Source organism: Aotus nancymaae, unplaced genomic scaffold (genome assembly GCF_030222135.1).
Source record: "Aotus nancymaae isolate 86718 unplaced genomic scaffold, 86718_ANA_hifiasm-v0.15.2.pri h1tg000032l_0, whole genome shotgun sequence".
Classification (NCBI taxonomy): domain Eukaryota; kingdom Metazoa; phylum Chordata; class Mammalia; order Primates; family Aotidae; genus Aotus; species Aotus nancymaae.
In genome coordinates this window covers 13226359-13369678 of record NW_026988445.1, presented here as the reverse complement: position 1 = coordinate 13369678, position 143320 = coordinate 13226359, and the positions used below count along the sequence as shown (strand labels likewise).

General features: G+C 45.6%; 3 protein-coding genes, 1 long non-coding RNA gene, 1 other non-coding gene and 1 pseudogene across 5 annotated transcripts in view; 3 read left to right on the top strand and 3 right to left on the bottom strand.

The window, feature by feature from the left end:
- Positions 1–32577: 32577 nt before the first annotated feature.
- Positions 32578–76637, top strand: ACBD3 (acyl-CoA binding domain containing 3). Its single transcript, XM_064383569.1, has 8 exons — positions 32578–32878; positions 54124–54265; positions 55480–55620; positions 58676–58834; positions 61755–61929; positions 67219–67405; positions 69768–70052; positions 74710–76637. Exons 1-8 carry the CDS (start codon positions 32593–32595, stop codon positions 74919–74921), a joined length of 1587 nt encoding a protein of 528 aa, XP_064239639.1. The 5' UTR covers positions 32578–32592; the 3' UTR covers positions 74922–76637.
- LOC135277491 (small ribosomal subunit protein uS8-like) lies at positions 36146–36571 on the bottom strand. Its single transcript, XM_064383570.1, has one exon. It carries the CDS (start codon positions 36569–36571, stop codon positions 36179–36181), a length of 393 nt encoding a protein of 130 aa, XP_064239640.1. The 3' UTR covers positions 36146–36178.
- LOC105721963 (uncharacterized) lies at positions 74954–76895 on the top strand (annotated as a pseudogene).
- Positions 76896–84695: 7800 nt separating this feature from the next.
- LOC105722038 (uncharacterized) lies at positions 84696–94945 on the bottom strand. The gene is made up of 4 exons (XR_001108471.2): positions 94505–94945; positions 88634–88824; positions 88438–88522; positions 84696–86965 (listed from the first exon to the last, which is right to left on the bottom strand). It is a non-coding gene; the product is annotated as an uncharacterized LOC105722038 (long non-coding RNA).
- A 27338-nt stretch (positions 94946–122283) lies between these two features.
- On the top strand, positions 122284–122387 carry LOC135277664 (small nucleolar RNA U13). The gene has a single exon (XR_010345267.1). It is a non-coding gene; the product is annotated as a small nucleolar RNA U13 (small nucleolar RNA).
- A 14395-nt stretch (positions 122388–136782) lies between these two features.
- Positions 136783–143320, bottom strand: part of LOC105722322 (histone H3.3A) — an 8894-nt gene continuing 2356 nt past the window's right edge. Inside the window, exons 3-4 of the mRNA XM_012459807.3 lie at positions 142584–142737; positions 136783–137226 (exon numbers count right to left, since the gene is read on the bottom strand). Of these exons, the coding sequence (XP_012315230.1) occupies positions 137098–137226; positions 142584–142737 (283 nt within the window). The 3' untranslated portion in view covers positions 136783–137097. The remainder of the gene's footprint in view (positions 137227–142583; positions 142738–143320) is intronic.

Genomic DNA, 143320 nt, shown 5'->3' with positions numbered 1-143320 from the left:
AAAAAAAAGAATTCTACAAAACTAAAGCAGAGAATGCAGTGTAATACATCTGGAAAGATAAATTACTTCTCAGATGGGCCTGGTGGCTCATACCTGTAATTCCAGCACTTTGGGAGGCTGAGGCAGGCAGATCACCTGAAGTCAGGAGTTCGAGACCAGCCTGGCCAACATGGTGAAACTCCATCTCTACTAAAAATACAAAATTATCTGGGCGTGGTGGCGTGTGCCTGTAATCCCAGCTACTTGGGAGGCTGAGGCAGGAGAATCACTTGAACTTGGGCAGTGGAGGTTGCCATTGCACTCCAGCCTGGGCAACAAGAGTGAAACTCTGTCTCAAAAAAAAAGAAAAGAAAAGAAATTACTTCTCTATGCAAGTGGATTTCCCATTTCACTTGGGGTTTTCATGGACTAAGGTTGGAAAGATAGAAGCCATATTGGGTCGCTACAAAATCACTGCTGTGTATTATACTTCACTTGAAATTAAAATGACTTGCTACTTCGCTTTTCTTTGTAAGTGGTAGACACTTACAAACGCATAAGTGGTTTTCACTGTATTCAAGTTCTAGATTCCTGACTCAGTTACCCCGCTGCAGGCATACAATGGGTATGTGGATCACATATCCGTTTCTTAATTCTTCAGTATTCATTTTTTTCAATAGGAAAATGAGAAGAGCCCTATCCTTGGCAATACAATTTTTAAAATAATTATTGCAAGTTATTTTCCCAAAACAGATACTCTGTGATATATAAAGCTCCATAAAGTGCTTTTTTTCTACAGAAGCACATCAGCTGACCAGCTCCAGCATAGCAAACTGAAGTTCAGGGTTAGCTGAAGACAGCAATCACTGAGGTTAGGATCTGGAGTTCTTCCCCTCCAGCACCTGGACGAGCTCACCATTTTTGATTTGCTGAGAGCTTTTGGCCATTATTTACATTTAGTCTGTCAGTAACTTGAAATAGATACAAGGGAATGCGCGGTGAAATAGAAGACAATCCTCAAAGATGCTTCCTGTATAATGGGGGAAGGCCACTAAATAAAAGAGGCAGTAGGGAAAGAAAAAACGAAACATGATTCTCTGGATCCAGGGCCAGCTCTACAGCAGCCCAGGCTGTGCAGGATGGGGCCACTCGGGGTCACTGTCCCGTTCTGCATCCTCAACATTTCCCACCACGGTTCCTGTCACTGAATCACCCAAATATCACAGAGGCCTGTCTTTCCTCCCCAAGTGCTAAGTACTCTCTTCCCCGGGCTCTCTTTGTTGTTCAAGTCAGCCCCTCTCCACTGCCTAAGACCAGGCGTGGGAGCCTGGGTATTTATTAAAGGGAAAACCAGGAAAAGGCAGCCGAGGGGAGTCGATGGCTCTGCTTCCACCTTGAGATCCGCAGCGCCGTGTGCCCCTTTGATCCTGGGCTCACTTTGATTTCCTCTCCTCTGGCTGCCCAGGCCTCCGCAGTTCCTGAAGTTTATTTCAGAACAGGTGGTTACAGCAGACTGAAAGACAACACCCCCCAAAAGGTATTAATGAGCCAGGAAAGTGATAAAATGTTAAGAAGGCTTCCTTGTTCTTGTGTATTCGGCACCATATACACTCAAAAACCAAGCGCACAGTAAATGCTGAACCCAATGTGTTTTTTAAAACAGTGATTCCTTTTCTTCCTCCCACTATTTCTGTCCGAAGCCTCTTCTCACACAGAGGAGTCTTTCGCAATCCCCATCCACACAGTTAACCAATAAAGTTAAAATAACCTTTCAACCTCAGAGAATGGAATCCTGAAGTTTTCCAAACTTATGTCTGAATTCTTGAAAAAAGAACTGAAACGACTAGCAGGATATTCTCAAAGCGGACATTTGACTGATACTTTTCTTCAGTGTACGTACTGAGCACTTGAAACGAGGCTACTGTGACTGAAGAACTGAACTTTTCATTTCATTTCAGCTGATTTGAATTTACCCACATGTGGCTAGTAGCTCCCATATCTACCAGCACAGCTCTATACCGTCATCCAGCAAATCACCCTTCTTTGATAACTTTTATTTTATTTACCTTTTCTGAGACGGGGTCTCACTTTGTCACCCAGGCTGGAGTGCAGTGGCATGATCACAGCTCATTGTAGCCTCAAGCTCCTCAGGCTCAAGTGATTCTCCCACCTCAACCTCCCAAATAGCTGGGACTACAGGTGTGCACCACCACGCTCAGCTAATTTTTGTATTTTTTGCAGAGATGAGGTTTCGCCATGTTGCTCAGACTGGTCTGAAACTCCTGGGTTCAAGTGATCCACCCACCTCAGCCTCCCAAAGTGCTGGGATTACAGACGTGAGCCACTGTGCCCAGCTCTGATAACTTTGTGTTTATACATAGAGGTATCCAGTTGGTACAAAATAATACACTAGACTTCAATTCTAGATTCTCATTTTTACGGTTTAGTCACAACTCTGGATCATAAAAGTGGTTACTTCATTTTATTTTATTTTCTTGAGATGGAGTCTCACTCTGTCGCCAAGGCAGGAATGCAGTGGCGCTATCTCAGCTCACTGAAACCTCCGCCTCCCAGGTTCAAGCAATTCTCCTGCCTCAGCCTCCCAAGTAGCTGGGATTACAAGCAGGTGCAACCACACCCAGTTAATTTTTGTATTTTTAGTAGAGACTGGGTTTCACCATGTTGGCCAGGCTGGTCTTGAACTCCTGACCTGAGGTGATCTGCCCATCTTGGCCTCCCAAAGTGCTGGGACTACAGGCATGAGCCATCACGCCCAGCCGGTTACTTCATTTTATACCCAAAAAACTCCTATGGATTTGACTAAAAGTGTGTTAAATATTATTGTAATTAGCCGGGCATGGTGGCGCATACCTATAGTCCCAGCTACTCATGAGGTCGAGGTGGGAGGATTGTGTGAGCCCAGGAGGAGTTTGAGGCTGCAGTGAGCTATAATTATACCACTGCACTCCAGCCTGGACAACAGAGCAAGACCCTGTCTTTAAAAAACAAAAACGGGCTGGGCGCGGTGGCTCACGCCTATAATCCCAGCACTTCGGGAGGCCGAGGCGGGTGGATCACGAGGTCAAGAGATTGAGACCATCCTGGTCAACAAGGTGAAACCCCGTCTCTACTAAAAAATACAAAAATTAGCTGGGCATGGTGCCGCGTGCCTGTAGTCCCAGCTACTCGGGAGGCTGAGGCGGGAGAATTGCTTGAACCCAGGAGGCGGAGGCTGTGGCGAGTCGAGATCGTGCCATTGCACTCCAGCCTGGGTAGCAAGAGCAAAACTCTGTCTCAAAAAATAAATAAATAAATAAAAATAAAAAATAAATAAATAAAAAACAAAAACACCTTACTGTAGCATTCATAAATTATCTTTCTTCAAAGGTAACAATTTGAGGTCACTTGCTGGTTAAAGAATTATACTACTAAGGAACAATGATACAGGTTTCTTTACCATTGTCATCTGACTTAAAGCTCATTTCATTCTTATCTAACCCTACAGAGAAACTGCTGGTGTTCTCTGACTCTCTGTGGGATGTGACATGATATTAAGTTCATGTGTATCACATAGCTTTCATGAAGTCATACTTGGCAAGAACAAGTCAAGAGAGGGGCATTAAAGAACACAGAATCTGCCAATCTCTCTCTTTTCTGCTCCCAAATATTTATTTATTTATTTATTTAGCGATGGAGTTTGGCGCTTGTTACCCAGGCTGGAGTGCAATGGCACGATCTCGGCTCACTGCAAACTCCGCCTCCCAGGTTCAAGCAATTCTCCTGCCTCAGCCTCCTGAGGAGCTCGGATTACAGGCACACACCACCACAGCTGATTAATTTTTGTATTTTTAGTAGAGATGGAGTTTCACCACATTGGCCAGGCTGGTCTCCGACACCTGACCTCAGGTGATCTGCCTGCCTCAGCCTCCCGAAGTGCTGGGATTTCAGGCGTGAGCCACTGTGCCTGGCCCGAAATCATTTATTAAAGTGTTAGCAGACACCAGAGTAACCTAAGATCAAAAATTCTGGACTCTGCGTCCCAGCCTGCATGCATTGGGTGTCTATTTGCAAAACATTGTCTTTTTGGATTGCCTGTAATGGCTGGGAGACATCCTGCAGGTAATATACCACTCTAAGCTGATCTGATCAAACACAAATCTTGGTGGATCTGGGATATAAGGAGACACTGTTAAATGGATCTTCATTCATTTCAGTGTGCACTAGGAGGAGGTGGTTTTAAATCACCAGTTCTACTCTCTCAGGCAATTGGACATTTAGCCTTCAGAGTAACCTGAACTTTCTGTACTCATTTAGATGGAAGAGGAAACAACTTTGACCTCTTCTTCTTTTACATTGAACTCATGTGCTCCAAGCACCAACTCCTGCCAAGCCAGGCCCCATGCTGCAGTACGTGAGAATCTCTTCTGTTTAGCCGCCTGGCTGCTTGCATGAGTGGCCCACCTGCACTGAGGAGGCCCGCCTGGCTCAGCTGACTCACCCCTCTCTGGAGTCTCCCTTAGACCCACACTCAGCTAATTCCCGTATATTGCCCAAAATTTGTGTTCAATTTGGGTTTATCACTTGTATAAATAGTACCAAAGAGAGCCCTGTTTATAACTCAGTTGCTGTTCTGGGATCATTGAAAGCCATTAGCACTCAGACTCCGGTCTCTCCACACCATTTCCCACCAAAAGGAAAAAACACTCCACTGAGAAATGGCTCATTGTAGGCCTGGGACAAAAAATACACAAGCCTGGGTGGGGCATGGTGGCCACACCTGTAATCCCAGCACTTTCAGAGGCTGAGGCAGGATGATCGCTTGAGGTCAGGAGTTCGAGACCAGCCTGGCCAACATGGCAAAATCCCGTCTCTACCAAAAACACAAAAATTAGCCAGGTGTGGTGGTGTGCGCCTGTCGTTTCATCTACTTTGGAGACTGCGGCAGGAGAATCGCTTGAACCCGGGAGGCAGAGGTTGCAGTGAGCTGAGATTGCACCACTGCACTCCAGCCTGGGCATCAGAGTGAGACTCTGCCTCAAAAAAAAAAAAAAAAAAAAAGAACCATAAGCCTGGAATAGTCATAGCTGAAAACAAGAAAACTGTAACAATCTACGAGGTAGCAAACACTCTCCATAAATAATTTGAAGAGGGTCCCACTGGCCAAACAGAACAGTGTGAGCATCAGTAAGAAAAATAATAGCAACAGCCTGAAACACGTTACCTGTGTTAAAATCCATTATTTCGTGATGATCATGGGGGATAAAAAACTGATCCCCTTGGAATATTCTAGGGAGCAAACTCTTAATTCTGCAAACTAGTAAGCCAAAAGAAGGAGGCAAGTATTTGTCCTGCCTTTTCTGTATTACTACAACTCCAGGTAAACAGGCCGCTGATGAAGAAAAGTTTCTCCTTCTGGAAGTATTCTGCTAGGAAACGAAGAAGGGAGGCTACAGTTAGCCCCATTTTGCAACCTCTGATGAAATAATGGGCCTAAGCAATGACCCTCGTGGCTACTAATAACTACTACCCTGTAGACGTACACACTACCACCTCTGAATCATTCTTGCCAAAATATAAAACCAGAATCGAAGCCAGCATTGGAACTCACTGCCCATTCAAAAGAATTGCAGGGAAGAAGAACACATCACTACAGGAATACAATCAACAAAAACCAGACTGCTGCAGGGTCTACAGGAGCAACAGCCAGCTGCTGCATCGGATCATCAAAGCAACTGCAAGAGAGCGAGCTAGAAGAAGGAATAACCATAGACTCAACGAGACCTAAAAGCTATATGAACCAAATGCAGTGTTTGGATCCTGATTGAAACGAACCATCTGTAAATATTTATTTCTAGGACAAGTTGGGACATTTAAGCATTAGATATGAGACGATGGAATTGCGGTTAATACTCTTTTAGTTTATATGGTGATTTGGGGGTCATATTTTTAAAAGCTTCCTTGTCTTTTAGAGATATATGCAGAAATTTTGGCAGATGAAATAGTAAAATGTCTGGGATTTGCTTCAAAATAATTTAGTTTGAGGCTAAGGGAAGGAGGGGAAATGGTGAAGAAACGAGCGGCGGCTGGAAGCTGGTAACAGCTGAAGCTAGGTCATGAGGATTCATTCTATGACTCTCTCTACTTTTGTGTATATTTGAGATTTTCCAGAATAAAAAGCTAAAAAAAAAATAGCGTCTTTAAGAGAAGTGGAAGATACTGAGCAGGAGAAGAAAAGTAGCATTTTGGGAAGGCAGGGGCTTCTGGTCTGAGAAGCACTCGCTTCGTGAACGCAGAGGAGCCCCGCCAGCGCCGGTGCCTCCCCGTGGAGCTCGGGCTGGAGGCGTGCGGTGCCGGATGCGGGCATGACGTTTTCTCGGGGAATCTGTCCCAGGGCAGGCTGCACAAGCCACAGCCACCAAGCCCTGGTTCCTGTGCCCCCACAGAACACCTGGCTGCGCTCGGTGTCTGGGGGATATGGGGTTGGTGAGAGGTAGGGGCAGGTTTGTGTGTGGAGGGGAGACTATCTGGATGAAGGGGACCAGGGCCAAGCCTGAAAGGAGGCAGGGTTTAGGTAGGTGGTGAGAAGCCCCCGGGAGCAGAGTGTGAACAAAAGTACAAACACAGAATGTGCCAGGCCTGCGGAGAGCCAGCACAGCAGGCAGGCTGGGGTCCAGGCTTGGAAGACTGAGCTCTACCCCCAGCACAGGCATGAGGCGGGGGGACATGGAGCCTGAGGACCAGCGGCCCCAGAGGAAGATCTGAGGCACACAGACAAGGAAAATGAAGGGGGATGTTTTTCCTTCCACAAACAACCCTTTTCCCGGGAGGTCCATTTCTCCTCCCTTGTTGTCCTGTGCAAGTTTCTGGGGGCTCTGGGCTGAGTTCTGGATATCTCCAGGAATTGTGTCTTATCTGTTGTTAAATTTACCCCAAATGAGGCACTAGAGGCTATATCAGTGGCAAGATGGCCGCACAGTGGATCAGCTTAGAACTGTTCATGTAGAAGTCTGGGAGAAGGGACTCCCCTAACCGCAGCCCCGAACAGTGGCCCTCAGTGAGGCACCAGAAACCCTCACCAGCGGGCCACACAGCGGGTAGCTCTAGCAGGGATGGGGTGCGCAGGCCCAGGCCTCGCCTTGGGGAAGCAGCTGGGGGTAGGGGACCACTCTGGAAGGCCACTCCCACCTCCTGCACACTCAGGTCCTGGGTTCCTGGGCTAGAGGCACAGACTGGGGCAAACAGGCATTTCTCTGGGTGATGCTGAGCCCAGGGGTCCAGCCTGGGAAATTTCCAGTTGGGTGGCCCACTCTTGGTCCACAGCAGCAGGAGAACGTCCTTTAAATTTTCCACGTTGCCTCCTGCAGGCCTCACGGAGGATTTGCCAGGCGCTGCCCAGCCTGGAAGTCCCTGAGTGGCTCTCAGAGGCACCAAAGACAGGCCTTTTATGTATGATTTCATAGACGTGGCCTTTTCTGCCTGAATTCCATGGGGAGGAGGATGACCCAGGTGTAATGAATGGGCTCAGGAGGCACCAGGTTGTTGGAATCAGAGCAAGATGGACCAAATCCAGGGCCTAGCCATCTGTCCCTGTTTCAGGCCATCCTTCCTCACCTCGCAAACCCCACTCTCCGCTCCCTGCTCCTTCTCTAGCCTAAGACGTTTCCTCCTCCAGCTGCAAGTCCTACCCACCTTGTTGCACAGCCAGTTCGAGTCCTCCTTCCCTTGGAAACTGCTAGTTTCTCCGCCTGGAGCTGCCCACATCACAGTTTCTCTGTTAATTATGTGCTGTTCTCTCTCAGCTTATGTTAGTACTATTTTTTGTAAAGTTTTCTCTCATTATAAAAGTATTCTATGCTAGGCCAGGCTTGGTGGCTCACACCTGTAATCCCACACATTGGGAGGCTGAGGCAGGAGGATCACTTGAGCCCAGGAGTTCAAGATCAGCCTGGGCAACAAAGGGAGACCCTGTCTTTACAAAGAAAAAAATATTCTATGCTTACTACAGAGAAGTCAAATATAAACCATTAAAAAAGATCCATAAATATATCTATCTTGAGGCAGCCACTATCAACCCTTTTATATAAAGCCTTTTCTGTGTGTGTATGTATGTAAATATGCACACATATATGTAAATTTCATGTATAGTTTGTATGTAAACTAATCTTGTTCCCCTAGGCAGAATATCATTTCTTTGAGGGCACAAATATTTGGCATTATTGTGTCAGCTGTAAGCCTAGGATGCTACAAAATTTGTAATAGGCTCTCAATACATATTTGATCAATTAGTCGAAAGAAACCTTTGCACTCACAATTCAAAATCTGTGTGTATGCACATCTATAGGGAAAGTAAATGAAATGGGAGCTTTCTCACTTGCACACTTTTAAAGTATTTGTATTGTTTTTTCAGCAATCGTGTCCTAAGTCTTGTGATCGTCTGTATGTTCCAGGTTTGAGAGCCCTCAGGATCCCCCAGGGAAGGGCCTTCCTCGACCAGGGCCAGGCCTGCTGAGTCTGGGGGTGGGAGAGGGACATAATCGCATTTACTCCAGGAGGGCCTTGAGGTCGGAGCTGTCTGAGCCAGGGACTTTGGGACAGCCTTTGTCTTGACTCAAAGATGTTTTAAAAGCCGTTAAGTCAGAAGATCAGGAAGGTGAACAGGCCTCTGCTTCCTAGAAAGAGAATGAGGTGGTGGAGAACACGGTGTGATGACAACTTGCATGGCTCGCATGGAACTCCATGAGGCACCCTATGTCTGAGGGCTGACGGGGTTGAGCCAGCCAGGGCCTGGGGGAGGAAGGGCTGGCCAAGGCTGCTGGGTGAGCATCCATCTCAGACCCTAAAATTCGTCTCCCTGGTTTGCCCCACAGCTATTCCTGGCAGCAGCCGCCCATTCAGGCCTAATACTAAACTGTGGCTGAGTGTCATACCATAGCCAGGATCAGACAGGGGCACCCCTCACACACAGCCCCGTCCAAGTGCTCCCCCTTCTACCCACATGGCCATCAGAGTTCCTGACCTGAGCTAGGTAGATGGCTTGAGGTCTGTCCCATATGGAAATGTGGGTGAGGACACCCTAAAAGAGCCCAGGCCCCAAGGCCAGGTCAAGGCCTTCTGCAGGGCACTGCCAGCCCTCCTGTGTGTGCTCTTCACCGCCGTGGACCGGGATTCCCCGTGTGACAGGCGGGCCTCCTTGGGAGACTGTGGGAAGCCGGGTCTGACTTGTTCACCATGCTTCCAGCCCCAGCCCAGGATGTGGTACTGGTTAAAGCCCAGTGAACGCTTCAGGAATGAATAAATATGCAGGGGTCAGGGTGCCTCTGCTGCTGGCCTCCTGTGTGAGCTCCAACAGGTCCTGCCCTTGCTGGGTCAAACTCTAACACTACGAATGGTGCAGGTTCTTGGATTTGTCTTCACCTTATTTATTATTATTATTATTATTATTATTATTTTGAGATGGAGTCTTGCTCTGTTACCCAGGCTGGAGTAAAGTGGTGTGATCTCGGCTCACTGCAACCTCCGCCTCCCACATTCAAGTGATTCTCCTGCCTCAGCCTCCCGAGTAGCTGGGATTACAGGCACCCACCACCACGCCTGGCTAATTTTTGTATTTTTAGGAGTGACAGAGTTTCGCCATGTTGGCCAGGCTGGTCTCAAACTCCTAACCTCAGATGATCCACCTGCCTCGGCCTCCCAAAGTGCTGGAATTACAGGTGTGAGCCACCATGCCTGGCTGTCTTCACTTTAGTTCCTTATCAGTTGCTGGCCTTCAGGCAAGTCCCTTAACCTCCCTGAGCATCGGTTTTCTCATCTGTAAAATGGGCCAACAGTGAACGTGAGCTTACCTACTTACCTTTTTTGTTTTCTTTTTGAGACACTGTCTTGCTCTGTTGCCTGGGCTGGAGTTCAGTAGTACAATCATAGCTCACTACAGCCTCCAACTCCTGGGTTCAAGCCATCCTCTCACCTCAGCCTCCCAAGTAGCTATGGCTATAGGTGGTGCATGCCACCATGCCTGGTTTGATTTTTTTTAAACAGAGATGAGGTCTCATTATATTGCCCAGGCTGGCCTCCACTCCGGGCCTCAAGCGATCCTCCCGCCTTGACCTCTCAAAGTGCTGATATGACAAGTGTGAGCCTCTGCGCCTGACATATTACATTTTTTAAATTGTATAGCTCTACCCATATAAGCCACAGGCAACACGTGCATAATAATGAACACCTTACAAACAGCTGCTCATGGAGTATCTCGGTGATTCTTCCTACACTAATGTTGGTGCTGATGTTATTGATGCTGTGGATTTCATGAGGTGGAGACACTCACTTTAGCTCAGTGGGCAGCCTCTACCGCCGTCCATGGCCTCCACCTGGCCAGGCCCCTGGCAGGCACTCACATTGCCAGTCTGTCACATCTCACCACACTGCTTTGCAAAGTCAGTGTTTTTTCAGGTGTGCTGGTCTTGGATCCCATCTGGTCTGTGAGCTCCTGGTGAGCAGGACTCCATGTGAATGCCAAACTCGGTGACCGGCTCAAATGGTGGTCGCTCAAGCGGTGGTTGTAGGAGAAGCCGGAACCCCAACTCCTGAGGGTGCAGAGGTAAGAAACCCATTCAAGGTGCTGAGATACAAGAGGATAAGGACATGGATAAGGGACGGTGTCCACCCAAGAGCAGCTGTCTGGTTCACTATCACGTTCTGGAAGACTCAGTGGGGGTTCTTTTAGCCCCTGCATTTATCTCAAAAAGGAACCAGAAGGCTGAGCTGAAGATTTGCAGCTTTACATCCTGGAGCAACGGTCAGCTTCTCCCAGAGCCTCAGTTTTGCCAACAGTGAAATGGGGAAGTGGTCCTTGCCTGCTGCCTTCTTCCTGGGGGTTCTTTGATAGTTGAAACTTTTCACAGCACTTTCAAAGGCTCAGATGAAAGGCAGCCATGGGATGAAAGGGTCTTGGAGCCATATTAAGTTTCTCCTGGGTTTTTGAAGCCTTGGAGGAGCAGTGAGAGGAAGTGGTCAGCTGACAGGTAGTTGTGAAGCCACCCAGAGGGTGATGCCGGTGGGGAATTAGCATGCCAATCAGCCGCACCTAGGGTGCCGGGGGGGATGGGACACGGGAGGAGAGCCCTTATCAGGGATGAAAATCTGTCATTTCCCTGAGGAGGGACTTGGGGCAACATGCTGAGGAAACTGGGCCCGAGGGATGGAGGCCTGCAAGGCCGCCTTGGTAACCTCAGGCGAGGCCTTCCCTCTCTGAGCCTCAGTTTCCCTCTCTGAGCCTCCGTTTCCAGATGTGTCAAAAGAGATGGGGTGGTTCCCAAACTTGAGTGCAAATCAGAATCTCCTGGGGACATTTAAAAAATTCTGACACCAGGCTGCACTCCAGATGGAATAAATCTGGGTCTCTGGGTGTTGGGACCCCAACATTAGGAGTTTTTAAAGCTCCTCAGGTGATTCCAATATGTGGCCTGATTTGAAGACTGGAATAGAGGATTTCTAGAATTCTGTGACTCCATAATCACAACTCACTCTCCTACCACATGAGCAGGCTCCGGGGGCTTTGGTGGGGATTTGGATGTTTAACTGCTCTGAGTCTTTGAAGCGCACTATGTGTACGGTACTCAAGTGCTAATGTATTTTCAACCATTTCTCACTTGTACATCAGAAGGCAAAATATGGCAGAACTGAAATCCACCTATAATCTTTCCAGTACTCTTTTTGGTCAGGTTTTATTCTCCCCATTGGCCAAGTTTTTCTCTTTTTTTAAACTTAGAGTTGCAAGTAGATAATCATATCAAACTATTTAGGATTTTTTCCTCTTTCCGTTTCTCCTGGCCCTCTTTGGTAGGAAACTTGATGAACAGTGAGATAGGATGTGAAACCAGCAGCCCCGAGAGGGAAGCAGCACAAGGATTATCCACAACCTCGGATCTCCAGAGGAGGAGGGTTTGAAAAGCCTGAAGCCTGGCTCCTCTCTCTGCTCTGCCTCAGAGACGCCACGTCAACCTTCCTCATCCCTGACCTGGAGGAGCACCGCTTCCAGATTCTCACCAAGTCCCATGATGGGGCTCTGGACCTGCCCTGGGACCCTGGGTGCACAGAGGGGACCTGCAGTGCCTGAGTGTCAAGGGCACTCTGAGGACAGATTGTTATCTCAGGAGAGAAGATGACTCCAGAGAGGAGATGACCTTGGGAGTCCGACTGCTTCCTGCACATAGTGCAGATGCATCCTGGCTCAGAGGAGCATTTCAGCCATCTGCCCCAGGCAGCTTAGAACGGAAAAAGAGCGGTGCTGTGTTGAGGGTTGCAGGAACAGTGGGGACAGACAGAGACAGCCAAATGTCCGGTGGGCTTTTCATTGGTGCCACCTGGACCCTCCTGTGCTGGGATGGATGCATGGCCCCGAATGATCCAGAATCTCCCTGCCCCCAGTGTCTGAGGCTCTGTAGAGGGCCCTGAGGCTTGCCCTCGCTGTCCAACATATTGTACGAGGCCTGGCAGACGGCAGGTGGCCCCCAGCGGCCCAGGCAGCTCCCCTGGTTTCCACGGCTCTGTGGAAGAAGCAGTTGTGTGTTCATCTGACCGCTGATAAAAACCTGCAGGACTGAGTACGTTGGGCTTTTATTACAAGATCTTTTCGTGGACTCTGATCAATAGTGCGCTGCATGGAGGCTCCAGTTGCAAGCCTGCTGAGGCTCATCCCCCTAGAAATGAGCGGAAACTCTACAATCCAGCGAAGCCCTACAGCCCATACAGCCTATGGCAAGGAGGAGAAAGCAGCTTCTGTGCTGGGCTCGGCACTTTTCTAGGTGTTCTGCACATTGTTACCTCGACGAATTCCCTGACAACCCCCTCTTTATGCACCGTTTCTCCCATTTGACAGGTTGGCAAACTGAGGCTCTGAGAATGTAGATGAAGTGCCCAACCTTCCACAGCTCATGTGTGGTAGAGATGGGTCTACTCACCCCTCCAAACCCCACTCCGCGTGGACTCCTGGCACCCCGTTGGAGACCATGGGAAAGCCAGAGTCGCCTGCCTCAGAGCTTCCCTGCTCCCTTCCAGCCGTTTAGGAGCATCCAGGAATCAAGCTATTTCTTCCACAGGAACCCCAGAGGGACTGGACCTTGAGATGACAACTCTGTCCTCCAAGAATCCATTTGGGGAAAAACGGATATGCCCCGGCTGTGCCAGAACCTAGCATCTGGTCGGTGTCCTTCCCGCTCCTCTCAGAACAATCAGAACAATCAACTAGAAGTTTAGAACTTCTTTCTCTCTTTTTTTTTTGAGACAAACTATCTGTCACTCAGGCTGGAGTGCAGTGGTGCAATCATGGCTCACTGCAACCTCTGCCTCCCAAGTTCAAGCAATTCTCCTGCCTCAGCCTCCTGAATAGCTGGGATTACAAGCTGATTTTTGTATTTTTTATAGAGACAGGGTTCCTGGCCTCAAGTGATCCGCCTGCCTTGGCCTCCCAAAAAGCTGGGATTACAGGCGTGCGCCACGGCACCTGGCCAGAAGTTTAGGATTTCTGAGCCCCTGAGGTCCCTCACTCAGCCCCAGACCTTGTCTCTGGCCCTGGCTCCTTCATTCCATGCATCTCCTGGAAGACGTCATGGCCTCCAGGAACTGACACATTCATCAGGCATTCATGGAGCACCTCGCTTGAGCTTACCTGTTCTAGGCCCTGTGAACACAGCAGGGAACAAAACAGCAATATCTCAGCCACCTTGGGGATATTAAACAAAATAAATACATGATTAATTATAAAAGACCTTAGTATGGTATAATTATGTTTTTTGTTAGAAGCGGTAGGGGCTCTTCCATTAGCTGCTAGTGACTTGGGCCAACATTTAACCCCTGATTTCTCGTCCATATAGTCTGGGAAGGAGGATAGGGAATAGGGTGGACAGTACACTTTTAAATACGATGGTTAGGATTGCACACAGTGGCTCATGCCTGTAAACCCAGCACTTTGGGAGGCCAACATGGGAGAATCAGTTGAGCCCAGTAATTTGAGGCTGCAGTGAGCTATGATGGCACCATTGCACTCCGGCCTGGGCAACAAAGTGAGACCCTGTATCTTTTTATTTTTGTTTTTCTTGAAACAGAGTCTCGCTCTGTCGCCAGGCTGGAGTGCAGTGGCGCAATCTCGGCTCACTGCAACCTCTGACTCCTTGGTTCAAGCGATTCTCCCACCTCAGCCTCCCGAGTAGCTGGGATTACAGGCACATGCCACCAGGCCCAGCTAATTTTGTATTTTTAATAGAGACGGGGTTTCACCATGTTGGCCAGGATGGTCTCGATCTCCTGACCTGTGATCCACCCGCCTCTGCCTCCCAAAGTGCTGGGATTACAGGCATGAGCCACCGCACCTGGCCTTTTTTGTTATGTTTTGCTTTTTGAGACAGGGTCTCACTCTGTCACCCAGGCTGGAGTGCAGTGGTGTGATCTCAGCTCACTGCAGCCTCCACCTCCTGGGTTCAAGCAATTCTCATGCCTCAGCCTCCTGAATAGTTAGGACTATAGGTGTGTGCCACCATGCCCAGCTAAGTTTTATATTTTTAGTAGAGACAGAGTTTTACCATGTTGCCCTAGTTGTTTTCAAACTCCTGACCTCAACTGATCTGCCCACCTTGGCCTCCCAAAGTACTGGATTACAGGCGTGAGCCACCATGCCTGGCCGACCCTGTCTCTTACAAAAAAATAAAATGGAATCACATAATATGTGACCTTTTGTGCCTGCCTTCTTTCACTCAGTGTAGTGTTTTTGAGGTTCATCTAATGTTACAGCATGTATCAGAACTTTATTCCTTTTTATGGCTGAATAGTATTCCATTGTATAGATATCACGGTTTATTTTACAGATGAAGTTGCTAAGGCTTTGGAACAGGACCAAATAACTTACCCAAAGACCTGGTTACCCAAGTTGTTTAGTGGCTAAGCCTGGACTCAAACCCCAGTCTGCCTGATACCACAGTCTAACCCCCTCGCCACAGCAACCCTCCAATGCTCCATCACTCACTTCAACTCCGGCACATTTATAACCTCCCAGCTTAGCAACACACAGTCTCCTGTCATTCCTGGAGCTGTGTTTGTGGGTGGTTGGCTTCCTGAGGACAGGGCCGTGACCCATACTTCTCTCCGCCCCTCAGCACACACTGTACACAGAGAGGTGTACAGGGAATGCGTGTTGCCGGTCACCTGACCTCTCCACATCTGATTATAAACCAACACCACTAGAGGATTGCTTGGCTGAATTAAGGTACATCCATAAGACAGAACGTTGTGGAACTATTAAAAATTGTGTTGTGGGCTGGGCGAGGTGGCTCACGCCTGTAATCCCAGCACTTTAGGAGGCCGAGGTGGGTGGATCACGAGGTCAGGAGTTCAAGACCAGCCTGACCAACATGGTGAAACCTTGTCTCTACTAAAAATACAAAAAATTGGCCGGGCTTGGTGGCTCACACCTGTAATCCAAGCACTTTGGAGGCCAAGGCAGGTGGATCACCTGAAGTCGGGAGTTCAAGACCAGCCTGATCAACATGGTGAAAGCCCGTCTTTATGAAAAAAATATATATACAAAAAATTAGCCGGGCGTGGTGGTGGTGTGTCTGTAATCCCAGCTACTCAGGAGGCTGAGGCAGGAGAATTGCCTGGACCCAGGAGACAGAGATTGCAGTGAGCCGAGATTATGCCATTGCACTCCAGCCTGGGCAATGAGAGCGAAACTCCGTCTAAAAAAAACAAAAAACAAAAAAAATCAGTGAGTCATTTTTTTCTTTAACATGACTCGCACAACCACCTTCTGGGACATGGCCTCTCTGCCCTTTCTCAGGTGTGCTGGGAGACTCCTGCCTGTGTGAGCTCATCATGCCTGTATGCTGTGCTCTCCACCACTCAAGTTTCCTGAGGTTATCCCTCCCTGGTAAATAAACTGGGGAGATTGGTTCAAAGGAAACCTAGACCCCAAGAGAAAGAATCTGTGGCTCTAAATGTACCGTTATAGAAAGAGGTCCCTCAAGATGTTGTGAAATGGAAAAAGGAAATTGCCCAACAGGATATATACTAAAAGCACATCTGTATGTTTTTAAAAAGGAGCTACACTGTCTATACATGTATATGTTTGCATATGTATAGAAAAAATTTCAGGGAAGGACATATAAGAAACTCAATTCTGGGACAGGCATGATGTCTCATGCCGGTAATCTCAACACCTTGGGAGGCCAAGGCGTGAGGAGCCCTTGAGCCCAAGAGTTCAAGACCAGCCTAGGCGACACTGGGAGACCCTGTCTCTACAAGTAATTTTTTTTTTAATTAGCCAGGCATGGTGGCACACACCTGTAGTCCCAGCTACTGGGGAGGCTGAGGCAGGAGGATTGCTTGACCCTGGAAGGTTGAGGCGGCAGTGAGCCATGATCATGCTGTACTACAGCCTGGGTGACAGAGGAAGACCCTGCCTTGAAAAATAAATAAATAAATAAATAAATAAATAGAGACTCAATGCTGGGAAGTGGGACTGGAAAGTTGAGGAATTTTACTTTTCACCCTTTTATCCTTCAGTGCTGTGTGAATCTTTTTTTTTAACCACAAATATGTATTATTTTGTGATAATTAAATGTATTATTAGAAAGAAGCTAATAGGAAATAAAGGATATTTCTTTTTGTTGTTTGTTTTGTTTTGTTTTGTTTTTGTTTTTGTTTTTGTTTTTAGGATATTTCTTTTTTTGAGATGGAGTCTTGCTCTGTCACCCAGGCTGCAATGCAGTGTTGTGATCTCTGCTCACTGCAACCTCTGCCTCCCAGGCTTAAGCAATCTTCCCACCTCAGTCTCCTGAGTTGCTGGAGCTACAGACATGCACCACTATGGTCAGCTAATATTTGTATTTTTTTTTTTTTGGTAAAGACAAGGTTTCACCATGTTGCCCAGGCTGGTCTTGAACTCCTGAGTTCAAGTGATCCTCCTCCTGCTTCAACCTTCCAATATGCTGGGATTACAGGCATGAGCCACCAAGCCTGGCTGGATGTTTCTTTATTAATGATTAATATTAATCATTAATATTTATATGATTATATTATTTGATTATAGTTTTAGAATATATTTATATTTTATATTTATTAAATATATGATACATTAAAACATATTAAGTATAATTAATATTAAGGATTGATACATAAATTTCATAAGGAATAAAAATAATAATGAGAAGAAAATACTGCCTTATCCCCTGGCTGTCTGCCTTTTGGCTGATGTATGCTGTATATACTGTGAGCCTGTCACCTGTGCTGCACCTGGTACAACAGCCGTCATAGCCCTGCTTCCCAGACAACTTAAAAAGTTGTTTGGTTCGGTTTTAAATACATGTAGCCTGCACACAGGCCTGTGCCATGAGGGAGAGCGTGGTTAGCCTGCATTCTTGGTACTTATTAGAAGGTCCTTCTTACTGGGGGTTTTATCTGATTATCACCTTTATGTCTATTCCAGCCAGAATCCTGCTGTCTGACACCTGGGAATTCATCACCCTACTCCCTGCTCTGGGGTTTGCACACCACATTTTTCTGAGTGTCAGGACTTCCTGCTGCTTGAAGATGTGCAGTGAGACACGGCTGGTTCTGGTTTTTCAGAGTTCCTGCCTCTGAAGCCTTGCATAGCAGATCCTGGACCCAGAGTTCTCAACAGTGGGGGATCTCTCCTGAGAGGAGAAAAGGCTGCTTTTCTCAGGCCTGGAGAATATGTGCCTGATGATTGGTGGGCGGGGCAGGGGATGCAGATGTCCTGCAATGCACAAGTCAGTTCACTCCACATCCCTGATCCCTGGATGGTTATGGCAACAAAAACACAATCTGTAATTATCTGAGCCTAGAACCTACATTTTACAAATAAACACAGTGAATTTGTTCATGGTTTTAACATACACTAAATTTTTCAAGAAAGTGTCTACTAGAATCTAATTTGTTTCTCAAGGGTTGTTTGAAATTTAAAAGATCGCATCACCCACAGAGATGCTGGTATCTATCTGCATTTACAGCAGATGTATTCAGCCTGGTTCTGTAGATATGTTCAAACCTCTCACCACTTCATTATCATCCTAGGAGTCATGTACAAACATCCAGTTTTGTTATTTGTCACTTTCCCTGTATTTCTCCTTTATATTACAATTAGGACATTTACAAATTCATTGGGTAGATATGTTGTTTTATTAATGAATTTCTTTCAGATGGTAAAAGGGATATTAAAAGCTATCTGTTTGACAAAGAGGCTTTGGGTTTAATGGGGCTGAGATCCATGTCACTCAGACCTCAGGGTACATTAGAACAGAGATCACCCCAATCGTCCTGCACTGGGAATATACCGTAGGTGCTCAATAAATGTTTGGTGAATGAATAACTTCACTAGGAACATCTTTCCGAGAAGTTGGCACCAGCCCTTTGTTCTGTCTTTTGCAGTAAGTGACCAATACATATTTCTTTTTTCTGTTTTTCTGTTTTTCTTTTGAGACAGGTCTCTCTCTGTCACCCAAGCTGAAGTGCAGTGGTGCTATTATGGCTCACTGCAGCCTCAACCTCCTGGGCTCAAGAGATCCTGCCTCCTCAGGCTCCTGAGTAGCTGAGGCTACAGGATAGTGCCACAGCTCATTTTTTTTTTTTTTTTGCATTTTTTGTAGAGATGAGGTTTCGCCATGTTGCCCAGGCTGATCTCAAATACCTGAGCTCAAGCGATCTGCCCTCCTCAGCCTCCCAAAGTGCTAGAATTACAGGTGTGAGCCGCTGTGCCTGGCTACATAATCTTGAAATGAATATGTGAGATGGTTGAACTTTTGGCAGAAGAGGAAAGCTGCAAAAATTATGTTTCAGATAACCTTGTCACCTACCTGCTCTTAAGGGATTGTGGGACCATTTGAGGGGATGATACAGTAAATTTAATTCAGGAAATATTCTCTGAAGGGAAATAAAGCTAAGAAGAAATGCTTCTGACCTTTATATTAGATTTATTCACCCATTGAACAAATGTTTGCTCAATATTTGCTGTGTGTCAGGCACTAGGAGGCATAGCAGCTATGGTAGCTGCACCTTAAAAAAAATCCTCCAATAGGCTTTGAGAAAAAAATGATTTTTAAAAAATACAAGTATGGGCTGGGCATGGTGGCTCACGCCAGTAATCCCACCACATTAGAAGGCCGAGGCAGATGGGTCATCTGAGGTGAGGAGTTCGAGACCAGCCTGGCCAACATGGTGAAACCCCATCTCTACTAAAAATACAAAATTAACTGGGCAGTAGTGGGCACCTGTAGTCCCAGTTACTTGGGAGGCTAAGGCAGGAGAATCATTTGGACCCGGAAGATGGAGGTTGCAGTGAGCCAAGATTGAGCCATTGCACTCCAGCCAGGGTGACAGAGTGAGACTCAGTCTCAAAAAAAAAACAACAAAAAAACTAACAGTATGTACACAATGGAAAGATTTTTTAAATTAGCTGTAATCTTCCTTCCCAGTTAGTTCTCAGTGACGTTTTAAAAATACTGCATGTGGAAAATTAGAAAATTCAAACGTACAGAAAGTAGGAAATGAAAGGTTAAATCTCAGTCATATATATTCCATATATTTTTATTTTTTAATCTACCTAAATATTTCAACCCACAAGAACCATACTATATGGCTGAGCGTGGTGTCTCACGTCCGTAATCCCAGCACTTTGGGAGGCTGAGTTGGGAGGATCTCTTGAGCCCAGGAGGCGGAGACCAACCTGAGCAACATAATGAGACCTTGTCTCTACTAAAAATTTAAAAATGAGCCAGGCATGGTGGCACACCTGTGGCCCCAGCTACTCCAGAGGCTAAGGCAGAAGGATTGCTTGAGCCTGGGAGGTCAAGGCTGCAGTGAGCTGTGATTGTGCCACTGCATTCCAGGCTGGACGACAGAAAGAGAGAGACCCTGTAAAAAAAAAAAAAAGGAAAGAAAAGAAAACGAAAGAAAAAAGAACCAAAAGAACCATACTGTAAACACGGCTCTGCACCTTGCTTTATAACATAGTCACATGTTTTTGAGATCTTTCCATTTTAAGGCATGCTTGTTAACAGCTACTAGAACTCCACTGAATGGATGTACCATAATGTCTGTCACTTGTCCCTATTGATGGGCACTCAACAGCATCTCTATCCTGTGCACACTTTTGAGAGTTCTCTGCACCCCTTGCCAAGAGGCTGAATTTAAATCTTGCTTCCCCTGGCCAGCCCCAAGCAAAGAGAAGGGAGGGGGCTTTGTTTCTCAAACAGCAGCCTCTGCTGGGCCAGGCCAGGAAAGCATTCCATTAGGAAATAATGGTGTTAACAGAACCTGTGTTAATAGAAGCTTTCTGGTGGCAGAATTCTACATAATTTTTTTCTTTATATTATTCTGTGTGAACAAAATTTTCTGCCACAAGCTTGTACTTTTACAGTAAATAAGAGAAACACCTAGATTTCATCTCAAATAGTTTTCCAGCAGCTGGGAATGCCTTTTCCTTCTTGTGCAGGGTTCCCTTGAGTGTTTTACACAGGTGGCACACGCCTGTGTTCCCAGCTACTTGGGAAGCTGAGACAGGAAGATGGCTTGAACCCAGGAGATGGGGGCTGCAGTGATCCTTGATAGTGCCATTGCACTCCAGCCTGAGCAACAAAGCAAGACCCTGTTGAAGAAAAAGAAGAAAAAGGAGGAGGAGGAGGAGGAAGAAAGTAGAAGGAGGAGAAGAAAGAAGAAGAAGGGAAGAGGAAGAAGAAGAAGGAGGAGGAAGAGGAGAGAGGAGGAGGAGGAGGGAAAGAGGAGGGAGGAGATGGAGGAGGAGGAGGGAGGAGGAGGGAGGAGGAGGGAGGAGATGGGGGAGGAGGAGGGAGAAGGAGGGAGGAGATGGGGGAGGAGGAGGGAGCAGGAGGGAGGAGGAGGGAGGAGATGGGGGAGGAGGAGGGAGAAGGAGGGAGGAGATGGGGAGGAGGAGGAGGGAGGAGGAGGGAGGAGATGGGGGAGGAGGAGGGAGAAGGAGGGAGGAGATGGGGAGGAGGAGGAGGGAGGAGGAGGGAGGAGATGGGGGAGGAGGAGGGAGAAAGAAGGAGGAGATGGGGGAGGAGGAGGGAGAAAGAGGGAGGAGATGGGGGAGGAGGAGGAGGGAGAAGGAGGGAGGAGATGGGGAGGAGGAGGGAGGAGGAGGGAGGAGATGGGGGAGGAGGAGGGAGGAGGAGGGAGGAGATGGGGAGGAGGAGGAGGAAAGGAGGAGGGAGGAGATGGGGAGGAGGAAGAGGAGGGAGGAGATGGGGAGGAGGAGGAGGAAAGGAGGAGGGAGGAGATGGGGAGGAGGAAGAGGAGGGAGGAGATGGGGAGGAGGAAGAGGAGGGAGGAGATGGGGGAGGAGGAGGAGGAAAGGAGGAGGGAGGAGATGGGGGAGGAGGAGGAGGAAAGGAGGAGGGAGGAGATGGGGAGGAGGGGGAAGGAGGAGGAGGGAAGAGATGGGGAGGAGGAGGGAGGAGATGGGGAGGAGGAGGAAGAAGATGGGGGAGGAGGAGGGAGGAGGAGGAAAGGAAGAGGGAGAAGGAGAAAGGGGAGGATGAGAAGAGAGAAGAAGGAAAAGATGAAAAGAGAAAAAGAAATTAACTAACTGTTATTAATATCCTGGGAGATCCCACTAAGGGGGTGGGGGTTTGGGAGGTGCACTGTACATGGACCTTGGTCTTCCAAGGATATACCGTTGAGGAATGCTCTTGATCAGATCTGTGGAGGGAAAATGATGGATTTCACCGCACATGTGAGCAAGATGCGTGAAGCATTGACCAGTCAGGGCTGGAGGCACTGCTAGACCTTCAGGATGGGATCTGGACGCACATCACGTTCTAGAGGAATGAAATCATGTCTATGCAAAGATTTGTACCTAAATATTCATAGCAGTTTAATTTGTATTAGCCCAGAATTAGAAGAAATCCAAAAGTCCATCTACAGGTGAATTCATAACATGCACCCTGTGCAGCATGTTGCTTAACTTCTGTAATTTAGTTTCCTTTTCTTTTTTTTTTTTGGTGGGGCATGTACAGACAAGGTTTCACTATGTTGCCCAAGCTGGTCTCGAACTCCTGGCTCAAGTGATCCACCCACCTTGGCCTCCCTAAGTGCTGGGATTACAGGCGTGAGCCACCACTCCCAGCCTTCTTTTCTTGAGACTGAGTCTCACTCTAGCCCAGGCCCGAGTGTAGTGGCACAATCTTGGCTTACTACAGCCTCCACCTCCCAGGTTCAAGCGATCCTCCTGTCTCAACCTCCTGAGTGGCTACAATTACAAGTGTGCGCCACCACAGCTGGCTAATTTTTGTATTTTTAGTAGAGATGGGGTTTCACTGTGTTGCCCAGGCTGGTCTCGAACTCCTGACCTCAAGTGATCTGCCCACCTTGGCCTCCCAAAGTGCTGGGATTACAGGTGTGAGCCATTGCAGCCAGCCTGCACTTGCCAATTTTCTGGTGTGTTCCCTCTTTTCTGGAGAGCAACTCAAAGGTCCCAAGTGCTATGTAAGGAAGTAGAAAACAGCACTCCCAAGCCACAGCCGTATCCCTCAGAGGACCTCAGTCATGAGGTCAGCCTTCAGCTTGGCAGCCAGGGAGCTCAAGCGTGCGTTACAGTAAATGTGTGAGAGTGCATACTGGAGCTAGGAAAAAAGCACTGGCTGGCTTCAAGTCACAGGACCAGAAAGTGATGGAGTAATCTTGGAAGTTGAGTCTCCCAGCTTTAGTTCTGAGCTCTTTCAAGAGCAGCCCTGGAATATACCCAAGTGAGGGCACATCTAGACTCTGTGGGGCCTAAACCTTAGGCAATTATGCAGTTTGAGGAGAGGGCAGGTGGACTTTAAGAAAAAGTATAGAGGCCGGGCGCGGTGGCTCAAGCCTGTAATCCCAGCACTTTGGGAGGCCGAGGCGGGTGGATCACGAGGTCAAGAGATCGAGACCATCCTGGTCGACATGGTGAAACCCCGTCTCTACTAATACAAAAAAATTAGCTGGGCACGGTGGCGCGTGCCTGTAATCCCAGCTACTCAGGAGGCTGAGGCAGGAGAATTGCCTGAACCCAGGAGGCGGAGGTTGCGGTGAGCCGAGATCGCGCCATTGCACTCCAGCCTGGGTATCAAGAGCGAAACTCCGTCTCAAAAAAAAAAAAAAAAAAAAAAAAAAAAAAAAGAAAAAGTATAGAAAATGAGGTACAAAAATGAATGTTTATTTAGAACAAGAAAGGAAACCACAGCAATTAGAACTGCTAAAAAGCTAATATCACAAAATTTATTTTTATATTTTATTTTTATTTTTGAGACAGAGTTTTGCTCTTGTAGCCCAGGCTGGAGTGCAGTGGCAAGATCTCAGCTCACTGCAACCCCCGCCTCCCGGGTTCAAGCGAGTCTCCTGCCTCAGCCTCCTGAGTAGCTGGGATTACAGGCACCTGCCACACACCTGGCTAATTTTTGTGTTTTTAGTAGAGATGGGGTTTCCTTATGTCAGCCAGGCTGGTCTCAAACTCCTAACCTCAGTGATCTGCCCGGCTCGGCCTCCCAAAGTGCTGGGATTACAGGCATGAGCCACCACACCTGGCCTATTACATCATTATTGCTAGTATAATTTAACTTCGTGACACAGCTCTGTACTTATTTTTCTTCCTACATTTTTTGACTGCATACTCTTTGGTCTCCGTATTATAATTTCATAATGTGTCTATAGAGAGAATAGAAAGAGAATTCAGTCTTTCCTCCAGCACAGCTGACTGCACTTTGGCTTCTTTATTGATTATTTAGAAAAGTGTTATTCTCCGCAGTATATTGCCTGGGGCAGAACTGCCCAGAGTCCCAGCTTTGCCCTGGCTCTGCAGCTCCCAGGTAGGGCCTCAGCGGCCTCCTTTACCCCCCGGCAGCACCATCCCATCTCTCTGCCAGGAGGTGGCCACAGGGCCACGTATGTGAAAACGGGACTGGCACCCCGCTATGCACTGCCTGGCTGGGGCAGCGCTACCGTCTCCGGCCAGCAGGTGGGGCCCAGGGCCCTGAAGTTCAAGCCTTGGTCTCTCAGCATCTTTTGAACGGGTCCTCGGAATCAGAGGGCTCCTTCCCCAACCTTTCACGTCTTCTTGCTGTAATCAGAGGATATTATTTCATAATAATTATCATTATTATTACTATATGAATGTTAGTTTTCAAGACAAGTGGAAGGATGCTCCCAACGTTGTCAATGTTATGGGATTAAGGGAGACTAGTTTTTTAAAAAACAAATTTCTGTAAGTATTTGATTTTTCTTTTTTTGAGATGGAGCCTTGCTCTGTCGCCCCGGCTGGAGTGCAGTGGTGTGATCTTGGCTCACTGCAACCTCCGCCTCCCAGGTTCAAGCAATTCTCCTGCCTCAGCCTCCCAAGTAGCTGGGACTAGAGGCATGAACCATCATGCCCAGCCAATTTATATATTTTTAGTAGAGATGGGGTTTCACCATGTTGGCCAGGCTGGTCTCAAACTCCTGACCTCAAGTGATCTGCCCACCAGTATTTGATTTTTTTTTTGTTAGAATCATCTTTACTTTTGAATCTGAAAAAAAAATGTATAATTGCATAATGGAGAGTAGCCCTTAAGAGTGTTTTGGGGCTGTGGCAGTGGCTCATGCCTGTAACCAGCACTTTGGGAGACCGAGGTGGGTGGATCGCTTGAGCCTGGGAGTTTGAGCCCAGCCTGGGTGATATAGCAAAACCCTAGCTCTAAAAAAAAAAGACAAAAATATTAGCCAGGAATGTGTGCCTGTGGTCCCAGTTACTTGGAAGGCTGAGGTGGGAGAATCACCTAAGCCCACGGAGGTCGAGGCTGCAATGAGCTGTGACTGCACCACCCTACTCCAGCCCGGGCAACAGAGTGAGACCTTGTATAAAAAAAGAGTGTTTTGGACATGAAGTCCAGAGAGAAATGATGATAGCAACTATAAAAACCATATCTTATATTTATCATATTTTACAATTTCTAGGGCACTTTCACGGAGATAAGTTAACTTAGACCTATCAATATCATTTGATGAAACCAAGGCAGAAACAGTTTCTGCTTTTTACAAATAAAGAGACAGAGGCCCAGAAAAGGGTCTCAGATTGCCACAGTTCAATATAACAGATTCCCATTTCCTCATCTACTCTGGTTGGCTCTGCTGGCACTACTGACAGTGCTGCCGATCTCCTTGAAACCCGTCTCCTTCCTGTCATCTCCCTACCCAGCTCCTTCCAGATCTCACTGTCTTCACCTGGGCTGTAACGGGAGCCTCTGTTCTGAGCTCCCCGCTGCCAGCCTCTCCTGCAACTTCTCCTTCATGACATTCCTTTGCATAAAATCCTTCGCTGGCTCCCCACCACCTACAGGACCACCACGGTCCAATGTTTCTAGGCCCTGCACACCTGGCCCTTGCCAGCCTCCCCAGGCTCATCTCCTGTCTCTCCACCCTTGCAGTAAACACTCCAGCCAGACTAAACATGCCAGGCTCTTAGCCCTCATGGCATTAGCAGATGGTATTCCTTCTGCCTATCTGATTGTTTCCTCATTCTTCAGAGATAAAGAAGCACAGGGACTAATCAGAAAATTGTGTCCTCCCTGGAAGCCATCCGCAAACCTTCCTGCCAGTGTGCAGTCCTCTTTCTTCTATCGTAGGAAGTTCACGAATGCCTACAGTGGTGCTGTAGACAGATTGTTTACCTCCTCCTAAAATGTGTATGTTGACACCTAATCCACAGTGTGTTGGTATAGGAGGTAGGGCCCTTGGGAGGTTATTGAGTCATGAGGGGAGAGCCCTCATGAATGAGATTAGATCCCTTATAGAAGAGACCCCAGGCCAGGCATGGTGGCTCACACCTTAGTCCCAGCAGTTTGGAAGGCTGAGGCAGGTAGATCAGTTGAGTTCAGGAGTTCAAGATGAGCTTGTGAAACTCCGTCTCTACAAAAAATACAAAAATTAGCCAGGTGTGGTGGAGCGTGTCTGTAGTCCCAGCTACTTGGGAGGTTGAGGTGGGAGGATCACCTGACTCTGGGAGACGGAGGTTGCAGTGAGCCGAGATGCTGCCACTGCACTCCAGCCTGGGTGACAGAGTGAGACCCTGTCTCAAAAATAAAATAAAAGAGACCCCAGAGAGTTACCTTGTCCTTTCTACCATGTGAGGACTCAGCCAGACGATGGCCATCTATTAACTAGGAAGCAGGACTTCACCAGGCACTGAATCTGCTGGAGCCTTGATCTGGGACTTCTCAGTCTCTAGAATGGTGAGCAATACATTTCTGTTGTTTTCAAGCTACCCAGTAAATGTTATTTTGTTATAGCAGTTCCAGTAACTAAGACAGTGGCAAGGCAAGTAACAATAGAAATTGATAGAGAGCTGTATAAGATGATAGACTGATTTTTTTTTTTTTTGAGACAGAGTTTTGCTCTTGTCACCCAAGTTGGAATGCAGTGGCATGATCTCAGCTCACTCCAACCCCCACCTCCCAGGTTCAAGTGACTCTCCTGCCTCAGTCTCCCAAGTAGCTGGGACTACAGGCTCACACCACCATGCCTGGCTAATTTTTGCATTTTTAGTAGAGATGGGGTTTCACCATGTTGGCCAGGCTGGTCTTGAACTCCTGACCTCAGGTGATCCGCCTGCTTTGGCTTCCCAAAGTGCTGGGATTACAGGCGTGAGCCACTGCACCCAGCTGATAAACCGATTTTTATCAGTTTTCACAAAAACAAATATAGGCCCATGATAGATAGCATGGACAGTGTCTGTCACCGTGAGCTGGGGACTGTTGAGAACTTGAAAGCACATGTCTCTCCTGGAGGACGCATTCTCTACACAACTCCAGCTCATTGTTGTCAAGCACCAATGTCAGGCCCACAGTTGCCAGATTTTAGTTTTTTAAGGTAAGTCATAAATCTGGATTTTTACATTAAAATTCCAGATTTTAAAATGCTAGCAACCAATTCAAATTTAAAACATTATAGCGGCTAATTCTTATAAGCCAAATAAAAGATACTAGTGGTGCCATCACGGCTTACTGCAGCCTTGACCTCCCAGGCTCAAGCGATCCTTCCACTTCAGCCTCCCAAGTGGCTGGACTCCAGGTGCATGCCACCATGCCCAGCTAATTTTTTATTTTTTTGTAGAGACAAAGTCTTCCTATGCTGCCCAGGCTGTTCTCAAACTCCTGGACTCAAGCAGTTCTCCTAACTCAGCCTCCCAAAGTGCTGGGCTTCCAGGTGCTGGGATTACAGGCATGACGCACTGTGCCAACCCCTAGTGTTTTTAGTCATTAAGGGCAACCACCTACACAATGGCCCTTGATGGTTCTATTAGCAAGAGGTTCAGATGTTTGGTCTAGAGGATATTTGGGTCTTCCAAGCATATTCAATATGTTAAATTCTGAAACAATAAAAAAGTCCATGTAATTTTTTTTTTTTTTGACGTAGTCTCGCTCTGTCGCCCAGGCTGGAGTGCAGTAGCACAATCTCGGCTCACTGCAACCTCTGCCTCCCGGGTTCAAGCAATTCCCTGCCTCAGCCTCCCCAGTAGCTGGAATTACAGGCGCCAGCCTCCACGCCCTGCCAATTTTTGTATTTTTAGTAGAGACAGGATTTCACCTTCTTGGCTAGGCTGGTCTTGAACTCCTGACCTTGTAATCCACCCACCTCGGCTTCCCAAAGTGCTGGGCTTACAGGTGTGAGCTACTGCACCCAGCCCATAATTTTTATTATTATTTTTTGAGCCAGGATCTCACTCCATCACCCAAGCTGGAGTGCAGTGGTGCGATCTCAGCTCACTGCAATGTCCACCTCCCAGGTTCAAGCAATTCTCCTGCCTCAGCCTCCAGAGTAGCTGGGATTACAAGCACCCACCATCATGCCTGGTTAATTTTTGTATAAAAAGTCCATGTAATTAATTACTTACCATATTTTACCTATCTTCCTAGGTGTATTCTACAGGTTTTAATAATTATGGTACATTTTAAAAAAAATAACCATTTTTTTTTCTGATTACAAAATAAATGCTTATTGTGAAAACTTAGAAAACAGGATCTATCATTTCATGAAGAAGGGTTATATTTACCCTACTCATTATCCATCCCAACAGTTATTGAACTAAACACAGGGGAATATATTTATAAAATTTTGAAGGGTAGATATGTAATATGCATATTTTTAAACTAATTAAAGCTAAATATAAAGATCAAAGCTAAGTGGGAAGAACACAGAGCTTGGAGCAGTAGAATTAGTTTTTAGTCCCCTACCACTAGAAGTGGGTTTATCATAAAGTCCGTGAAGCTCAAGCTTCGGAGCCTCTTGCTTACACAGGCCTGTCTCAAGGCCCTTAGAGGGGCCTTAGCAGTATAGCTTCTGTACAAGTTTTGAGAGTAAGATATTTAAGACCTCTGTCTTCGTTTCTAACTTCCCTTCATCATCCTCCTCTGCTTAGGAGGTACAGAAATGGCTATAGGCTTTTTGGGGGATCTGGCTAAGGGGACAATGAATAGGGATACATTTAATTTGGGGTTAGTGGCATGCATTTAAGTGGTTTGCAGTCACTTCTGCATATCGTTAAATTATTGCTCACCGTGGGTGTAGGAATGGCTTTTTGGAATACACCAACTACCCATTATGTCAATTCAGCCAGCGCTATGTCACAAAAGTGCAAGGCCAGAGGGCAAAGGAGCCCTATGTTGCCTGACACAGGAAGCACATGGATAGTGAAGGAGAAACAAGGTTTCAAAGAAAAAGCTAGTCCATAGAAAATTCTTCTATTCTTTTTTTTTTTTTTTTTTTTTGAGACGGAGTTTCGCTCTTCTTACCCAGGCTGGAGTGCAATGGCGCGATCTCGGCTCACTGCAACCTCTGCTTCCTGGGTTCAGGCAATTCTCCTGCCTCAGCCTCCTGAGTAGCTGGGATTACAGGCACGTGCCACCATGCCCAGCTAATTTTTTGTATTTTTAGTAGAGACGGGGTTTCACCATGTTGACCAGGATGGTCTCGATCTCTTGACCTCGTGATCCACCCGCCTCAGCCTCCCAAAGTGCTGGGATTACAGGCGTGAGCCACCGCGCCCGGCCTAAATTCTTCTATTCTTTTTCCTCTTCTGGGGACGTTATCTACAGGTACACAGAATGGTCCAGCGTTTGACATACTGTTGTAGGCTTTCCTACAACACAGCTTCTAACAAAACTAGATTGTCCTGAACAATAGAATTGTTTACCTTTATACCAAGAAGGCTGGGAAAGCACCAAAATCTACTGTGGTGTGTACCCAGGCAGACTTCAAGGGGTTCATGCTGTAAGACCCAACGTTCTTAAGAGATTATCCTTATTGAGGACTACAAGCAATTTATCAAAAAAAGAAAGAAAAAAGAGATTATCCAAAACAAACAAACAAACAAAAAACATGTCAGCAGGGCCTATGGTGGTTCCATGTGTGCTAAATGTGTTCATGACAAGATCAAGCCTGTTTTCCTTATCCAGGAAAAGAAAATCATTGTGAGAGTGTTGAAGGCACAAGCACAGGTTCAGAAAGCTAAATAAAAAATGAAGGTTTTAGGCCCGGTGCGGTGGCTCATGCCTGTAACCGCAGCACTTTGAGAGGCCAAGACAGACGGATCACCTGAGATCAGGAGCTTGAGATCAGCCTAGCAAACATGGTGAAACCCCGTCTCTACCAAAAATACAAAATTACCTGGGCGTGGTGGCGCATGCCTATAATCCCAGCTACTTGGGAGGCTGAAGAAGGAAAATAGCTTGAACCCAGGAGGCGGAGCTGCGGTGAGCCGAGATCGTACCATTGCACTCCAGCCTAGGCAACAAGAGTGAAACTCAAATTTAAAAAAAAAGAAGAAAGAAGCATTTTTGAATAATTAAAATTAAAAGACTTAAAAAAATTCTTCCAATCATCAGAAGTGAAAAATTATAAAGAGAGGGATCAATTCTCTCAATGCCTAATCAAAATGAAGATTCTCACTCACTGAGAATCTAAGTCACATCTGCAATTTTAACTACACCATACTTCTTTCTGTTTTTATGTGAATCATGCAAAAGGGAATATATTAGAATCCCTATGTTTATGGGACATAAACTTATAGTCGTACTACAGTGAGTCTGTCTGTATGTGAAGTTATATGTCTCATTCACTGTAATGGATTAGATCCTGTCTGAATGTAGCATACAAATCTTGTCCTGAAAAAACCCTCTAGGGCTTCAGTAAAAACCACACATAAAATTGTCACTGAAGCAGCCAAATGGCCATAAAATCTCATAGCACATATATGAAACTTGAGAGAGGTTTCCCAAACTGAACAACCACCCTAAAAAAGTACGTAACAGCTGGACATAGTAGCTCATGCCTGTAGTCCCAGCACTTTGGGAGGCCGAGGTGGGCAGATCACGGGGCCAAGAGATTGAGACCATCCTGGCCAACATGGTGAAACCCTGTCTCTACCAAAAATACAAAAATTAGGCTGGGCGCGGTGGCTCACACCTGTAATCCCAGCACTTTGGGAAGCCGAGGCAGGTGGATCACAAGGTCAGGAGATCGAGACCATCCTGGCTAACACAGTGAAACCCGCCTCTACTAAAAATACAACAACAAAAAATTAGCCAAGCATGGTGGTGTGCGCCTATAGTCCCAGTTACACGGGAGGCTGAGGCCGGAGAATCACTTGAACCCGGGAGGAGGAGGTTGCAGTAAGCCAAGATTGAGTCATTGCACTTCAGCCTGGGTGACAGAGCGAGACTGTCTCAAAAAAAAAAAAAAAATTATCTGGGCATGGTAGTGCGTGCCTATAGTCCCAGCTACTAGGGAGGCTGAGGCAGGAGAATCACTTGAACTCAGGATGCAGAGGTTGCAGTCAGCCGAGATCATACCACTGCACTCCAGCCTGGCAACAGAGCAAGACTCTGTCTTAAACAAACAAACAAAAAAATAGTACGTTACAATATCAGTAATGAGTTGTGATGCTGAAATAAACTTATAAACAATTATTAAGAAATAAATTTAATCAGCCATGCTAGATGAAAGACTGATCTTTCTCTTTTCTTTATTTAAAATTATAAAATAGGCTGGGTGCGGTGGCTCACACCTGTAATCCCAGCACTTAGGGAGGCTGAGGCCGGTGGATCACATGAGGTCAGGAGTTCCAAGACCAGCCCCGTCAACATGGGGAAACCCTGTCTCTACTAAATTTACAAAAATTAGCGGGGTGTGGTGGCTGGCGCTGTGATCCCAGCTACTTGAGAGGCTGAGACAGGAGAGTTGCTTGAACCCGGGAGGCAGAGGCTGCGGTGAACCGAGATCAGGCCACCACACTCCAGCCTGGGCAACACAGCAAGACTGTCTCCAAAAAAAAAAGTTACAAAATAATTGTTATAGGAAAAAGCAAAGTATGCAGCCAAAAAAAGGTGGGAAAAATAATCATAAATGGTGCCCCCAAAGTCTGGAACACAGGTGAATATACATAAGTCGGAAACAACTTCAATCTTTTAGGAAAAAATAGGTTTCTGGGCTCTCAGACGCCCTGTGGAAGGATGTCAGGCAGTCAACGAAAATATTACGGTTATGTGTGTGATGTTTGTGGGTTTTATTTTTTATTTATTTTGAGACGGAGTCTCGCTGTCGGCCAGGCTGGAGTACAGTGGTACGATCTTGACTCACTGCAACTTCCACCTCCAGGGTTCTGCCTCAGCCTCCCGAGCAGCTGGGACTACAGGCGCGAGACACCACACCCAGCTAGTTTTTGTATTTTTAGTAGAGACGGGGTTTCACCGTGTTGGCCAGGATGGTCTTGATCTCTTGACCTCGTGATCTGCCCGCCTTGGCCTCACAAAGCGCTGGGATTACAGGCGTGCGCTACCGCTTCCAGCCCGGTTTTAAGTTTTAAAATGTAATTTGTTATTTCTCTTTCTAAATACACTTTCCTACCTTTCTGCACGTAACTTTTTGTACTCTTTTTCCTAAGGGTCCCCACAAATTGTATGAGCTTCTGTTCCTGCAAAACCAGGATCCGCCCCGTCTGCAACCTCAAAGTCGCTGAATTTCTCTGCCTCAGTTTCCTCTTTAAAAAAAATTGGGAATTTGCCCTGCATTTCCTTAGAGTTTCTGTGAAGGCCAAACGAGACTGTGGTGGGCAAAAGAGCTCTGCCGTCCAGGCAAACCCCTGCAAATGTGAAGGGATTCTGATTTGGGGTGTTGGGTGTTGGCCGACCTCATCACCCTCCCGGCTCCGACCCCGGCGTAGGACTCCACTGACCCCGCCCCTGCAGAGCACTGACAGCCGCAGTACCTAACAGAGGAGTGGGGGTGGTTGGGCGGGGGACATTGGGGTGTACCACCTGCCCACCTGGAGCAACTGGGACCCGAGAGGATGGGGTGAGGGTGGGGAGGAGGGTTCGGGACCAGCGGAAGTTAAGGAGCGTGAGGGGTAGTCGCAGAGCCGGGACAACGGCTGGTTCCGGCGGAGGCGGGGCACCAGGCCTCAGCCACTCTCCCGGAGCCCTCCAGCCGCCTCAGCAGCGGAAGTTCCGGTGTCGGTAAGTGGAGGTCAGAGGTCAGCAGGAAGTCGATACGTGGCTGCCGCCTGTCCCCGCCGAGGAGGCGCAGCAGCCGGAGATGGCGGCGGTGCTGAACGCAGAGCGACTGGAGGTGTCCGTCGACGGCCTCACACTCAGCCCGGACCCGGAGGAGCGGCCCGGTGCTGAGGGCGCCCCGCTGCTGCCGCCACCGCTGCCACCGCCCTCGCCACCTGGATCCGGTCGGGGCCCGGGCGCCTCCGGGGAGCAGCCCGAGCCCGGGGAGGCGGCGGCTGGGGGCGCGGCGGAGGAGGCGCGGCGGCTGGAGCAGCGCTGGGGCTTCGGCCTGGAGGAACTGTACGGCCTGGCACTGCGCTTCTTCAAAGGTGAGCCGGGCGGGCCCCACCCCCGCCGCTTCTGCCCGGCCCCGGGAGCCCTGCACGGGCTGTGGTCCCCAGGGTGACTGGACCAGCCTTGCCCTCACCCACTCATACTGGGCCTTGGTGACTCAAGCGGGGCTCCGTCCTTGTGGGTACTCGAAGTTTGTCACTACCCGCTTGGCCACTAGGTCACACCCCTGACGGGCCTGCAACCTTGGTTTAGCAGTCACGTCCCGCCTCCCAGAGGTTACTGGGGCATTTTAGCTCAATTAGCTTCTGGGATTTCCTGGAGCCAGGGTGGAAGAATGAACCCACTTTCTCCCAAAGGATCCCATTCTGGGATTGCCCTTTATTATTATTATTTTTATTTTTACTGACGCCTTTCTTTTCCTGTTTCCCATGGCTTGTCACATCAGGACCCTCCGATTTTTACTCTTAGTGTAAGAAATCTGTCAAGAGGTTCCATACATAGCCTTTCCAGCCGTTCTTGGGAACCATAAACTCGAATAGGACTTTATCCTCTGGCAGTATTGATGTGGCAGAGAGGAGGAAGTAAAGTGTTAAGCTCACCATCCCCTCCGGGTTGTCAGACTCTTGAGGAGGGATGTCCACTATGTTCCAGTAACTTCTTTTTTTTTTTTGAGATGGAGTTTCGCTCTTGTTGCCCAGGCTGGAGTGCAATGGCGCATTCTCGGCTCACTGCAACCTTCGCCTCCTGGGTTCAAGCGATTCTCCTGTCTCAGCCTCCCAAGTAGCTGGGATTACAGGCATGTGCCACCATGTCCAGCTAATTTTTTGTATTTTTAGTAGAGACGGGGTTTCACCATGTTGGCCAGGATGGTCTCGATCTCTTGACCTCGTGATCCACCCGCCTCGGCCTCCCAAAGTGCCGGGATTACAGGCGTGAGCCACCGCGCCCGGCTCTAGTAACTTCTAGGTGGTTAGAATTTTATCTTTTAAGCAATGTGCAAGAGTGAATTCTCAGAGTAAGGCCTAATAGTACCTTCTGTGCTTTTCGCATAATTAATTGTTAAGTGTCTCTTGTCTTAGAGCAAGATTGTAGTGTGCGGTTTTTTGTTTGTTTTTTTTTTACTTGGGTGATTCACTTAGTCAAATGGTGGAGAGCCCAATCACATGATTTTTGTCAGTGGGAAAGACCGATGAAAAGCCCATTAGTTTGATTCTTAAAGATACTTAGTCTTGTAGGGCAAATGGACAGGGAGGTACATCAGCAAATGAAACTTTAAAAAGTTTGCTAGGTTCCACGTACATTCTGGAATGGCATATTTATGACACTTTCCCCAAAGAGAGTCAGTACCTTTTGGAGTACATATTTTACTAGCTGAAGTTGAGTACTTCAGTGTAATGATACACGCTCAAGTGGTTTTCTCTCAAAATTAGTTGTGCAAACTAGTGAAAGTTTCTTCTATACATTTTCCAGAACATTTGATCATTTCACATTCATTGACATATTCATTGTCATTGCACAATGAGTTCAGCCCTCTGTGTACTAACTAGCTTGGGGAATTGATAATGGCGAATGGGTTTCGAATCATTTGACTTTTAGATCACTGACTTGAATTTAGAGTTTGCTGTAGTGGTGATATATTACCACTTTATAAAAATCAGGTGGTTTCTGTACAATTCATATAGCTTCATTCCTGTACAATTCATATAGCTTCATTAAATTTTTATTTTTGGAACTTTTTAATAAAGTATATTGTAGCAGAGAGTAAGAATATAAAAGAACTAATTTCTGTGTTTTCTTTTTTGAGCTGGAGTCTTGCTCTGTTGCCCATGCTGGAGTGCAGTGGTGTGATGTCTGCTCACTGCAACCTCTGCCTCCCAGGTTCAAGCAATTCTTGTGCCCCAGCCTCCCGAGTAGCTGGGACTACAGGTGTGTGCCACCATGCCCAGCTAATTTTTTTTTGTATTTTTTAGTAGAGATGGGGTTTCACCAGTTGGCCAGGCTGGTCTCGAAGTCCTGACCTCAAGTGATCCACCCGCCTCGGTCACCCAAAGTGCTGGGATTACAGGCGTGAGCCACTGTACCTGGCCATAGTCCTAGCTTTTGTCATATGACAAAAAGTAAGAAAATGGGTAATTTCATCTTCTGAGCCTGTCTTATTTGAAAATAGTAGTAATAACTTTTTTGAAAGATGTGAACCACTATAATGTGCAGTACACTTAGCCTTGTTTGGAGAATCAGAAGCTCTAGATTCTAGTTACCTTGTAAACTCCTAGACAATTAACTTTTCCAGACTCAGTTTCATATGTATAAAGGGAGCTGGATTAGATGAAATATGATGTCTCAGATTTAATATTCAGTGTTCTAAACCTAACAGATTATTTTAACATGTGTCTTGAGTGGTAGAAATCCTAGGGAAACCGGTAACTTGGGGCCTAGGTGTTAGTCACCTTAGAGAATAAAGCTACATTGATAGGTGTGGTTCACTCACTTCCTAAATTAAGTTCTCAAAGCAATATCCAGGTACTTAAAAGGAGAAATAAGGGCTGGGCGTGGTGGCTCACGCCTGTAATCCCAGCACTTTGGGAGGCCGAGGTGGGTGGATCACGAGGTCAAGAGATCGAGACCATCCTGGTCAACATGGTGAAACCCTGTCTCTATTAAAAATACAAAAAATTAGCTGGGCATGGTGGCGCGTGCCTGTAGTCCCAGCTACTCAGGAGGCTGAGGCAGGAGAATTGCCTGAACCCAGGAGGCAGAGGTTGCGGTGAGCCGAGATCGCGCCATTGCACTCCAGCCTGGGTAACAAGAGCAAAACTCCGTCTCAAAAAAAAAAAAAAGAAAAAAAAAAGGAGAAATAGCTGTGTAGCAATTAAAAGCTACCTTTCTGCATGGATCGTTGGAGACTGTTAGTATATGAGACATTAGTTGAAAAAAGAAAGGGAAGGTTGTAAAGCAGTCAGAAGAATTACTGAACATGGAGTGAGCCAAGTAATGCTGCCTTTGTTTTAATGTGTGAATTTTTCTAGTGGAACACTTGGTGCTTTATCAGGCTTGCAAGGACTTCTAATAGACCACCATTCTATGGTTTTGTACTAGTATTTCACAACAATTAGAAATAACATTACATCTTCCCTTCTACTGTGGAATAAATACAGATCTTGAAAGCATGGATATATTTTTCCATTGCAGATAGCTTGGATTGGGAATGAAAAACCCTATTTCTTATTCCATCCTTGTCAGGGTGGTAATAGACCAGTAACTGAATCCGTTATGTCAACTATTCTTTTTTTTTTTTTCCATGAGGCATTTTATTTGTAAATATGTGTATTACATCACTAGAGAAAGAATCCCAGGATTTTCCCTCCTGTGTGTTTTCGTCTAGCTTCTTCATGGTCCATGATGCCGGCTGAGGTTGTCAATACAATGAAACCAAACTGGCAAGACGGAAGCAGATTATTCTGCCATTTTTCTAGATCTTTGAGTTGTACATCGAATCTGGGGCTGATCACACCACACTTGTTTAACCTGCCTGTGAGGTTCACAACAATTTTCCCAGCTCTGTGATCGTCAATGACTTCAAATTCGCCAATGTAACCATGCTTCATCATCACAGTGAGAAACCGGACGATGACTTTGGAGCACGGCCTAATAAGCACCTGGCATTTGCCTCTCTTTTCGGCATTGTTGATGCTCTTGAGAGCATCAGCCAGGACATTCATGCGCACCATTGTGGTGGCACGGAAAGATGGCGGAAAGAGCATGTCAACTATTCTTAATTTTTTATGACAGTAAAATAGATGAAGATATGGGTAAATATAAGTTAGTATTTTACCATCTAAATTTCAGACATTATTGAGCCCTCATTATGGATAGTTTTATATTAGGTCACAACTATAAATGAACAGTACATTCTGTTTTGCTTATAGTCCAAAAGAGTAGGACCCAGTGACAACTGCAATACAGTGTGGAGGACTGGGGAAGCAGACGCCATTCCAGAGTGGGGGAAGGCCAAGAGCCATGAAAGCCATGAAAAGGCAAGGCATGTGTGTTTGCAACATGGAAAATAGCAGTTTCCTGAAGACGGCTGGGAAGGCAACTGAGTTCAGATCTTGGAAGGATTTGCATGCAAAAATTTTTTTTTTTTTTTTTTTGAGACGGAGTCTTGCTCTGTCACTGAGGCTGGAGTACAGTGGCACACTCTCCACTCATTGTAACCTCTGCCTCCTAGGTTCAAGCAGTTCTCCTGCGAGGCTGAGTAGCTAAGCTTACAGGCTTGTGCCACCACGCCCGGCTAATTTTTGTATTATTACTAGCGATGGGGTTTCATCACATTGGCCAGCCTGATAGTGAACTTCTGACCTCAGCCTTCCAAAGTGCTGGGACTACAGGTGTGAACCATCACTCCTGGCCATGTAAATAGTAATAGTTAAGCCTTTTTGTCAGTAGATTAGACAGTGAGGAACCACTGGAGGTTTTTAAAGGGAGGAGCAAAGTTGCCTAATTCTTTTTTTTTTTTTTAAGATAGGCTGGTTTTGTCACCTACACTAGAGGGCAGTGGCATCGTCTTGGCTCACTGCAACCTATGCCTCCCAGGCTCAAGCCATCCTCCCACCTCAGCCTCCTGTGGCTGGGACCACAGGCCTGCACCACCACGACAAGCTAATTTTTGTGTTTTTTTTGTAGAGATGGGTCTCTCGCTTTGTTGCCCAAGCTGGTCTTGAGCTCCTGAACTCAATCGATTCACCTGCCTTGGCCTCTCAAAGTGCTGGGATTACAGGCATGAGCCTCCATGCCCGGCCAAAGTTGCCCAGTTCTATTTTAGCAATGTTAAGTTAGGTTTTCTTATCTCCTTGGGTTAAGGATCCACAGGAATCCAGTGGGTTCGTTTTATTATGGCCTTTATACTTCTTGGATGGAGTTGACCTGGGGAATTGTATTTTGGTTCTTAGAGTTCTTTAGGGTGGACTTTTCCTTCTCTAATACTTTATTGCCCTATTACATTAAGCTGGTAGATTGATTACATTAATTTAAAAATTCAGAGTGATGTCAATAGTTATTGACTAGATGCTTACTGAATCTCAGGTACTATGCTAAAAACTGTATATACATTATTTTGTTTAATTCTCTAAGAGCCCTTCTATAAGGGTATTGACCCCATTTCTGAGATGAGGATCCTGCCTCAGGCCCCTAAGTTATTTGGAAGGTAAGTCTTGGACTCATTTTCTTTATGGAATAGTTGATATATTACTGCTACCATTGCTATTGATTATATTCAATTATATTACTGATAGCAGAGTATTATATGTTGGGAGAGAGTTATATTAATGATGGCAGTCAAATGGGCAACTGAAATGGTTCCATTTCATGTTGTCTTCTTTAAACATAAGTAACTACAAGAGCTTTTATAAAATGGCCTCAGTAACGTTTTAAAATACTGGATAACGGTAATTTATTCCTTGGAAACATATAATTAGTGTGCCTCCTGGACTTCAGTGGTCTATCCTCAGATAATTTTAAGTTTATATGTTACTATAGAACATCTATTAAATTTTGAGTTTTTTTTTCTTTTATTATCTTTACCTTTTGACATAAGTAGGTAATACTGTAGGAGGATATATAGACCTAAGAGACAGATGTAAATTATAGCCACCAAGTTCATGTTAAATTTGAACTGAACCAAAATTTTCCTTTGATTGAATTCAGGGGTGTGTATGTGTTTTTATGTAATGATATTAACATTTTCCTGAGGCTTCCCTTTATCACATGTGCAGTGCATGAAAGTATACAAACTGTAGCTTGAAGAATTTAACTGATACAAGAGCTACTGTGAATCAGTATTTAGAAAGGTAAGCTCTGGACTCAACACTCTCTAGGTGTGTTTTCCTTGCTCTGCTACTTAATTTTGTTAACTTTTTTGCCTTCCTGTACTCAAAGAGCTGTTTTAGGAGTTATAAGAAATTATATGTATAAACTCTTAGCAGAATGCCTGGCTATTGGTATTTTGTAGCTGCTTATGTTGTTATAAAGGAGGTACCTCTGAGAATTGATCATGGATGTTTTGAGTTAATGGAGGGAAAGTCTTAAAACTTTTACTAAGCAGTTAGTACACGCTAGGCAATTCCCAGAGTGTTTCTTACTCATTGATTCAGGAATACTGCATTGTATTATCCTTTTTTTTTTTTGAGATGGAGTTTTGCTCTTGCTGCCCAGGCTGGAGTGCAATGATGCGATCTTGTTCCACCACAACCTCTGCCTCCCGGGTTCTAGCGATTCTCCTGCTTCAGCCTCCAGAGTAGCTGGGATTATAGGTGTGCACCACCATGCCCTGCTAATTTTTTTTTTTTTTTTTTTTTGGTAGAGATGGGGTTTCACCATGTTGGCCAAGCTGGTCTTGAACTCCTAACTTCAGATGATCCACCCACCTTAGCCTCCCAAAGTGCTAGGATTATAGGCATGAGGCACTGTGCTGGCCTTTTTTTTTTTTTTTTTTTTTCCTGTGACGGAGTCTTGCTCTGTCACCCAGACTGGAGTGCAATGGCCTGGTCTCAGCTCACGGCAACCTCCACCTCCTGGGTTCAAACGACTCTCCTGCCTTAGCCTCCTGAGTAGCTGGGACTGCAGGCACATACCACCACACCTGGCTAATTTTTGTATTTTTAGTAGAGATAGTGTTTTATGTTGGCCAGGCTAGTCTTGAACTCCTGACCTCGTGATCCACCCGCCTTGGCCTCCAAAAGTGCTGGGATTACACACATGAGCCACCATGCCCAGATATGATCCTTTCTCATAAGTAAGTAGTATAAAAATTTGTCAATTGAGATTTTTTTTTGTCTCAATCCAACATGAGGAAGATGTGGTTTTTCAGTTTTTTGTTTGTTTTTGAGATGGAGTCTGGCTCTGCTGCCCAAGCTGGAGTGCAGTGGCGCAATCTTGGCTTACTGCAACCTCTACCTCCTGGGTTCAAGAGATTCTCCTGACTTAGCCTCCTGAGTAGCTGAGACTATAGGTGTGTGCCACCATGGTCAGCTAATTTTTTGTATTTTTAGTAGAGACGGGGTTTCACTGTGTTAGCCAGGATGGTCTCGCTTTCCTGACCTCGTGATCCACCCGCCTTGGTGTGAGCCACCACACCCAGCCTTTTTTTTTTTTTTTTTTTTTTTGTAGACAGAGTTTCATTCTTGTTGCCCAGGCTGAAGTGCAATGGTGCGATCTTGGCTCACTGCAACCTCCACCTCCTGGGTTCAAACGATTCTCCTGCCTCAGCCTCCCAAGTGGCTGGGATTACAGGCATGCACCACCCCCGCTGGCTAACCATGCCTAGCCAGTTTTTCAGTTTTAATATTTCTAAAAGATGGATTTTAATCAAAATATATTCTGTGTGAGGCGACAATGTGATACGGCCATGAAATAAAACAGATTTGATCTTAGGCTGCTTTGGTGGAAATATGGTACCTAGGATGAGGGAAGAGAGAGAGAATCCTGTTCTCCTCTGCACCAGGGAGTACACCTCAGACAAGCCCTGGATACTGCTTTGCATTTGAGGCATCATTCTTCAGCGTTAAAGACAAAATGGAGCTCATTCAGAAGAGAGCAACTTGTATCGAGTGGGAATTCAAATCCCTGCCATTATTATCATAATGGCTGCTGTTTAATTAGCGTCTGCTCTATGCAGGCACTCTACCAAGATTTTGGGACACATTTCTAACTCTCACATGAGCCCTAAGGAGCAGTATTATCTCCATTTTATTGATAACAAAACAGACTTCAAAAGATTAAATAACTTGTCCATGTTATATACTTAACAGCAGAGCTCGAAATTAAATTTAAATTTGAGGTATGATTGACTAAGCTGGGAGTCTTTAGCCAAGGGAAGAGAGAACTCAGGGAAAACACAATAGATATTTTTGAGGTCTGATGTGTTTTAGTTAATGCTGAGAACAGGAAATAAACCCTGCGGATGGAGTTGAGAGATATCAACTCAGAATAAAGAGCTAAGTAAGAATCACAGCTATTCAAAGATGGATTAGACTTCTTTGGGACAGTGAGTTCTCATCACCAGGAAGTATTCAGCATAGGTTAGCAGTTGCTGGGTGGATATTGTAGAGAGGATTTGAGCTTTAGTTTGCAGTTCAGTCGCCTATCTTTAACATCCCTTCCACATGTTGAAATAATTTGGTACATTCCTTTGCCTCCAGAGAGAAGACAAAAAATGTGATTTCTCCTATAAAATAGCAATTGAGGTATGAACCTAATAATCTTTTGTATACTTAATTTCAGGTGGGAGGGACTTAGTTGTAATTTTTCAGAGCTTTGGGGCCGGGTGCAGTGGCTCATGCCTGTAATCCCAGCTCTTTGAGAGGCTGAAGCAGGCAGGTCACTTGAGGTCAGGACTTTGAGACCAGCCTGACCAACATGGTGAAACCCTGTCTCTACTAAAAATACAAAAATTAGGCAGTCATGGTGGTGCACACCTGTAATCTCAGCTACTTGGGAGGCTGAGGCAGGAGAATCACTTGAACCTGGGAGGTGGAGGTTGCAGTGAGCTGAGATCACGCCACTGCACTCCAGCCTGGGCAACAAAGCGAAACTCCCTCTCAAAAAAAAAAAAATCTTTCAGAGCTTTGGACTTGGTGACCGATTATAAGGCTATTATCAAATTATGCTGTCCTATTTGAACTGTAAAGTTAAATACTTGTAAGTTTAGTGGTAACTGGTTACAAGAGCAATAAGAAACTGACATGATATGCAAAACACATTTTCAAGCAATTAAAAACGGATAATGGCATCTACATGTTCTTACTTACTAAGTGGCTTGGGCTGGGTGTAGTGGCTCACGCCTGTAATCCTAGCACTTTGGGAGGTTGAGGCAGTTGGTTCACTTTGAGCTCAGGAGTTCAAGACTAGCCTGGGCAATATGGGGAAACCCCATCTCTGCCAAAACCACAAAAATTAGATAGGCATTGGTGGCTTGTACCTGTAGCCCCACCTACTCACGGGGCTGAGGCAGGAGAATCACATGAACCCAGGAGGCAGAGGTTGCTGTGAGCTGAGATCACGCCACTGTACTCCAGCCTGAGCTACAGAGCAAGACCCTGTCTCAAAAGAAAAAATTAGTGGCTTAAAACAACTCATGCTAAAAATCCATCTACACTCTGGGTTTTCCTGCAAGCCGTAATCTGTGTATCAGACATCCAATTCGTGCTGTCATGGTTGAGAAGATTCTCTGATGCTCTGACTCCTGTAGTCTACCGATTAAATTGATAGAAGACCTGATTTGTTTAGTAAACTCCTCTGTTCATACTTGTATTGACTGTTCCTGATTCAAGATGACAGCTACAATGGTACTGTCAAAAATAGCTACATGAGAGCTTGTTCCTCTGCTGCATTGTGCAGTGACTGTTTTCACCCAGTACTTTGATGTAAGAATAAGCACCTTCCTCTTTCAGGAATATTGTGGGTGTTTTCTGTTATTCATGGCTGAATGTAATCCTTCATACTATTATCAATTATGTTTGATTGTATGTAATTAAAAATAATATGCATTTTTTTCCTCAAAGTTGCTGGACATGTTTCTTTGAAAGCAGTTCATAAACTTTCTAACAATTCATCTACTAACAAATATTGTTTTTTAATTTACTAAGAAGAAATATTAAAATATCTCATTGACAGTCATGAATCAGATAAGCTTTATAATCAGCCTTATAATTTTGCTGATTATTCATTTGGCATTGCGAGTCAGTATTATCATATGCACAGAACTTGAGGCATTTTTTCTTGTATATTTAACTTTTCATGTTCATATAGTCACAGTTTTTATCATGATAGTGATTTCTCATTCACCCATAATACCAAAGTTAAATAATGCTTCTCTGAATGCCCTCTTGCTAAAGACCACCAGGATCACAACTGTTGTTAAAGAAGGTATAAAAAATTGTAATAATAAATATGACCACAAGCAAAACAATAAACAAAAAAACCCCACACATACACTTTTATCGTTCTTCAGGTTAGAGATAGGTTTTGTTGGGGTAAAATCAAGGTGTCTGCAGGGTTTTGTTTCTTCTGGAGGCTCTAGAGTAGAATTTGTTTGTCTTTTCCAGGCGCTTCCAGGGAGCACCTGCAAGCTTTTGTTTATGCCCCTTCCTCCATCTTCAGAGCCACCGTAGCTTCTTCAAGTCTCTGACTCTTCTAATCTTCCATTTATAAGGACCCTTATGATTACATTGGGCCTACATGAGTAGTTCAGGATAAGGTCAACTGCAACTTTAATTCTCCCTTGCAAGTAACCTAACATATTCACAGGTTCCAGAAGTGAAGTATCTTTGAGGAGCCATTATTCTGCCCACCACTTGTGTCTTAGTAGCTTATTAATTGATTGCTGAACTTGTGCATATGAGTTATTCCTTTTACCTTTTTATTAAAAGTGGAAACCAGAGCAATTGAAAAGGTGAAGTTGTACTATAAAATTTATAATGAAAAATAGTCATCCTGTTTCTGTTGTTTTCCCATTTCCTAGGCCCCCTCCCCTAAGGCAGCTGCTTTCCATTATTTTAACTGTTTCTTCTGGTATTTGCTTCCATTTTCCTACTGCTGCTTTAATTGAAAAAAAAAAAATTCTAACTTACGTATGTCTATTCTTCTTTCCTCTTCTTAGACTCCTAATTTTATTTCACGTTTTGTGGTTAAACTGGTGTTTGCTGTTTGTTTTTATGTTATTCATAGCTGAAACAGATCATGCACTTTGATTACATTTTTGTTCTTGTGCAAACCTTTTTTTAAAGACGTCTATCTTAAATGTCCTTAAATTTTTGAACCAGTTTTAGTGTTTGTGATGAGACTTAGTTACGTCCGCTGCCCAACTGTCATTCCTAGAATCTTCGCCTTTTCCTATTGTGTTGGATTCTGTTTTCCCTGAATCACTTATTTTCCTTTGTTGTTGTTTTTATTTATTCCATTACTTTGGAAAAGTACATCCCTTAGTATCTTCTTATGAAAAGAGTACATGAGTCCATGCCTTTTCAAAAATGTGTGTGTTTTACTGTCACTTTTGATTTATTTGATTGGGCATAAAAGTCTAGATTGGGAATAATTTCCCTCCGAAAATTTGAAGGCATTATTCCATTGTTTTCTAGCCTTCAGTATTCATATTCTTAAGAAGTCTATAGTCATTCTGATTCTTTGTCCTGTGTGTATGACCAGTTTTTCTTTCTAGAAGTACAAAGGATCTCCTCTTTAATCTCCATGTTGAGAAATTTCAGAATTATTGTCTCCTCGTTTGTTTTCAGTGATTTTGCTGAATATTTGTGACAGTCTTTTTAGTTTGGAAACTTGAATCCTTCATTTCAGGGAAATCTTCCTTTATTATTTCTTTGATAATTTTCTCTTTTTTTTCTCTGTTTTCACTCTTTGGTACTATTAATAGTCAGATAATTGATCATTTGGATTAAACTTCTAATTCTCTTATCTTTTCTACCCTATTTTCCATGTTTATTTTTTTTGCTCTGTTTTCCAGGAAATATCTTCAGCTCCATCTTCTAGATTTAATTTGTTTTTTTACAATTTTAATTTCCAAGAATTCTTTCTTCTCTGAATTGTCTTTTTTTTTTCCCAAAGTATCTTGTTTTGCTTCATGTTTGCATTAACTTCTGTTTCTGAGGATATTGAATATAAATTTTGAATGTTCTTTCACTGTTAAAATTTATTTTAGTTTTTTTGTTTCCATGTTGGAAGCTTTCCTCCAAAGTCTGGTGATCCTTGAGTATTTCATGTTAAAGGATAAGGTACTAAACATCTAATTGTAACATTAAAGTAGAAACCTTTTTTCTAAGGTGATGAGGCACAAGTTTTGTAGAGGAACCCTCAAATATCAGCGTTTTTCAAATCAGTGTCTGTAGGTCTTTATTTGGGGCCAGTTTTTAAAGAAAATACTCCTGTCCCCTGCCTGGGATATATGAACCTGGTTGCCTACATTCAGGAACTAGGCAAGAGAAGCGGGGGATGAGTGGGAGGTGCTTAACCATTTTCTGGGAAAACATTTCTTTTATCTGTCTAGTAGTACACTCTAAGCCAGGTGTCCTAACATCTGGAGCATCCCTGATTCATTTTCTCTAGTATATATCCAGCCCTCTGATGTAGGGGCAAGGTAGCCATCTGCCCGCTTGGGGTTGCCAAACACAATGGAGGGAGGGTGGCTACTTACATCTTATATAGATTTTAAACCAGATTCCTGTTTTCATCTAGACTTCAGCCTTTAAAGAACCTGATGCCTTAATTTGTGAACCTTTCCAGGGTTCTCTAAATTGGCTTCCTTATTCCTTTTAGTGGGATTTCATTAAGAATCAGAGGTAATTGTGTGTGTTCAATTGATCACGTTTAAATGGAAGTTTATCTGCATGTTTTCTTTTCTGAGCATGATTTATGTTTAGTTTTGGTTGCCATAGAAAGCAGAATTCCAAAGTTGATTGAATTAAATAACTTTGTAATATTAATAATTAACTTAATGAGTGCAATGTATTTTCAGCCTTTGGGATGAGGTTAAGAGATCAGTTATTCTCCCAAGGAATATACAAACCCCAGGAGGCTGTGCTAATCCCAACCAACTTTGGTATAGCACTATCCACACAGTATTGAAGTTCTAAGCTTCAAAAACAAACACACACAGAAAAAATCCTTCACAATCTATATTGTTAGGCAGACTATTAGTATTACACAAAAAGGTACTTCTTTCTTACTCTTCAGGTGGCCCTGGTTGACACATCCCAAGGGTTTAGCCACAGCCAGGTGCAGTGTGTGTTGATGCCTGTGTTCCCTTCTGGGAGGACTGAAATAGAACTTTCCCTTAGGAATAGGGCCCTGATTAAAGAGTTTTGAGTTTCTGCAAGGCTTTTTGTGTCTGTGCAGTTAACAGTCCTTATTAATTCTTTCCTGCTAACTACGTTTAACATCTATGGTACCAGAAATAATTTAGAAGAAAATTATTCTTGGCCAGGCACAGTGGCTCATGCCTGTAATCCCAGCACTTTGGAAGTCTGAGTCAGGCAGATCACCTGATGTCAGGAGTTTGAGAACAGCCTGGTCAGCATGGTGAAACCTGTCTCTACTAAAAATTTAAAAATTAGCGAGGCGTGGTAGTGCACTTCTGTAATCTCAGCTACTGAGGAGGCTGAGGCAGGAAAATCATTTGAACCTGGGAGGCGGAAGTTGCAGTGAACTGAGATCATGCTACTACACTCCAGCTTGGGTGACAGAGCGAGACTGTCTTAAAAAAAAAAAAGAAAAGAAAATTATTCTTATCGGATTTAAAAGACTAAACCCTTGGGATGTGTCAACCAGAGCCACCTGAAGAGTAAGAGAGAAGTACCTTTTTGTGTAATACTAATAGTCTGCCTAACAATATAGATTGTGAAGGATTTTTTTCTGTGTGTGTTTGTTTTTAAAGCTTAGAACTTCATAACAGTGTGGACAGTGCTATACCAAAGTTGGTTGGGATTAGCACAGCCTCCTGGGGTTTGTATATTCCTTGAGAGAATAATTGACCTCTTAACCTCATCCCAAAGGCTGAAAATACATTGCTTTGACTTTAAAAATGTGTGTTAAAAAATAAAATGTGTATGTGCGTTTGATTACAAAGTACATATGCTTATCGAAAATTGGGAAAATAAAAAATGAATAAATAAAATTAATTTGTAATACAGTCTTTCCAAAATAATTATTAGTATTAATATTTGAGTTTTGTTTTATTTTCAGACAGGATCTCACTCTGTCATCCAGGCTGGAGTGCAGTGGCATCATCACATCTCACCACAGTCTCAACCCCCAGGCTCAAGGGATGCTCTTGTCTTGGCCACCCAAGTAGCTGGGACTACGGTGCACACCACCATGCCTAGCTAATTTTGGGGTTTTTTGTATGTGTGTGGAGACTGGGTTTCACCATGTTGCACAGGCTAGTTTCAAACTCCTGGACTCAAGCAGTCCACCTACCCTAGCTTTCCAAAGTACTGGGGTTGCAGGCATGAGCCACCAGACCCAGCTGGGTTTGTTTGTTTGCTTGTTTGTTTGTTTTTTTCTTACACATTGCTACAAAGACGTGGCCATTGTTTGTTTTTAAACAGGGTCTTCATCTGTCACCTAGGCTAGAGTTCAGTGGTGCTTTCACCGTTTATTGACCTCCAGGCTCAAGCAATCCTGAGCCTCCGGAGAAGCCCGAACTACAGGCACTTGCCACCGTGCCCAGCTGTTTTTTTGTTTTGTTGTTGTTTTAATTTTTTTTTTTTTTTTTTTTTTTTTGAGACAGAGTCTTGCTCTGTTGCCCAGGCTGGAGTGCAGTGGTGCAATCTCGGCTCACTGCCACCTCTGCCTCCCAGGTTCAAGCAATTCTCTGCCTCAGTGTCCCAAGTAGCTGGGGTTACAGGCACCCGCCACCACACCCAGCTAATTTCTGTATTTTTAGTAGAGACAGGATTTCACCGTCTTGGCTAGGCTAAGTCTTGAACTCCTGACCTCGTGATCCATCCGCCTTGGCCTCCCAAAGCGCTGGGATTACAGGCATGAGCCACTGCGCCCAGCTGTTTTTTGTTTTTTGTTTTGTTTTGTTTTGTTTTGTAGAAATGAGGTCTTGTGGTTTGCCCAGGTTAGTCTCGAACTCCTGGACTCAAGTCATCCTCCCACTTCAGACTCCCAGAGTGTTGAGATTGCAGGCCTGAGCCACTGCACCTGGCTGGTAGTTTTCTTGATTTTTTTTTGAGACAATTTTGGTTCCCATCTAGAAAAATGATTAATTTGGAGATTCAGTAATAAGATTTAAAGAAAGGATTATAGAGCAACTATTTTTATTTTCTTTAGAGACAGAATCTTGATAGATTGCCCAGGCTAGATTCTGACTTGTGGGCCCAAATGATCCTTCTGTCTCAGCCTGCCAAATAGGTGGGACTACAGGTACGTGTCACTGCAGCTGGCAGTACAGCAATTCTTAAAACTAGTAAGTACATAAAAGAGTAAATGGAAATGCCAGGATAGTTCACAAGAATGGATATACTGTTTTGTTCATTCTCATAGTAGTTGACCCATAAAGTCAATTTCTTTTGTGAGATTTGCTGGGTGTGTTTTTTGATGTGGGCCTGTGCACAAAAATGTAGATTTCAGCACTGAAGTTCACAGTGGTCAGTGAATCTGTTGAACTGCATCACCAGGACTAACACTGAAAACATATGCCACCCCCGACCCCTTTTTTTTGTTTTGTTTTGTTTTTGAGATAGAGTTTTTTTTTTAGATGGATCACACCAGCCTTGCTCTTGTTGCCCAGGCTGGAGTGCAGTGGTGCGATCTCCGCTCACTGCAACCTCCACCTCCTGGGTTCAAGCAATTCTCTTGCCTTAGCCTCCTAAGTAGCTGGGATTACAGGCATGCTCCACCATACCTGGCTAATTTTTGTATTTTAAGTAGAGGCAGGGTTTCACCATGCTAGGATGGTATCATACTCCTGACCTCAGGTGATTCACCCGCCCCAGTCTCCCAAAGTGTTGGGATTACACACGTGAGCCACCATGCCTGGCCACGTATTCCTCTTTTTAAAAATACCTTTATTGGCCGGGCATGGTGACTCACGCCTTTAATCCCAGCATTTTGGGAGGCCAAGGCAGGCAGGTCACCTGAGGTCAGGAGTTCAGAACCAGCCTGGCCAACCCAACATTGTGAAACCCAGTCTCTACTAAAAATACAAAAATTAGCAGGGCATGGTGGCACACACCTGTAGTCCCAGCTACTCAGGAGGCTGAGACACGAGAATTGCTTAAACCTGGGAGGTAGAGGTTGCAGTGAGCTGAGATCACGCCACCGTGCTCCATTGTGGGTAACAGCGAGACTCCATCTCAAAAGTAAATAAATAAAAATACTTTTTAAATTTGCATTATATTTTTAATTCTGTCAGGTATAAAAAGGGCAGATATTAAAATAACATCTAAAAGTACTGAAACTCAACCAGGTGCAGTGGTCACACCTGTAATCCCGGCACTTTGGGAGGCCCAGGTGGGCGGATCACCTGAGGTCAGGAGTTCGAGGCCAACTTGGCCAACATGGTGAAACCTCATTTCTACTAAAAAATACAAAAATTAGCCGGGTGTGATGGTGCGTGCCTGTAATTCCAGCTACTTGAGAGGCTGAGGCAGGAGAAGCGCTTGAACCTGGGAAATGGAGGTTGCATTGAGCCAAGATTGTGCCACTGCACTCCAGCCTGGGTGACAAAGTGAGACTCTGTCTCAAAAAAAAAAAAATTGTTTACTCACCATCCTTCAAAGACCTTGCGTCTAGTTCACATTACCAAATGTTTAAAATAAAGAAGATAACTGGCCAGGCATGGTGGCTCATGTCTGTAATCCTAGCACTTTGGAAGGCTAGAGGGGGTTGATTACTTGAGGCCAGGAGCTCAAGACCAGCTTGGGCAACATGGGGAAACCCTGTCTCTACAAAAACACAAAAATTAGCTGGGCATAGTGGCACTCACTGGTAGTTCCGGTTACTCAGGAGGCTGAGGTGGAAGAATCCCTTGAGCCCAGGAGTTCAATGCTACAGTGAGCTGTGATTGTGCCACTGCCCTCCAGCCTGGGCAACAGAGTGAGACCCTGTCTCAAAAAGAAGCAAATTTATCATCTGGTAGGAAAGGAACCCTCCCTCCATTAGTAAAAAACCCAAATAGCAGTATTTTACAGATAATTTTATAGTAATAGTAATAAATTTCAAAAAAGATTTTTCATATCCATTTGCCTCATCTATTCAAATCACCCTCCTGCAACAAAAATAATAATTTTTTTGTGTGTATGTTCAAAATTGCTATATTGCATGACCAGAAAAGTGGTCTTCAGGTGAATAGTTTCCACGTGATTTTAGCTTTACTGACATTTATTTAGTTAAAACCACTTAATTGAATTTATACTTAAAAAAAGGAAGGAAAAGTACACTCTCAGGCCCACCACATCTTTTTTTCTTGAATCATTGGCAGCATACGTTCTTTTATAAGGCTCAACATAAAATGATACAGGTTATCATCTTTCTTTCTTTGTTTTTGAGATGCAGTTTTGCTCTGTCACCCAGGCTGGAGTGCAGTGGCATGATCTCGGCTCGTTGCCACCTCCATCTCATTCAAGCAATTCTGCTTCAGCCTCCTGAGTAGCTGGAATTACAGATGTGTGCCACCACGCCCAGCTAATTTTTATATTTTCTTCTTTTTTTAAATTTTTTTTTTAATAGAGACAGGGTCTCACTATGTTGCCCAGGCTGGAGTGCAGTGGCTATTCACAGGCACAATCCTACTACTGATCAGCACGGGAGTTTTGACCTGCTCCGTTTCTGACCTGGGCCAGTTCACCCCTCCTTAGGCAACCTGGTGGTCCCCTGCTCCCGGGAGGTCACCATGTTAATGCCAAACTTAGTGTGGACACCCGATCTGCATAGCACACTACAGCCCAGAACTCTTGGGCTCAAGTGATCCTCCAGCCTCAGCCTCCTGAGTAACTGGGACTACAGGCACATGCCACTGCGCCTGGTAATTTTTATATTTTTAGTAGAGACAGTTTTGCCATGTTGGCTAAGCTGGTGTTGAACTCTTGATCTCAGGTGATCCACCTGCCTTGGCCTCCCAAAGTACTGGGATTACAGGTGTGAGCCATCGCGCCTGACTGGTCAATGCCTTTCTTTTGTTTTAAAAAACAAAATCTTTCTAAATCTCAAGGCTAAGATCTGAAGTTGGAGCTATTTTTCAACTTAACCACTATTTGTTAAAAGTGAGAAGGGACTGGACAAGTTGGCTCACGCCTGTAATCCCAGTACTATGGGAGGCTGAGGTGGGTGGATCACCTGAGGTCAGAAGTTGGAGACCAACCAGCCTGGCCAATGTGATGAAACCCCATCTCTGCTAAAAATATAAAAACTAGCCATGTGTGGTAGTGCACACCTGTAGTCCCAGCTACTCCGGAGGCCGAGGCAGGAGAATCACTTGAACCCAGGAAGCAGAGGCTGCCGTGAGCTGAGATTGTGCTACTCACTGCACTCCAGCCTAGGCAAACAGAGCGAGACTCCATCTCAAAAAAAAGTGAGAAGGAAGTTGTTTTGGGCTATGTGACATAATAGGGTAAGAAAACTTTTGGTGACTAATATCCTTATCAAGTATTTGATGATTAGTGTCACCAAATATTATGTGTTGTCCATAGTTGTATGTGCTATATACTTCTATATAACTGGCAGCACAGTAGGTTTGTTTACACCAGCATCACCATAAATACTTGAGTTATGTATTGCACCATGTTACGGCAGCTGCCACACCACTAGGCCATAGGAAATTTTCAGCTCCGTTATAATCTTATGGGACTACAGTCATATAAACAATCTGTCCTTGACTGACATGCCATTATGCAGAACATGACTGTACCTCATTGTTTCAACTTTCCCTTATTGATAACCTTTTAAGTTATTTCTCGTAATAAGAAAACAGTGCTGCAATGAGTGTCCTTGTATCTAATTCCTTCTATATATGTGGGAGTGCTTATCAAGCATATGTAATGAGAACTGGAGTGAGTGGATCATAGGGCATATGCATTTATAGTTTTGAAATACAGGAGTCTTTCCTTGTCTATGGTTTTGCTTTCCCTGGTTTCAGATACGTGAGGTCCATCAGGTCTGAAAATAGGTGAGTGGAGTACAATGAGATATTTTGAGAGAGAGTGAGAGACCCCACATTCACATAACTTATTGTTGTATATTGTTATAATTGTTATATTTTATTCTTGTTAATCTCTTATTGTGTCTAATTTATAAATTATAGATACGTACATATAGGGAAAACATAATATATATAGGGTTCAGTACTATGCGGTTTTAAGCATCCGCTAGGGGATAAGGTGGGGACTATTGTTTATTGCCAAATTGCCCTTCAAGATAACAGTAACAGTTTATACTTACAGCATTCATATATGAGAATGGGTACCTGTTTGCAGGATCTTAACAGCTTTCAATGTTATCTAATTTTTTTTGTTTATCTGATGGGAGGTGGTGGTCTTGGTATCTAATGCTTTTAATTTCTATTTCTTGGCTAGTGGGGTTGAATATCTTGTTGGACATTTATTGGCAGCTTCTACATTTTTTCTTCTCTGAGTTTCCTGCTGTTCTTTAACCCATATTCTTCTCACTCATTAGTGATTTTATTTCACCACTGTATGCATGAGTGAGACATATAGGTAGCATATACTGCTTTCAAGCCCCCTCCCCCCTTTTTTAAAATCTGGTAGTCTGTTATTGGAATCAACCAGTAGTTAATGCTGCCATTTATCAAAGAAGCAGAACTGTTCTCTCAGTATTTCCCATTTTACCAGAACCCAATTTCATACTGCTTTTAAATGTTGGTGGCAGTTAGTCTTTATAGGTCAAACTGGCTGCAGTCTTAATTGCCTATATGGAAACCTACCAGATGCAATCAGATGAAGGAAAGAAAAGCATTAATAGTTGTTAATAATAATTCTATTACCTTTGAAGTAGCAACCTCTGAAGTGTAACCCTCTCTTTATTGATGAATAAACTGAGAGGTTGAATGGTCACATAGCTAGGAAGTGTCTCAGATGAGATTTAAACCTAGGCCATCCAATTCCAAAGCCTTTTCCACCACATCATACTGCCTCAGTGGGATGGATACATTTTTTAAGACAGCCTTTCAAAGTGTTTGTATTCTCTTATGCATGATCATGTTAAAAGGCACTAATATAAAATTATTTTAAGTTTTTATTTTCTCTTGGCTAAAAATTATTTTTTAAAAAAACTATTTTAAAAACCAATTGTTGGACTGGGCATGGTGGCTAATACCTGTAATCCCAGTATTTTGGGAGGCTGAGGCAGGAGAATTGCTTGAGCCCAGGAGTTGAAGACCTGTCTGGGCAACATTGTAAGACATTGCCTCTGCAAGAAGTAAAAAATTAGCCAGATGTGGTGGCACGTGCCTGTAGGCCCAGCTTCTTGGGAGGCTGAGGCAGAAGGATTGCTTAAGCCTGGGATGTCAAGGCTACAGCCTGACTGTAGCTTGGCAGATGGGTTTTTCCATAGTAGCTTTAGCATAAACGTTGATAGTTGGCTTATTTTTACAACGTAATTCAGGCTAGGCATGGTGGTTCACATCTGTAATGCTGGCACTTTGAGAGACTGAGGCGGGAGAATCATTTGAGCTCAGGAGTTTGAGACTAGCCTGGGCAACATAGTGAGACTTTGTCTCTACAAAAATAAGAATATTATTCAGGTATGATGGTGCATGTTTCTGTAGTCCCAGGTGCTCTGGCGGCTGAGGTGGGAGGATAGCTTAAGCCCAGCATGTTGAGGCTGCAATGAGCTGTGATCGTGCCGCTGCATTCCAGCCTGGGCAATAAAGCAAGACTTTTTCTCAAAAAAAAAAAAAGAAAAAAAAAAATTAGCATTCAGGATTTCCATTTTAGGCTCATATATTTATTTATTTATTATTTATTTATTTATTGAGATGGAGTCTTGCTCTGTCACCCCAGGCTAGATTGCAGTGGTTCGATCTTGGCTCACTGCAACCTCTGCCTCCTGGGTTCAAGCGATTCTCCTGCCTCAGCCTCCCAAGCAGCTGGGACTACAGGCGTGTACCACCACGCTCGGCTAATTTTTTGTATTTTTAGTAGAGACCGTATTTCACCCTCTTAGCCAGGATAGTCTCGGTCTCCTGACCTTGTGATCCTCCTGATTTGACTTCTCAAAGTTCTGGGATTACAGGCATGAGCCACCATGCCCAGTCAGCTCTGTTACTGATAAAATGTAATAATTGGGCCAGGCATGCTGGCTCAAATCCCAGGGCACTTTTGGAAAGAATTCTGAGACGAGAGGCCCAAGAGTTTGAGACCAGCCTGCGCAGCCCTTTCTCTGCAAAACATACAAAAATAGCTGGGTTTGGTGGCACACATGTGTAGCCCCCGCTATTTGTGGGGGGTGCTGAGGTAGGAGGATCATTTGAGTTAGGGAGGTCAAGGCTGCAGTGAGCCAGCATCACACCATTGGAGTCCAGCCTGAGCAACAGAGTAAGACTCTAACAATAAAAAAAAAAAAAATGTATTATTGAATACCATAGACAAAAAAAAAGAGAAAAAGAAAGTAGTAATTGAAATAAAAATTTCAGTGTTTGTGTCTATTACGGGCAGTTTGTTACATACTTTGTAGCAAAGCTTTAGTATATAATGTTGAAAATCATGTATTTTGCCAGTGCTAATTATTTTCTTTGTGTTTCTTTTTCTTATAGAAAAAGATGGCAAAGCATTTCATCCAACTTATGAAGAAAAACTGAAGCTTGTGGCACTGCATAAGCAGGTTCTTATGGGCCCGTATAATCCAGACACTTGTCCTGAGGTTGGATTCTTTGATGTGTTAGGGAATGACAGGAGGTAAGTGTTTTTCTGTGTAGTGAATTTAATGAGGATAATGTTGGCAAAGGGTACAGTATGTATTGGTTAAGATGCGAATAGCTGGTTCATTAGCTTAGAATAGGAACTGAACATTTTTGCAGCTTGTGGAGTCTTCAGATGTTTATCTGTTTTTAGCTTAGAGATGGTTATGGCTAAATATTATGGAAGAACTGTACTCATCTGATTATGAACATATGATAAGTAGAACTTCATTTGATTCTTCCCAAATAATATTAAAAGCGGCCATTTAAAATACATAGTAATTGATTCCCTTATTGAAACATAAAGAAAATTGTGACAAAAAAGAGTACATTGAGTATTTTGTTTAAGACTCAAATATTATGTAAGAAAAATATACCAGGTGCAGCAGCTTGCACCTATAATCCCAGCACTTTGGGAGGCCGAGGTGGGTGGATCATTTGAGGTCAGGAGTTTGAGACCAGCCTGGCCAACATGGTGAAACCCCATCTCTACTAAAAATAAAAAAATTAGGCCGGGCACGGTGACTCGCACCTGTATTCCCAGCACTTTGGGAAGCTGAGGCGGGCAGATCACAAGGTCAGGAGTTTGAGACCAGCCTGGCCAATATGATGAAACCTCATCTCTACTAAAAATACAAAAATTAGCTGGGCATGATGGTGCACCTGTAGTCCCAGCTACTCGTGAGACTGAGGCAGGGGAATCGCTTGAACCCAGGAGGTGGAAGTTTCAGTGGGCCGAGATCACACCACTGCACTCCAGCCTGGGCGACAGAGTGAGACTCTGTCTCAAAAAAAGGAAAAATTAGCTGGCAGTAGTGGCACATGCCTATAATCCCAGCTATTCAGGAGAATCGCTTGAGCCTGGGAGATAGAGGTTCTGGTGAGCTAAGATTGCACCACTGCACTCCAGTCTGGGCAACAAAGTGAGACCTGTCTCAAAAAAAAAAAAAAAAAAAAGAAAACATTGGTACCCTTTTGCTATTTGGGAATCGTCAGCAATGCAGTTGTTTGGATTGTGTGTGGCATATCTAATTTAGTAAGTAAATACATACTTGTTAAAACTTGAAGTTTTGAGCCTTTTGCTTGTAGTAGAATCATTCTTCATTTTATATTCTCAGTTATAATTGAGAATTGTTCATATTTAGGTTTAAATTCAATCAAGTTCTCATTCTATTAAGAAGAGGAGGTAACTTTTCTTGTTATTCCTTACAGGAGAGAATGGGCAGCCCTGGGAAACATGTCTAAAGAGGATGCCATGGTAGAGTTTGTCAAGCTCTTAAATAGGTGTTGCCATCTCTTTTCAACATATGTTGCATCCCACAAAATAGAGAAGGAAGAGCAAGAAAAAAAAAGGTGAAGTTTGAGGGCATGTTACCACTGCACAGCCCAGTATACTGATGCTTTTGCTTTATGGAGTGTCTGTTCTAGATAAGGTGCTTTCCTTGGATCCCCACTTCTTGTGGCAATTGTTCAGACTTCCTGGTGGAGCAGGTATTTATATTATGAGTTTTAGTGGGAGGAAGGGCTGCTGCCTACTGGCCATGCCTTTAAAAGGAACCTCCCATCCATCATGGCAGCCTTCCTTTTGTTTTATTACGCTAAGTTTCTGAATAAGCTCCACCGTAAACTCAACCACTCCCTCCTCTCTGTCCTGTGGTCTGACATACCCTTTGTTGCAGTCTCCCTTGAGCTTTTAGAATCCTCATGCTCCATTTCATGGTTAGCAGCTGTGCTACCTTATATAGATATTCATATTGGCTTTGCCTTCCAGCTGACTTACTGATTATTTTCAAGTTTTGGAGGAGGAGCTACTGAATATGCTGTTTGTGTTTATGGGATTCTCTTGTAGTTGTGAATTAGAATTACAGTTACACCTTATTCATCTAGTGGCTATATTTTCAACAACTTTGACTATGTAAAATTTTAGGTGATGAAAGTGATGCTACAAACCCAATTTTTCTTCAGGTTATGTTATACTTTTTTTTTTTTTTTTTTTTTTTTTGAGACAGAGTCTTGCTCTGTTGCTCAGGCTGGGGTGCAGTGACATGATCTCAGTTCACGGCAACCTCTGCCTCCTGGGTTCAAGCAGTTCTCCTGCCTCACCCTTTCGAGTAGCTGGGATTACAAGTACCCACCACCAAACCCAGCTAAAAGTTCTTAGTAGAAATGAGGTTTTACCATGTTGGCCAGGCTGATCTCAAACTCCTGACTTCAGGTAATCCACCTGCCTCGACCTCCCAAAGTACTGGGATTACAGGCGTGAGCCACTGTGCCCAGCTGATGTTATTCTTTAAAAACAATTGATTCTCTGGTTTTCTACCTTAACCTGGATTAGAAAAAGCAGATAAAAAGAGAAAATAGCTTGATAGTGAGGGACATAATAGAAACCATGAAAAATAGACACAAGAATTATAAAAGCATGGCAGTCAGGGGCCATTTAATATGAAGGTAAACTTCTCCATCACAATAGTATGATGTGCAGTTTTTATGTTAATAGCTATAACCCCTGAGTCATCAAGAGATGGAACATCAGATATGATTTATTCCTGTTTAGGATAATAGGAAATGGCTTGATTACATTTTCAGAAGCTATTTATCCAAAGAAAGTTGTTTTTTTTAATCTAAAGGAAAAGTTTTGATTCTTCTGAGAATAAAGTTTCTTGAAGTGGAAAATTGATTTATGTCCTACAGGCCAGTGTAGTGATGTTGGATCAATGAGATACTGCTATGATGTCTGTAGAAGTAGTATATATATATATTGATTTTAAGTTCTTATTTTAATGATATATGCATATTTCTCTTAAGCATTGTCAAAAGTTACTACTCAACCTGTAAAGCTGAAATATACTTTTGTCATGGGATAAAGTCCATATAGAATTATTTTAAAGTGTTTAAGAGTAGACTTCATCTATTCTGAAGTTTAAGCTCTAGCTTGGGACCCTTCTTGCCCTGTACCAGCTATGACACATTAAAAGTAGGTCATGGCCAAGTACGGTGGCTCGTGCCTGTGGTGGCTCACATCTGTAATCCCAGCACTTTGGGAGGCCAAGGTAGGCAGATCACTTGAGTCTTAAGAGTTCAGGACCAGCCTGAGCAACATGGCAAAACCCCATCTCTACAAAAAAATACAAAAATTAGCTGGTTGTGGTTGCAGGTGCCTATAGTTCCAGCTACTTGGGAGGCTGAGGTGGGAGGATTGTTGGAGCCTGGGAGGTGGAGTTGCAGTGAGCCAAGAACATGCCACTGTACTCCAGTGTGGGTGACAGAGTGAGACCCTGTCTCAAAAAAAAAAAAGTAGGTCATGTTATTGCTATATTTTGAGCCTTGACTGTGGCTCAGGTGTGTCGTTAATCACTTATAAGAGTTAGAGGGGAGAAGGGTGAGGTAGCACAGACAGTTCTTGTGGTAGGACCAAGAAATGGTGTCTTATCTGATACTCCTCAGAAATCTTCCCTTTCATCCTATGTGCAACCTCCCTGCACACCAAACCACTTGCAGACTGTTAAGATGTCCTTTCCTAGCGTAATAGGATCTGTTCTTTTTGGAAAGGTCTTGTGGGGTGGGCAAAAGCTGGGCAAGAGCTGCACTGTGAGGTTAACCATTATTTTTAAATTAAAAGCTTTAAAAACATTTTTTGATTTCAGAAATAATACACAAATATATGCAATATAAAGATTTTCATTTATGGCAATAAATGAAACACAAACTGAAAAATCTTTTTTTCCCATATTTATTTTAATTACACTCTCCTTTATATAGATAATAACTGATAAATTTAGATTGTATCCTTCCAGATCTTTTCCTATATATCTATCTTTTATTTCATTAAGCAAATGTATTCAATGTCTTTACGTATTAGACATGTACTTCTATCCTTTGACTCTGCTGTGTTTGAGGGTGAATTTTTTGCTTCTATACATGTTTGTTGAGTGCTTGATCTTTCCAGCACTGTGCTAAGCCCTGAGGATGTAGTGGTGTGAAATAGGCAGTCTCTGCCCCTATGGAGCATCTACTTTAATGGGTAAGGCAGACCTACTGCTAAATGTATCACACACATTTAATTACAATGACAGCAGGTATTATGAAGGAAAAGCTTTTAGTGCTGTGAGCCTATATAAGAGGGGATCCTTCAGGGTATAGGAATATCATAATGATTTAAGTAGTATCTTATGGTGGACACATTTTCTATTGCTGTGCAACAGTAATTATTTTTGATATGATTTGTATATTGTGAGATTTACTCCATATAAGTTTCTGCTAGTAAATTGTATGCCTTTTAAATTTTGATGTATATATCCACATTGTTCTCTAAAAAGATCATGTCAGTTTTCACTGAGAACTTAAATTTTAAATTATTTTTAAACAGGATTCAATGTATAGGGTTCATTTTCTATCCTTTGCCTTCTAGGAAGGAGGAGGAGGAGCGAAGGCGGCGTGAAGAGGAAGAAAGAGAACGTCTGCAAAAGGAGGAAGAGAAACGTAGGAGAGAAGAGGAGGAAAGGCTTCAACGGGAGGAAGAAGAAAGGAGACGGATAGAAGAAGAGAGGCTTCGGTTGGAGCAGCAAAAGTAAGCTTATTATATGGCTTATGTTTTAAAATGAAAAATGGAAAAAATAAAATAAAATAGAATAAAAATAAGAAATGGGTGGGCCGGGCACGGTGGCTCATGCCTGTAATCCCAGCACTTTGGGAGGCGGAGGCAGGTGGATCACCTTAGGTCAGGAGATGGAGACCATTCTGGCTAACACAGTGAAACCCCATCTCTACTAAAAATACAAACAATTAGCCAGGCATGGTGGCATATGCCTGTAATTCCAGCTACTTGGGAGGCTGAGGCAGGAGAATCTCTTGAACTCAGGAGGCTGAGGTTATAGTGAGCTGAGATTGGGCCATTGCACTCCAGCCTGGACAACAAGAACGAAACTCCGTATCAAAAAAAAAAAAAAAAAAAAAAACAGGGCTTCCATACTGTTATAACTTGACTTTTTACCATCGTATCCCTAAGAATACTTCTGTGATTTGCAGGATGGGGAGGTACACTGGTATTAGCTTTTTGCTATTTTTACCAGTGATCTGTTACCATAGAGAGTCTGGTCTTAAGCATCAGTTGGTTGCAAAAGGAGGAATGTATGCCAGGTGCAGTGGCTCATGCCTGTAATCCCAGCACTTTGGGAGGCTGAGGCAGGTGGATCACCTGAGGTCAGAAGTTTGAGACCAGCCTGACCAACATGGAGAAACCGAATCTACTAAACACACAAAATTAGCTGGGCGTGGTGGTGCATGCCTGTAATCTCAGCTACTTGGGAGGCTGAGGCAGGAGAATCACTTGAACCCGGGAGGCGGAGGTTGCAGTGAGCCGAGATCATGTCATTGTACTCCAGCCTGGGCAACAGAGCAAAACTCCATTTCAGAAAAAAAATAGCTGGGTGTGGTGGCTCACACCTATAATCCCAGCACTTTGGGAGGCCAAGGCGGGCAGATCACGAGGTCAGAAATCAAGACCATCCTGGCCAATGTAGTGAAACCCTGTCTCTATTAAAATACAAAAAATTAGCTGGGCATGGTGGCATGTGCTGCCTGTATTCCCAGCTACTTGGGAGGCAGAGGCAGAGGAATCACTTGAACCCAGGAGGCGGCGGTTGCAGTGAACTGAGATCGTGCCACTGTACTCCAGCCTGGCGACAAAGTGAGACTCCGTCTCAAAACAAACAAAAGGAATGTATTAGAAGGATTTGGGGTTCACTTGCAGATTACAGAGATTGGAAGCAGGAGCTGGGGTTGCCTTGTCGCTCTGTTTCTTGTCTCTGCTTCTCTCAGCTTATGTCTCTGCTTCATTCTTGCTCTCTGCAAATTGTCACACTCTGCTTTGGCATATGCAAGGCTATCCCAGGATTTATTTGGTCTATCTTTCCATGCATCTGACAGAGACTGGCTGGAATCTGTGAGACCCAGTTGCAGTTTCCCAGGACAGAGAATCTTTTTGGCCCAGTCTATGTCAGATATCCATTTGTAGTTTTTAGTACACAATTTGGAGGCTGCAACTATTGCTCACTCAGTGAGGGCTGTGAGAGCAGCTCTCTCAGACACTGACGGGTTTTTCAAGAGGGAGCTGTGGGTACAAGGAGGCAGTGATTAACACCCGTAAAACCCTGGAAAGTAAGTCTGAGGTTGTAGGGGTGGCATGGCTCATAGATTAAACCAGAGAACATGAGAGTCCATTGATTTGTTCTTTTTTTTTTTTATTTCTTCTTATTATTTCTGGGTAGTTTCTCAGAAAAACCTTCAGTGCTAGCCTCAGACTAAACCAAGGCCTCATCCAACTTTGGAGAAGACTGTGAAAGCTGCTCTTTTTGTGGGGAGTTTGTCCTAGGTGGATCCAGTGTCATGTGTCATGCTGTATGCAGAAGTTTGTGAGGCTTTGCTTTGTTATCTATTAATAGATGGCTTTGAGGTCTCCGTTAAGTTGGTCACATAAGTAAGTTAAAAAGCATGGTGGTTCATGCCTGTAATCCCAGCACTTTGGGAGGCCGAGGCAGGTGGATCAATTGAGGTCAGGAGTTTGAGACCAGCCTGGCCAACATAGTGAAACGCTGTCTCTATTGAAAATATAAAGATTAGCCAGGTGTGGTGGTGGGTGCCTGTAATCCCAGCTACTTGGGAGGTTTAGGCAGGAGAATCACTTGAACCTGGGAGGTAGAGGTTGCAGTGAGTTGAGATCATGCCACAGCACTCCAGCATGGTTGACAGAGTGAGACTCTGTCTCCAAAAAAAAAAAAGAAGCATGTGGTTTATCTATAAAAGAATAAGAGTATCTCTAAGCATTCCAAGATGTTTTCAGTATTTTCCTCTATTAAGACAGGCTTTAAATTAAATGTTGTGACCCTCAAATTTTCACTGGCTTTATTTATACTTACCGGGGCCACCCGTAACATCTTCCCAGCTATTCTTCTGCCTCTTACTCTTTTTTATGTATTTAGGTAGAGAGGCCATAGCCAACAGTTAAATACCTCATCTGTGTCAGAGATGACAATCCATCATCTTATATCGTCATGGTTAATTAGTGTAGCTCTGGATTTGCATCAGGCTCTAGCATCTACTAGCACTATAGTCTTGGGCAGGTTACTGAACCCTCTGTCATAGGGTTATTGTGAAGACTAAAGGGGTTAGCATGTGTGAGTATTTTCAACACTGCATGGCACATAGTAAGGGCACAATAAGTGTTAGTAATTATGATGGTAATTATGATGATTATCATATGCTTATCCTCCATCCCAAATTTTCCTGGAAAATCCTAAGTAAAAAATTAGAGGCCAGGTTTATTTTCTTAAATCTCTCTTCTGAACCCAGAACACATACTAATTGGTATACATTACTAGCTTAGTTGTTTTAAGAGTTACAAACTATAAAAGTAAGTAATAAGGACATTTTATTTTGTCATGAACAATCTCCTATAGCCAGACTAGTATATATATTTTTAATGTTTTTAGGCAGCAGATAATGGCAGCTTTAAACTCCCAGACTGCCGTGCAGTTCCAGCAGTATGCAGCCCAACAGTATCCAGGGAACTACGAACAGCAGCAAATTCTCATCCGCCAGTTGCAGGAGCAACACTATCAGCAGTATATGCAGCAGTTGTATCAAGTCCAGCTTGCACAGCAACAGGTACGATAGCCAACCCTAGAATTCAGCCTTAGAGAGAGTTTTTAGTTTCATTGGAACCCAAGTTCTTTTTTAACAGTCGCAAATGAATTTTGCATTAGTTAGCCTCTAAGGTGTAAAGTAACTTTTAGGTGATCTTTTAGTCAGACTTGAGAATTGCACGGGCAGTTGTGACAGAAAATAGTCTTTTCGAAGCAACAGATGATGTTATATTGTCATAAGCGTATTTGGGAGTTGTATGGGTTGAGTATCTTTATTATGAGTCTGGCATAGACCCTAAATAGTGGTCCTGGAATATGAGGACCTGAGTAATTAGCCTTAGTTCACAGATGTCCTTCAGGCAGTGCACTGTCAGAGGCTCGGACAGCCTCCAGTGGGAGGACTCCCCTGCCCTAAGACATCGGCTGGTTCTGCAGAGCTAGCTTGGGTCCATTTGACTTTGTGTTAGGTACCAGAGTTATGTAGCACTCATAACAGCACATTGCTATTCCTCCTTCAACTGCCTGTCCCCAAATATTTTGCTTCCACATAGGAGAGTTTGGTTTAGGTGAAAGAACATGGGACTGGGAGTCTGGTAACACTTGGATTCTTTTCGGGCTTTGACATTACCTTGTTTGATCTCAGACAAGTTACTACTGCTCTGATTGTTCTGCCTTTTCAGTCTGTAACAATAGGATATAAAATCAAAGCACCTGTCCTATTAACCTCACAGGACTATCAGAGGAATCAAATGACAAAAGATTTAGCCTGTGAGTGTTTTTTCTACTTGTGGAAGATACCAATTTTACATACATTTTTTATATCTTGTGCAGGCATAAAATACCTCCTTAGGCCAGGCACGGTGGCTCACGCCTGTAATCCCAGCACTTTGGGAGGCCAAGGCGGGTGGATCACCTGAGGTCAGGAGTTCAAGGCCAGCCCAGCCAACATGGTGAAACCCCATCTCTATTAAAAATACAAAAAATTAGCTGGGAGTGGTGGTGGGCACCTGTAATCCTAACTACTTGAGAGACTGAAGCAGGGAGAATCGCTCGAACTCTGGAGGCAGAGGTTGCAGTGAGTCGAGACTGTGCCACTGCTCTCCAGCCTTGGCAACAGAGCGAGACTCTATCTCCAAAAACAAAACAAAAAAAACCTCCTTAAACTTAACCTAGCTTAGTTTAACTTACTTAATTTTCACTTATAAAGCAGTTACCACCTGTCAAAAAATCTGAGTGAAGAAAAGTGTTACATTATAGTTGCTCAGCATTTCTTGTTGCATGAAATAATCTTTGTTGTTTTTGCGAAACTCTTTAAATTCCTTGAAAATGTATATTCTTACCTAAACTACCTTTTCCCCTGAGTCTTTAGCAACAGTTAGAAGTTAAAAAGCACTGCAGGTTCTTTGTAATCCTGAAGAGGAGGAAAAGATACCAAACCAGAGTTTATTAAAGATAATAAGTGGTATTTTTGAGGGATTTATTCTCTCTCCTCTGAAGCCTGTTTCTACTTTAGTTTTACTTCCTTTTTCCTGCTTCTTTGATAGGCACTGAGATCATTTTTAACAACGTATACACTCTGTCCTGTTTATAGGTTGCTATCACTTAATGAGAAGAAAGTCAAGTAGGACAAAACCACAAATCTTTGAAACAAAATTAGAAAGCCATAATGGAGGCTGGGCATAGTGGCTCATGCCTTTAATCGCAGCACCTGGGGATGCCAAGGCCAGAAGGATTGCTTGAGGCCAGGAGTTTGAGACTAGCCTGGGCAACATAGGGAGACCCCCATCTCTTTAAAAAAAAAAAAAAAAAAATTGCCAGGCATGGTGGTGCATGCTTCTAGTCCCAGTTACTTGGGAGATTGAGGCGGGAAGATCACTTATATTCAGGAGTTTGAGGCTGTAGTGAGCTATGATGGCACTACTGCATTCCAGCCTGGGTGACAGAGCGAGACCCTGTCTCTAAAAAAGAAAAAAAAAAAAAGACATAGGCTGGGCACAGTGGTTCATGCCTGTAATCCCAGCACTTTGGGAGGCTGAGGCGGGCGGATCACCTGAAGTCGCAAGTTCGAGACCAGCCTGACCAACGTGGAGAAACCCTGTCTCTACTAAAAATACAAAATTAGCTGGGTGTGATGGCACATGCCTGTTAATCCCAGCTACTCGGGAGGCTGAGGCAGGAGAATTGCTTGAACCTGGGAGCCAAGATTGCGCCATTGCACTCCAGCCTGAGCGACAAGAGCAAAACTCCATCTCAAAAAAAAAAAAATAGCCAAAATTGAGATTAGAGGGATCAAACTTAGTTTATCAAATTGCTTGGTTGCAGCCGGGTACGGTGGCTCACTCCCATAATCCCAGCACTTTGGGAGGCCAAGGCAGGTAGATCATGAGGTCAGGAGTTCGAGACCAGCCTGACGAACATGGTGAAACCCCGTCTCTACTAAAAATACAAAAATTAACCCAGCATGGTGACACATGCCTGTAATCCCAGCTACTCAGGAGGCTGAGGCAGGAGAATTGCTTAATCCCAGGAGGCAGAGGTTGAAGTGGAGGTCACAGTGAGCCGAGATTGTGCTACTGCACTCCAGCCTGGGCGACAGAGCAAGACTCCATCTCAAAAATAAAAATAAAAAAATTGATTGGTTGCTTCTGGAAAGAGAAATGGAAAGGGACTGGAGAAAGAACAAAGGGAACTTTACCCCTATAAAATATAAATTTTTATATAAATTCTGAGCACAGTGAACACATTTGTTAATTGTGGGATATGGGTACATTTGTGGGTGTTCATTACATTGTTTTTATACCTTTCTATGCTTTTTTAAAACTTCTAAAAATAGTAAAAGTGTATATAAATATATTATTACAATCTATTACATGTAGTACAATAGATTCATGGTCAGGGGATCCCAGAGAAGGGAGTTGTTCTGCTAGAACCTTTCAAGAAAGAATTAGCCTAGATGAGGGACCATTTGAGCTGGGCCTTTTGATAATCAGAAATGCTCTTTTGCTTTCCTGTCATGCAGTGAATGTTCTGAGTGTGCTGACTTGTTTTGATTGTAGGTACTTTTTATAGAAGCTAGTATTCCTTCTAGAAAACGATGTGAAAATTACTGAAAATACAGGCCTTGGAAGAAGATATCTTAAAATCTTAAGTTTGTTATTAATCTGTATTAGCAGCAGAGAGAGGCATTGCTATTCATTTAAGTAACTGGCTTGTAAATGATAAATTAAATGAAATGTATGTAGAGATATCCCAAAATGTATCATTATCCCTACACCATGGAATTATAAAAGCTTTTTCCGGCCGGGCGCGGTGGCTCACGCCTGTAATCCCAGCACTTTGGGAGACCGAGGCGGGTGGATCACGAGGTCAAGAGATCGAGACCATCCAGGTCAACAAGGTGAAACCCCGTCTCTACTAAAAAAAATACAAAAATTAGCTGGGCATGGTGGCGCGTGCCTGTAATCCCAGCTACTCAGGAGGCTGAGGCAGGAGAATTGCCTGAACCCAGGAGGCGGAGGTTGCGGTGAGCCGAGATCGCGCCATTGCACTCCACCCTGGGTAACAAGAGCGAAACTCCGTCTCAAAAAAGAAAAAAAAAAAAAGGCTTTTTCCAAGTGTGCGTGTGTGTGTACTTTTTTTCCTGCAGTGAACATATGCTTACTTGCTTCACGTGACAGTGTTTTAGTTTAAAACATTGCTTACATGCCCAAATGCTCATCAACAGTTGAATGGGTAAATAGATTTTATCTTTTCATGATGAAATAACTTAATAGTAATGCAAACAACAAAACGGAATTACTTGTGACCCTATAGATGAACCTTATAAAAGTAATGCTCAGCGAAAGAAGCCAGACATAAAAAAGAACATACATTATACAACCTATTTCTATAAAGTTTTAAAATAGACAAAGCAAATATATGGTGTTGTAAGTCAGAATAGTTGTTACCCTTCAGGGCAGATACTGTCTTGATCTTAGTATCCAGATACTGTCTTGATGTGAGTATTAGTTACATGGATACGTTTGATTTGTGAAAATTGATCAAGCTGTGTAATTTATCAATTTACACTTTTCTGCATGTATGTTGTAATTCAATTTATAGTTCCCCACCAAAGTTACCTAAGTAATACTCAGGTACTTGAAGTAGTATCTGTCCATATTGATTTAGAAGAGGAATGTCCCAAAATAGTTGTCTTTTGGACTTAAGATGTTTTTACTCCCATTTTGACTCAGGACATTTTGATTTTATATTTATGAATATACATTTCAATTGTAACTATGTAAACAGTGATAAATTTTTATTGAGAAAATATTTTTACCTCAGATTGCATACTATAAGCCTATTTAATTCTTGGGTAAGTATTTTACAACACTAACAGTTTTCAGTTTAATTGTGATCATAATTTTTCTCTGAAGTTTTAATTTATTGATTTTTTTGAGGTCAATTATGTTAAAATAATTGTCCATATTTGATTTTTTTTTTATTACTTTGGGAGCCTATACCAGATTTTACCAATTATAGCTTCTGCCTTTGTGAATTTTCTTCTGTGACTATTTCTACCAAGTTTAATTTTTCCAATTCAAATTTTGTGTATTTAAATTTTATCAAGAAGATTGTTTTTCTTCCATCAATTTTAAGAGCACAAGTTACTGTGTTCAGTTTTTGCCTTTAATAGTTTTATTTTGGGTTATTTCTACTTTAATTTTTTTTTTTTTTTTTTTTTTTTTTTTGAGACAGAGTCTTGCTCTGTCACCCAGGCTGGAGTGCAATGGCATGATCTCGGTTCACTGCACCCTCTGCCTCCCGGGTTCAAGCAGTTCTGCCTCAGCCTCCCAAGTAGCTGGGATCACAGATGTAAGCCACCATGCCTGGCTAATTTTGTATTTTAAGTAGAGATGGGGTTTCACCATGTTGGTCACAATGGTCTTGAACTTCTGACCGCAAGTGATCCACCTGCCTCAGCCTCCCAAAGTGCTGGGATTACAGATGTGAGCCACTTCACCCGGCCTTACTTACTTTAATTTTTCCTAATTCGTTTTTTTAGTGATTCTCAGATTAGAAAAATGTGATCCTTAGTTGCAGGTTTTTGTCTACATTAATTTTTTATTATTGATTTTTTTATTATGTTTAGCTATCAGTTTGATATTGTACTACTAATATTCATTATAGACAGGATAAAAACTGATAAAAGTAATTGCTTGAGCATAGCACTTTGGTAGGGCAAAAGCATGGTATCAGATATACTCCAGGGCAGATGTCCTATTTGCTAGCCTTCCTGGTCAGTATGTCTTCACTTTCTCTTGATTTGTAGGCAGCATTACAGAAACAACAGGAAGTAGTAGTAGCTGGGTCTTCCTTACCTACATCATCAAAAGTGAATGTAGCTATACCAAGTGATATGATGTCGGTTAATGGACAGGCCAAATCACACACTGACAGCTCTGAAAAAGAAGTGGAACCAGAAGCTGCAGAAGAAGCCTTAGAGAATGGACCAAAAGGTATGGTTTTGCTTATGTGTTTGTCCGGATGTCATAATTCCGAATCTGTGAAAAGTAAAGTCACAAAGTCAGGTTATAATTAGCTTTTGAGAACGATTACGTATTTGTGAGAGTTGAACATTTTTTTACTCTGAATCTGATGCTCTGGTGACTCATAGATCAGTGTAGAAGAGCAAATCACATGTCTTTGGACACTTTCAAGACAAAAGTTATGTTTTGCCTTATTTTATATATACATATAAATTATCTATTGCTGCATAACAAATTACAGACCGGCACAGTGGTTCATACCTGTAATCCCAGCACTCTGGGAGGCTGAGGCAGATCACTTGAGCCCAAGAGTTTGAGGCTGCAATGAATGATGACTGCGCCACTCCTGCCTGGGTGACAAAGCAAGACTATCTGTCTCAAAAACAGACAAACAAATTACGCCTAAATTTAGTAGCTTGAAAAAACAATGAACATTTATTACTATCTTGCACAGCTTCTGTGGGTTGGGATTTCAGGAGCAGTTTAGCTGAATGGCTCTGACTTAGGCTCCCTCATAAGACTGCAGTCCAGATGTTGGTGCTGGGACTAGAAGATCTGCTTCCAAAATGGCTCCCTCACATGGCTGGCTTTTGGCAGGAAGCTCAGTTCCTGGCCCCATGAAGCCTCTCATTGGACTGCTTGAGGGTCCACATAGGGGAAGTGACTGGCTTCCCCTATGGCACATGATCTTAAAGAGAATAGTGCAGAAGTGTCAGTGTCTTTTATGCCTTGACTTTGGAACTTCCCACCATATTCTGTTGGTCACACATACCAATCCTAATACATTGTGGGTGGTGACCTCAGAAATGCATGAAGACCCGGAGGTGAGGATCCCTGGGGACCATCTTGGAGGCTGGCTACCATGTGTTACAATATATATTTTGAGACTAAGGTACCATGTTGCCTAGAAAATAACTTTGCATTTTTCAAAGCTCTGCTAGCTTTCCATGGGCAGCTCGTTTGTTCATTCAGCAATTAGTTGAAGGTTTCCTGAGTGCTAGTAGTGGTGAGGCAAAATAACACACAGAAAATGTAGATTGTAACTGTGATAAGTACTGTGATGGAGAGAGAGGTACATTATCTTTGAGAGAATGTGAAACAGGGAAGTATGACCTAGTCAGTGAGGCCACCAGAGGCTTTCCAGAGGAAGGGACAATTAACCTGAGATATATGAAGCAAGAGGAGTCAACTAAATGAGGAGACAGAGGAGGGCATTTCAGTGACAGTGGTCAGGGATGGCAGTATGGTTCATAAGAAATTTGGTTTCAGAGATCTTCCTTGTCCTTTTAGAACCAGTAACACACAGTTGCTTCAGAAAAGGCTTTGAAATCCCTTGGTTTACTGCCCCACTCCCTGTTGTTTTTTTTTTATCAAGGGATTATACCAGCATTTTCAAATGAGAGAAAATATTTCAAAGGCTCTGTGACTAACTTTGAGAAACTTATTTTGTAGTCAAGTGCACATAGATGCTGCTCAGTAACAAGACTTTACCCCTTTTTCTCAATCCCTGGTGGTTCTAATCCTGTCTGAGTTCTTCTGTTTCTTTGAGCTCCTTTAGAATAGCCTCTAGAACTTTGGAATGGTTGGAGGTCAAGACTTTTTCAACAGACAGGCTGAAGTCAAAGTCCAGTTTTTTTGTTCACATCCAAAAGAGTAATTTATTCCTAAAGCCAGATCTCTTTTCCTTGCTAGAATATTTCCCTAACTTTTTTTTTTTTTTTTTTTTTGAGACGGAGTTTTGCTTTTGTTACCCAGGAGTGCAATGACGCGATCTTGGCTCACCGCAACCTCCGCCTCCTGGGTTCAAGCAATTCTGCCTCAGCCTCCCAAAGTAGCTGGGAGTACAGGCGTGTGCCACCATGCCCAGCTAATTTTTTTGTATTTTTAGTAGAGACGGGGTTTCACCATGTTGACCAGTATGGTCTCGATCTCTTGACCTTGTGATCCACCCGCCTCAGCCTCCCAAAGTGCTGGGATTATAGGCGTGAGCCACCGCGCCCTGCCTATTTCCCTAACTTCAGTTGGGGCATTTCCAAGGTCATTCTTGAATCCCCTTATAGGGAGTGTTGAAAAAAATTGTTTCTATGATTGTGGGCTGCAGTTGTTACTTGAAGAAGTATGATGACCTCTGAGTGCGTGCAACATTGTTAAATGTGGTAATCTGGAGAGACTGGCATGGGGAGGCTTTTTTATTTCTCCAAGTCCTTGATCTAAGCTAGACCATATTGTACTTAGTGTCTGAGTATGACTGATCAGGTAGTCCTATACAAATGTGGCTACCTGCAGGGTGAAGATTCTTTCTCTTTAGCTTTTTAATTCCTGTTGCCTTTAGAATCTCTTCCAGTGATAGCAGCTCCATCCATGTGGACCCGACCTCAGATCAAAGACTTTAAAGAGAAGATTCAGCAGGATGCAGATTCCGTGATTACAGTGGGCCGAGGAGAAGTGGTCACTGTTCGAGTACCCACCCATGAAGAAGGATCATATCTCTTTTGGGAATTTGCTACAGACAATTATGACATTGGGTTTGGGGTATATTTTGAATGGACAGACTCTCCAAACACTGCTGTCAGCGTGCACGTCAGTGAATCCAGCGATGACGACGAGGAGGAAGAAGGTAGAACCCTTGGTCCATATTCAGTAGCTGCTGGGTTATGTGTTGGCAGAAATGGTACATGGTTCAGGTGTCAGCTAGCCTTTTGCTTCCTGATTAACATTTCATGGTTAGGGAACACTCTTCATTAGTGGGACCTTGGGCTGAAAAGGTTGTGAGGCCAGGCTCCTGTAAGGGATTGGGGCCTGAACGAATTTTTTTGAATGCCAGGAAAATCTATTTGGCAGTTTGCTATTTTACTCCTTTCTGAATGCTATTTTACTTGTAACCCTGTGTGTTGAAAGACCAACTATGCAAGATCACTTTGAAAAAATTTAAAGGAGCAAGAAAGAATTCTTTTTTGTTTTGTTTTGTTTTTGTTTATTTGTTTTCGTATTTGCTTTTTTCTGCAAGAAAGAATTCTTGTCAACCTTGGCATTTATTTAAATTTATATTTCTGATAATAGCTTTTTAGGTCATTATTCTTAAGATTTTTTATGTAAATACAGAAACTCACCAGAACATTCCATCTAAAAATTTGTAAATTATTCTTCCATTTAGAAATCCCAATTTTGCTAGTGGATTTTTTTTATTTCCTCTGAATATGTAGACAAAAGTGAGTGTTTTAAAGGACAGTCTAAAATACCTTGGTCTAAGAAATAGGTATAAATGTGTTGCTTTTTGAGAAGATTATCTCTCTATTTTTGTTTCACAGAAAAGTTAGAATGTAGGGCTTGCTTATAAACACTTAATAAGCACTTAATTCATTGACTTGATTGAGAGTGATGTGGAATGCGTGCCCTGTGAGAATGGAATAGCACCATGTTTCAGTTCTTCTGGTCTAACTGATCTTTCAGGTGGCTTATAAACAGACTGCTTATTCTTGAAGAGGCTTGGCAATGTTGCTTTACCGATTATAGTGGGATAAAGTTAAAGAGATATTGTTGGAAGTACATGGAATAAGCCTGAAAGGTCTGTCAACTTCTGAAGTACAGAGTTGTCCAGTCATATTACTGCACTATGCAACACCCTGAGGCCTCTGGGGCTATCTACAGAAAGCCCCACACACGGCAGGTGTGCCATAACGTCTCTTGAAATTAAGTTTAATATTCAATTTAGCAGTTAGTATTTAATTTAATGCTAGTCAAAAGGTAGTCCAAAGATGACTCTGTGCCATTATCTACATGAACTATCAGAGTATCCAAGAAATTTCAGTACATCTTGCAGATTGACTCTCACCCCAGAAGCAGATTTAAAATCCTTCATTATACTACAGGTCCAGATTCTAGCTGGTAAATAGGGAAGCACAAACTGCTTTGTCTTACATGGCATTTTGTTTTCATCAATCTTTATTCCTGAGTACCACCAGCAAGGTAAAGCATTGCCCATAAATACTACTGACTGAAACAGGAAGAAAAAAATGTTCAGATTGAAAAAGCATGGCTGGGCATGGTAGCTTACGTCTATAATCCCAGCTTTTGGGGAGGCCAAAAAAGGAAGATCTCTTGAGGCCAGAAGTTTAAGACCACCCTGGGCAACCCATTTTGTAGAGTGACAACTAATCTCTACTACAAAATTTTTTTTAGTTAGTTGGGTGTAGTCCCAGGTACTTGGGAGGCTGAGGCAAGAGGATTGCTTGAGCCCAGTAGTTTGAGGCTGAAGTGAGCTATATGATCACGCCACTGCATTCCAGCCTGAGCGACAGAGGTAGGCCCTGCCTCTAAAAAAGAAAAAAAAACCATAAACAAGAAGTGGTAAGAGAGCAGGACTGTAGCAGATTGGCCAGGAGCCACTACTGTTGTCTCATGTGATCCTCAACAACGTCAAGACCTGTTCTGTCCTTTCTGTTGCATCACAGAGACTCGTTAGAGTCAGACTCTGCAGATGTCTGGGAAGGAAAGTTTTTTGTATGTGTACAAATTATTGTACTTGAAAAGAGCTTTGTGAGGCCAGGCATGGTGGCCCCTGCCTGTAATCTCAGCACTTCGGGAGGCCAGAGCAGTTGGATTGTTTGAGCTGAGGAGTTCAAGACCAGCCTGGGCAACGTGGTAAAACCCTGTCTCTACCAAAAATACAAAAAATTAGCTGGGTGTGGTGGTGCATACCTGTAGTTCCAGCTACTTGGGAGGCTGAGGTGGGAGGATTGCTTGAGCCTAGGAGGTAGAGGTTGCAGTGAGCTGAGATCACGTCACTTCACTCCAGCCTGGGCCACAGAGCCAGACCCCCTCTGTCACACACACAAAAAAAATATGGCTGGGTGCAGTGGCTCATGCCTGTAATCCCAGCACTTTGGGAGACAGAGGTCAGGCGTTCAATACCAGCCTGGCCAACATGGTAGAACCTCGTCTATAATAAAAGTACAAAAATTAGCCGGCCATGGTGGCGTGCGTCTGTAATCCCAGGTACCCGGGAGGCTGAGGCAGAAGAATTGCTTGAACCTGGGAGGTGGAAGTTGCAGTGAGCTGAGATTGCGCCATTGCACTCCAGCCTGGGTGACAGAGCCAGACCTCCACCCCACTCCTCCCCCGAAGAAAAGAAAGCTTTGTGAATAAGAATTCTCTGTTCAGAAATTGGTTGAGGTAATGTATTTCTCCTGGCTTGCCTACTAGAGAACCTCTATAAGGCGGTTACTGCCTGGTCTGAACCCTCAGCCAATGATAGTTTTAAGGTTATTGGTGTTAGGAAGAGCACTGGTGAAAATGGCAGGGGTCCATTTCTAGAGGTGAGAACCTTAATATCCCTTATCTTAGTTCTAATATGTCCCTCAAATGAAAGATGGCGTTGCCTATACTTTTACCATTTCTAATCATAAAATGATTTGCAGCTGAAAGTTTTAGCCTCGTAGCAGTGAGGCTTTATCACTCGCAAGAATTGTTCATTGAGTGAGTGTAACTTTATCCCATTTAAAGATTTAGCTCACAAATTGTATTTGTCCATATGCCTTAGAAGCTACTGTCCTACCATGTTTTGTCCATATGGACATTTTTCGAGGAGTCCTTGGGGCTTAATTTCAGATGGTAGAAGAGTCTGGGTTTTTTGTTTGTTGGTTTTTTCTTCCTTAGATCTTGAAAGGTAGACAGAGGAGTTTGCTTTCCCTGAAGAAGCATGGATGATAACTCATTTGCCTGCTTTAATTCTCCACTTCCTTTGTTGTTTACAGGTCCTAAATCTTTGCTTAAATTGATAAAAGATGCCTTTTCATCTATCCCAGTAATCTTTAGTTTTATAGATTTTGAACAAAATTTGAGTCTTGAATCAATGGACCAGTATGTTTCTTGGATGTAAACAATAGTGTACATTTTGAATGGTTCTCTATTTCTCATTTGCACGTGAAAGAGGCTTAACTGTAGGTATTTCTGTGGTGAAGTAAATCTGATTCTACCTACCTTTATAAGAGTGCCGTCTGCTTTTTAAAAATAAACTTTTAATTTTAGAATAGTTTTAGATTTACAGAAAAGTTAAAAAGATAGTACAAAGCGTGCCCATATACCCTGCACCAAGTAGTTCCCTCTGTCCTTAGCATCTTACATTTTACCGTGGTACACTCATCACAGCTAATGAAACAATATTGATACATTGGATTAAGTAAAGTCCATGTTTATTCAGATGTTTTTAGTTTTTACTTAATGTTCCAAGATCCATTTCAGGATGCCACATTGTAGTCAGTCATCATATCTCCTTAATCTCCTCTAGACTGTGAGAATTTCTTAGACTTCCCTTGTTTTAAATTCCTGATAGTGGCCATTGACAAGCATCACTCAGTTAATTTGTGTTGCCAGAATTCACTCTGCCATGTTATAAACCTGAAAATCCATGCCTATAGTCCCAGCCTCTTGAAAAAACAAAAACAAAAAACAATAAACCTGAAAGTCTTGTCTTCTATGCTGAATACTCCCTTGACCTCTTTTCTTTGAGGTGGTTTATATTAAATAAGTTAAACTGAGACTTCAAAGCTGGTTCATAATTTTCAAAATTCCTATAGGTTTCTAGAGGTGTTTTTTTTTTTCTAACCTCAAAGCTAATAGTTAAGAAAACTATTAACCAGGGCAAACCTATAATCAGATCTAACTTTTTGCCACTTAGATCATCTCTGGGTTAAACTGGCCTAGTGAAAATAATTGAATTTTCAGAGTATCTCCGAATGCCTATCTCTCTACTATGATTTTTAAAATTTTACTCCTTATATTTAAGATATATAGAAAGCAGTAGTCCTCACAAATCATCTTACATCTTTCTAAAATGGGGAGGACTCATATTGGTCAGGAGAAGGATGATGAGAGCAACATTTTGTTACTTAGATTAGTGACACTTCTGGGGATGAATTAGGAATTGAATGGCTATGGAAAAGGGAAAATGGGACCTAGAAATAGGAATGGTGGTAAGCACAGAAAGAGATAGGATGCTGAACACTGCTACCACTAGAAGATGTCCATCCCTGGGCTCCCAGGGCCCAGTACAAGGTTTGGTATATAGCACGTGATCAGGTATTTGAATGAGAGAGTGAATGGAATAAATGAACAAATAAATGCTTACATGCATATAACTTGTTGAATGGTTCAACAGAATTCCCAACAAGAGCAGTTTCTCAAAGAAAGGATAGATTTTAATTGCTTGATGCAAGTTTGGTTTTCCTGAATCTGTTTTTCCTGAATCTATTCATTGATTTGTCTGTATTCTACAGAAAACATCAGTTGTGAAGAGAAAGCCAAAAAGAATGCCAACAAGCCTCTACTGGATGAGATCGTGCCTGTGTACCGACGGGACTGTCATGAGGAAGTGTATGCTGGCAGCCACCAGTATCCAGGGAGAGGAGTCTATCTCCTCAAGTTTGACAATTCCTACTCTTTGTGGAGGTCAAAATCGGTCTACTACAGAGTCTATTATACTAGATAAAAATGTTTCTGGAGTCTAGGGTTGGGCAGAGGATGGCATTTAATTTGGAAATTTCCTTTGACTTTTGTGGAGCATTAGAGTCAGGGTTTACCTTATTGATTTTGGTCTGATGGTTTGTGAACTCTTGCTGGGAATCAAAATTTCCTTGAGACTCTAGCATTCATACTTTGGGGCTAAAACAGATTCCTCAGACTCATCCAGCCTTTGGGTGCTGACTAGCAGAGTCACTAGTGGATGCTGAAGTTACATGAGCTACATGTTAAATATTTAAAGTCTCCAAAATAAAACACCCCAACGTTGACCTTACCCGGCTGATGGTTAGTCCCTTGCTGCCTGCTCCATATGTCTTATGAGAGCCCGTAGTTACAGTGTCCTCTAATTTGAAATCCTTAAGTTAATAAGTCTATATCAGGTACAACTGGCTTTGATTAAAGGTCATGTTTAAAACTTAAAAACTCAAGACCTCACACATTATAATAGAAAAAGAAATGGCCTCAGTTTGATCTTGTTCAGAATGACCCAGATTGGTTTTGCTTTGGGTATAGCTGTTTTGTTCAGAGTTACATTACAGAGAATTATTTTCTGAGATAATCTTAAACTAGAATGTTCAAAACTAATTGATAATTGAAGTATTAGGATACATAGAACACCTCAGAGATTTTTCTTCAAGAGCTTCCACAAACTTTGAATCCTTGTATCTTTATTTGTTATTCATACTACTAGTAGCAAAATACAGGTTTTTCATTTTGTTTTGATTTGGCTTCATAGAGCCAAATCAAAATTGAAACTTTTCTGCACAAAGAATACAATTAGGGATTTTGTAAATTCAAATTGGCACCTACTGAATTAAAATACATAAGATCATTTAAATATAATTCAGCATATGGGAAGTAACATTGCAGTAATATGGAAATCACTGCCAGAGACAGTCTGTTTTCTTTTAATTTGTTACTACTTAGTCACAAACCCTACTTATTCCAGTTTGGAATTACTTATTAAGGAGAATTGGAAATACGTATGCCCATGCTTAAATTTTATAGCTTTAATTTGTATTATTTCTTTATTGGCAGGAAGAGGTACACCTTTGTTTTCCTTACTGAAAACAAACATGGATTAATTGCCTCAAATTTGTATAAGTGATTGGCTAGTCTAGAGATTCTTGTTTTCAGAAGGGAGAGTGGTATAGATAGAAAATGACAAAGATGGCAATATATACTTAATGTTGTTATTATACGTTGTTACTGAAATACTTAGATTTTTAAAATTTTAAATCATAAATCACTTCTTTTTGTTTTGTTTTTGTTATATTTCTTTTGTTCATAAATCACTTCTTATAGGAGGATTTCCACTGACTAGCTGCAGTATATTCAGTTCACTACATATGGGCTATTTGAGTTTTTTGTGTGCTTTATTTCTTTATGTCTTTTAATACCTGGTTTTGTACATATCTAACTCTGTTCTCTTTTGGTTGTTCAGAAACTGGATTATTTTTTCTTAAGCAATGCTTAATTTGTGTTTTTAAATTTTGGTTCAGAGGTAGTCGCAGCTCATAGGTGTCCATGCTGTTACATCTAGAACATTTGTCAGGCTATCTGTCAGCTCTCATGTACATATGGTATAGAAACCATGGAGTTAGGCACTTCCTGGATTTTTTTTTTTAATGAGAAAAATACTGTATTTAAAATGTAAAATAAACTTTTAAAAAGCAGGCACTAATATATATTTCTTCCAGCCTTTGATTACAAATTTGTTCATGCACATGTTAAGATGAATTATCTCCTAAAAATATCATTGTTCTTGGGAGCAGTATATGTTACTTTACATAGCAGCGGTTCCTGTCATGTGTTGACGTCAGAATATTTTTGGTTTTAAACTTTTTTTATTGCCTTTGGCTGTTGATTAGTACAGTACAAATGCGATTTCAAAAAGATCTTGAAAATAATATATTTAATCAATTAAAATGTTTATCTGTAACTTGTTGATGTTTTATTAATACAGTTATTCTCTGAAGCATTAGTACAGTATTTCAACATCCAGGTAGGAGAAAAAGAAATATTTTAAATATCTTTGTTTTAAAAGGCTCTAGTTGCAACAGACTCCTTCTGGCCAATTACTTAGTTTTATTGTTAACTACCTTACTGACTTCATATAGATTTAAATTTTTTCAGACTTTTAAATGCAAAGGATAGCACTGATTTTTCTTACTGAAAATGACTGGGTTATAAAGTTGTTTCCCTACACTGCTGTGTGCGTAGTGTGTTCCATGAAATATGTGGAGCCAGCAGACTTTAATGGATCGCGGGAGACAGAGCCCTCACTCAGGGTGGATGACTGCAGAGCATCTGTGGGCAAGTGCCTAGTCAATGTGATGTGGAGTCCCAGAACCAGGTTGCTACATCCAGATGACCCCACTGATAGGCAGGGTAACTGGCATGTTTAGTTTTTTTTCTTTTGGAATCTGGGAAGACAGATGAGGTATTTTTGCTGTGTGGGATACCATAAAGCCAGACTGAAGAAGCATTAAGGAGAGCAGTTGATGTAAGCACCTCTTGGAAACCATGCTGCTAAGTCTTGACCATCTGTCGTTTGGTGCAAGAGAATCAACCTGTTCAAAATAGTAAGTAATTGCTAATAATTCATTAGGGCTTAAAGTTCAACAGTCAGTGGCCAGGCGTGGTAGTGCACACCTGTAGTCTCAGCTACTCAGGAGGCTGAGGCATGAGAATCACTTGAACCTGGGAGGCATAGGTTGCAGTGAGCCGAGATCATGCCACCACACTTCAGCCTGGGTGACAGAGCAAGACTCTGTCTCTGGGTGGGGAAAAAGTTCAATCTACGACCAAAGCCATCTTTGCTTCTCTCCCCGGCTTTTTCTCAGTTCAACACTTCCCATCTGCAACCTAAAAACATGTGCCTGTGTGTGTACTTGGGGTAGAACAGATCTTCATTTTCATTCAGTAACTCTTCAAAATACATGTGAATTAGTATTGGACTTTTGTCTCACATATATCTGCCTACATTTTAAAATTTTCTTAAAAATTTTTTTCTTGCCGGGCGCGGTGGCTCATACCTGTAATCCCAGCACTTCAGGAGGCCGAGGCGGGTGGATCACTAGGTCAAGAGATCGAGACCATCCTGGTCAACATGGTGAAACCCCGTCTCTACTAAAAATACAAAAAATTAGCTGGGCATGGTGGCACATGCCTGTAATCCCGGTTACTCAGGAGGCTGAGGCAGGAGAATTGCTTGAACCCAGGAGGCGGAGGTTGCAGCGAGCCGATATCGCGCCATTGCACTCCAGCCTGGGTAATAAGAGCGAAACTCCATCTCAAAAAAAAAAAAAAAATTTTTTTTTCTTTTTCTCCTTTTTTTTTTTTTTTTTTTGAGACAGGGTCTCTGTCACCTAGGCTGCACAATTTCAGGTCACTGCAGCCTCGACCTCCTGGGCTCAAGCAGTCCTCCCACCTCAGTACTGGGACTATAGGGACATGCTTTGGCATGCCTGGCTAATTTTTGTAGTTCTTTTAGAACTGGGGTTTTACTATGTTGTCCAGGCTGGTCTCAAACTCCTGGGCTCAAGTGATCCACCCTCTTCAGTCTCCCAAAGTCCTGGGATTACAGGCATGAGCCACTGTTCCCAGGCTACTTAACATTTTTTAAAGACTGAATGGATTATTATCCTTTAATGGTTTTACTTTGAATTTATTATATTGTCATTATTTCAAGTCCTTTTTTTGCTTGATATCTTTTGTAATGAAACACAGAACCACTAGCTCCAAGTGATCAGAGTCCTTAATTTGGTACCAGATACCTGACTTTTTAGAATTGACACTTGGCTTTTGAACTCAATTCAGTCATACGTGGGGTAAAAGTATAAATTGGAGCAGTTAACTGTAGCTGTGGCAAACACTGTATCTGGTTGCTTACTTCAATCTATAATGTACTGATGACTTGAAAGTTTATTTCTGAAAAGAGCCAAGTATAAAGTATGTTGGCTGGGTGCGGTGGCTCACACTCGTAATCCCAGCACTTTGGGAGGCTAAGGCAGGTGAATCATCTGAACTCTGGAGTTCAAGACCAGCCTGGCCAACATGGTAAAACCTTGTCTCTACCAAAAATACAAAAAAGTAGCCAGGCATGGTGGCATGCACCTGTGATCTTAGCTATTCGGAAGGCTGAGGTGGGAAGATCACTTGAGCTTGGGAAGCAGAGGTTGCAGTAAGCCAAGATCATGCTACTGCAATCTAGCCTGGGTGACAGGGTGAGATTCTATCTCAAAAAAATAAAAATTTAAAAAGTATGTTAATGGCAATCTATAAAATAATAATATATATTTTTTGAGACACAATCTCACTCTGTTGCCCAAGCTGGAATGCAGTGGCATGACCTCGGCTCACTGCAGTCTCTGCCTCCTGTGTTCAAGCAATTCTCATGCCTCAGCCTCCAGAGTAGCTATGCCACCATAAGGGGCTGATTTTTTTTTTTTTTTTTTTTTGAGATGGAGTATCCCTCTGTCACCCAGACTGGAGTGCAGTGGCATGATCTCAGCTCACTGCAGTCTCTGCCTCCCGGGTTCAAGCTCTTCTGTCTCAGCCTCCCAAGTAGCTGGGACTACAGGTATGTGCTATCATGCCCAGCTAATTGTGTTTTGAGTAGAGATGGGGTTTCACCATGTTGGCCAGGCTGGTCTTGAACTCCTGACCTCAAGTTATCTGCCTGCCCCTGGCCTCTCAAAGTGCTAGGATTACAGGCATGAGCCACCCGCACCCGGCCTTCGTTTAGATTTATTAAACTTTCGTGGTTTGTGCTTTTCGTATCTTTGGTTTGAGACAAGGTCTCTCTGGAGTACAGAGGTGCAAACCTTGAACTCCTGGGCTCAAATGACCCCGCCACTACGGCTTCCCAAAGTGCTGGGATTATAGGCGTGATCCACTGTACTTGGCTTTCCCTGCTCCTCAGATTCTTCAGGTAGAAACTTAGGGTATTGATTTAAGCCCCATCTCCACCTTTTTTTTAATTCAAAGCTGAAAACTTTATGAGTGTTGCTTTTTTCGGGGGGATGGAGGGGGACGAAGTCTCACTCTGTTACCAGGCTGGAATGCAGAGGCTTGATCTTGGCTCACTGCAACCTCCACCTCCCGGGTTTAAGAGATTCTCCTGCCTCAGCCTCCGGAGTAGCTGGGACTATAGGTGGGCACCACCATGCCCAGCTAATTTTTGTATTTTTAGTAGAGACAAGGTTTCACTTGTTGGCCAGGATGTTCTCAATCTCTTGACCTCATGATCTGCCCCCCTCAGTCTCCCAAAGTGCTGGGATTACAGGCATGAGCCACAGGCGCCCAGCTGAGTGTTGCTTTTTCACATCTCATAAATTTTGATATGTTGGGATTTTGTTTGCCTTTGGTTTCAAATACTTTCTTTTTCTTTTTTTGCCTTTGGTTTCAAATATTTTTTATATTTTTTATATTTATATTTTTTATTTAAAATATTTTTTGTTTGCCTTTGGTTTAAAATATTTTCTTTTTCTTTTTTTGAGACGTCTCACTCTGTTGTCCAGTCTGGAGTACAATGGCACGATCCCAGCTCACTGCAACCCCCACCTCCCGGATTCAAGTAATTCTCCTGCCTCAGCCTCCCAAGTAGCTGAAATTACAGGCATGCACCACCATGCCCAGCTAATTTTGTATTTTTAGTAGATAGGGTTTCACCATATTGGCCAGGCTGGTCTCACACTCCTAATCTCAGGTGATCCGCCCACCTTGGCCTCCCAAAGTGCTGGGATTACAGACATGAGCCACCACACCCAGCCCAGTTTAAAATATTTTCTAATTTCCAGCCGGGCGCAGTGGCTCACACCTATAATCCATGCACTTTGGGAGGCTGAGGTGGGTGGATCACCTGAGGTCGGGAGTTCGAAACCAGGCTGGCCAACATGATGAAACCCCGTCTCTACTAAAAATACAAAAAAAATTAGCTGGGCGTGGTGGTGGTGCATGCCTGTAATCCCAGCTACTTGGGAGGCTCAGGCAGGAGAATCACTTGAACCTGGGAGGTAGAGGTTGCAGTGAGCCAATATCTCATCATTGCACTCCAGCCTGGGCAACAAGAGCAAAACTCTGTCTCAATAATACATACTTTTTTTTTCTAATTTCCTTTGTGATTTCTTCCTTGTTACATGGGTTATTTAGAAGTGTGTTAGGTTTCATATATTTGAGGATTTCCCAAATGTTTTTCCGTTGTTGATTTCTAATTTAATTTTATTATTTCCATTTTTTAAAATTTACCAAGACTTGTTTTATGGCCAAGAACGGTGTCTCCTAGTTGACGTTCATGTTCACTTGAATAGAATGTATAATCTGCTGTCATTGGATGGAATGTTCTATAAATGTCAGCCAAGTTAAGTTGGTTGATAGTGATGGTAAGTTCTGCTTGTTCTGTCAATTACCAAAATAAGAGTTTTGAATTCTTCAACTAAATTATAGATTTGTGTCCGCCCCTTTTTTGGTCATTTTTGCTTTATTTATTTTGAAGTTTTCTGTATGATTGTATGGCTTCTTGATGAATTGACTTCTCTTTATTATTATGTAATGTATCTCTTCATGTCTGGTTATATTCCTTGTTCTGAAGGCCATTTCATCTGGTATTAATGTTGCCACTCCTGTTTTATTTTGATTAAAGTTCACATGATACATCTTATTCCATCCTTTTACTTTTTTATTTTATTTTTACTTTTTTGAGACAGGGTCTTGCTCTGGGACAGCTTACAGTCCAGGAGGTCAAGACTGCAGTGAGTCATAACCAGTGGTGCAGTTATAACCAGCGATGCAGTTATAGCCAGCGGTGCAGTTATAACCAGCGGTGCAGTAATAACCAGCGGTGCAGTTATAACCAGCGGTGCAGTTATAACCAGCGGTGCAGTTATAACCAGCGGTGCAGTTATAACCAGCGGTGCAGTTATAACCAGCGGTGCAGTTATAACCAGCGGTGCAGTATAACCAGCGGTGCAGTATAACCAGCGGTGCAGTTATAACCAGAGATGCAGTTATAACCAGCGGTGCAGTATAACCAGCGGTGCAGTATAACCAGCGGTGCAGTTATAACTCACTGCAGCCTTGACCTCCTAGGCTCTAAGCTATCCTTCTGCCTCAGCCTCTCATGTAGTTGGGACTACAGGCTTGCACCACAACACCTTGCTAATTTTTTTACTTTTTGTATAGACAGGGTCTTGCTTTGTTGCTCAGGCTGGTCTCTAACTCCTGGATTCAAGCTCTCAACCCACCTAGGTCTCCCAAAGTGCTAGGATTACAGGCATGATCCACCATCCTGAACCTATTCATCTTTTTACTTTTTAACTTAAAATGGGTTTCTTGTGGACAGCATATAATTTGAGTCTTTTTAAAATCTAACCTGACAGTCATTTTCTTAATTGTCATGTTTAGACAATTGACATTTAATGTAATTATTATCAATGTGATTGGATTTAAATACACAGTTTTGCTATTTTCTCTTTGTCCCATCTCTTTCTTTTTGTTGTTGGGATGGAGTAGTGCTCTTGTTTCTCAGGCTGGAGTGTGGTGGCACGATCTCGACTCACCACAACTCCACCTCCCAGGTTCAAGCAATTCTCCTGCCTCAGCCTCCCTAGTAGCAGAGATTACAGGCATGCGCCACCAAGCCCGGCTAATTTTGTATTTTTAATAGAGATGAGGTTTCTCCATGTTGGTCAGGTTGGTCTCAAACTCCTGACCCCAGGTGATCTGCCCACCTTGGCCTCCCAAAGTGCTGGAATTATAGGCCTGAGCCGGTGCGCCCTGCCCCCATATGTTCTTTGGATTATTTTTTCCCTCTTGTATGGCCTTCTTTTGGATTATTTTTTATAGATCTATTTTCTCCTCCTGTCGACTTGTTAAATTAGTTCTTCTGCTTTGTTTTTAGTTTTGTTGTTTTTTAGTGTGCTTGGATCCAAAATATACATCTTTAACACAGCAAAGACTACTTTCAAATATATTATTCCACTTCACATACAGCATAAGAACATTACAACAGGCTGGGCATGATGGCTCACACCTGTAATCGCAGCACTTTGTGGGGCTGAGGTGGGCAGACGGCTTGAGGCCAGGAGTTCAAGACCAGCCTGGCCAACATGGTGAAACCTGTCTCTATACTAAAAATACAAAAATTAGCCGAGTGTGGTGGTATGTGCCTGTAATCCCAGCTACTCAGGAGGCTGAGACACAAGAATCGCTTGAACCGGGGAGGCAGAGGTTGCAGTGAGCCAAGATCGCACCACTGCACTCCAGCCTGGGTGACAGAGCAAGACTAAGTCTCAGAAAAACAAAATGAACATTACAACAATGTATTTCCATTGCCTCCCTACTGGTTTAAGAGTAGATTTTTGCCTGGTATCTTAAGTGAGAGGGTTTGCTTCCCTTCTCCGGTGGCTTAAAGTTTTTGCTTCGTAGAAAAGGGTTCTGGGAAAGGGTGTTCCTGCCTGTCCTTGGGATCAGCTGGTCATTTCTACTTGTCTGTGCTGCCAAGGGTGACTCTCCCCACCCTCCTGCTCTGTACCACTGGAGGCCCATCCTGGGAAAGGGTGCAGGTGACTGTGATTCCTCGTCAGGGTCTCCGCTGTTCAAAATTGATGCCCCAACACTTGACCTTTAAGAACTTTAAAACTGTAGCTCATTTCTTCCCTGTCTCCAGCCGCATGACCCTCTTCATACATGCTGAACATGGTAAGGCATGGCAGTGCATCCTTCCTCTGTGGGGATGGGCTCCTCACACTTGGGAATTCAGTTTGCTCAGTTGCCTTTGCTCTAGCTCTCAGATGGGCCCAAGGAATGTTATGATTTTGAATATTACCTGGTTTTATCTCACTGTGTGTTTTTTTTGTTTTGTTTTGGGTTTTTTTATTTGTTTGAGACAGTCTCACTCTGTCACCAGGCTGGAGTGCAGTGATGTGATCTCGGCTTACTGCAACCTCCAACTTCCAGGTTCAAGTGATTCTCCTGCCTCAGCCTCCCCAATAGCTGGGATTACAGGTGCATGTCACCATGCCCAGCTAATTTTTGTTTTTTTTTTTTTTTTTTTAGTAGAGATGGGGTTTCACCACATTGGACAGGATGGTCTTGATCTCCTGACCTTGTGATCTGCCCTCGGCTTCCCAAAGTGCTGGGATTACAGGCGTGAGCCACCATGCCCGGCCTTTTGTTTTTGTTTTTGTTTTTATTTTGAGATGGAGTCTTGCTCTGTTGCCCAGGCTGGAGTGCAATGACATAATCTTGGCTCACTACAATCTCCGCCTCCAGGGTTCAAGCAATTCTTATGCCTCAGCCTCTTGAGCAGCTGGAACTACAGGTGTGTGCCACCATGCCTGGCTAATTTTTGTATTTTATTTTTTTGGTAGAGATGGGGGTTTCACCATGTCAGCCAGGCAGGTCTTGAACTCCTGACCTCAGGTGATCCACCTGCCTCGGTCTTGAAAAGCGCTGGGATTACAGGTATGAGCCACTGTGCCCGGCCTTTTCTTACTGTTAATAATGTAGCAGCAGTGTTCTCTTACACCTTTCTACATCTTAAGCAGGAATGAACCTAGATTAAATATTTCAAAAATACTTTTTCATGTGGTTTGTTGCTAATTGTTTTGCATATTGATCTTGTATTCAGGCCTCTTAGAATAATTAGTCCATCTGGAAGGGATTTGACTTTTTTCATCTCCAGCATTAGAACAAGACTGTTTGACACTGGTTTTGAGACGTGGCAGCTGTAGCAGTCTGATGACAGATTTGTTATTTATTATTGTGGCAAAATATACATAAATGTAACAATTTTCAAGTATACAGTGTGTTGGCATTAAGTATATTTATGTGTTGTGAAACCATCATCCCTTTTATCTCCAGAACTTTTTCATCTTCCCAAACTGAAACTCTACCCATTAAGCAGTAGCTCCTCACTTCCCCTTGCCCCAGTAACCACCATGCTACTTTCAGTCTCTGAATTTGATTATTCTAGGTTCCTCATATAAGTGGAATCATATATTTGTTCTTTTGTGGCTGGCTTATTTCACTTAGCATACTATCTTTTAGGTTTATCCGTTTTGTAGCATGTATCAGAATTTTATTTCTTTCTCACACCTGCAATCCCAGCACTTGGGGAGGCTGAAGCAGGAGGATCACTTGAGGCCAGGAGTTCAAGACCAGCCTGGCCAACATGGCAAAACCACGTCTCTACTAAAAATATGAAAATTAGCTGTAATCCCAGCACTTTGGGAGGCCGAGGTGATTGGATCACCTGAGGTCATCCTCAGGTCCAGGTCGTGTGCTGGGCCTCAGGGCCCATAGACTTCCTTCTGCACCCTTGCAGGCCTGGCTCCCCTCCAGCAGCACAACAGACCCCAGCTGCTCCTCAGCCCTCCACTCCTGACGAGTGAGTTCACCTTCTTCCAACAGGGAAGAAGGCCCCCCTCAGCCCTGCATCATCCTCACCTCTGCTGGCCTTGCTTCCCCTGCCTCCTTCGCAGGCCTGCCCCGAGTCCTCCCCACTGCAGTAATTGCAGTCCTCCTCCTGGAGTGGCCACCTTTTCCCTTCAGCATGAAAAGCATGCTCAAGTTTCTTTCTTTTTTGCTTTTGGCCAGGCTGGAGTGCAGTGGTGCAATCATAGCTCACTGCAGCCTCGACCTCCTGGGCCCAAGCAATCCTCCCACCTCAGCCTCCCAAGTAGCTGGAACTATAGGTATGTGCCACCACACCTGGCTAATATTTTTGTATTTTTTGTAGAGATGGGTTACGCTATGTTGCCCAGGCTGGTCTCAAACTCCTGGGCTAAGGCGATCTGCCCACCTCCGCCTCCCAAGGTGTCAGGATCACAGGTGTGAGCCAACACACTACGCCCAGCCCCCAAGTTGCATCTTAGAGGGAAAGAAGCTAACGTGCCTGGAGCCTGATCCTGCTAGCTTTTGCCGCATCTCCTTTCTGTTGCACACATGCAGGCTGCTTAACAACGTCTGACACCCCTCATCTGTCCTGTCAACCCAGTAGGCTGACTTAGGCCCTCACCAGAGGTCACCAGCAGTTTCTGTGGATAAAGCCTTTGACATCTGCTCTGCAATGTTTCACCCTCTTTCCTGCCCCTTCCTCCTTGAAAGTCGGCACCCGGTACTCTCCATTCTGTACGTTATCCCTGGCTCCCACCTGTCTCTCAACCGCCAGGTCCCTGGAATTCCGGCTGCAGCCCTCTTCTCCCTCCCCTGTGTGCTCCCGCCCAGACACTGGTTTGGGAGCCTCCTCTCCTTGTAGTCTGGGAAACACGAGCACTCCCTGCAAAACGTTCTTGGAGAGTTTTGAGCAGTCTTGTGTGTAAAATACCTTGGGTAACCTATGTTACCAGTTTAGACACTGCGGGAGGGCAGGCTCCTCTGTCCTTTTTGGAACCCCGTGGATTGGCTTCGGTGATGTGTGAACCCCCGGAAACAGTGCAAGATGTGGACACATAGGCGTTTTCTCAGGTTCCACCCTGTTCTCAAAGGACACTGAAAGAAGCGAGTGTCCACTGCTCCTTACGCTCCAGCGGGTCCCTCACCTCCTGCAGCTCTCACTGGCTCCTAAGCCCAGCTCCAAACTGAGTGGGGAGTGGGCGGTCCCCCTAAAAGGAGTGCCATTTTTCCCATAGCAGAAGGAGAGTGGACTTTGGCACTGGGAGAGGAGAGGTGCTGGCCGAAGGCCAGGCCTAGCACGGAGGCTGTGCGGGTGGCCTGCCCTGGGCCCAACTATGCAGGAGAAGGGCCGAGTGCACAGAGCAGCAGCATCAGAGCCAGGGCCACCTGGCTAACTCCTCAGGCTGACATTGTCCTTGGGTGCTGTCTTCAGGGGCAGGGCTGTCATCAGGCTCCCAAACGCCAGGGCTAGGAAGCAGCGTGTAGCAGGGCTCTGCAGCATTCAGTAACAATTCATTGAACAAACACTCCTGGAGCACCTGCGCTCCCGGTACCGGACACGGGGAAGGACTCCAGCACTGGCACTGCTGTCAAGTAACTGACATCTGTTGGCTAGAGCAGACCAAATAAGGAAAGCAGATAACAGATAATGAAAAGCAGTGAGAAAACTGAGGTGATAATACCGGGCCACTACCTTAGCTTGAGAGGTCAGGAAAGGCTCTATGTGGAGGGGCTATTTGAGACCTGAGCGATGTTAGCCCCTTGAAGATCTGGGCAGAGCCTTCCAGAAGGAAACAGCCAGTGCAGAGGCCCTGACATAGGAACACGTTTCTGTGTGTGCAGGACAACACAAAGTGAGAGGTGGAAGAACAGCAGGGGATGGGATTGGAAAAGGTGGCGGGCACATTGTTCCTTTGAAGGTGTTGGGGGGGACCATGGGGGAGGCGGGAAGTCCAGGAGGGGCATGATCTGGCTTCTGTTTGAAAACATTTCTCTGGTTGCTGTAGAGCATGGGGAAGCAGTAGACACAGGAGACAAGTTAGGAGGTAAGGGCAGTGGTCCAGGTGGGCTCTGGTGGCTTGAACTAGGCTGGAGCAGTGAAGACGGGAGTTGAAGGCAGGGTACATTTTGGAGACAGAGCTGACAGAACAGGACCTGTCTGCAGTGACAATGTAAGAGGTGCTGCTGGGCCACAGTTTATGCCGAGGGTCACCCCACCTGGTGTTCTGAGTAGTGTTCAGTCCTTTGGGAGCCCCTGATTGAGGTCATGGCCACCACACCTGCGCACTGAGTGGTCTCACCCCATCTACTGAATGAGTCGCACCCTGCCCACTGAGTGGGTCTCACCCTGCACACTGAGTGGGTCTCACCCTTCACACTGAGTGGTTTGGTGTCACCTGGGAGAAGACGCCTGGGGAAGGGAAAGGGAATCGCCTGTGTGTGCTGGAGGGAGGGCTGCATGATGTACTTAGAAACAATGGAGCAGCTCCCCTTGCTCACAATGGGAACAGAGGTGCCCTGGTTACACTGAGCTGTCCTGGATTCTACTGTGGAGTCCCACTGGCATCTCAACCTTCTGTGTCCAAAACTGCCCCCAAGACCACCCTTCTGGATCCCTGTGTCTGTACTGGCATCCTCTTTTCACCCCCCTCCCATCAGCGCCAAGTTCTATTGCGTCCACCTCCCAAGGACCCTCCCCGGGGCCCTCGCTGGTTCTCTGTCGTGTTACAGCACAGCCAGGGAGCTTTCCAAAAGGCAGATCTAATCATGTCCCTCCCCAGCTTAAAACTCTTCAATCCCCAGAGAATTCCAGACAAAAGCCAAACTTTAAAGCTGAGATCACGCCAAAGCTCAGGAACCCACCTCCTCCTCCCACCTCCTCACCACTCCCCACCTGCTCCCCAGGACATGACCCAAATTCATCAGTCACCCTTCTGGGCCTTGCCCTTCCTGCTTACTTGGCCTTCAGTACTCTGTCCTCCCTCCACAGAGGCCCAGCGACCCCCCTGCTCACACAGCACGGGGCCCTTGTCCTCACACAGCTTCTCAGCATAGCCCAGACCTCAGACCACACTGGCTCTTACCTGCCCATCTCTTCCACAATGGGAACCAAGAATCCGGCGAGCCCTGGAGAGCAGGGCCATCTTTCCTGTGGATCTCCTGCAGTTCCTGTCATTGCAACAGGACATTAATAATACAGTGAACACTATCCCTTCCCAGGAGGGAGGAGGCAGAGGGCCAGTAACAGAACAGAGGAACAAGTCTTTCCAGAAAACCTACCAGGCTGGGGAAGGTCATGACGGGTTCATTTGGTGGCACTGAGTTGAAGGGCTCTGCGTGGGCACATCTCTGCACTGCATTTTAGTCCATTTTCTGCTGCCATACAGAACTCCACAGACTGGGCCAGACACGGCAGCTCACGCACTTTGGGAGGCTGAAGCCGGCTGATCACTCGGGCCCAGGAGACCAGCCTGGGCAACATGGAGAAACCCCAGTCATTACTAAAAATACAAAAATCAGCAGGGCATGGTGGTGCATACCTGTGATCCCAGCTACTCAGGAGGCTGAAGCAAGAGAATCACTTGAACCCAGAGGTGGAAGTTGCAGTGAACAGAGATCGCACCACTGCACTCCAGTCTGGGTGACAGAGCAAGATTCCATCTCAAATAATTTTTTTTTCTTCTTTTTTTTTTTTGAGCCGGAGTTTCACTCTTGTTACCCAGGCTGGAGTGCAATGGTGCGATCTCGGCTCACCGCAACCTCCGCCTCTTGGGTTCAGGCAATTCTCCTGCCTCAGCCTCCTGAGTAGCTGGGATTACAGGCACGCACCACCATGCCTAACTAATTTTTTGTGTTTTTAGTAGAGACGGGGTTTCACCATATTGACCAGGATGGTCTCGATCTCCTGACCTCGTGATCCACCCGCCTCGGCCTCCCAAAGTGCTGGGATTACAGGCGTGCGCCACCGCGCCTGGCAGAAATTTTAAAAAGAATTCCACAGACTGGATGGAAAAGAAATTGATGTCCCCTAGTTCTGGAGGCTGGCAAGTCCAAAAGCATGGCACCAGCATCTTGTGAGGGCCCTGCCATGGCAGAAGGATGGAAGGCAGAAGTGAGCATGTGAGACAGAGAGCAAAGTGGTCCTGAATCATCCTTTTTATCAAGAACCCACTCCAGAGATAATGGCATGGATCCATTCCTGAGGGCAGAGCCCTCATAACATATGGCTAAAAAGGATGCCACCTGCCAATGCCACCATCATAATGGCAATTAAATTTCAACATGGGCCTGGCGAGGTGGCTCACGCCTGTAATCCCAGCACTTTGGGAGGCCTAGGTGGGTGGATCACCTGAAGTCGGGAGTTCGAGACCAGCCTGACCAACATAGGGAAACCCCCATCTCTACTAAAAGTATAAAATTAGCTGGGCGTGATGGTGCATGCCTGTTATCTCAGCTGCTTGGGAGCCTGAGGCAAGAGAATCACTTGAACGCGGGAGGTGGAGGTTGTGGTGAGCCGACATCGCATGGCCCATTGCACTCCAGCCTTGGTGACATGAGCGAGACTCTGACTCAAAAAAAAAATTTCGGGCCGGGCACGGTGGCTCACGCCTGTAATCCCAGCACTTTGGGAGGCCGAGGCGGGTGGATCACAAGGTCAAGAGATCGAGACCATCCTGGTCAACATGGTGAAACCCCGTCTCTACTAAAAATACAAAAAATTAGCTGGGTATGGTGGCGCGTGCCTGTAATCCCAGCTACTCAGGAGGCTGAGGCAGGAGAATTGCCTGAACCCAGGAGGCGGAGGTTGTGGTGAGCCCAGATCGCGCCATTGCACTCCACCCTGGGTAACAAGAGCGAAACTCTGTCTCAAAAAATAAATAAATAAATAAATAAAATTAAAATTAAAATTAAAAAATTTCAACATGAACATTGGTGGGGACATTTGAACCACAGCACTCTGTTTTGTCCATTACCTGGACTTAGAACCAATAAATTAGCCCTTCCTCCCAAGCCTTCTTGAGTTGGGTGATAAGTGATGATGGGTGGCCTTCTGTGGAAGACGATGCTAGGGCAGTGTTTCTCAGCATGTAAACAGCCAGCGCTACCTGCATCCAAATCACCCAGGGCTCTTGAAAATGTCAGTGCCTGGGCCCCACCTCCAACCTGCTAAATCAGATTCTCTGGGGTGGACCCCAGGCTTCTGCAATTTTAACACTGGAATTTGGGCAAGACTGTGACACAGTGACCACTGCTCCTCTCCAGCTGTCCTGGATGTCCTGCAGTTGATGCTGGTTAGTGTTGACAGGGTCTGAGAAACCCAAAATGCTGTAGCCCTGGGCAGGGGTATGTGGGCTCACAGCTTTGGGGAACCAAGTGGAGTTAAGAGCTGTGATAAAACCTCTATGGGCGCTCCAGGCTGAGCTGGGGGCTGAGCTCAATCAGGGAGGGAGGAATATCTGGGAAGGTGGCTGGAAGTGGACAACCCCGTGCTGGCTGCAACTCATTCTTAGCACACAGTCTTAGCAAGTCATGTCACTCACAGCCCAGTTAAAAGGTGTTGTATTGTCCAGGCACTGTGGCTCACGCTTGTAATCCCAACACTATGGGAAGCGGAGGCAGGCAGATGACCTGAGGTCAGGAGCTCGAGACCAGCCTGGCCAACATGGAGAAACCCTGTCTTTACTAAAAATACAAAAATTAGCCAGGCTTGGTAGCAGACACCTGTGATCCCAGCTACTTGAGAGGCTGAGGCAGGAGCATTTGCTGGAACCCGGGAGGCGGAGGTTGCAGTGAGTCAAGATTGCAGCCCTGCACTCCAGCCTGGGCAACAGAGCGAGGATCTGTCTCCGAAAAATAAAATTAAAAAAAGTCGTACCAAAGATTGCAAAGTTCCCTTTAAGTTTCAAAACTCAAGCCAGGGGCGCTGTGAGGCAAATGATTTCCTTTCCTGGAAGGCTGGGCCCTGAGGTTCCTGAGGGCTCTTCCATGCTGGTGCCCCTTCCATCCAGGAACTGAGCTCTGCCCTCTCAGTTTGTTTGTTCACTTTACTCCTCCCCTAGGGGCTGGAGTTACTTCTGGGAAGGAGGCTGGGCACTTCTGGGCTGAGCCGTGTTTCCATAGCGCCCCGCCACCCTGCCAGGAAGACACCAGTTTCTCCTGGTTGACTGTGAAAGGTTTGACTCCCTCCATTTCCTGCCACGCTGCTGGGCCAGACTGAGGAGGAGGTACTCAGGCATGCAGTACCTTGGGACTTTCAGGTCCTGGACCCAGCCCTTCATTCAGACCAGTTGTTCTGGAAGTTTGGCTCCCAACCAACAGCAACAGCAGCAGTACCAGGAAACTTGTTAGAAATGCAAATTACTGGACCCCACCCTTGACCTACTAAATTAGAAACTCTAGGGTGAGGCCAGCCATCTGTGTTTTTATAAGTCCCCAGGTTTCTCTGACACACACCAAAGTTTCAGAAACACTTTATGCATTTTGTGTGTGTCTGTGTGTGTTTTCAAAATGGGGTCTTGCTCTGTCAGTGACGGTGGAGTGTGGAGGCACCATCACAGCTCATTGCAACCTCCAACTCCTGGCCTTAAGCAGTCCTCCTGCCTCAGCCTCCCGAGTAGTGTGCTTGCTTTTTCTTTTGTAAAGACAGGGTCTTGATATGTTGCCCAGGCTGGTCTTGAAGCCCCGGGCTCAAGCAATCCTCCCACATGGTCTCACAAAGCACTCAGATTATAAGCATGAGCCCCCACACCCAGCCCAAGAACCCTCAACAGTTCCAGTTTGCCTAGGTCTCAGTTCTAGCACTGAAACTTTTTTTTTTTTTTTTTTTTTTTTTTTTTTGAGACAATCTTGCTCTGTCATCCAGGCTGGAGTGCAGTGGCACAATCTTGACTCACTGAAACCCCTGTCTCCCATGCTTCAAGTAATCCTCCTACCTCAGCCTCCTGGGTAGCTGGAACTACAGATGTGTGCCACCATGCCCAGCTAATTTTTGTATTTTTTTGTAGAGACAGGGTTTCACCATGTTGCCCAGGCTGGTCTCGAACTCCTGAGCTCAAACAATTCACCTGCCTTGACCTCCCAAAATGCTGGGATTACAGGCATGAGCCACCACTCTCAGCTATCCATTCATTTTTCCAAAATCAGGTCTGAGCTTCAGTCCTGGGAGCCTGGAGCAGCTTCGAATGCTGGGAGAGGCACAGGCCTGGGAACCGCCATGAGTAGCAGAGGAGGGGGTTCAGCTCTGAACTTGGGTGGGAGAGTGACAGGAGGGAAGGAGGGAAATTCTGGTGCTGCTGCTGCTGCTTTGAAGCTTTCTTGGATAAATGGTGACAAGGACCACAACCCTCCTTACCTGGGCGAGGGCTTTGGGGGATTTCAAATCACCTTCACTTACATCACCCTATTGGATTTCAATTTACTCCTTAGAGCAGTGCCCATAAGAAATATTGCATTTGGGCTGGGCGTGGTGGCTCACACCTGTAATCCCAGCACTTTGGGAAGCCGAGGGCAGGTGGATCAGGAGGTCAGGAGTTCGAGACCAGCCTAACCAACACGGCAAAACCCTGCCTCTACTAAAAATGCAAAAATTAGCCAGGCGCAGTGGTGCACACCTGTAGTCCCAGCTACTCAGGAGGCTGAGGCAGGATAATCGTTTGAACCCAGAAGACAGAGGTTGGAGTGAGCTGAGATCATGCCACTGCACTCCAGCCTGGGTCACAGAGTGAGACCAAAAAAAAAAAAAAGGAAATACTGCACGTGTCCAGTATCTATTTCCGCTGCCTGAGCATGAGCTGCTTTGGTGGCAGGGATCATTCCAGTGTCATCAAATCTTCAGTGCCCAGTATAGAGAACACTCACCCCATCTTCCTGTCCAAATCCTGTATCTTCTGCAGAAGCTGGCTCCTCTGCAGGTCCTGGCAACATGGACCACAGAGTCCATAGTTTTCCTCCCATCTGTCAATTTCCTCCGGGCCATCACAGCCTGTCCCATAGACTGAATTTCAGCTCCCTGCCTTGGCCAGGGCACATCCCGTCTAACCATTCATGGTCACCCAGCCTTGCACCCCCTTCAGCCTCCCCGCTATTTAAGCTCAGGAGAGAATATTCATCCATCTCCTAGGAGCTAAGGAGTCAGACCCTGGGCCCAGACTCCTGCCAAGATCAATCACCTCACCTTACTGGCTTTGGCGCCATCTAGTGGACGCATCTGGATCTGCGGGGACCGCAGCCCTTTCTGTGACCCAGAAGCAAAACTTACCTGGCCATACGTTATTTTTGAGTCCCAAATCTACAGTCGTCACTGTCCCAGCCCAGCTCAGCACGTATGGCCCACTGCCTGCTCAATGCCGGGCCAGCAAACCTTCACCTCACATTTACAGGGACTCAAACAGAGTCTCTTCCCCTTAAATCCTAGCCCCATACACAACACGGTGCACAAAAGCAGGGATTCATCATAACAGAGCAGAATGAAACAACCCAAGCATCCCTCAAGATGCGGAGCATGCATTCTATGGAATATTCTGCACGGATAAAAGGATGTGCTGGATTGGAAACATCTCCAGAAGCACATTAAAGAACAATACATACAGCATGATGGCGTTTATTAGAAGAAACACACTCGAGCCTGACCCACTGTTTACATATCCGTAGAGGGAGGGTGGGCTGGACACAGGCCAAGCTAATCCTGGGGACCTCTAGGGAGGGATGGGACTGGGGGGATGGTGAAAGACCTTTCCTTTTACACACCTTTACTGCGTGTGTATCTTTTTATATTTCTAAGGCAAAAGGTAAATTAAACAAACAACCCCTGTGTTAAAGGTGGAGGGTGTCCAGGTTCTTGGCATCTCAAACAAAGAATTGGACCAGACACACAAACAAAGCAAGGAAGGAATGAAGAGATTTTTTGAAAATGAAAGTACACTCCACAGTGTGGGAGCAGCCCCAGCACAGGAGCTCAAAAGGCCCCAGAGTTTCAACACCCGCTAGAGGATTCCACCGGTTACCTCGGGTACGCCCTATGTAAACGGAGAGGATGAAGTAGAGTCACAAAGTCATCTACCGGGTACAACCTAAGGAGAGGATATTTCCTGTTACAGCTGATGTGAATCGGCCTTATATTCCCTGCCTCCAGACCCTATTTTCCTGACTCACCTGGTGCCAGGAGCGGAATGGCTGCGGCTCTCACAGATGCTGCATGATGAGCAGTGCGGGCCTTCTGACCCAACTCTCCCACACCCACACCGGCCGCCTTCCTGAGCCACGAGGCTCCCACTGGTGGCTCCTCTCCTCTCCTCTCGTCCGCCTTGCCGCCTCTCTGCAGCCTCCTCCCCTCACACCTGCCGCTGCAGCGCCTCCCCACATCACGCCCAGCCAGGTGTACTTTGGAAAGCACCAGCTGCTGCTCCTGTTGAAGAGTCTCCATGGTGCTCAGTGGTGAGCACTGGGTGGGCTGATCAGGATCCGCACAAGGGGGCAATCCCCACTCTGTGAGCTGTCATGGGAGCCAGGGCTCTGCCTCCCACCTCAAAGGCTGAAGGGGGCAGCATTCCTTCTCCCTTCCTGAGGATCTGGCAGACCCAGGCAAAGACACAGGGACAAGACCGCTCCCTCCCGGCCGCAGTACCCAGCGCCTCGCCCGAGATTACAGCCGAAGCCTGCAGAGCCGTTGCAGGGGTGGCATTCAGCGATGCTGCAGCCCAGTAGCCATGGTGTCCACAGTCACCTGCCAAGACATTCCCTAGTCAGCTCCCGGAGCTCCCCACAACACTCCCAACGACTCGTTTTCTATTTAGTCACCAGGGTTGGTTTCGATTGCTGGCCACCTCCCTTTGGGCCCCAGCCAGGCCTGTGGAGCGAGTCCTTTCCAAGTGTCACAGGTGAGTGACTGTGTGAGGGACAGCGGGTCCGTGTGATAGACAACCTGCGGTCCATGAAAGGAGATGGTGCCACACCAAGAAGCTGCCAGAACCCAGATGTTAAGAGTCAGGGGATGTGACTTGCTTGCTAAAGGGAACCAAGAGAGATGACTGTGCTGGGAACCTAGGCAGCTTGGTGAGCACCCACCTGGACATTCCCTGGCCTGGTAGGGCCTTCCCCTGAAGGGATGGCCCTGCAGCTTCCCCACCAGTGGGCAGGCTCGGGGAGGGCCTGGAGAGGAGAGGGGTTCCCTAGGCACACCAAGCCTCAGCAGACAAGTGCTGGTGACCTATTATTTGCACTTATTGTCTTAAACAGTCACTTTCAGGCCGGAGGCTCACGCATGTAATCCCAGCACTTTGGGAGGTGGAGGCAGGCGGATCACCTGAGTTCAGGAGTTCGAGACCAGCCTGGCCAACATGGCAAAACCCCATCTCTACTAAAAATACAAAAAAAGTTAGCCGAGCGTGGTGGTGTGCGCCTTGTAATCTCAGCTACTGAGGAGGCTGAGGCAGGAGAATCTCTTGAACCCGGGAAGCGGAGGTTGCAGTGAGCCAAGATCGCACCATTACACTCCAGCCTGGACAACAGAGCGAGACTCCGTCTCAAAAAAACAAAACAACAGTTATTTTATGAGCAGTGCTCATTTCACCCCGCCTCTACCGCACCCTCGGCAAAGCGCCTTCACAGGTGCCCTTCCTGCTCTCTGAAACCCTTTGCCAGCCTCCTCCCCATCCGGCCACCCTTCTTTGCAACCAACAACGTGGCGCCTCGGTTCCTCCTTGCCCTGCAAAACCCCTGGCCTCCTGCCAGGCTCAAGAAATGCCCTCAGATCTCCTCCGTGCTCTCGCCCAGCAGGAGACACAGCCCAGGTCGCGCCTCCGTCACGCGGTAGCGCTCACGCGAGCCGGCCACGGCGAGGCTCCCTCACCGCCGCCAGCCCGCCCCTGGAGCCTTCAGCGGCTCGGGGCTCAGGCCTCCCTGTGCCCCCGCGCCGCCCCCGCGCCAGCCGTGCGAACCCTGCTTCCGCTCCGGGGCTGCGCCCGCGCCCGCGCCCGGTCCTCCCTCCCGCGGTTCGTGCGGGTCTCCCAGGCCGGGCCGGGGCGCTGGACTGACGCCCCGGAAGCGGCCGCCGCCGCAGCGAATCGCCAGCTCTTGCTTTGGCTTTTACGGGCCAGAAAGCTGCGCCTTCGACCCGGCTGTTTAATAGGGCGACTTTTGTTAAAAAAAATAATAAAAAAAAAAAACCTGGGGGTGCTGCGGAGGAGCCCCCAAGCCGGTGGCCCTCACAGCGGCTTCAGGCCTCCACCGGGAGGGCGCGCAAAGCCCGGCGGCCCCGACAGGCCGGGGGTGGGAGGCGCGGGGGCGACCCCGCCGCGTGGGGCCGCCCGGGGCGTACGCGAGCCCCAGCAGCCCGGAGTACAGTCCCGGCTGCGCTGTGGGAGCCGCGGCCACTCCAGCACCTGGGCCGCTCCCGCCCAAGACCCGTGAGGCGGCGGGAAACGCCGGGCTGGGCCCTGCCCAGCCGTGGGGTGGCCAGGCCGGGACTTCCCCGTGCGGTTCTCGGCGGGACTGCGGCCGTGGAACAAAGGGGTGCGGAGGTGGGCGGGGGTGTATCGCTGGCGGGGCGGAGCCTCGGCGTCCGGAGCTGGGGTCTCCTCACCCCCGGGCCGGGCGGGGTTTTGCGGCCGCGCCCCTCCGCGGGCTCCCCAGACGGCAAGGCGCGCGGCAACAACAGCAGCCACCATTTCGGCTCCCCGCGGGCCCCTACTCAGCGCTGGGAACGGGAGGGCGCTAGTCGCCCGATTAAGGCCAGGTGTCACTATTGGTGTCACAGAATTTCCCTGTTTCCAAGATATGGTTCCTTTTTGTAGTGGAGGAAGCGCGGCCGCCACGCTAGGTCGCCCCCAGGTGCATGGTCCCCCAGCTGCCGGCGCCCCCGCCGGCTCCGGGGCTCCGCGCTCCCCCATACCGCGCGCGGCGGCCACCAGAGGGCGCCCGGCCGCCAATCACCCCGTTCCTCCAGCGCCCGGCCGCCGCCACCCACCCGAGCGCGGGACCCAGGCCGGGCGGGGGAGGTCAGCGGCGGGCCAGCCACTTCCGGCCCCTGAGCGGGGCGGCCTGGTGCTGCTGGCGAGCGGGGGGACAATCCCGGGGTCCCTTTCCCGGACCCGGACCAACAGAGGCCGCTGGCCAGAGAACCGACTTTGCTGTCCCGCCTGGCTTGGGGACTGCCACCTTGCTCAATGGCAGCATTGCCAAACTCAGTAAGACATCTCTCTAGGCACAGGAGGACAGAGTAAATGGTGACTCAGGCTCCAGGACTGCATGGGAAGTCTGGGCCATATCTTGGCCCCCCAGCCTCAGCTCACCCTGGCCACTCAAGCCTCAGCCTTCCTGGGGCCCCTTGGTTCTGGAGAGGGACCCATTATAGCAAATACCATTGCTCACTTGCTACTTTTAAATCTCCTGAAGGTTGGCCGAGCGCGGTGGCTCACAGCACTTTGAGAAGCGGGTAGATCATTTGAGGCCAGGAGTTTGAGACCAGCCTGGCCAACACAGTGAAACCCCATCTCTACTAAAAATACAAAAATTAGCTGGGCGTTGTGATGTGAACCTGTAATCCCAGCTACTCAGGAGGCTGAGGCAGGAGAATCACTTGAACCAGGGAGGCAGAGGTTACGGTGAGCCAAGATTGTTCCATTGCACTCCAACCTGGGCAACAGAGTGAGACCCTGTCTCAAAAAAGCAAACAAAAAACAAAAACAAAAAATCAATCTCCTGAATGTTGTGAATTTTTCATTAAATCCAAAGAGCTGGCGAAACCAGCACAGGCTCAGCAGCCTCTCAGCTGTGGAAGAGGCAGAAAGCCAGTGCTGGTTTGATGGCGCTCTCTTCATTCCCATTGAGGCTGGAAAGCTGCCCCTCCCCAGCAGCCCCGGCCTCCCCTGGGGTGATGCTCAGGCCTGCCCTGGTGCACAGTGAGGGTTGAATCCTGAGAAGCCTATGGGGAGGGGCGCCAGACCTGGGGCCTCAGGTGGGAAGCATCCTTCATTACAGCTGCCTTCATTACAGCTCCGGGCCTGTCCTTCCCACCACCCCATCCCTGCAGCCTGAGAGGGCTCAGAGCCCATTCAAGAGAGAGGGGCTCCATCCTCTGTGCATAGGCAGAACACCTCATGCAGCAATTGCCTCCAACATTTTCTGTTTATTCTTTCTTTTTTTTTAAAGACAGGGTTTTACCATGTTGGTCAGGCTGGTCTTGAACTCCCGACCTCAGGTGATCCGCCCACCTTGGCCTCCAAAGTGCTTAGATTACAAGCGTGAGCCACCACGCCTGGCCTCCTGTTTATTCTTTACTCGTTTGTCCTACCCACAGTTCCTGACACTTGTTTCGAATCAGGTTCTCCAGGAGGGGTAAGGGCAGAAACATAAAGACATTTTTATAGGGTTCATGGAGAGTGCTTCTTACTTCCTCATACTGGGGAGCTGCGGGGACACTCTGACTTCACCATTTACTGGCTGTGTGACCCAAAGCAAGTCACCCAGCCTCTCTGAGACTGTTTCCTCATCTATAAAATGGAACCAAGGGGGTCTTGCCCAGAGACCTCCACTGTGAGTCTTGGGCATAGGCTATGAAGGGTTCCAGTGGAAAGTCCTCTGGCCACAGCAGAAAGACAGCCTGGGGCTCTGGAGATAGGTCAGACCCTTCTCTCGGGAGGCCCTTTGTCTCTCTTCCACCTTTTTTCACTCACCTGGGGCTCCTACCTGTTGATCAGTGATGTCCAAGGGCCTGCTGCCTGAATTCAATCGGCTGGTTGAATTTTTTTTTTTTTTTTTTTGAGACAGAGTTTCACTCTTGTTGCCCAGGCTGGAGTGACATGGCACAGTCTCGGCTCACTGCAACCTCCACCTCCCAGGTTCAAGTGATTATCCTGCCTCAGCCTCTTGAGTAGCTGGGATTACAGGCATGTGCCACCAGGCCCAGCTAATTTTGTATTTTTAGTAGAGGTGGGGTTTCTCCACGTTGATCAGGCTGGTCTTGAACTCCCGACCTCAGGTGATCCACCCACCTTGGCCTCCCAAAGTGCTGGGATTACGGGCATGAGCCACTGCATCCGGCGACTGATTGAATATTGAGGGTCACTGAAGACTCCTGTTTGGGTCAGGGACAGATATCCCACAAGGGGAGAAAGAGCTCTCTAAGCCACTCAAGTCATGAGGCCCCGTCCATGTCCTGGCCCTGCCACTCACCCAATGTGACCTTGCAGGGCCTCCTCATCCTACAAGGGCCTGCTCTGGAAGTGTCTGGAAGCAGGTGCACGCCTCCCTGCAGTCAGCCGTCAGCCCAGGGAACTGGCTATGCCTCATCCAGACCCTTCCTCTTCTCCCTTAGAAATAGGCTTTCAGCTCCAGAAAATGCCCATTCACAGGTCTAAGGATTCTCCCCACCCCCACCCCACCTCCTGCCCATCAAAGTAGCCCAGGTCCCCAGCAGCCAAGGTCCCCAGCCTCAAGAGTTTGCCTATTAAGAACAAGCTGATTCTCCCTCCTTCACCCTTCCCCTTCCTCCCTCTTCCCTTCTCCTCCACACTGTGAGCAGCAGTCCAAGGTGGGAGGTGAGACAGCACAGACCCGCCGCCGCAGAAATCCTAATTGCCTAGATGAACCTAGACAGAGGCCGCCCGAGGCAGGAGCCTCGTGTGGGACAGCACTGGGAGAAGATGAACAGTTCACTGTGCCCACATTCGTCACCATCGTTCTTCATCACCTCTCTGTTAGTGTCAGGGGCTTCTTTAATGAACCTTCTAGCTGACAGCTGCCACTGTCCCTCAAGAAATGACATGCCTCTGCTGAAACAGATCATCGGATGAGGGAGAACCCTCCCCCAACTTCTCTTCCTGACCTAGTTCCCCCAAATACCAACAGCCCTTGTGTCGTCTGGAATACAGTTGCCATTTGCCCCCACCCAACACCTCCCATAGGATAGAGTCCCACCCTCGGGAGCTGCGTGGTGGGGACAGTCAGAGAGACCCACTGCAGGGACTTTGCAATACTTGAGTCCTGGTCAGCCTGAGGGGAGGGTGAGCAGACCTTTGGGACTCTGGAAGATGAGGCCGTAGCCACAATACTCCCTGGTTTGCTCGTAGCCTCCCCAGGTCCCTAGACCCACTCTGGTCCTGCCCTCCTCTGGCCTTGGCTGTCACTGTCATCTGCACCCGTCAAGCTAGAGTGCTATGAGGCAGTCTTGTCTCCAGGGCTGGGGCTGGAGGTGCTCCTGACAGGCAGCCTCATTATCCCACTCGCAGGGAAATATTTGCTGCACACCTGGGAGCCCAAACCTTACAGCTGGAACACAGAGCTGCAGAGCAGCTGGGCTGCTAGGGCTGGGGAAGAGTGGGAGATTACCCCTCAATACCCTTTGGCCCCTTCAGAATGTTGAGCTATGTGAATGTGTCATCTACCCAACAAGTAAATAAATAAATAAATAAAATATTCATAAAAACAGGCAGACATCCAGACTACACGTATATAGTCCCAGCTACTGAGGAGGCTGAGGCAGGAAGATCGCTTCAGCCCAGGAGATGGAGGCTGCAGTGAGCTATGATCATGCCCCTGAATAGCCACTGCATACTCCAGCCTGGGCGACATAGTGAGAACCTGTCTCTTAAAAAAAAAAAAAAAGTGACGCATACAAAAAAATGAACATCACTCACAACATACAAATCTTTTCAATATATGCCCATGAAAGGACCAAAATGTGATTATCCAGGCGGGATTCTGTAGGGAGCCAGCTGTGGGCTCCACCGATAGAATTGGGGGTGCATGGGGGAAGCGGGGATGCTCCTCATCCCTCAGAGTACAGTATCTGCCCACCAACACTCTGCCCTCAGCTCCCGGTTAACCTTGGTTGGGGCACTTAGGATGTTGTCTAAGAGGTAATCACGGGGAGGGGGGTGGCGGGCGCGGTGGCTCATGCCTGTAATCCCAGCACTTTGGGAGGCCGAGGAGGGTGGATGGCTTGAGGTCAGGAGTTCAAGACCAGCCTGACCAACATGGTGAAACTTCTTCTCTACTAAAAATACAAAAATTAGCTGGGGATGGTGGCAGGCCACTTGGGAGGCTGAGGCAGGAGAATGGCTTGAAGGTAGGAGGCAGAGGTTGCAGTGAGCCAAGATCATGCCACTGCACTCCAGCCTGACTCTGTCTCAAAAAAGAAAAGGAATTTAATCACATACAGGGCTAGCCCGAGTTTCTTGTCATTGAGAACCTTGTCTTTGTTATCTCCTTTCCCAAGGGCCCTGCCTGTGGACTGCTGAATATAATTGTGAAGGGGAAGAGAAGGGAGAAAGCCATATAGAATTGGCTGGGGAGCAGAGTCACCTTTCTGTGGGAGCAGAAAGACCCCCATTTTCCCTGCAGCACCTCTGCAGGGGAGCGCAGGCTCTGGGCTCTGCCTGAGGTCCTAATGCACAGGCATCCTTCTTGACTGGCACTAAGGGCCTGAACACAGCTCACCCTGACCCTCCTCTGAGAAGGAGGGATTGGTGGGTGAGCAGCCTCATACCCTCAGTGGTCTGGAGGGCTGCATGCACACGAAAGTTTGCATCAAACGGAAGAGAGCAGAGAGGGCCCTAGCTACCCACACATGCAGAGGTGAACATCGGCCTTGCTCACTGAACATAAGACATGAAAGGGCCTGGCGGAAAGCAAAAGCAGGGTCAGACTTGTAAAGTTGTCTGGACTTTGAATGTGTCCCCCACAATCTACACACATATCTATTGGCAAACAGTGGAAGCTTTACTGGCTCAAATTGTTTGGGTACAACCTCCGACCAATCACTGGCTTCCAGGGACAACCCCTAGAAAATCAGGCTTAAAAATAAAAACAAGCAGCCTGGGCACGGTGGCTCACGTCTGTAATCCCCGCACTTTGGGAGTCCAGGTGGGTGGATCATTTGAGGTTAGGAGTTGAAGACCAGCCTGGACAACATGGTGAAACCCTGTCTCTACTAAAAATAAAAAAATTAAGCTGAACCTGGTGGCTCATGCCTGTAATCCCAGCACTTTGGGAGACCAAGGTGGGTGGATCACAAGGTCAAGTGTTTGAGAACAGCCTGACCATCATGGTGAAACCCCGTCTCTACTAAAAATACAAAAATTAGCCAGGTGTGGTGGCGCATCCCTGTAATCCCAGCTACTCGGGAGGCTGAAGCAGGAGAATCGCTTGTACCTGGGAGGCAGAGGTTGCTGTGAGCCAAGATCGTGCCATTGCACTCCAGCCTGGGCAAGAGTGAAACTCCGTCTCAAAAAATATCTATATACAAGAATTAGTCGTGTATAGTGGCGCACACCTGTAATCCCAACTACCTGGGAGACTGAGGTGGGAGAATTGCTTGAGCCCAGGGGTTTGGGGATAGGGTTAGAGGTTGCAGTGAGCCGAGATCTCGCCATTGCACTCCAGCCTGACAGAGTGAGACCTTGTCTCAAATAAATAAAAGCAAGAAAAAACTAAGCAGATCAGGGCCCGGAATGAAGGTTGTTAATATTACAATAACCTTTTTTTTTTTTTTTTTTTTTTTGAGACGGAGTTTCGCTCTTGTTACCCAGGCTGGAGTGCAATGGCGCGATCTCGGCTCACCGCAACCTCCGCCTCCTGGGTTCAGGCAATTCTCCTGCCTCAGCCTCCTGAGTAGCTGGGATTACAGGCACGCGCCACCGTGCCCAGCTAATTTTTTGTATTAGTAGAGACGGGGTTTCACCATGTTGACCAGGATGGTCTCGATCTCTTGACCTCGGGATCCACCCGCCTCGGCCTCCCAAAGTGCTGGGATTACAGGCTTGAGCCACCGCGCCCGGCTACAATAACTTTTTATTAGAACATTCCAATTATAAAAATAAATCTTGTTTTCTTAAAAAAAAGAAAAACTGACTGGGCGCGGTGGCTCACGCCTATAATCCCAGCACTTTGGGAGGCCGAGATGGGTGGATCACGAGGTCAAGAGATTGAGACCATCCTGGTCAACATGGTGAAACCCCGTCCCTACTAAAAATACAAAAATTAGCTGGGCGTGGTGGCGCACACCTGTAGTCCCAGCTACTCGGGAGGCTGAGGCAGGAGAATTGCTTGAACCCAGGAGACGGAGGTTGCGGTGAGCCGAGATCGCACCATTGCACTCCAGCCTGGGTAACAAGAGTGAAACTCCTTCTCAAAAAAAAAAAAAAAGAAAAAGAAAAACTGAGCAGAGATAGCAGCAGTTGCACACTGTGAGGAAAAGGCGAACTTCACAGAATTAGTCCAAGCAAGCCATTAAATGAACAAACAAGATGGCAAGAACAATGCTGGGGTAAGGGAAGTGGAATCCAGAGTTGCTACAATGTATTTTATTTATTGATTGATTGATTCTTTTTTTTTTTTTTTTTCTGAGACGGAGTTTCGCTCGTTACCCAGGCTGGAGTGCAATGGCACGATCTCGGCTCACCACAACCTCTGCCTCCCGGGTTCAAGCAATTCTCCTGCCTCAGCCTCCTGAGTAGCTGAGACTACAGGCATGTGCCACCATGCCCAGCTAGTTTTTGTATTTTTAGTAGAGACGGGGTTTCACCATGTTGACCAGGATGGTCTCGATCTCTTGACCTCGTGATCCACCTGCCTCGGTCTCCCAAAGTGCTGGGATTACAGGCGTGAGCCACCGTGCCCCGCTATTTATTTCTTCTTATTTTTGAGATGGAGTCTCACTCTGTCACCCAGGCTGGAGTGCAGTGGCGCAATCTCGGCTCATCACAACCTCTGCCTCCTGGGTTCAAGGGATTCTCCTGCCTCAGCCTCCTGAGTAGCTGGGATTACAGGCGCGCACCACCACACCCAGCTAATTTTTGTTTTTTGGTTTTTTTTGAGATGGAGTCTCCCTCTTGTTGCCCAGGCTGGAGTGCAATGGTGTAATCTCGGTTCTTCACAACCTCTGCCTCCTGGGTTCAAGCGATTCTGCCTCAGCCTCCCAAGTAGCTGGGATTACAGCCATGTGCCACCGTGCCTAGCCAACTTTTGTATTTTTTAGTGGAGGCGGGTTTCTCCATGTTGGTCAGGCTGGTCTCAAACTCCTGACCTTGTGATCTGCCCGCCTTGGCCTCCCAGAATGCTGGGATTATAGGCGTGAGCCACTGCACCAGCCTTATTTATTTATTTATTTATTTTGAGATGGAATCTCGCTCTGTTGCCCAGGCTGGAGTGCAATGGCACCATCTCAGCTCACTGCAACCTCCACGTCCTGGGTTCAAGCAATTCTCCAGCCTCAGCCTCCTGAGTAGTGGGGGTTACAGGCACTTGCAACCACACCCAGTTAATGCTTGTATTTTTGTAGAGATGGGGTTTCCCCATGTTGGCCAGACTGGTCTTGAACTCCGGACCTCAGGTGATCTGCCCGCCTCAGCCTCCCAAAGTGCTGGGATTACAGGCATGAGCCACTGTGCCCGGCTTTATTTTATTTATTATTTATTGAGACAGGGTCTTGCTCTGTCACCCAGACTGGAGTACAGGGGCACAATCTCGGTTCACTGCAACCTCTTGGCCTCTGAGTAGCTGGGACTACAGGAGCACCAGCTGATTTTTATATTATTTGTAGAGACAGGGTCTCACTATGTTGCCCCCTGCTGGTCTCAAACTCCCAGCCTGAAGATCCTCCCACCTCCACCTTCAAAAGTGCTGAAATTACGGGTGTGAGCCACCATGTTTGGCAATAATATATTATCTAAAATGTCAATTTTCAACAAAAAATTGCAAGACATGCAAAGAAAAAGGAAAGTGTGACCCAAACTCTGGAAAAAAAGAAAAAGGAGTCAACAGAAACTCACTGAGGGGCCCAGATGTTAGACTGTCTCTCTCCTTCCCTCTCTTTCTCCCTGTTCCAATTTCCAGGGAAGAGGCTCTGACTGGCCAGATTCCACCCGATTCTACCATCTGTGGAGGAGGTGGGGTGGGCAGAGAAAAATTATAACATAATAGGTGGAAGCTACCTCTTTGAACCCACATGGATGAAGATCATTTCCTAGAGAAAAGAGGGGTCACTGGTTCCAGTTTAAGTAGACATCCCCAAAGGTGTCTGTTGCTCTTGCTTCTATTCTGAAAGGTAAGTGGTGATGCCTCCAGGAGCCCAGTGACATTTGGATTTATCCCCCATTGGGAGGACAGCATTCTTCATTTGCTGGCTATTTCTTAGGCTGGTGATTTGCAAACATCCCTGCTCCCCATGGAGGGACTGTGTAGAGAGCTGGAAGAGGGGAGGGATGGGAAGACTGGTCACTAACCCTAGGCTCCTTTTCAGTAACCAAGTCTCAGAAGTGGTGCCATCATTCACTTCTGATTTAATGTAAATTGCATTAAAAAAAAAAAAACCAGTTGTTGAGTCTCTTCCCTCTGACTCCATTTCTGCCAATGATCAAGATTGGGCTGTGTGTCCAGGACATGGGTGGGAGCCCTGACGACACTCCGGGTGGGCCCTATGTGAACCACAGCTTTCAAGTAGTGAGAAGACAAAAGAACCAGGAATGAGAAAAATAAAAGGTATTAAAATAGGCTTAGCTACTTTGGGGTTTTCCTTTGTATTTATTTTTAGCAAGGATTGTGTGCCTAACTCTGCATTAAAATAGCTGATGCTCCCAGTCATTGTTCCAGGCCCTTGCACACTGCAGCCTGGCAGGCTTTCTGCAGCCAAAAGTGAAGGCAGCTGGCAGGGCCTGGCCCACCCAAGCCGAGGAGAGGGCATTTATTTCATGGACCCCCCTCACTGAACCCTCGTGGGCGTGAATGCAAACAGAAGCAGGGCGCTTTGGGTATGGCTCAGAGCTGGGAAGGCTCATAGGAGCCAACCATGCTTAAGGACTTAAGCCTCCAAAATGCGTCTCCTGCTGCCTGCAGCCGTGGGAGCTGAGATTCCTCCACTGCATCACCAAGCCTGGCATCTCAGGGAGGCAGATGCCACAGCCAGCTCTGCTCACACTCCGTTAGGGACTTTGAGCATTTTTCCTAGGAGAAGAGTTCAGGAAGACCTTCTAGTCAGCAAGCCCCACCTTAAAATGCACGAATCTGTCATATCCTTCCTACTCACCCATTAGCCACCTGGGAGGACCAGGTGCTTCGGTTGAACGGATTAGAGGGTAGAATGGGGAAGGAGCTATGAAGGGGAGGCGACCCTGGAGTGAGAAAGTTTATACGACAAACCCTCCCTCTGCCCAAAGGTTTCCAAGTCTTGGCCCTGGTGCCAGTGGTGGCGGGGTCGGGGGCGCCCGGGAGGCCCAGGGGCTGCCCCTCGGCCCCGCCGCGCGAGGCCAGCCGAGGCCAGTGGACCAAGGCGGCAGCTGCAGGCGCCTCCCTCCGCCGCAGCACTGAACTCCCCCGCCCCGCACTCGAGGCGGCTGCCAGGAACTGAAATATTAATAGGCACAAACTTCCTGGAAAGATTTGCGTCCTCAACAGAGATGACCCCTCCTTGCCCACTGAAATAAATAAAGGGCAGCTCCGGGGCGAGGCAGCGGGGAATCTAGGGGCACTGCTGCGAACCCACCCCGCACTGGGCCTCCGCCGCGGCCCAAGCGCGTTCGGCGCGGGCTCTCTGAACGTCCCGCGGGACGCACCGGGCAGGAAGCGCGAGCTCGGGGATTCCTTTCGTAAACAGGGCCTGGGCGCGCGCCCGCAGCCTGGACGCCCCAGGTGGGCGCGCGCACGCCCGGCCACGCGCACGCCTCCGCCCCCTGCCCCGCGAGCAGCCCCCGCCCGGCCGCGCGCCCAGCCCGCCAGCCCCGGCCCGCGGATGACGCGCGCGCCCCCCAGCCCGCGGTTTCTCCTACCGCGACGCACCCCGCCCGCCCTCTCCTCCCCTCAGCCAGGACATCTGTCACTTAGGAGCCTCAAAACAAATCCCCACCTGGCGTTTAGAAATGCGATTTGGTTTTCAGAGTTCTTCGATATTCTCATCTCCCGGGATTCCCTGGGCAAGGAGACAGCTGTGGCTCAGGAGGCCAACGCGCCTCTCCTCCCAGCGGCTTAGGAGGCGGTGACAGGCCAGGAAACCCCACTCCGTCCGCCGCTTTCCCCTTGCGCCGCGGATCCAGCGCCTGCTCCCATCTTGCCCTTAGCAATGTTCCGGGGTAGGGAAGTGTCAGTGCCCAGCTCGACTGCACACCCCATGGAGCGGCCCAGACGCCCCAGCTCAGGCTTCAGGCTTCTGAAGGGAGCAGCTGCATTTGCTCCAACTGTTCTCCCCACCTGCAAGCCATCCATTCATTCATTTAAAATAGTGAGCGCCTAATAGGCACTATTCTAGGAACTGGGGATACAGGAGCAAAAACAAAACACAAAAATCCCTGCCCTCCTGGAGCTTATATTGTAATGGGAGAAACAGAACAACCAAAGTAAAATGTGAAATATGTTAAAATAGTGATCAAGCCAAGGCAAAAAATAATAATAATAATAACCACAGGGAAGAAGAAGGATATGAAATGTGTGTTAGGAGAAGTTTCAGGTAGGGTGCCTGGAAGGGCCTCACTGAGAAGGCGACAGTGATTTTTGAGTAAAGGACAGGGAACCCAGCAAGCCACCCACACAGATATCCGGCGGCCGCTGTGTTCCCAGAACAGCAGGGAGGCCAGAGTGGCTGGAGCAGAGTGAAGAGGAGGTGCCTAGTGGAAGCCAGGGACCTGGCTCAGTGGCTGACGCCTGTAATCCCAGCACTTTGGGAAGCTGAGGCAGGTGGATCACCTGAGGTCAGGAGTTCGAGACCAGCCTGGCCAACATGGTGAAACCCTGTTTCTACTAAAAATACAAAAATTAGGCCAGGTGCAGTGGCTCATGCCTGTAATCCCAGCACTTTCGGAGTGCAAGGCAGGCAGATCATGAGGTCAGGAGTTCAAGACCAGCCTGACCAACATAGTGAAAACCTGTCTCTACTAAAAATACAAAAATTAGCCAGGCGAGGTAGCATATGCCTGTAATCCGAGCTACTCAGGAGGCTGAGGCAGGAGAATTGCTTGAACCCAGGAGGCAGAGGTTGCAGTGAGCCGAGATCGTGCCATTGCACTCCAGCCAGGGCAACAAGAGCGAAATTCCACCTCATTTAAAAAAAAAAAAATTAGCTGGGCATGGTGGCACTTGCCTGTAATCCCAGCCACGTGAGAGACTGAGGCACAATAATACTCGACCTGGGAAGTGGAGGTTGCAGTGAGTCGAGATTGTGCCACTGCACTCCAGTCTGGGCAACACAGTGAGACTGTGTCTCAAAAAAAGAAAAGAAAAGAAAAGAAAATTAGTCAGGCATGATGGTGGTGCCTATAGTCCTAGCTACTTCAGAGGCTGAGGTGGGAGAATCACTTGAACCCAGGAATTTCAGACATTAGTGAGCTATGATCATGCCACTGCACTCCGCCTGGACAGCAGAGTTAGGCTCTGTCTTTGAAAATGAAAAAAAGAAGCTAGGGCTGGAGAGGTAAGAGAGGGGGTCAGATCTTGGAGAGAGACGGTGGGCCATTGTAAGGACTTGAGCTTATAGATGAGAGCCACTGCAGGGTTCTTCTTTCTGGGCAGGGGAGTGACGTTGAAAGCAACACCCTGGAGGGCGGGGAGATTGCAGAAGCAAGGGCAGAAACAGGATACCAGTCAGCAGGCTCTAGGGGTAATCCCAGGAGAGATGATTACCCTAGGGCCGGCCTAGGGTGTGTCTGAGGAGGTGATGAGAAATGGTGGACTCTGGAAATATTTTAAAGGCTGACAGGATTTATCGCCAGGCCAAATATGAAGTGGGAGAGAGAAAGAAGAAAGAGGAATCAAAAAAAAAAGAAAGAAAGAAAGAAAGAGGAATCGAGGGGAGTCTCAAGGTTTCTGCCTGAACAACAGGAAGAAAGGGTTGTCATTAGCCAAGATGGAGAAAACTGGCCTTGCTAGTTTGGTGGGTGGGGGTGGGACTCTTAGAAGCCTAGTTTTGAACGGGTTAGATTTCAGACACCCATTAGATACATCCAAGTGGAGGGTTAAGTAGACACTGATGAGGGAGGGCCAGTACAGAGGAAATGTGCAGGCTGGGGATAAATCCTGGGGAGCTGCCACCACAGACCTGCTGGTATTTAAAGCCACAGTTTTCTTTCTTTTTTTTTTTTTAAAAGACGGGGTTTCACCATGTTGGTCAGGCTGGTCTTGAACTCCCGACCTCAGGTGATCCGCCCGCCTTGGCCTCCAAAGTACTTGGATTACAGGCGTGAGCCACCACACCCGACCCAAAGCCACAGTTTTCTGAGACTAGCTAGCTCTGTACTGTCCAATATGGTAGCCACCAGCCACATGTGGCTCTCCAACATTTGAAATTAGTGCAAATTGTGTGACTGAAGAACTTTTTTGTGTGTGTGTTCTAAAGATGGGCTTTCTCCATGATGGCCAGGCTAGTCTTGAACTCCTGACCTCAGGTGATCCACCCACCTCGGCCTCCCAAAGTGCTAGGATTACAGGCGTGAGCCACCGCACCCAGCTAGAACTAACTTTTTTTTAAAGAGATGGGATCTTGCTCTGTTGCCCAGGCTGAAGTACAGGGCACAATCACTGTAGCCTGAAATTCCTGGGCTCAAGCGATCCACCCACCTCAGCCTCCTGACAGCTGGGACTATAAGCGCACACTACTGTGACCAACTAATTATTTTATTTTATTATTATTATTATTTTAGTGGAGATGAGATCTCCCTATGTTGCCCAGGCTGATCTTGAACTCCTGGCTTCAAGCAATCTTCCCACCTTGACCTCCCAAAACACTGAGATTACAGGTGTAAGTCACTATGCCCAGCCTAGAACTAATAATGAACATAAATTTTGAAAACTGATATCTGATTCAGTTATTGGAAATGTTTTCAGTATGTTTGAAACAACTCAAGTATATAAATTGACTTTTCAGCAGCCGAGTTTATGAAATCTAAATACAGATAAAGATTTTCTGATGAAAATTTAGCATCCAAATTGAGATGAGCTCTAAGTGAAAAATATACAATGAATTTCAAACATTTAGTACAAAAACTAAAATATTTCATTAATAGTTTTTATGTTGATTACATGTTTAAATGGTACTAATTAGCTACATTGGGATAAATAAAATGTTATTAAAATTAATTTTACTGGTCAGGTGCAGTGGCTGAAGCCTATAATCCCAGTGCTTTGGGAGGCTGAGGTGGGGGGATCACCTGAGGTCAGGAGTTTGAGATCATCCTGGCCAAAATGCTAAAACCCCGTCTCTACTAAAAATACAAAAATTAGCTGGCCGTGGTGATGCACGCCTGTAGTACCAGCCACCTGGGAGGCCCAGGCGGGAGAATCATTTGAACCCAGGAGATAGAGGTTGTAGTGAGCCGAGATCCCGCCACTGCACTCCAGCCTAGGCAACAGAGGGAGAATCCGTCTCAAAAATAATAATAATAATAATTTTACCTGTTTCTTATTACTTTTTTTTTTTTGAGACGGAGTCTCACTCTGTCGCCCAGGCTGGAATGCAGTGGTACGATCTCAGCCCACTACAATATCTGCCTCTCAGGTTCAAGTGATTCTCGTGCCTCAGCCTCTGAGTAGCTAGGACTACAGGCGCTCACCACCATACCCAGCTAATATTTTGCATTTTTCGTAGAGACAGGGTTTCACCATGTTGGCCAGGCTGATCTCAAACTCTTGACCTTAAGTAATCTGCCAGCCTCAGTCTCCCAAAGTGCTGGGATTATAGGTGTGAACCACTGTGCCCGGCCTTCTTATTACTTTTTTAAAAATGTGCTGGGCACGGTGGCTCACGCCTGTAATCCTAGCACTTTGGGTGGCCAAGGGAGGTGGATGGCTTGAGTCCAGAAGTTTGAGACCAGCCTCGCCAACATGGGGAAACCCTGTCTCTATCAAAATACAAAAATTAGCTGGGCATGGCGGCACATGCTTGTAGTCCCAGCTACTCAGGAGGCTGAGGTGGGACGATTGCTCGAACCTGGGAGGCAAGAGTTGTAACAAGCAAAGATGGGGCCGCTGTACTCCAGCTTGGGTGACAGAGTGGGACCCCATCTCAAAAAAATAAAAATAAAATGTTATTACTAGATGATTTTACATTACACATGTGGTTCACATTAAATTTCTGTTAGATAGAGTCAATCTTGGGAGAGAGTATGGATAGAGAAGAGAAGGAGTCCGCGGAGCACACTCTGGGGCACTGCTTTACACAAGCCCGTGACCTGGGGCAGAACCAGCAGAAAAGCCTGGGATAGAACAGTCTGAGAGGTAGGAGGAAAACCAGGCAGGTGTGTTGTCCTGGAAGCTCCTAGAAAAGGGCGTTACCAGGAGGAAGGAGCCATCTGGTCAGATGGATGTTGCTGCAAGATCAAGTAATGGGGACAAGGGAGGAACCTTGAGTTCAGCAATGGTGATGTTGGCAAGAGCAGTTTTGGAGGAACAGCAAGGGCCAAGCCTGACAGGAGTATATCCAGGAGAGGACAGGAATGGACTGACAGCTCATCAGCAGAGTTTTGCTGTAAAGGGAGAAGGGAGGGGTGGCTGGAGTGGGAAGTGAGACAGAAAGGGCTCTTGCACAGCCGGGAGGAATGGCAGCATGTGTCCTGCTGATTGGGATGAGTGGAGAGGTGAGAGTGGCTGGTGTGAAGTCCTGAGCTACTCGGGAGGCTAAGGCAGGAGAATCGCTTGAACCCGGGAGGTGGAGGTTGCAGTGAGCCGAGATCGCGCCACTGCACTCCAGCCTGGTGACAGAGCAAGACTCTGTCTCAAAAAAAACGAAAACAACAACAACAACAAAGCAAAACAAAATGGTCCATCTGTCCAGGGCACTTACCATGAATGGAGCTTGCAGGACTGGAAGTTGCTCAGGGTGAGTCAGTGAGTGAGTGGTGAGTGAGTGTGAAGGCCGAGGACATCACAGTACACTACTGTAGGTGTTAGAACACTGTACACTTAGCCTACACTAAAGTGGCTTAAAATTTTCTTAGGCAAGGCACAGTGGCTTATGCCTGTAATCCAAGTATTTTGGGAGTCCAAGGCAGGCAGATCACTTGAGCCCAGGATGTTGAGATCAGCCTGAGCAACATCGTGAAACCCCATCTCTACAAAAATACAAAAATTAGCTGGGCATGATGGTGTACACCTGTAGTCCCAGCTACTCAGATGGCTGAGGCAAGAGGATCATTTGAGTCCACGAGGTCGAGACTGCAGTGAGCAGTGATTGTGCCTGGGTGACAGGGTGACAGAGCAAGACTCTGTCTCAAAACAAACAAACAAACAAAACCCATCTTTACTAAAAATACAAAAATTAACTGGGCGTGGTGAAGCACGCCTGTAGTCCCAACTACTCAAGAGGCTGAGGTTAGGGGATCACTTGAACCCGGGACGGGGAGGTTGCAGTGAGCCGAGATTGAACCAGTGCACTCCAGCCTGAGTGACACAGCAAGACTGTCGAAAAAAAAAATTTAAGCTTTTGGACTCTTTTTTTTTTTTCTGGTTCATCTTCTCTGATGAAGTTGCAGAACTTTTGGACTCTTGTAGTAACACTTAGCATCAAACACAAACACATTATAGAGCTGTATAAAAACATCTTTTTGCTGAGCGTGGTGGCTCACACCTGTAATGCCAGCACTTTGAGAGGCCAAGGCGGGTGGATCACAAGGTCAGGAGATCGAGATCATCCTGGTTAACACGTTGAAACTCCATCTCTACTAAATATACAAAAAATTAGCCTGGTGTGGTGGCGTGCTCCTGTAGTCCCAGCTACTTGGGAGGCTGAGGCAGGAGAATCACTTGAACTTGGGAGGCGGAGGTTGCAGTGATCCGAGATTGTGCCACTGCACTCCAGCCTGGGCAACAGAGGGAAACTTCTTCTCAAAAATAAATAAATAAATATTCTTTCTTTATATCCTTATTCTATACACTTTTTTCTATTTTTATAATTTACTTTAATGATTAAAAGTATAGCATAGTAAATATATAAACCAGTAACACAGTCATTTATTATCAAGTATTATGTACTGTACATAATTATATGTGCTGTACCAAAGGTCTCCAACCTTTTTGACACCAGGTACTGGTTTTGTGGAAGAGTTTTTCCACGGATCGGGGTAAGGGGGAGGAACAGTTTTAGGATGATTCAAGTGCATTACATGTTTTGTGCACTTTTTCTATTATAATTATATTGTAACATATAATGAAGTAATTATACAATTCACCATCATGTAGAATCAGTGGGAGCCCTAAGCTTGTTTTCCTGCAACCGTCCCATCTGGGAGTGATGGGAGACACTGACAGATCAGGCGTTAGATTCTCATCAGGGGTGCACAACCTGGATCCCTAGCATACAAAGTTCACAGTAGGGTTCTGGATTCTAGGAACATCTAATGCTTCTGCTAATCTCACAGGAGGCAGAGCTCAGGCAGTAATGCCAGTGTGAGTACAGATGAAGCTTTCTCTGCTGGCTGGCCCGCCGCTCACCTCCTGCTGTGCCACCCGGTTTCTAACAGACCATAGACCAGTACTGGTCCACAGGTTGGGGACCCCCCGTGCTATACTTTTATATGACTGGCAGTGCTGTAGGTTTGTTTACACCAGCGTCACCATAAACGTGAGTAATGCATTGCACTAAGACTTAAGAAGGCTGTGACATCACTAGGCCATATGAATTTTTCAGCCCTGTTATAATCTTATGGGGTCCCATCTGTATTCAGTCCGTCATTGATAGAAACTTTGTCATGGGCTCATGACGGTGAACTGAATTTGTGCCTTACTTTTTTTTTTTTTTTTTTTTTTTTTTTTTTTGCCTTGCCACCCTCTTCCTAAAACTAGGTCCTGTTGGACTGGACCAAAACTGCTTTCCGTTCTTCCTCCAAAGACCAGCACAGTGTCTGGTGGTGTATAATGAAATGAAATTGGGCCTCTGGAAAAAGCGATTCCTACACTTGATCTTAGCCAAAAGGCCGAGAAGCGATTGCGATTCCTGAGCGGTTCCGCTTATGCCTGGAGACGAGGCTCTTGTGCGCATGCGCCCACCCGTCGAGCCTTAACTGGGAATTAGGCATTCTTCCTAAATGGCTTTGACCTCGGACCCTTTTAAAATCTGAATGCTTGTTAACATCCAAGGCCATGAATATATTTCGGGAAATACAGTCTATTACTTTTTTTTTTTTTTTTTTTTGAAACGGAGTCTCGTTCTGTCTCCCTGAGAATCTCCCTCTGAGGTGTCTTTGCATTCCAGAGTGCAGTGGCGCGATCTCGGCTCACTGCAACCTCCTCCTCCCGGGTTCAAGCTACCCCAGCCTCCCAGATAGCTGAGATTACAGGCACCTGCCACCGCGCCCGGCTAATTTTTGTATTTTTAGTAGAGACAGGGTTTCTCCATCTTGGCCAGGCTGGTCTCAAACTCCTGACCTCGTGGTTCACCCTCCTTGGCCTCTCAAAGTGCGGGGATTACAGGCGTGAGCCACCGTGTCTGGCTGTCTATTACTCTTGAGTAGAAACTCCCTGAGGGAGCCATTTAGGACAGCCTTGAGTGCAGAAGTGCTAGAAACTAGGACTTTCTAGTCTTAGGACTTTCTGTCAGCCCCTTCCCATCCTTCCAAGAGGCCACAGGCTCCACATCAGGCCCACCTTGAATGCACTTGCTGTCACGGCTGCCTCTGTGCTACTCACCCAGCTTTCAACTCCAGTTTCAAGGTTGTGGGGGCAGTTACCTGAGGACTGGGGAGTTTCTGGCAGCCCACTCTTTCTAGGTTCTTGGCCAGTAGGGTCTGCCTTGGACCATCTCTGTCCAGGATACTTCCTCCAGAGCAGATGGGGGTGGTCTGGTCCCCTCCACTTTGGACTGCTATCACAGCCACGGCTCTAAGAAATGCAGAGATACCTCGCACCTGGAATCACAGCACTTTGGGAGGCCTAGGCAGGAGGATTACCTGAGGTGAGGAGTTGGACAACATAGTGACCCCTGTCTCTAAAAAAAAAAAAAAATTAAATTAAATTAGCTGGGGTATGGTGTCATGCACCTATAGTCCCAGCTACTGGGGAGACTGAGGTAGGAAAATTCCTTTAGCCCAAGAGATCGATCACACCACTGCACTCCAGCCTGGGTGGCAGAGCAAGATGTTGTCTCAAAAAAAGAAAGAAAGGAAAAAAGAAAGAAAGGAAAAGGAAACAAGAAAAAAAAGGGGGAGGGAATGAAAGAAACTTTGATTTGTATTTTTTTTTTTTGAGATGGAGTCTCACTCTATCACTCAGGCTGGAGTGCAGTGATACAATATCAGCTCACCGCAACCTCCGCTTCCTGGGTTCAAGCAATTCTCCTGCCTCAGCCTCCCGAGTAGCTGGGACTACAGGCACACACCACCATGCCCAGCTCATTTTTGTATTTTTAGTAGAGACGGGGTTTCACCATATTGACCAGGATGGTCTCGATCTCTTGACCTCGTGATCCAGCCGCCTCGGCCTCCCAAAGTGCTGGGATTACAGGCGTGAGCCACCATGCCCGGCAGAAGTCACCATTTCTTAAGCACACACCATATTAAGCAACTCACCTAGGCGTTATACATCTATTTTAACACCACTGTTGATGTATATCTTACATATTGTATAACTTACTCATTTCAAGTGTACAATTCAGTGAATTGTTAGTAAATTTACCAAGTTGTGTAACTCTCACCATAAATCCATTTTAGAACATTTCCATGACCCCAATAAGAGTCCTCAGTCCTATTTACAGTTAATCCCCATTCTCTCCCTGCTCCAGGCAACCTTTAATCTATTTTCTTTTTTACTTATCACCCATGTAAGAAAAAATATAACCAGCCCACAATAGATACCATTGCTTAGGATGAAGCTGAATTTATTTAGGTAAAAAATAGCATCCAACAATATCCAGTGTGTGTGATGATGGGGATGCTATATGGAGGCCCTGGAAAGCACCAATAAGAGAATCACAGCACAGGCCTCTAGGGTCTTGGAACAGATGCACAGCCTGTTCCCCAGATAACTATTCTTCTGGCTTGCTGCTGATCCTGATAGAAACAGAACGCCTAGTTATGGGTCGTGAAGCGGCCGCATGTGCACTGCATGTTGTCTTACTCACCCCACCATGGGACTGGGCATGTGCAGCAGCAATCTCTAATCACGTGGAGACAGCATATGTAGACTGGGCTCGAGCAGGCTCAGAAGGCGCAAGTGAACTGTGTGAGCAGGTGGCGCAGACTCCTTCAACAGTGATTCTTGCCTTACTGCCTGTTTTTCTTCATTCCTAGGACCTCATAGAAAGTTCTTTGTGTCAGCCGGGCATGGGGGCTCACACTTGTAATCCCAACACTTTGGGAGGCCAAGGCGGGTAGATCACCTGAGGTCAGGAGTTTGAGACCAGCCTGGGCAACATGGTGAATCCCCATCTCTACCAAAAATACAAAATGGGGCTCACGCCTGTAATCCCAACACTTTGGGAGGCCAAGGCGGGTAGATCACCTGAGGTCAGGAGTTTGAGACCAGCCTGGGCAACATGGTGAATCCCCATCTCTACTAAAAATACAAAAATTAGTCAAATGTGGTGGCATACGCCCAGCTACTCGGGGGGTGAGGCATGACAATCACTTGAACCCGGGAGGCGGAGGTTGCAGTGAGCCGAGATTGTGCCACTGCACTCCAGCCTGGGCAACAGAGCAAGACTGTCTCAAAAAAAAAAAAAGAAAGAAAATGAAAAAGAAAATTCCTCGTGTCAGTTGACTGAGAAGGAAAGAATTCAGGGTTGCTTTACAGATGGCTCCTGCATAACAGAGTGAACAGCTGGAGCCTCCAACCCCACTCCAGGGTGGCACTGAAAGACAAGTGGTGAAAGAAAATCTTCCTGGGGGTCAGAACTTCAAGAGGCACATTTGTTGGTCTATTTTGCCTGGACTGAGAGGCAGCCAGATGGAGGGATCTACGTAGATTCACTGGCAGGGACGTGGAAGGGTGTGACTGGAGGACTGGTGACAAGGAAGAAGTATGTGAATGAATCTCTCCAAACAGGCCCAGAATGTAAGGATATTTGGGTCCCATGTGAATGCACACTAAAGGATATCACTGCAAAGGAGGCTCCTGTCAATGAGGGGAACAAAGCATGTTCTGCGGAGCTCGGGCTGTCTCTTTTTCCAGCCACCATTGCTTGCCCAGTGGGTTTATGTAACAAAGTGGCTGTGTGGCAAGATTGTAGGCTATGCACGAGCTCAACAACATAGTCCTTCCCTCACCAAGGCTGAGTAAGCCATCTACTGTCAGACCTGCCAACAGCGGGCACCAACACTGAGCCCACTGTGGCTCCTTGGGGGACCCGGCCAGCCATCTAGTGGCAAATTGATTGCACTGGACTTTTTCCATCATGGAAAGGACATTATACACATATTCTGGATTTGCTTTCCCTGCTCATCAGGTTTCTACCAGCACCATCATGCTGTTTCATTTTCTTTTTTTTTTTTTTAACTGAGATGCGTTTTCGCTCATTGCCCAGGCTGGAGTGCAATGGCGTGATCTCAGCTCACTGCAACCTCCGCCTCCTGGATTCAAGCAATTCTCCTGCCTCAGCCTCCCGAGTAGCTAAGATTACAGGTGTCTGACACCACACTGCTAATTTTTGTATTTTTAGTAGAGACAGGGTTTCACCATGTTTGCCAGGGTGATCTTGAACTCCTGGCCTCAGATGAACTGCCTACCTAGGCATCCCAAAGTGCTGGGATTACAGGCATGAGTCCCCACGCCCAGTCCCTGTTTAAGACAGGATCTCGCTCTGTCACCAGGTTGGAGTGCAGTAGTGTGATCTCAGCTCACTGTAGCCTCAAACTCTTGAGCAAGTGATCCTACCACCTCAGCCACCCAAGTAGCCAGGACTATAGGCACACACCACCATGCCTGGCTAATTTTTATTTTATTTGAGACAGGGTCTCGTTTTGACGCCCAGGCTGGAGTGCTGGCGTAATCTCAGCTTACTGCAACCTCTGCTTCCTGGGTTAAAGTTATTTTCTTGCCTCAGCCTCCCAAGTAGCTAGGATTACAGGTGTCTGCCACCAAGCCCAGATAATTTTTGTGTTTTTAGTAGAGACAGAGTTTCACCATGTTGGCCAGGCTAGTCTCGAACTCCTGACCTCAAGTGATCCACCCGCTTTGGCCTCCCGCAGTGCGCCTGGCCTGGCTAATTTTTTTTTTTTTCTTTTTTGAGACGGAGTTTCGCTCTTGTTACCCAGGCTGGAGTGCAATGGCGCGATCTCGGCTCACCGCAACCTCCACCTCCTGGGTTCAGGCAATTCTCCTGCCTCAGCCTCCTGAGTAGCTGGGATTACAGGCACGTGCCACCATGCCCAGCTAATTTTTTTTTGTATTAGTAGAGACAGGGTTTCACCGTGTTGACCAGGATGGTCTTGATCTCTTGACCTCGTGATCCAGCCGCCTCGGCCTCCCAAAGTGCTGGGATTACAGGCTTGAGCCACCGCGCCCGGCCCTAATTTTTTTTTTTGAAACCGAGTCTTACTGGGCACGGTGGCTCACGCCTGTAATCCCAGCACTTTGGGAGGCCAAGGCGGGTGGATCACGAGGTCAAGAGATCGAGACCATCCTGGTCAACATGGTGAAACCCCGTCTTTACTAAAAACACAAAAAATTAGCTGGGCATGGTGGCGCGTGCCTGTAATCCCAGCTACTCAGGAGGCTGAGGCAGGAGAATTACCTGAACCCAGGAGGCAGAGGTTGCGGTGAGCTGAGATCGCGCCATTGCACTCCAGCCTGGGTAACGAGCGAAACTCCGTCTCAAAAAAAAAGAAAAAAAGAAAAATAAGAAAGAAAGAAGGCCGGGCGCGGTGGCTCAAGCCTGTAATCCCAGCACTTTGGGAGGCCGAGGCGGGTGGATCACGAGGTCAAGAGATCGAGACCATCCTGGTCAACATGGTGAAACCCTGTCTCTACTAGTACAAAAAATTAGCTGGGTATGGTGGTGCGTGCCTGTAATCGCAGCTACTTAGGAGGCTGAGGCAGGAGAATTGCCTGAACCCAGGAGGCGGAGGTTGCGGTGAGCCGAGATCGCGCCATTGCACTCCAGCCTGGGTAACAAGAGCGAAACTCCGTCTCAAAAAAAATAAATAAATAAAAATAAGAAAGAAAGAAACTGAATCTTGCTCTGTTGCCCAGGATGGAGTGCAATGGCACAATCTTGGCTTACTGCAAACTCTGCCTCCCAGGTACAAGAGATTCTCTCGCCTCAGCCTCCCGAGTAGCTGGGATTACAGGCACCCGCCATCATGCCCGGCTAATTTTTGTATTTTTGTAAAGACGAGGTTTCACCATATTAGCCAGGGTGGTCTCAAACGCCTTACCTCAGGTGATCCACCTGCCTCAGTCTCCCAAAGTAAGACAGGATCTCGCTGCCATCCGGGTTGGAGTGCAGTGGTGTGATCTCAGCTCATTGTAGCCTCAAACTCTTGAGCAAGTGATCCTCCCACCTCAGCCACCCAAGTAGCCAGGACTTACAGGCACATACCACCACACCTGGCTAATTTTTATTTTATTTTATTTTACTTTAGACAGGGTCTCCCTTTGTCGTCCAAGCTGAAGTGCAGTGGCATGATCTCAGCTCACTGCAACCTCTGCCTCCTGGGTTCAAGTGATTCTCTTGCCTCAGCCTCCTGAGCAGCTGGGATTACAGGTGCCTGCCACCAAGCTCTGCTAATTTTTGTATTTTTAGTAGAGGTGGAATTTCACCATGTTGGCCAGGCTGGTCTCAAACTCCTGAACTCAAGTGATCGACCCGCCTTGGCCTCCCAAAGTACTAGGATTATAGGTATGAGCCACTGCACCCGACCTGGCGAATTTTTTAAGTTTAAATTAAACTAGCCGGGCGCGGTGGCTCAAGCCTGTAATCCCAGCACTTTGGGAGGCCGAGGCGGGTGGATCACGAGGTCAAGAGATCGAGACCATCCTGGTCAACATGGTGAAACCCCGTCTCTACTAAAATACAAAAAATTAGCTGGGCACGGTGGCGCGTGCCTGTAATCCTAGCTACTCAGGAGGCTGAGGCAGGAGAATTGCCTGAACCCAGGAGGCGGAGATTGCGGTGAGCCGAGATCGCGCCATTGCGCTCCAGCCTGGGTATCAAGAGCGAAACTCCGTCTCAAAAAAAAAAGAAAAAAAAAAAAAAAAAAAAAATAAATTAAACTAAATTAAATTATTTATTTATTTTTGAGACAGTCTCCATTTGTTGCCCAGGTTGGAGTGCAGTAGTGCAATCTTGGCTCACTGCAACCTCCACCTCCTGGTTTCAAGCAATGCTTCACCCTCCTGAGTAACTGAGATTACAGGCTCGCGGCACCAAGCCTGGATCATTTTTAAATTTTTAGAAGAGATGGGATTTCACCATGTTGGCTAGGCTGGTCTCAAACTCCTGATCTCAGGTGATCTACCCACCTCAGCCTCCCAAGGTGCTGGGACTACAGGCACATGTCACCACGTCTGGCTAATTTTTGTATTTTTGGGAGAGATGGGATTTAGCCATGTTGTGCATGCTAGTCTCAAACTCCTGGGCTCAAGCAATCCACTCACCTTGGCCTCCCAAAGTGTTGGGATTAAAGGCAGTGAGCCACTGTGCCCAGCCCAGAACTATCTGTTTTAATCACATACTCTATCTCTCAAAAGCAGGTGACTTCATACAAAGGTGGGATGGCCAATGGGTGTTAAGCCTGCTGAGAGTCAATATTTTTTTTTTCTTTTTCTTTTTTAAGAGACAGGGTTAGCCAGGCGTGGTGGCTCACACCTGTAATCCCAGCACTTTGGGAGGCCGAGGCGGGTGGATCACAAGGTCAAGATATCAAGACCATCCTGGTCAACATGGGGAAACCCCGTCTCTACTAAAAATACAAAAAATTAGCTGGGCATGGTGGCGCGTGCCTGTAATCCCAGCTACTCAGGAGGCTGAGGCAGGAGAATTGCCTGAACCCAGGAGGCGGAGGTTGCGGTGAGCCGAGATCACGCCATTGCACTCCAGCCTGGGTAACAAGAGCGAAACTCCGTCTCAAAAAAAAAAAGACAGGATCTCATCATGTTGACCAGGATGGTATCGATCTCTTGACCTGGTGATCCGCCCACCTCAGCCTCCCAAAGTGCTGGGATTACAGGTGTGAGCCACCACACACAGCTGAGAGTCAATATTTTGAAGGTATAGTTTCCATCTCATCGAATACAGTACTTTTTTTGTTTTGTTTTTTGTTTTTTGAGATGGAGTGTCACCCTGGAGGGCAGTGGCACAATTTGGACACACTGCAACCTCCACCTCCTGGGTTCAAGCAATTCTCCTGCTTCAGCCTCCCTAGTAGCTGGGATTACATGTGCGCGTCACCACCCTCGGCTAATTTTTGTATTTGTTTTTTGTTTGTTTGAGACGGTGTTTCACTCTTGTTGCCCCGGCTGGAGTGCAATGGCGCAGTCTCAGCTCACTGCAACCTCCGCCTCCCAGGTTCAAGTGATTCTCCTGCTTCAGCCTCCCTAGTAACTGGGATTACAGGCATTTGCCACCACACCCGGCTAATTTTATATTTTTAATAAAGACAGGGTTTCTCCACGTCAGTCAGGCTTGTCTTGAACTCTCGACCTCTGATGGTTCGCCTGCCTTGGCCTCCCAAAGTACTGGGATTACAGGTGTGAGCTACCACGCCTGGCCAATTTTTGTATTTTTAGTAGAGACAGGGTTTTGTTGGGCAGGCTGGTCTTGAACTCCTGACCTCAGGTGATCTGCCCACCTCAGCCTCCCAAAGTGCTGGGCTTACAGGCATGAGCCACTGCACCTGGCCAATACAGTACATATTTTCAATCAGAGACTGTTACATGGTGCCATCTCCCTCTTAGCCACAATACATGGGCCTGGGAATTGAGGGGTAGAAGTAGCTTCTCTCACAACTATCACACCTAACTCCTCCTTTCATAGTCCCAGTTTCTGTATCAGTCAAGGTCCAGCCAGGAGACAGAAACCACACCAGATTCTTTTATAGTTCATAAGTGTGATGACTGGGTGTTCGCATGCGTGTGTGAGATTTACCATCTTCAAACCTTGTTCCGACATTGGTATGTTACTCATCTGACATGAAAAAAGAAAAGAAACCACACCAGTTGTTTTATTACTATTATTATTATTAGTTTATTTATTTTATTTTATTTTTTCTGAAATGGAGTCTTGCTTTTTCGCCAGGCTGGAGTGCAGTGGCGAGATCTCTTGGCTTACTGCAACCTCCGCCTCCCAGGTTCAGGCGATACCCCTGCCTCAGCCCCCTGAGTAGCTGGGACTACAGGCACCTGCCACCATGCCCAGATAATTTGTTTGTAATTTTAGTAAAGACAGGGTTTCACCATGTTGGCCAGGATGGTTTTGATCTCCTGACCTCATGATCCGCCTGCCTCGCCCTCTCAAAGTGCTGAGATTATAGGCGTGAGCCACCGTGCCCGGGCATTATTATTTATTTTTTAGACACCACATCTTGCTATGTTGCCCAGGCTGGTCTCAAACTCCTGGATTCAAGGGATCCTCCTAACCTGGCTTCCTAAAGTCTTGGGATTACAGATGTGAGCCACTGCAACTGACCCCACACCAGTGGCTTTAAAATAATTTTTTTTTTTAAGCAGGGAACTCTGTCACCTGGGTGGGAGTGCAGTGGTGCAATCATAGCTTATTGCAGTCTCAACCTCCTGGGCTCAAATGATCCTCCTGCCTCATTTTTTTTTTAGAGATGAGATTTCACTATGTTGCCCAGGCTGGTCTTGAACTCCTGGACTCAAGTGATCCTCTCACCTTGGCCTCCCAAAGTGCTAGGATTGTAGGCATGAGCCACCACACCCGGCCAGAAACAAATTTAATATAAAGAATTGTTGCTGTGGCTGACACCTGTAGTCCCAGCTACTCAGGAGGCTGAGACAGGAGGATCCCTTGAGCCCGGGAGTTTGATGTTACATCGAACTATGATCATACCACTGTACTCTAGCCTGGGCAACAGAGCCAGACTATGGCTCTAAAATTTTTTTTTAAAGAATTGTTCAGTAGGTAAAAAATTGTTAACTAGTAATTGAAAGAGTAAAAAGGGAACTTTAAGGTCTCACAAAAGTAGCAACAGCTGGAAGCGGCTACCACCCGCAGGGCTGGGAGAATTAAAGAGGTTAGAATTATTAAATCCTGGAATTTAGAGTGGCCCTGGAGCAGAAACGCAGCTCTCTGAGAAGGGTGCAATGCTAGCGGCTGCTAGTGTTTCTGAGTTTGGAAGAGGGTCTCTGTGGGTCTGGAACTGACTTCTGGGGAGGGGGCATTTTCCTTGTATCTCTGGTGGGTGGGGTAGGGGGTGCCCAATGCAAAAGTGTAGAAAAAAAACACTAACTGGATTTAACTGCTGCAACAGGAGGGAATCCATACTGCTGGGTTAAAGAATTGAGACAGGAATGATGCTTCCAAGAACTGGAAACAGGGAGCCCACGGGGAGGAGCAGGTCCCCTTTCCTCCAGCAGCCTTGCTATCTCCTGATAGTCTCTGGCCACTGTTCTCTACTGGTGGAGCCTATTAGAGTGTCAGCTGGAAAGCAGAGGCCCAGCCCCAGCATCAGAAAGCAGAACTGGCCCGGGGCAATTCACAGATACAGGGAAGACCATGAGGCAAGACCCCAACGATTCTAGTTTGGGAAACATTACTTACTAAATCTGAAGGTGAGTCCATATTTGTTCTTCTGTGCCCTACAAAAGCTAACAAATGTTTCATATACATCTTAATTATCTAAATTCATTCTTCTACTAAGATTGAAGTCAAGACCTATCTTAAAATTCTGACTGTCATTCAATAGCTGTTGTTGGGACTTGTCATTTCATTGCTATGAACTTCAGTTTCCATATTCTAAAATGGGGAAAACAAGACTTATTCCACAGAGTTGCTGTGACGATAGGAGAATGAAAGCTTAGCTTGATGCTTGGCACGTGGTGGAGAAGATATTCAAAAACATCTGTTCACTTCGGAGTATACAGCCAAATATCCCTCTTTAAACTGTTTGTCAACTGTTTTCAATATTAAGTTCCAGGGTCCCTGGAAATCTTTTAGGCTAAGCCATTGTCTTTATTTCCCATGAGTGGGCAGGGTGGGCACTCGCAGAAGTCGGTGGTCTGTGCTTCCCCACCCCACCCCACATACCCCTCCCCACCACCCAGCTGAGGAAAGGAAGGCTCTGGGGAGATCCTACCCAGGCACAACCTAGCTGAAATCCCTAAGAGTGGAGGTACACCATTCCTCTCTGTGGATCCACCTTTTCCTTAGGAAAATATCCTTCTAGGCCCGGCATGGTGGCTCATATCTGTAATCCCAGCACTTTGGGAGGCCGGGGTAGGCAATAACCTGAGGTCAGGAGTTCAAAATCAGGCTGATTAACATGAAGAAACCCTCTTTTTTTTTTTTTCTTTTTTTTAGAGATGAGGTTTCACTACGTTGGCCAAGCTGGTCTCAAACTCCTGACCTCAGGTGATCCACCCGCCTCAGCCTCCCAAAGTGCTGGGATTACAGGCATGAGCCGCCATGCTGGCCAAGAAACCCCCTCTCTACTAAAAATATAAAGTTAGCCTGGCATGGTGGCACATGCCTGTAATCCCAGCTACTAGGGAGGCTGAGGCAGGAGAATCGCCTTGAACCTGGGAGGTGGAGGTTGCAGTGAGAAAGGAAGGAAGGAAGGAAGGAAGGAGGGAGGGAGGGACAGAGGGAGGAGGAAGGAAGAAAGGAAGGAAGGAAAGAAAGTATCTGCCTGCAGAGAGCAGTTTTTTTGATGTTTTGTTTTTGTTTTTTTGAGATGGAGTCTCACTCTGTCCTAGGCTGGAGTGCAATGGAACCATCTCGGTTCACTGCAACCTTTGCCTCCCCGGTTCAAGCATTCTCCTGTCTCAGCCTCCCCAATAGCTGGGATTACAGGAGCAAGCCGCCATGTCCGGTTAATTTTTTGTATCTTTAGTAGAGATGTTGGTTTTCCATGTTCCCCAGGCTGGTCTCAAACTCCTGAGCTCAGGCAATCCACCTGTCTCAGCCTCCCAAAGTGCTAGGTTTACAGATGTGAGCCACGGCGCCCGGCCTGGAGCCGATCTGGAGAGCAGTTTTAACTTGCCTCCTCTCTAGCACTTACTGTCACTTGTTCCATGCTGGGAGATGAGATCTGTTGAAATTTTTGGGCAAGAGCTGGGGTGGGGCAGAGGGCCTGGGAATGCTGCTTTGAAGATAGTATTTGTCCTTAGGGCCTCCCCCGCCCCGGGGCCTTTTCATGAGGAGGTGGGGAGATATTGGGAGGAGGAGGGGGTTCTTTCTCTAGCCAACAGAAGCTGAAAAGAGCCTTTAAAAAACACTTGAGGCCGGGCACATTGGCTGTAATCACAGCACTTTGGGAGGCTGAGGCAGGCAGATCATGAGGTCAGGAATTCCAGACCAGCCTGGCCAACATGGTGAAACCCTGTCTCTACTAAAAATACAAAAATTAGCTGGTGATGCGTAATCCCAGCTACTCGGGAGGCTGAGGCAGGATAATCGCTGGAAGCCTGGAGGCGGAGGTTGCAGTGAGCCAAGATCGCGCCATTGCACTCCAGCTGGGGCACAGAGCAATGTTCCCCGGCTCAAAAACAAACAAACAAAAAAGAAGCACTTGGGGACCAGGTGAAGTGGCTCATACCTGTAAATCCCAGCACTTTGGGAGGCTGAGGCGGGCGGATCATGTGAGGTCAGGAGTTCGAGACCAGCCTGGTCAACATAGTGAAACCCCGTCTATACTAAAAATACAAAAATTAGCTGGGTGTGGTGGCAGGCCCTGTAATCCCAGCTACCTGGGAGGCTAACGCAGGAGAGTTACGTGAACTCGACAGGCGGAGGCTGCAGTGAACCGAGATCATGCCACTGCACTCCAGCCTGGGTGACAGATCCAGACTGTCTAAAAAAAAAAAAAAAAAAAAAATTAACACTTGGCAAAGACATCCCTCCCCCTCAGAGTGCTGAGGAGTTTGAGAACAGTTGTTGGAGGTTATTAAATACCCTTCCACCTTTGGTGTCAGGATTCCCGCTTTTATAGGGCAGCTTCTCAGGCCTTTCGGTGACTTCATAGTTCATGCGACAATCCCATCTAATTGGCTTCTACTGATCCTAAAGTGTCGCCAGTCTCGGGACCTGAGTTGTAAAGGTCCTGCTCTCCCCCAGGTCATAGTGAATGCATCCTGGCTGACTGCCCCTGCCCTAACCCGCTTCCTCTGCTTGAGATCCAGGCCTCAATCCCGGGCCCCTCTCCAGGGTATCCTCTGCGGGCGTGCCTTCCTGAGGCTGGGCACAGACCTAGCCATCCTTTCTCCCGGCTCCTAGCCCAAGCTCTGGAAAGTAACAAAGCCAAACCCAGGGGCTGAAGTCGGCGGGTCAGGTGCGAGCCAGGGACGTGACTTCCTCAGCCGTAGGGGTTGGGGTGCAGTTACCGTCCCTCAGGGGCCTGCGCGACCCGGACTTTTCCTCGACAGCTGTTTCCTGATCCGTTTCAACCAGGTCCGGGTGGTTGAAAGCCCGGTGGTCCAAGGTCTGAGCCCACTGAGCCCTCTTTTTTTTTTCTTTTCTTTCCTCTTTTTTTCGACAGCTCTGTCACCCAGGCTGGAGTGCAGTGGCACAATCTCGGCTCACTGCAACCTTCGCCTCCCGAGTTCAAGTGATTCTCCTGCTTCAGCCTCCAGAGTAGCTGGGATTACAGGCGCTCAACACTACATCCAGATAATTTTTGTATTTTTAGTAGAGACAGGGTTTCACTATGTTGGCCAGGCTGGTCTCGAACTCCTGACCTCAGGTAATCCGCCCGCCTCGGCCTCCCAAAATGCTGGATTACAGGCGTGAGGCACCGCGCCTGGCCCCTGAGCCCACTTTCGCGGGGCAGAGGGGATGGAGTTGCGGGAAACAGGTCCGGACGCCGCGGGGCCAGGAACTACTTTCCCCTCCGCGAGGCGCTAGCAGGACCGGCGTTGTTTTTTCCAGCTCGCGGGCTCTCCGTTCGTAAATATGACATCCCACCGGCTGGCTAGGAGGCTGCTGAGCACTAACGCGCTTTGTTTTCCAAAGTGCCACGCTTCACCCACTTTGCAGGATGTGTGGCGCCTTCAGGGCCGCAGCTGCAGTTCGCGGGCTCCAGGCGTTCACTTGGCCGGGCCGGGCGCGGGAGGCGGCCCTCATCTGTGGGAAGGAGATCCCCTCAGACCCCGGGACCAAAAAGAGCTGCGCCGACAGCGGGCGCGGGCCCTGCCTGCCGCGAGGCTAAGGCCTCAGGAGCGGACCTCGCCGCAGAAGGCTGGGCAAGAACGGCGGAGGAGTCCCGGGTCGTGGGGGTGACCAAGCCGGGGCTGGCGGAGAGGGGGCCCGCAAATTCTGGAAACCTGGGAAGAGAGGGTGGCGGAAACCCCCCGGGCAGGCGGGCGCGGGGGGGGCGGGGCCGGGCGCGGGGGGGGGCGGGGCCGGGCGCGGGGCGGGGAAGGGGGCGGGGTCCGGGCGCAGGGGCCGCGTCACGTGACAACGACCCGGGCTTGAGGTGCCGTTGGGCGACCGCCAGGCGGCTGGAAGGATCGGTTTCGCGTTTTGGGAACGGTCTCTCTAGCACCTGGGGCTGGGGAGGGCGACCGGGAGGAAGAGAATCCGAGTGAGGCGGCGATTTCAGAAATGCCTGAAAAGGGAGAAGCCCTCCCTGGAGCGACGACAGTGGGGACCGCTGGAAGGATGCTGGGGACTGGCCTCCACGACCTGGAGGGAGGAGGGAGCGGGGAGGGGAGGAGCGGCGGGAACCCTGAATCCTCAGTCCTTGAGGCCCTGACAGCGACCCTCCCTCAGGCTGCCCCCGAGGAGGGGTTGGAAGGAGCCGCCTGGCTCCACGCCCCGTTTCGCGAGTCTACGGGCAGCGCTCCTCAGGAGTCTGTACCGGGCCGGCCGCTTCCGCCACTGAGAGCTGAGTCTCCCCGGCCTCAGGAAGGGCCTGGTGCGCGGCCATCTGCTGACCAGTCTGGAGCCAGCGTGGTGGCCTCGGCTGCGCTGACAGTGAGGCCACCGAGCTTTCCTACGCGCCATCAGGCTTCACAGACCCTCACTCGGCTAAGCCGGGCATAGCATGCCTTGAGGGTATCTGAGGCTGTGACATCTTAGCAGAAATCCAAGCCAGCCCTCCGCACTGCCTCCACTCTACCTCCCTCCCCTTCACTTGGAATCAGAAGAGTTTTATTTCAGGTCCAAATGTGATGATGACCAAATAAAATCCACCGTGAATTGAGCCCACGCTGTGTGTGGCTGGCTTTGTGCTAAACATTGTCCTGTGTTCTCTCATAATCCCCGGACCTCCTACCACTTCCCTTATTTTTGCCTTTGCAGCACTAACTGTAACACTGAACTTTTACTATTAAAATTTTTTAAGAGGCTGAGGTGGGAGGGTTGCTTGAGCCTAGAGTTTGAGACCACCTTGGGTAACATGGTGAGACCTTGTCTCTACAAAAAATTTTAAAAGTTAGCTGAGTGCAGTGGCTCGTGCCTGTAGCTCCCGCTTCTTAAGAGGCTGATGAAAGAGGAACCCTTGAGCCCATGAGGTTGAGGCTGCAGTGAGCAGTGATCATACCACTGCACTCCAGTTTGGGTGACAGAGTGAGTCCCTGCATATAAATAAATAAAAGAGTACCTCTCAGGTATTATGCTGATTACCTGGGTGACAAAATTATCTGTGCATTAAATCCCTGAGACACAAAACTTACCTATGTAACGAGCCTATGCATGCACCCCTGAACCTAAAAGTTGGAAAGGAAAAAAAACAGGTCTCTTGAGTTCCCACTTTCTTCTTTAGTTACTGCTGTTTCTCTCCATTTTAAGCAAAACTCCTGGAAACTTACCTATACTTGCTGTCTCTAATTCGTTTCCTCTAATTTGCTCTCTTTTTTTTTGAGACAGAGTCTCCCTCTGTCACCCAGGTTGGAGTGCAGTGGCACAGTCTCAGCTCACTGCAACTTCTGCCTCCCAAGTTCAAGCGATTCTCCTGCCTCAACCTCCTGAGTAGCTGGGATTACAGGCACACACCACCACACCCAGCTAATTTTTGTATTTCTTTAGTAGAGACGGGTATCGCCATGTTGGCCAGGCTAGTCTGGAACTCCTGACCCCAGGTGATCCACCCACTTTGGCCTCTCAAAGTGCTGGGATTACAGGCGTGAGCCACAGGCCTGGCCCCTCCAATTCTCTTTTTAAAAGCATTTCCCCTAACTGCTCATTTTGAACTCTTCCTTGCTACATTTCCTTTCCTTTTTTTTTCTTTTTTTTTTTTGGGACAGGTACTCACTGGAGTGCAGTGGTGCAATCTTGGCTTACTGCAACCTCCGACTCCCAGGCTCAAGCTGTCCTCCCATCTCAGCCTCCAGAGTGGCTGGGACTACAGGCGTGCACCAAAATACCCAGCTTTTTTGTTTGTTTTTGTCATTGTTGTTTTCTGTATTTTTTGTAGAGATGGGGTTTTGCCATGTTGGCCAGGCTGGTCTTGAACTCCTGGCCTCAAGTGATCTGCCTGCCTTGGCCTCCCAAATTGCTGGGATTACAGACATGAGCCACCTCACCCAGCCCTTTCTTTGTGAGACAGGGTCTAACTCAGTTGCTTAGGCTGGAGTGCAGTGGCATGACCTCAGCTCACTGCAGCCTCTGCCTCCTGGGTTCAAGGGATTGTCCCGCCTTAGCCTCCCAAGTAGCTGGGACCACAGGTGTATGCCACCATGCCCAGCTAATTTTTGTATTTTTTGTAGAGATGGGTCTCACTGTGTTGCCCAGACTATTCTCAAATTCCTGAACTCAAGCAGTCCATCTGCCTCGGCCTTCCAAAGTGCTGAGATTACAGGCAGGAACCAGCATGCCTGACTCCTAAATTTTAAACTGCAGCCATTATGACCTTTTACCCCTTCAGCAACTACCTCAAAGAACAAGAGCATTCTCTTTACAATCATAATACTGTTATTATTATACATTCAATAAATTTGAGAGTGATGTAGTATTTAATATACAGGGCTTATTAAAATCTCAATAATTTTTTTTTTTTTTTTTTTAAAGACGGGGTTTCACCATGTTGGTCAGGCTGGTCTTGAACTCCTGACCTCAGGTGATCCGCCTGCCTCGGCCTCCAAAGTGCTTGGATTACAGGCGTGAGACACCACGCTTGGTCTAATAATTTCCTTTTAATGATTTTTTTTTTTAATCCAGACTCTTACACACACTGGGTTCCCTGAAAAAATAAACCTAGAATCCAGTGAAGGATTAACATGCAATTAATTGTCATGTCTTATAAATCACCTTTAATCTAGAACAGTTCCCCTGCCCTTGTTTCATGAAATTGACTTTTTTTCTTTTTTTTTTTTGAGTTTAGGCAAGTTGCTTTGTATAATGTCTTACTTTTTTCTTTTTTTCTTTTTTGTTTTTTTGAGATGGAGTCTTGCTCTGTTGCCCAGGTTGGAGCGCAACGGCATGATCTCAGCTTACTGCAGGTTCAAGCAATTCTCCTGCCTCAGCCTTCTGAGTAGTTGGGATTACAGGTGCTTGCCACCAAGCCCAGCTAATTTTTTTCTTTTTTTTCGAGACGAAGTCTAGCTCTGTCACTGAGGCTGGAGTGCAGTGGCACCATCTCGACTCACTGTAACTTCTGCCTCTTGGGTTCAAGTGATTCTCGTGCCTCAGTCTCCCAAGTAGCTGGGACTACAGGTGCGCACCACCATGCCCAGATAATTTTTTGTATTTTTAGTAGAGACAGGGTTTCATCACGTTGGCCAGGCTGGTCTTGAACTCCTGACCTCAGTTGATCTGCCAACCTTGGTCTCCCAAAATGTTGGGATTACAGGCGTGAGCCTCTGTGCCTGGCTGAGTGACTTACACTTTGGATTTATCAGGTTTTTCCCTTATCCTTATTATTATACTCAGTTTAAACATTTTGGGTAAACGTTTGTGATGTTGTGTCCTCAGTATGATGTCAGTTTGTCTCTTTTTTGATGATATGAAGTTTCATCATTTGATGAAAGCCCTAGTTTCTCTAGAATTCACTCTAATCAGGTTTTGTTCCCTCTATTTAATCAAAACTGTTATTAGGGTCACCAATTACCTCAACAAATACAATGGTCAATTCTCAGACCTCACACCCCACTTGACTTAGTAGTAGTTGACACAATAGATCACTTTCTGTCCTCATTGGAGCACTATCTTCTTTCGACTTCCAGATTATCACATATGTCTGGCTTTCTTCCTCTATGCCTATTTCTTCTCAGTCTTCTTTGGAGCTGTCTCTTAGTCCCTAAAGTCTAAATGTTGAGATGTTGAGTGCCTCAGTCCTTGAATTTCTAATTTCTTTCTTTTCTTTTTTCTTTTTTTGAGACAGAGTTTCGCTCTTGTTGACCAGGCTGGAGTGCAATGGCGTGATCTTGGCTCACTGCAACCTCCACCTCCCAGGTTCAAGCAATTCTTCTGCCTCAGCCACCACGCCTGGCTAATTTTGTATTTTTAGCAGAGACAGGGTTTCTCCATGTTGATCAGGCTGGTCTCAAACTCCTGACCTCAGGTGATCCACCTGCCTCAGCCTCCCAGTGTGCTGGGATTACAGGCGTGAGCCACCACGTCCAGCCGTCCTCTCTAATTTCTATCAACACCTACTTTCTTGGTGATCTCAGCCAGGTGTTTTTTTTTTTTTTTTTTTTGAGACGGAGTCTTGCTCTGTTGCCAGGCTGGAGTGGAGTGGCATGATCCTGGCTCACTGTAACCTCTGCCTCCCAGGTTCAAGCAATTCTCCTGCCTCAGCTTCCCGAGTAGCTGGGACTACAGGCACGCGCCACCACGCCCAGCTAATTTTTGTATTTTTTAGTAGAGATGGGGTTTCACCATGTTGGCCAGATTGGTCTTGATCTCTTGACCTTGTGATCCGCCCACCTTGGCCTCCCAAAGTGCTGGGATTACAGGCATGAGTCACCACACCTGGCCTTCTCAGCTAGTTTTAAGACCATGCTGATGACTTCCAAATTTGTATCTCTAGCCCAAACCTCTTTCCTAAACCCCAGGTTCATATCCAAAAGTCTACTTGACATCACTAAAAGGTCCAATTAAGCATCTCAATTTTAACATGTCCAAAACTGAGCTGTTATATTCCCCAAACCTGTTTCCCTCAGTCTTCCCTATGTCAAGCAATAGCAACTTCATGCAGTTACTCAGATCAAAACCCTGGCCCCATTAACCCCCCTGCTTTATTTTTCTCATGCCTACACCCATCGGCGAGTCCTAGCCATCCTCCTATCATTGTAATAAAATATCCAGAATGCCACTTTGCACACCTCCACTGCCACCACCCAAGTCCAAGCCACTACATCATGTTGCACTTAGGTTACTGCAGTAGCTTAATTGGTTTTCCTTTCTGCTCTACCCTTATTGCCTTCCATCTATTCTCCAGACAGCAGCTGGAGTGATTCTGTTAAAACATAAGTCAGACCATTTATCCTTCTGCTCAAAACTCTCCAGAGGTTTGCCGTCTCACTCAGTGTCCTTGCAGGACCTATAAAGCGCTACATGCTCTGGCTCCCATTGTATCTCTTATCTCTGGTTTCCCACTGTGCTTCTCTACTCATTTGCTCCACTGTGGCATGCTCCAACCTAGAACATACCAGACTGGCTCCTCTAATGGGACCCCTAATAGGACCTGAAATACTCTTCTCTCACATCTGTATGGCTTGCTCTCATTTTTTTCAGGACTTGACTTGAAAGATACCTCAGCGATGCCTCCCCTAGCTACCCTAACTGCCAACATCTCCCCCACCGCCACCCAAGACACTTATTATCCAGTTTTTCTTTTTAGCACTTACTACTCCTGATAAACTATATACAGATGGTCTCAAGTTATGATGGTTAGACCTACAATTTTTCAACTTTACGATGATGCAAAAGTGACATGCATTCAGTAGAAACTGTCCTGGTAGTACCCCTACAACCATTCTATTCGTCACTTTCAGTTTAGTATTCATGAGCTATACAACATTTTATTTAAAAAATAGGCTGGGTGCAGTGGCTCAGGCCTGTAATCTCAGCACCTTGAGAGGCCGAGGTGGGAGGACTGCAAGTTCAGGAGTTCGAAACCAGCCTGGCCAAAATGGTGAAACCCCATCTCTACTAAAAAAAAAATACAAAAATTAGCTGGGCATGGTGGTGTGCACCTGTAATCCCAGCTACTTGGGAGGCTGAGGTAGGAGAATCGCTTGAACTCAGGAGGCGGTTTCAGTGAGCTAAGATCATGCCATTGCACTCCAGCCTGGGCAACAAGATCGAAATTCCATCTCAAAAAAAAAAAAAAAGCAAGCAGAAAAAAGAAAATAGCAGCCTGGATTAGGGCAGTACATGTGGTAAGTGGAAAGTTTTCAGTGCCTTTTTGGAGGAAGAGCCTAAGAGAATACGGGATGAGAATGGAATTAAGGGGGTAGGTTATGACTGAGCAGGTGATGAGCAGCATGGTCTTTGCATACAGGCTTTTCTTGTGATTTCTAAAACATCGCCCTCAATCCTAATTGTTTCCTACCCCCACCCACCATTTGTTTCTCCCACTGCCAAGACTTCAACTTCTATAATCCCTGGCAAATTAACTGCTCTAATTTATTCTACATTATCACTTAAGAGAATGGCCTTGGATTTAGCCTATCTGGGGACAAAGTCTACCTTCCTCCATTTGCCATTTCTTCACCTGTAAAATAGAGCATAAAACAGTACCTACTTCATAGGGTTGTTGAGAATTAAATTTTGAGTTCCAGCATACTTTTGCATCCTCAGCATTCAGCAGGCCCTCAATATATTTGCAAATTTGAATGTATTTCCTCTTAAAGATTCTAGACTGTCAAGAAGGGCAAGAGCTTGGGCATTGTGCAAGCACTGACCTATTTGTAATAACTGAGATTCCCATTTGGTTAATGTTTTCAAATTCCTAAAGATTCTTCCAGTTGTAGTATTCCTAACTTTCCTAAGACATTTACCTGAATTTTTATCTTAAAATATAATTTTCTGGGGTTTTTCATCTGTCAAGTCAACCTAAGACTTTAGGGAACTTTTCTGAAATCTTAAAAGGTGTTTTTTTTTTTTTCCTTGAGACAGAGTTTCGCTCTTGTTACCCAGGCTGGAGTGCAATGGCGCAATCTCAGCTCACCGCAACATCCGCCTCCTGGGTTCAGGCAATTCTCCTGCCTCAGCCTCCTGAGTAGCTGGGATTACAGGCACGCGCCACCATGCCCAGCTAATTTTTTGTATTTTTAGTAGAGACGGGGTTTCACCATGTTGACCAGGATGGTCTCGATCTCTTGACCTAGTGATCCACCCGCCTCGGCCTCCCAAAGTGTTGGGATTACAGGCGTGAGCCACCGCGCCCGGCAAAAGGTGTTTATTGGCTATTTAAGTTACTTTGCTATTCAAAAGCTGAAAACAGTGGTGATTTTACTTAGCCTCCATACATTTTGAGCTCAATTCCAATTCACTTTAGTTTTTTTTTCTGGGTGGAATTGTTATATACCAGCTCTGAAGCATCATAGGAAAGAGGATTATCAGCCTAATAGTTACTGAGCCAGGGATCAATGACCTGGCAGATCCGCACCTGAGTTAAAGGACAGCCCTGAGCTCAAAACTACTAAGCATATTGGTCAGGTCCTAGTCAATTAAAAATGTCTTCCCAAATTCCACTGCCTCATTTCTAAGTATTAACAAGTTACCTACTTTCTAGGAATACATGCCCAATATTAACAAAGCATTATTATGAGACAAATTCAATAAATTGACCAGACATCTGTGTACATACACTGAGTGCCAAGTTCATCTTTGTACTTTTTTCTATTTTATGATGTACGACTTACTTATACCTGGACAATGACCACATAGTACTAATTATCTGTTTAAACCAACTGAAATTTTGCTTAAAAAAAGAACTTAACTGTTAACAACCACTCATGGGGCAATAAAAAAATGTACTTTTAGCACACGAAAACTTTTGGAGAATTTAGGATTCCAAGAACTCAAAGGACTGTATCATCCACTTGTAAATAACTGGTCCTTATCAGATTCCAGCAGGTAACATTAACTTCCTCCCTTAATGGAGACACCTACTTTTCCTTCTGAGTGTTTTTCATCAAAAGGCCTACCATTTGGTCCTTTGCACTGAAAAACTGGACTAAACAGAGAATATTCAACTACTGAGAAAGTACCAAGCGTTACCAGTACTTCCCCGTATATGCAAAAGATCACACTGAAAACTAGGATGCATGCTAACAAAATCAGTCTCTTAGAAATAATTCTCCCATTAAAGAATCTTATAGTCACCTATAGTCGAAAGATTAAGTTACAGCTAAAATGTTTAAGAGCAGTAAGAATGCAAGCCCAATTTTTTATCTTATCTGACACAAAGTCTATTCTTAGCACAGTGATACACTCAAACATTACAACTAATCAGATCTGTTAAAAGTCTTTTTTTTTTTTAGACGGAGTTTCGCTCGTTACCCAGGCTGGAGTGCAATGTCACAATCTCTGTTCACTGCAACCTCTGCCTCCTGGGTTCAGGCAATTCTCCTGCCTCAGCCTCCTGAGTAGCTGGGATTACAGGCACGCACCACCATGCCCAGCTAATTTTTTTGTATTTTTAGTAGAGACGGGGTTTCACCACGTTGACCAGGACGGTCTCGATCTCTTGACCTCGTGATCCACCCGCCTCAGCCTCCCAAAGTGCTGGGATTACAGGCGTGAGCCATCGCGCCCGGCAAAAGTCTTAAGAAGGTTCATTATTATCTTCATTTCACATTAATCATACCAATACTAAATAAAACAGGGCTAAGAATTAACCATTAGTGCTTGAGTGAGTTCAGGGTTAATGAATACAGAGCGTCTTAATATAGCCAGATCTTGAATGCATTAATTTTTGAGCTAAAGACTGTTACACACTTCCATTTATTAAACATTTATGAAAGTTGAATCTACTTACAGATTCCACCACTATTTCCAAGTGATTCTGTTGACTAGCTTTTAGAATTAACTGGTTCAGGAGACAACATATCCAAAGAGTTAAGATCATTAGGTTTTGGCAAGCTTCTAAGAATTAAAGCCAGTATTCGTTTCCTTTTGCCACCAAGCCCATACTTTCCTCATCTCTCAGTAAGTCTTGTCTCAGATATAAAGTGACAATTAAAGCACTTACTACTAACATTATTTTGAACATGAATTGTGGGGCAAGGCTGATAATAAAGACCAAAAGCAGGTATAGTTTAATGTATTTTAATAGCAAACTTACAGGAACAGCACAGAAGACAGACAACATTAAAAACATGTACTTGCATGTAGGACAACTCAGTTAGAAAAGTATAGTGAATGGATGGAATCTACTGTATGATAAAAATGCTACAAACACCATTTAGTTGCCGTCAATAAGAAATTTACTTGTTTTAAAAAAATCCAAATGCTGGCATTGTCCAGAAAAATTTAACAGGTTTATTTATAATTATTATAAAGTTGAACCGCTGAAACTTGTTCACTGAAACATTTTAACTTGCATTAATGCTTTACGTCTCCGCATTTATATTAAAAATTCACACACAAATGAAAATGGAAAAACTGCCAATACCTGATTTCTGTCCCCTATTTTTCCACTCGCAATCATATACTTAGGTACCTTTTGACCCCATGGAAAAAAAATTATCTAACGTTCAGAACTACCAATAACAGGAAGAAGAGAATTTTTTTTTTTTTTTGAGAATGAAATGTTTCCCATCATAGTGGATTCTTAAGCACGCTCTCCACGTATGCGGCGTGCTAGCTGGATGTCTTTTGGCATAATTGTTACACGTTTGGCATGGATAGCACAAAGGTTGGTGTCTTCAAAAAGGCCAACCAGATAGGCCTCACTTGCCTCCTGCAAAAGGAATGAAGAAAAATTATTAATGGTGTTATCGCCAATAGTTAAGACCCAGCTATATGAATTTTAAAAAGGTTTTTAAACCCTTTAAAAAATGGCTCTGAGGATGTTGGCAATTTTATCAAATGCTTACATTTTAAAACCTGTGGGACAAAGCTCAAAGGCAGCTTACGAAAAACCCCAAAGCTTAAGTCAGTAAATCTTTATCAAGTTACACAAGTTAAATTACTTTGTTACTAAGAAACTTCAATTTTTCTAATGGTAATGTGATTTCTAATAAACTGAAATGTCTCAAAGCCAAGAAATCCAATTTCTTTAACATTCTCATTCTTATAAACAGAATCATGTCCAATCCAAATACCCCATCCCAGCCTAGTCTCCTCCTCCCTCTGAATCCCATTCACACAGTAACTGAACCTCTGCCTTGCCCAGTAGTATAATATGCTGAACAACTGGTTTCTATCACATGCTCCTCATCTACCTTCCCTTTTATATCTGTTTTATCATGAGAGTACTTTTGGTTCCAGAACACATCACAAGTTAGCTCCTTATTTATATACTTTGATTTATGTCTCGGAGATGTGCCCCTGTCCTCTACCAAGTACCTTCCTCTATGCACCTCGTATTTGTCACAGCATTTGTTGTCCTCTAGTACTAATATTTATCTCCCTGGTTTTTCCCATTTGACTCGAAGATCCTTTCAAGTTATCTTATTACTACTACCACTCAAGAATGACAGGTGTATAAATCACTCATTGACAGGTAGCTTGTAAAGAGGAAGAAGGGGCATTTCTAGTTAGAATTAACTCATAACTGAAATTGTTAGTATACCTAATAGTTGTCTGGGCCAGGCGCGGTGGCTCACACCTATAATCCTAGCACTTTGGGAGGCCGAGGCGGGTGGATCACCAGGTCAACATGGTGAAACCCCGTCTCTACAAAAAAACAAAAAAAGTCTGAAAAGCTGAGAATCTTTTAGTCTAAGTTAAAACATCTGCTTACTAATTTTTTTTTTTTTGAGATGGAGTTTTGCTCTGTAGCTCAGGCTGGAGTGCAGTGGTATAATCTCAGTTCACTGCAACTTCCATCTCCCTGGCTCAGGCAATTCTCCTGCCTCAGCCTCCTGAGTAGCTGGGAGTACAGGGGTCCGCCACCACACCCAGCTAATTTTGTATTTTTAGTAGAGACAGGGTGTCACCATGTTGGCCAGGCTGGTCTCGAACTCCTGACTTCAGGTGATCCTTCCACTTCAGCCTCCCAAAGTGCTGGAATTACAGGTGTGAATCACCATCCCCGTCCTGCTTACTCATTTTGAAATGGAGAAATTACCATCTTAAAAATTAATCACAAATCCAGGCCGGGCACAGTGACTCATGCCTGTAATCCCAGCACTTTGGGAGGCCGAGGTGGGTGGATCACAAGGTTAGGAGCTCAAGACCAGCCTGACCAACATGGTGAAACCTAGACTCTATTCAAAAAACAACAACAACAAAAAAATTATGAATCCAACAGTTTTGGATTTGGAGCATGAAATAATAGGTTAGTCAGCCCTCTCTCTACCTTTGTAAGGAAAAATTATTTCTCTGCTCAAGATATATTAAGGGGGAAAATAGTCTTTAAGTTGCTATTTTTATCCTAAGAAGACACACACAAATAACAGAGCAATTTAAGCCCCACGATGCCACATAAAACACAAAACAGGATACAGACCTTTTTGTTTTACAAAAAAGTTTTGACTTTGCAATAAAATTATTGAGATCCCTTTAAAAGCATCATCACACCAATAATGAACTCAAATGGTTTACACTATTTTACTTTTAAAAAGTACATTTACACCTTCATCTTTTTTTAGCCATATCACTACTCTTATACAAGTTTCTTTCACTCAAATCGAACTATCTTCATGTGTGTTTCTCAGCATTTGTTATTAAGAACTAAGTCTTACTCATCTACACTTTAAGGCCCAGCTCAAGACTATTCCATGAAGGAAAAAAATCAAGTACTTCCGTTGCCAGTGCAGGCAACCCTGAACTCCTAGTTCCTTGGTGCTCACCCTGACCTTGCATTATTAGCCATTTTTTGGTGCTCTTAAGTTTATTAGAAATCTAATTTTATACTCAAAATACCTTGTCCTCAAGTCGATTTTCAGTATTTGCTAGTTTAAAAAATATGTTTCTATTCTATGCAATTAGTCCATCACATCTTACCTATTCCAAAGGTATTAAAAAGCAAAAGTCCTTAATATTCAGAGATTCATTCTTAAACTATTCTACAAGTGGGTAGAAAGCCTGGAAAACATGGCATATTGTAGCCTCCTTAGGGGCTCACAATGCACATCACCTACTAGAAGTGAAGTTTCTCAGAAAAGAAAAGTTTAATTTTGCTTAACCTGGCACCTCAGGATTATAGAAAGCTAGAATGCTTCTGTGAAATGTGGCACAAGCTACTAGGTGGGCAAACCATCAGGTCCCACGATTCTGAGGTCTACAGTGGTATCACCTAGAACTATTCAGATGTGGCATGCAGCAGCTGGGGCTCTCACAGCTATTAGAACCTGGCTGCTAGGGTTGTGTCTGGTCAGCTCTGAGAAAAGATTCAACTCCTAGAGAGGATCTGACCATAACCCCATACATTTCCAATTCTATTACAAGTAACCCAAAGTCCCTTAAAACATTAAGACTAGGCCGGGCGTGGTGGCTAACGCCTATAATCCCAGCACTGTGGGAAGTCGAGGCGGGTGGATCATGAAGTCAAGAGATCGAGACCATCTTGGTCAACATGGGGAAACCCCGTCTCTACTAAAAATACAAAAACTAGCTGGGCATGGTGGCGAGCGCCTGTAGTCCCAGCTACTCGGGAGGCTGAGGCAGGAGAATTGCTTGAACCTGGGAGGCGGAGGTTGTGGTGAGCCGAGATTGCGCCATTGCACTCCAGCCTGGGTAACGAGCGAAACTCCGTCTCAAACAAACAAAAAAAAAATTTAAGACTGTAATGGGAATTAAAGATTGCCACATTAATTTATGACCCAATGAATTGAGTTAATGGCAAAAGAAAAAACAAAACTACAAGAAAATAATAGTTTAGGACATTTTGATTATATTCAATGTCTGGCTCTTTACCATTTCAAAGCAGCACTGTCCATTTAACATAAGGATATTTGAGTTCAATTTCTCAGACATTAAAGGCAAAGACTAAATTTTAAGTAAGCCAATTTTTGATTACCTATGGCAAACTGAGACTAACTTCTCTACCATTCTCACTGGACTCCCTCCCATCCTTTAGTTGTAAAGTGTGTGATTCTAAGGCCAAAAACAAAGTGACCTTTGGATTTCTACTTCAATTGCAATCTATTATCCTATTTCATTAACGAATTCTCCCTCTGTACCTTTAAGAGAACTAAAGCATATGTATAAAAAAGCAAACACAAAACACAAAAGCCTGTTACAAAGATCACTCTTTCCAATAAAGAGCTAACACTAAGAGAACTGTGGACAGAAGAGGTGAACATTTTGCTTAAAACCAATACAACCACACTTAATGACAAATATGTAATAGTAACAATTGAAGTTTATACATGAATAATTTTAGAAAGATGAGTCTTTTACCCAGATTGTTTAGTAAACTCAATTTAAAAGGCTACATTACTGACATTTAAGCTAAAAAATGCTGCACTTTTCAAGTACAGTATTGTGTTCTTTAAGCATAGTTCTAACTAGAAAATATTAGCAGCTTTGTACCAATGCTTGGGAATCTTAGTAACATTTTTCTATTTAGTAATAAACGAAATGAGAACTGAAGATAATTGGCTATTAAAACAGAAAATAAAGTTTTAAGTAACAGAATGCAAGATTTTAGTAGCTGAAATTTCAGCAACTCACTGAGAATTTAATGGATGCCTAATCCTGGAATTCACCAATCAAATGAAGTTTAGACTAACCATAGAAACAGTTCGACCAATTACACTTCAGGGTGGAATCCACCTATCAAATCTTTCTCACACATAAAGCAAAAGCCCGGCACAGCAACAGCAGCCTTGAAAATCCTCCAATGGAGTGTACTTAGATTCTGGATACCCACCCTCTACCCCTCACCAAGAGATTGATTCAGGTCTGCAATGGTGCCTAGCAATCAGCATTTTTAACAGCCCCAACTGCATGCTTCTCATGGAGGCGGTAGCTTTACTGTATTCTGGGATACTTTCATCTAAAGAATCCAACCACACAATATAAAATAGGTTACTTAAGTGATTGCTGTTAATTACACCTCCATACCTTTATCAAGTATCCTGTAGTAATTTCAAGTTTTGGTCTTTTTTTCTTTTATTTTGCCAATACTGAAGCAACAGATGTAAAGTTTTGGTCTTGACATAAAGCACAAATATCTCAAATACATAAACGTCTCTAGAATAGTATTTCTCTAAATCCTGACATGCTAGAGATTAAGATTAAATTCAATATGCTCCACATTTAAGTGGAAATCCCTAATCCCCTTCAGCAAACCACAAAGCAAATCCCTGCCCCCTTACATGTCCAGTATCACCTTCAAGCACTGTTTCCCCCATCTTGCCAATCCAATCCTATCTTCCACTCACTGCTCCTTTTACGTCTTAACTCATAATTCTTTAATACTGCCTATTCCCATCCTAGATATTAAGCTCTCTCTGTATGTGTTTCTTCAGGAACTAAAGAGACATTTCTTTTATTCTAGGCAGTGTTGTTTGAAATTGTTACTACAAATATAGACCTCTAGTCTCAGTTCTTCTTAACGTCCTACAGCATCCATAAACCAAATCAGAGGCTTTTCTTTAAATATTGTTTTTTGTGCAATGTTTCAACAATTTAAATGGTATAATGAAATGTGCACTAAGCCTTGGAGTCAGATGTTCAAATTATGGTTTTGCCATTTTCTATGGGCATGACCTTGAGCAACTTAACCTTTCTGAAGTCTCAACAGTGAAGTCATGATATCAACTACCTGACAGGCTTGTGATTAAATGATATTAGCAGGTGGGCACAGTGGCTCATGCCTGTAATCCCAGCACTTTAGGAGGCAGAGGCAGGGGGATCACCTGAGGTCGGGAGTTTGAGACCAGCCTGACCAACATGGAAAAACCCCGTTTCTACTAAAAATACAACATTAGCCAGGCATAGTAGTGTCCGCCTGCAATCCCAGCTACTTGGACGCTGAGGCAGAATCACGTGAACCCCGGAGGTTGTGGTAAACAGAGGAAAAAAAAAATATATATATATATATATATATATATATATATATAAAAGCATATTCAAAAATTTTCTAGAACTGTTCTTGGTACACAACAGGAATACAAACTGAGTCTTCCCCACCCATCATTTTACCTGCAAAGCACCGATAGCTGCGCTCTGGAAGCGCAGATCTGTTTTAAAGTCCTGAGCAATTTCTCGCACCAGACGCTGGAAGGGAAGTTTGCGAATCAGAAGTTCAGTGGACTTCTGATAACGTCTAATTTCACGGAGTGCCACAGTACCAGGCCTTTAAAAAATTAACAATAAAGAAAGTTACCAGAAACATAAATAGCATAAAAAGTGGGCAGCTTTAAAGAAATGCAGTCATTTTAAAAAAAACAAACCACCCAACAATTCTTCAGCTTCAGTATCAAATTTCACTGATCAACTTATGATGACATTCAAGTCTAGTAGGAGTAACAACACCTTTAGCAAAAAGCATGAAATTAAAATACATTCTTATCAAGGAGTTTATCAAAGCCCTATTTATTTTCATTTTTTAAAGTGATAGATATCAAAACCTTGGAAGGTACTAGATGTCAGGCTACTAATAAAGTTGACTCTTCTCAACTTAGCACCACTCTCCTTCTCACCTGCACCTTCTATTATCTTAACAGCCCTTAAAGATAACCAACACAACCCAATGAACGTCATTTAAAAATACACTTGTGGCATTTAAGTTCTATTTCCCAGAATACTTCACTCTGACTACAGTTCATTCCTCAAGAATTATTAAATTTGAATACATCCGATTGTGCAGTGTTCCTTTCACGTGGAAAAGTTTTTTTTAAACTAAGTAATTGTTAGCAAGAAATTTACCTCTCATTCTG

Coding starts and splice junctions, on each gene's coding strand:
- ACBD3 (XM_064383569.1), top strand. CDS start 32,593: ATGGCGGCGGTGCTGAACGCAGAGCGACTGGAGGTGTCCGTCGACGGC. Junction 61,930..67,218: donor TCCAGCTTGCACAGCAACAG/GTACGATAGCCA, acceptor CTTGATTTGTAG/GCAGCATTACAGAAACAACA. Junction 67,406..69,767: donor CTTAGAGAATGGACCAAAAG/GTATGGTTTTGC, acceptor TGTTGCCTTTAG/AATCTCTTCCAGTGATAGCA.
- LOC135277491 (XM_064383570.1), bottom strand. CDS start 36,571: ATGGTGCGCATGAATGTCCTGGCTGATGCTCTCAAGAGCATCAACAAT.